The sequence below is a fragment of the Copadichromis virginalis genome, linkage group LG16, assembly GCF_057382275.1.
Source record: "Copadichromis virginalis isolate Kocher_CV1m ecotype Utaka linkage group LG16, C_Virginalis_male_GT1.1, whole genome shotgun sequence".
Classification (NCBI taxonomy): domain Eukaryota; kingdom Metazoa; phylum Chordata; class Actinopteri; order Cichliformes; family Cichlidae; genus Copadichromis; species Copadichromis virginalis.
In genome coordinates, this window is record NC_140633.1 from 19,556,475 (window position 1) to 19,671,565 (window position 115,091).

The 115,091-nt window shown below is 41.1% G+C and overlaps 9 protein-coding genes across 18 annotated transcripts; 5 read left to right on the top strand and 4 right to left on the bottom strand.

Annotated features, from left to right (window-relative positions):
- The first annotated feature begins 3,509 nt into the window (after positions 1-3,509).
- Positions 3,510-21,627, top strand: aff3 (AF4/FMR2 family, member 3). The gene is made up of 19 exons (XM_085433585.1): positions 3,510-3,734; positions 5,582-5,626; positions 8,928-9,005; positions 9,871-9,904; positions 10,014-10,071; positions 12,433-12,484; positions 12,722-12,756; positions 12,904-13,093; positions 15,152-17,128; positions 17,274-17,392; positions 17,506-17,671; positions 17,757-17,860; positions 18,396-18,459; positions 19,885-20,021; positions 20,124-20,195; positions 20,299-20,392; positions 20,484-20,533; positions 20,645-20,850; positions 20,966-21,627. The coding sequence occupies exons 1-19, from the start codon at positions 3,663-3,665 to the stop codon at positions 21,085-21,087; spliced, it is 3,675 nt and encodes a 1,224-aa protein (XP_085289711.1). The 5' UTR covers positions 3,510-3,662; the 3' UTR covers positions 21,088-21,627.
- Positions 21,628-22,987: 1,360 nt separating this feature from the next.
- On the top strand, positions 22,988-36,112 carry rev1 (REV1 DNA directed polymerase). Of its 3 annotated transcripts, none has more exons than XM_085433586.1 (23): positions 22,988-23,241; positions 24,517-25,102; positions 26,202-26,276; positions 26,818-26,950; positions 27,643-27,811; positions 27,907-28,362; positions 28,864-29,720; positions 30,129-30,227; positions 30,327-30,443; positions 30,531-30,657; positions 30,735-30,863; positions 30,956-31,110; positions 31,196-31,315; positions 31,410-31,630; positions 31,744-31,916; positions 32,042-32,271; positions 32,351-32,541; positions 32,626-32,892; positions 33,221-33,320; positions 33,470-33,675; positions 33,778-33,928; positions 34,039-34,141; positions 34,260-36,112. In XM_085433586.1, the coding sequence occupies exons 3-23, from the start codon at positions 26,211-26,213 to the stop codon at positions 34,369-34,371; spliced, it is 4,182 nt and encodes a 1,393-aa protein (XP_085289712.1). In that variant the 5' UTR covers positions 22,988-23,241; positions 24,517-25,102; positions 26,202-26,210; the 3' UTR covers positions 34,372-36,112. The 3 variants fall into 3 exon arrangements, with proteins under 3 accessions (XP_085289712.1, XP_085289715.1, XP_085289713.1); XM_085433589.1 differs by having other exon boundaries at positions 28,864-29,711; XM_085433587.1 differs by lacking the exon at positions 24,517-25,102.
- Positions 36,113-36,949: 837 nt separating this feature from the next.
- Positions 36,950-39,365, top strand: txndc9 (thioredoxin domain containing 9). 2 transcript variants are annotated; one of them, XM_085433591.1, is made up of 5 exons: positions 36,950-37,061; positions 37,861-38,046; positions 38,387-38,505; positions 38,800-39,054; positions 39,143-39,365. In XM_085433591.1, the coding sequence occupies exons 2-5, from the start codon at positions 37,873-37,875 to the stop codon at positions 39,255-39,257; spliced, it is 663 nt and encodes a 220-aa protein (XP_085289717.1). In that variant the 5' UTR covers positions 36,950-37,061; positions 37,861-37,872; the 3' UTR covers positions 39,258-39,365. The 2 variants fall into 2 exon arrangements, with proteins under 2 accessions (XP_085289717.1, XP_085289718.1); XM_085433592.1 differs by lacking the exon at positions 36,950-37,061 and adding an exon at positions 37,198-37,467.
- Position 39,366: 1 nt separating this feature from the next.
- Positions 39,367-43,952, bottom strand: mrpl30 (mitochondrial ribosomal protein L30). The gene is made up of 5 exons (XM_085433593.1): positions 43,651-43,952; positions 42,185-42,271; positions 41,738-41,884; positions 41,316-41,389; positions 39,367-41,168 (listed from the first exon to the last, which is right to left on the bottom strand). The coding sequence occupies exons 1-5, from the start codon at positions 43,690-43,692 to the stop codon at positions 41,036-41,038; spliced, it is 483 nt and encodes a 160-aa protein (XP_085289719.1). The 5' UTR covers positions 43,693-43,952; the 3' UTR covers positions 39,367-41,035.
- Positions 43,953-44,134: 182 nt separating this feature from the next.
- On the top strand, positions 44,135-48,083 carry mitd1 (MIT, microtubule interacting and transport, domain containing 1). Its single transcript, XM_085433590.1, has 7 exons — positions 44,135-44,408; positions 44,514-44,615; positions 45,207-45,343; positions 46,015-46,101; positions 46,201-46,313; positions 46,471-46,531; positions 46,622-48,083. Exons 1-7 carry the CDS (start codon positions 44,264-44,266, stop codon positions 46,715-46,717), a joined length of 741 nt encoding a protein of 246 aa, XP_085289716.1. The 5' UTR covers positions 44,135-44,263; the 3' UTR covers positions 46,718-48,083.
- A 580-nt stretch (positions 48,084-48,663) lies between these two features.
- cracdla (cracd like a) lies at positions 48,664-57,496 on the top strand. 2 transcript variants are annotated; one of them, XM_085433594.1, is made up of 10 exons: positions 48,665-50,309; positions 51,185-51,244; positions 51,440-51,584; positions 51,682-51,817; positions 51,908-52,060; positions 53,352-53,603; positions 53,719-54,793; positions 55,325-56,241; positions 56,621-56,735; positions 56,840-57,496. In XM_085433594.1, the coding sequence occupies exons 2-10, from the start codon at positions 51,196-51,198 to the stop codon at positions 57,034-57,036; spliced, it is 3,039 nt and encodes a 1,012-aa protein (XP_085289720.1). In that variant the 5' UTR covers positions 48,665-50,309; positions 51,185-51,195; the 3' UTR covers positions 57,037-57,496. The 2 variants fall into 2 exon arrangements, with proteins under 2 accessions (XP_085289721.1, XP_085289720.1); XM_085433595.1 differs by lacking the exon at positions 56,840-57,496 and having other exon boundaries at positions 48,664-50,309; positions 55,325-56,248; positions 56,621-56,729.
- A 4,638-nt stretch (positions 57,497-62,134) lies between these two features.
- ildr1b (immunoglobulin-like domain containing receptor 1b) lies at positions 62,135-76,507 on the bottom strand. The gene is made up of 8 exons (XM_085433596.1): positions 76,213-76,507; positions 70,314-70,484; positions 68,022-68,171; positions 67,803-67,922; positions 67,545-67,691; positions 65,387-65,512; positions 63,107-63,975; positions 62,135-62,586 (listed from the first exon to the last, which is right to left on the bottom strand). The coding sequence occupies exons 1-8, from the start codon at positions 76,259-76,261 to the stop codon at positions 62,548-62,550; spliced, it is 1,671 nt and encodes a 556-aa protein (XP_085289722.1). The 5' UTR covers positions 76,262-76,507; the 3' UTR covers positions 62,135-62,547.
- A 7,383-nt stretch (positions 76,508-83,890) lies between these two features.
- Positions 83,891-105,579, bottom strand: ildr2b (immunoglobulin like domain containing receptor 2b). Of its 6 annotated transcripts, none has more exons than XM_085433603.1 (10): positions 105,419-105,579; positions 100,347-100,676; positions 99,404-99,523; positions 93,621-93,677; positions 92,555-92,701; positions 92,269-92,433; positions 91,291-91,404; positions 87,791-87,992; positions 86,337-87,003; positions 83,891-84,434 (listed from the first exon to the last, which is right to left on the bottom strand). In XM_085433603.1, the coding sequence occupies exons 1-10, from the start codon at positions 105,456-105,458 to the stop codon at positions 84,399-84,401; spliced, it is 1,878 nt and encodes a 625-aa protein (XP_085289729.1). In that variant the 5' UTR covers positions 105,459-105,579; the 3' UTR covers positions 83,891-84,398. The 6 variants fall into 6 exon arrangements, with proteins under 6 accessions (XP_085289729.1, XP_085289728.1, XP_085289724.1 ...); XM_085433602.1 differs by having other exon boundaries at positions 87,791-87,995; XM_085433598.1 differs by lacking the exon at positions 93,621-93,677 and having other exon boundaries at positions 87,791-87,995; positions 105,419-105,518.
- A 3,177-nt stretch (positions 105,580-108,756) lies between these two features.
- On the bottom strand, positions 108,757-112,815 carry LOC146690609 (V-set and immunoglobulin domain-containing protein 2-like). The gene is made up of 7 exons (XM_085433604.1): positions 112,626-112,815; positions 112,182-112,348; positions 111,379-111,592; positions 111,106-111,270; positions 110,874-110,990; positions 109,863-109,986; positions 108,757-109,736 (listed from the first exon to the last, which is right to left on the bottom strand). The coding sequence occupies exons 1-7, from the start codon at positions 112,669-112,671 to the stop codon at positions 109,076-109,078; spliced, it is 1,494 nt and encodes a 497-aa protein (XP_085289730.1). The 5' UTR covers positions 112,672-112,815; the 3' UTR covers positions 108,757-109,075.
- Between the last annotated feature and the right edge of the window lie 2,276 nt (positions 112,816-115,091).

The window sequence follows — 115,091 nt, forward strand, 5'->3', positions numbered from 1 at the left end:
GGAAATTATTACAAATAAACTTGGAAACGAACTGTTTGTTTATTTATTTGTTTGCTTATTTATTAGATATTTATTTATAGATAGGAACATTTACTCCCACTAATTACACTCAGCTGTTGAGTTATTATTAGCATCTTAGCAATTCACTCACTTTTTTGGCTACTGAGGAGATATTTCATTGGTTTATCCATACACTTTTCTAGAAGCTTGAAATGCAGTTTTCATTTTGATGATGACTTATTCATTTTATGTATTTATGCATTGCTTTGGATTTGTGCCTCACAGCCTATCCATCACTTTAAAGGAAGTCCAGTGTTCAAACCTTCTCAGGTCAGCTAAACTATTCTTTCTATGTACATGTTTCAAGGCTACTGGAAAAGTAGCCTGGAAGCATATTAGTTATCGTATTTGCTACATTTAACTTTTTTTTGTAACTTATCACTTAAATATGCATTTTACAAAGTATTTATTTATTTTGCTTGTTTGTTTGTTTGGGGAGGGGGGTTTGGGGGGATCATACTCATGATGTAGAAGTCTCAAAAACTTCTTAAAAGCTCATCCATTACACATGATAGTAAGGAAGTACAGAGTTCATTATAAGTATATCAGTGCACAAGAAATGAACGGAGCATACCATGTAAATAAAAATGAGTATGCTCACACAAACACATGCCACCTGTACTACTATACTATCTGAAATCAAAGAAACCATACAGAGAGCAAGTCCCATTGAACGAGCTAAAGTCAAAGGCTCACAATCAGTCTGTAAAGTCAAGTCCATCTCATGTCAAATCTAAACAAAAGAACAGCACACATGAACTCACAAACAAGCACAGTCTTCTCATGTGCACGAAGTTTTTGATGTCTTCAGCATTTGGCAGATCAAATGAGTTTCTTCATGTGACAGAGTCGCAGAGTTATCTGTGACTGCTCCCGTGTTCGGTCTTTGACAGCTGCCATAAACAAAACCAGGAACACTGTGTTCTCTGAAGTGTGTGCAGCCCAAACCAAACTCCACATTTAATCAGTTAAAATGTTCCCCCTGTCCCTCTTTATAAAGAATATGCTGCTGTTACAGGGAAATAGCTGGTTTGAATGATCATGGTGTCACCTGTGCTTCTTTAAATCAATGAAGTCAGAACTCTAACGTATCAGCCTTTTTGTGTCCATATCTCATTCTTCTTCCGGCATCCCCCGAAAGCCATCTGAGCTAGAGAGACAGCTCATATTTTATTGTGACAAGGCAAAGTCCATCCAAGAGCCAGAGTTACTTCACAGGCCAGAATGCATTAAGCAGAATAATGGATGGGCTAGACAAACACACAGTGCCAAAATGTCAGAAAGAGAGATGATCAGACATACAGTACATTTTCTGTGGAGGGGTTGAAGCCTACAGCAGGACATGACAAATTCAATTTTCCTCACAACATGCTTTCAGCCAAAGATTTTTTTTCCATGTGAGGTAAAGCTTTGCATGTAGAACTGCCTGCTGCAAAACTAATAATCATGTTTACCTGATCTTATAGCAAGAGTAAAATCAAAACAAGACACAGGAGCGTAAATCAGGTGCAACATGAATGTCCCTTTATGGCCATAAGAGGCGTGTGAAACAATGTACACAATGTGCTTGATTTGGCTCCCTTTTTGCCAAACTTTACTACTAATATATAAAAGTGATGCATGTTTACTTTGTCGAACATGCTTGCATAGACAACTATATGTGTGCTGATTTTCTATGAGCTATAATATGTGTGAATCTATGAGACTGTTTAAAGCTGATAGGAAAGTAACGGATAACTTAAATAACCACTCATTGCAACCTGTGAATGCAGAAGAGCACATAAAATATTGCACCCTGAAGCAGATGGGCTACAGGAGCAGAAGACCACACCAGGTGCTAGCTCTGTCAGCTAAATGCAGGACAGTGAAGCTGAGTCACTGATTATTGTTGCTGAATATGTCCATCCCCTTATGATCACAGTGTGCCTGTCTTCTGATGGCTGCTTCCAACAGGATGGAGTGTTGCAAAGCTTAAATCAACTGTCTTCAAATCTTGTCTCGCTACCCTGATCCCCAACCGGTCTCTGCAGATGTCTGCCCTTCCCTGAGCCTGATTCAGCTGGAGGCTTCTTCCTGTTAAAAGGGCGTTTTTCCTTCCCACTGTCACCAAGTGCTTGCTCAAAGGGGGTTGTTTCATTCTTGTGGTTTTCTCTCTATTACTCTAAGGTTTTCACCTTAAAATATAAAGTGCCTTGAGGCAACTGTTGTTGTAATTTGGTGCTAAATCAATTTTAAATCATGCTTTTTATTTGTTTTTGTTTCTAATGTCTCTGTAAAGCACTTTGAATCACCTTGTTGTTGAATTGTGCTATACAAATAAACTTGCCTTGCCTTGCCTATAAATCAAATTGATTTAAACTCATTACAACCAAGGTATGCATAGGAGCATCTCTAAAACACATTGAAACACACAACACATTGAACTTTGAAGCATTTACACTACAGCAGCAGAAGACCACACCAGGTGCCACTCCTGTCAGCTGAGAACAGAAAACTGAGGCTACGGTTCTCACAGGATCGCCAGAAATTGGATAATCGAAGACTGGAACAACATTACTTGATCTTATGAGTCCTGGTTTCTGATGCAACACACCAATGGTGTGGCACATTTATTTTATTTTATTTTATTTTATTTTTTCAAATCAATGTTTCAAAGATATTGAGATATAATGTTGGGGAGGTAATGTATTTTTTGACAGACTTCAGGCACCTTAGTGCCATAACCTACCTGTGTATTGTTGCTGATAATGTCCATCCCTTTATGACCACAACACACCTATCTTCCAATAACTACTTCCAGCAGAATAAAGCACAGTCTCACAAAGCTCAGATCATCTTGAACCTGGATTCTTGAACATGACAATGAGTTCTCAAATGTCATCAAATTTCAGTCCAGTAGAGCACCCGGGGGATGTAGTAGAGCAGTAGATTCATATTATGATGACTGTGTGATGCTAATCTGTCAGTATGGACAAAAATCTCAACAAGGTTCTGTTTTGAGAGCCTTACTGAATCTATGCCATGAAGAATTAAGGCATTTCTGACCGTAAAAGAGGGTCCAACCTGATACTAGCATGGTGTGCCTGATAAAGCGTGTATGCAGAAACCAAGTTCTTACTCTTTAGCTGTTATCAACTTCCCGTATCATGTCATGCTATTATTTTGTGCTCGCTGCAATGCCCCAAGTAACTGAAATGATAAATAAGGCTACTCATACCTTCACCCTAGACTGGATGTCCCAAAACGTTTTCTAATTCTACATCATCGAGTGTGTCGTCAGTGGTGCACTCGACAGCTGACGGCTATGATCTCCCGTTTACGCACTTCAAACTTTTCGCACATCCACAGGTCCACTGAGTCGTGATCTCTCTGGTGTGAGCTACGCGTGTCATCCGTGACGTCGCCGGACCGCCTACCTCGCCCTCGGTCTGCCTCTCCGGTGAGACTCCGCTGCCGCTGCTGCTGCTGTACGGTGGACCTACGAGCCGGGACCGATGCCAGCGTGATGATGGTGGTGATGGTAGTGAGGGAAGGATCGGATCTGCTAACACCAGTCCTCACTGGTATGGACGCCGGAGGAGAGCACTGACTATCCAGGAACCATGCCTACTGTCCTCGCTGGCAAAGGGAAACTTTCCATTGTCTGCTTTCTGCTCCGATGCGCATATTCTCAGGTGAGAGGGCAAAGAGCAGGGACTAGGTCCTACTTAGAAAACAGGAGTAGACAGCTTTATGTCACTGTGCTTATTTTATAAATGTCATGGATGTAAATGCTGCGCTTCGTCCTCGCGTTTAAAATGTCACAGATTTGTTCCTGAAGTAGTTCGAAAATATTATGTGAATAATAACAGGTTCATCTACATCAACTGTGTAGTTAATATTTATCACTGTGTGCAGAATCGTGCTTTTTGTACTCCTTTAAAAAAAAATATATAGCATCTGTAAAATTTCCGTTTAAAGCTCAGATAGAAAAAGGCTAAAAATACCTTGAAATTGAGCATAGCTTCAGTAATTGAAGATACTTTAAGAATGTAACAGGTGGTTTGCAGCCTTGTAGGCTTGCATGCTGTTTGCTGCAGGTATTGTGACGGGTTGTGGTTTGTTTGGTCCAGAGGGGGTTTACTCATCTGGGTATTGCACCAGAGCTGGAGCCTGTGATGTTAGTAGGCATGAACTTGTTAAACACATTGCACACGTAAAGTAGCACTGTGTGACTGTAAGTGTTAGCTGATGAAGCAGGGCAGACTTTTTCCTGTGCACCGCCACAGGTACTAAAATACTATCCTTCTGTGTTTGTTTTTCATTTAGACCTAAGGCCTCATAACTGTCTTGTGGGTGTAGCAATGAGACAGCTCTTCACACACACACTATTTTCCTTCTGCAGGCTTACACTTCAGCCACTCAGACACCATAGTGAGTCATGCATGCGAGCAGAGACACACACACACACACATGAATGCTTTTGCTGCGCTACACACATGCACTGAAATGAATTATAAAGTGCAAAGGAAAAGTTAAATGTGTAATTGTCTAAAAGCAAATTGTGAAATAGAGTCAGATCATTGTTCTGCAGGTCGGGGTTGATTCGAAACATCTGAACTCAGTATTTCTGCTGATACTTGGTGCAGCACTGTCATCTGTGGCAGACACGAAAAAACAAACGAAGAAAACCAAAACTCACAGTCAAGACGAAACCCACTCCCACGACACACACGGTTACACAGATGGGGAAGTGAAAGTAGCGTGAAGCATTTATTCTTCGTCTTAATGCTTGAGCTGCGTGGTTCTGGGTTTTTCATACAAGTGAGTGTGAATTTAAATTGTGAGCTCAAGTGTTTAAAAGGATAAATGTATGTGTGTGAGAGTTAGAGACGGTGGGGTTGCCTAATGTGGATGGAAACAGAAAGTTGCTTGCAAAAGAATCAGCATCCGGCTGATTATCTGCAGCTGTGATTTCTAAGATATGAGTCATCAAGAAGCTTCAGAGTCATCCCAACTCTCACAGTTACTGTGCATGTGAGAGACTCTCAGGTTTACAGTAAAGTGCTACGCTAAGGTATGAATGCAGCTGCAGCAAAAAGGCGGGAAGCAGAATGCAGAAGGTGATTTTTTTTTTTCTTTTTTCATTTTTTTAAACCTGTTTGCATCCTTGTGATGGAGGCTGAAACGTAAAACCCGTGATCAACGCCCAGAGCGAGAAATGAACTAGCCCGTGTATTTACTGTGTGTGCGCTGACTGCATGTGCATCGCCATGTTTGCTAATCAGCGCGCCTAAGTGTGCAGTATTTGAAATTTAAATGAATACACCCACGCCTCACTTAACTGAAACTAAGATGCTCAAATATGATTTGTGTGCACAGTCAACAATAGCTCTTTATTCATTGTCTAATTGGTAACTAAACCTGCATCTTCTGCTTTGAAGTGTTTAAAAAAAATCCCTCTGTCAGGGAATATCTGTCAGTCCTAACCCTTAGTCACGTTCTCCTCAATTACCAAACATCTGTCCTTCTTTTTCCTCAGGAAAGAGGAAGCCAACACAACAGCTGTGCCAAAGATATATTTGAGGTAAGAAATAGCTCAAGTTTGATTTCAGTTGGTTTGTTTTTAAAGCATTAGCACGTATTACAACTGCCTTATTAATTTTGCCACCTCATATTTGAGATGTGTCTTGCACTTCTTACAGCTCTTTCATTTGATTGCATGTTTTTGCAGAGTCATTTCAGTCTGTCTTTAGACTCAGAAGGCTGATTACAATTACATTAATGCTTAAGAGGAGAAAATGCCAGCAGCAGCTCATTTGTGGGCTGCAGCCTGTGCATATATGCATATATATGCATTATCAGTTCATCTGCATTTGCTGAACACTTCTGTCATAAATGTCAGGAAACAGTGGAAGATATCCAGCTTTTTTCCACAATCTACACTAACATTTAGATGTCATTTTGTCTTTGACTTTGGGATCTCAGGATACAGTAGCATTGATGATTATTATTGATATATTTTAATAGAACACATGTGATAACATGGTTAATAATCCAGTATCAGATGCTATCTGGTCGACACTAGTGTGTAGTAGATTGTGGTTATTATTGCACCTCGAGGTTGATACCAGAAGTTTGTGCTTGTGTATCAGTTCATCTGGTTGCCTTATCACCACCCAGTAGCTGTAACTCTTCTCTTGTGCACCTTTTTTCTACAGTTACAATTGTTTTCCACACCTCTCACCTTTAACAATTAGGAAGTTATATGATAAATTAAACAGAAACTCCTCGTAGTGCAAAAACAAGAAGCATTTTAATTACAAAAACATACACAGATTTTTCTTTTATTTAAAGTTACTAAATGTTTACTGTTGACTGATACCACCTAATCATTCTGACCATAATTAACCAGATCTGAGTGTGTGCCGAGCGGCCCACTGGTCTAAGTTGCTACCCTGTGGACGGTCACTAGTGTAGACTGAAGAGCAGGGCAAAGAAGAAGAATAGAGTTACAGAGGACCTGTTGGGGAAAGGTGGGAGGAAGATAGCAACACATAATACTCCACCTGGGAGATACTGTTGTTTTTAATGGAGAAAAGGGAGTGAGGGCTGGTGCTGTGTCCTTGGTGACTAAAGGAGAAGAGATAATGAAGTGAAAGGATGAGCGGAGAGAGGAAACACACACCCTCCAAGGCTTAATGCTGAGGGTGGGAAGAGGGAGGAGGAGAAGAGGGAGAGAAAAAAAAGTAATTTAATGTACATATATATATATATATGTGTGTGTGTGTGTGTGTGTGTGTGTGTGTGTGTGTGTGTATACATTATTATTTTTTGTCTTCTCTCTATCTTTTGTTTTTTCTTCTTTGGAAAGAGCCAGACTAGACTGTTTACCCCGAATTCCTGATTTTATGCCAAGCTAAGCTAACTGGATGTGGGTTTTATTAAACGCACAGATAATAAGAGTGCTGATAATTTACTTACCTGAACTCTTAAACAGAGTAAGTGCAGCAAATTAACCAAAATGTTAGCTGAATCCTTTAAGATCAGCTCCACCAACTCTCTGCCGCACACACACAAAAACACACTCACGCAGATCTTCTGACATCAGATCTGATAAAGCATGACCTTTTCCAGAGCATGCTCACCGCTTCAGCAGCCAAGAAACCCTCTGCTTTTGTTCTTTACCCAACGATTGCTGCATGCACGTATATATTAGAGCCAGAGCTGCCATGCTTCCACATTGGGACACATCTGAGGAATCACATGAGCTAAAATGGGGGATGAATGGTACAAAATCAAGACGTTTTGTTAGCATCTATGAGCTCTGGTTAGTCTGACTGCGGGCAATCTAATCAGAAGAGATTATGATCAGAGCTGGAGCAAAGGCGGTGTTCTGTGGATGCACTGCCTCCTGCGTGTGCCTGGTTTCCTCTCAAGTGCTGTGCAGAGAGAACAAATAAGAAATGGCGCACATTCTCGTAATAGTCCAGGTGTATAATAGTGTGTATTTACCACAGACTTTCACATGTCACCTCAGGGCGAGCTGCAACACACACACACACACACGCAAACGCGCACACACCATCACAGTCTAATCTGTAAGTAGTAACACAGTTAATCATTTGAAATATACTATAATGTGTCATGTATCTAATGTCTGCATGGAAGCTATTATTAGAACAAACAACATAATGCACAGGTACTCATCAGACTGACAGGCCTGACATCTGTTATACTAACCAAGAAATATACAGATTTTATGAGACATCCCCATTAAAACTGCTTCAACTGTGGTCGACCAAGATTTATTTTTTAAAATGTAATGCATGTAATCTTAAAGTCTGAGAAGTTTAGAAAATGTCCATCACAAGTTCCTCGAATATGAAGTTGTGTCTAAAACTAGTACAACTGTCCCAGTGTACAGGAAATCAAAAGCGAATGCTGATCTCTCTTTCTGTATAAATGAGTTATCAGGTGAACAGTTAGTAACCTGAATAGCACAACCCCCCCCCCCCCCACACACACACACACACACACACACTGTGGGAGCACATTTAATCTGTGGTAATAGCTGAAACACTGCATGCCACAGGAGTGAACCGAAGACCCTGCACTTTGTAAGTAAAGCAGTGTTTCCTGTAGCAGTCCGTGACGGGTGGGTCGATGATTCTTTTACTTACTTCCTTCTAAGATCTTTGAGGAGATATTTAAAACAGATCAATCCAGCAAAGCTACGTTTTCACTTTTATTGCATGTTCTACAATTGGTGATTGTACCGGCGCACTCAGCACTGATGAGCACTCGTTGCGGTTCGCTTCCAGATGTCTTTCATGCTCTTCTCCCCAGGGCTTCCTTCCACAACAAATGTTGTGATGAGCTTTTTGTGTGTGTTCTGACTCACGTATTGAATACCTTTGAAAATGCAGAATGAAAAATGCAACAGCTCTATGGTGCAGTCCTCCTGAAAACTGCAAAATCATGTCTATTTCTAATTTTATTAGATCACACTTTGAGCCCAAAATGTTCCGTTTTGTTCACATTCAAAGCTAGTGAGCCGCTGTTACATGCACCTGTTTTTGTACACCGACAGCTCTGGTGAGCCGGGGGTTTTAATTCACTGCACACTGATCACAGATGTTTCAAGCGTGCAATTCACATCTCTCAACTTACAGTAGACAGGGACGCTAACCCATATTCACAGCCAGACACGCTCCCCCTGGTGGGGAGGAACAGTGTTCATAATTAGAGTCAGCTGTTAAACATGGTGCTCAGGACTGTAGAGAAATGAAGAAAGTTCTGCTGATTTAGTATTCAGGAAGATTCATCCATCACAGTGGCATTTCACCATTGGCCTTTGACCCCAACTCTGCATTTCTGCTAAACAGGACATGACCCAGTCCTGGAGGGACTTTGGGGACTCCTTGAGGCGTGACCCAGCACAACGAATCCTGTACAACTCTAAGGTATGTCTGTGACAGCATTTCGATCCGGTTGACGTTTGAACCTTGATTCTATTCTGTTGTAGATTTGCTGCTGTGCTTGGGATCTTTGTCCTGTTGCATGACCCAGTTTTACTCAGACTTCAGCTGTTGGACAGATGGCCTCCTATTTGACTCTAGAATAATGTGATATACAGAGTTCATAGTTGACTCAGTTACAGCAAGATGTCCATGTTGTGGGGCTGCAAAACCAGCCCAAATCGTCACCCATCCACCACCGTGCTGACAGTTGATATGAGATATTTGTGCTGATTTGCTGTTTGGTTTTCTCCAAACGTGGCACTCTGTGTTATGTCCAAACATCCAAATACTTAGATCTCCTCTGTCCAAAGCACTGTGTTACAGACGTCTTGTGGTTTTTTCCAGATGTAACATGTTGTTTTTAGAGAGAAGAGGCTTTCTCCGGTTCTACTTGTACTGTCACAAACTTTAACATTTAACATGTTAACTAAGGCCTGTAGATATTGCTCTTTGGTTTGTTACTATTTTTCTAGAGGTTTGCACGATCTGACCTGGAGGTGAAGCTGTTGGGATGTAAATTCCTGGGAAGATCTGCAGGTTTTAAAATTTTGTTCAACTGCTCAGACTTTCACCTCCTGGTTCTCATCTGTGTTTGAGGTTGAAGGACTGAGATTACGCTCGCTGTTTCTGAATCAGCGTGTCTGTGGTTGACAAGGAAAAACAAATGTGTGAAAAAAAACCAAACCTCAATCACTTCTGGTGATTTTCCTGCATATTATGAGTCAATGTTTATCTATAGGGACGACACATTTTTAACTGTTAAAAGTGAGATTTACTTACAGTTGTTTTGTTGTCTGTCTTTCCAAAGGATACCAAACAGCCAATTACACAACAAAGGCAAAGTATGTTTTTGCCGATTTTTCTGTCAAATTTGAATATCTGACATTTGTCATCATTTACAAGCAGCTCCCTGTTATTAGTGTTGTAATCTGGTTTCTTTCTCTCTGTCAGACCGAGGGGATGTTCCGCTGCGAATGGCCCGTCACCCTCATGTGGCCCCCCACAAATCGTAAGTGTGGCCTAAGGAAACACGATCCTCTGATGTTCCTCAAGCTTGAGCTGCTTCTGTAGCGCGCACACATACACACACACACAGAGTGATGAAACACATCACAAATACTCGTGCGTGTCACGAGAACTTCTGTAAACTGTATTCATCAACCTCATCGTGTCAGTAGCTGCGAGGAAAAACACGAGTGATAGCGAAAGAGGGGCGAGAGATGTAGACATCTCAGGTCAATCAGCTAACGGTGTTCCAGGCTACAAGTCGGGTTAAAGGTTACTGAACATTCCTGAAAGCTGTCAGTGGAGACCGATGTGCTGCTGTTTGTTAACTTTTTACATCCTCCTTTTAACGTGAAACACATGTTGAGTGGTGTAAGCCAACTATACAATTTCACAACCTTTGTTATGTAAGACAGAATTTTTATTTTTTTTTTGAGGGGGGGGGGGGGGGGGTGACTTTACTAAAATATTTATAGAAAGTTCTTTTTAAACATTTGAACATGTTTCTGCAATGTAAATAAAGCTTGTGCAGTTACATAATATAACCAATACATAACCAGTCATCTTTACTGAAGACAATATTGAGTAAAGGGTTTAGCAGTGATTGGTTAATCTGACTTAGTTATCTTTGTATAGTTTAAGAGCCAAAGGTGCTTAATTTATGTGGTTTTGAAACTGAGTTTTATTTGTTTTGGGGAGAAAAATAACTGCATTGAAATTTAATTTTGAAATCAAAAGAAACTTAAAGTACTGTACAAAAGACTTAAACCACCACTCAACTCTTTATATTTTATTTCCAAGGAGCCAGACTTTCTTGTCATTTTGAAAGTCTTGCAATGTTTTTCTTTGGACTTTGGTTGATTTTTTTATAGAGTCCTTGTACCTGACCATTTTCAGAGGAATATTTTGTTTGGTTTTGCAAAAAACACTAGGCTAGTGGTCTCAAAGTCAGTCCTTTGTTATCTTGGCTGTGTGCTTAGGTTCGTTGTCTTGTTGGAAAATTAACCATTGCCCCAGGTCCAAAGGGCTCAGGAGCAGGTTATCATCAAGAATGTCTCTATACCCTGATTAGTGTCCGGATTCAGTCCTCCTTCTGAAAACATCCCCATAGCATGATGCTGCCACCACTTTAGGGATGATATTTTCAGGTGATGATGGCATTCACACCAAAAAGCCACACCAATTTTTTGTTTTTGCTCAGACCAGAGAATTTTGCTTTTTATGGTGTCCTTTGGCAAACTCCAGTTGAGCTGTCATGTGATTTTACTGAGGAGTGTCTTCATCTGGCCACTCTACATCACAGGGCTGGCTGGTGGAAGCTTCTCCTCTCTCCACAGAGCAATGCTGGAGCTCTGTCAATGTGACCATCAGGTTCTTGGTTACATCTCTTATTAAGACCTTTCTACCCCAATCGCTCAGATTGGCAGGGTGGCTAGATCTTGAAGACTCCTGCTGGTTCCAAACTTCTTCCAGTTACGGATGATGGAGGCCTCTGTGCTCACTGGGGCCTTTTAAAGCTGCAGAAATTTTTCAGTATCATTCCCCAGGTCTGATCCTTGATACAATTCTACAGGTCTGCAGACAATTCTTAGACTTCTTGGCTTGGTTTATACTCTGAGAGGTACAGTCAGCGATGGCATCTTATATAGACTGCCGTGTGTCTTTCCAAATTATGTCCAGTCAGCTGAATTTACTCCAATACAAGTTGGAGAAACATCTGACAGATGATCAAGGGAAGCAGGATCCACCTGAGCTCAATTATGAGTGTCATGGCAACATGTACTTGATACATGTTATACTTTTGTTTTGTTTTTTTAATAAATTTGCTAGAATTTTACACAAACGTTTCATTTTGTCTATATGGGGTCCTGAGTGTAGAATTTTCAGATGAAAAATAATGAGGGGTGGCTGAAGACTTTCACACTCTTTTTCACTGCACTGCAGCTCTTAATTTTTGAAGACATTAATAGACGGAGCTGTTCATGGAAATGCAAATGTCAGACTTTAAACACCGTTGAAGTGTTTACCTTATAATGTCAAATTGAGCCCATTTGAGAACACTGCAGATAACCATCCAGATAAGTGAGTGGATTTAAACCATGTCCTGGTTGCACCCTCATGTAGTTTCCACTAATGAATATATGTCTGAAGATCTGTGGGCTGTGTTCAAACTTATCATTTCAATAAAGAAGAACACAAACGTTTGGAAGTGCTGAAAATTTGAAATGCATCATTCTGATAGACTGATTAAAAAAAAATGTATCAGATCGAATCAAGTATGGGCTGTGAAAGGTGGTTGTCCGGCAGGAGAGATTAGGTTTCAGTTGGTTCTTGGCTTTGTGACTGTGTATTTGTTGGTTTACAGCATGCTCGCCGATGACTTGAAGCTGAGCAGTGATGATGAGGAAACTCCCACGGTAGGTAACACTCATCTTCCCATATTGTTGATCATTTCTTTGTCAGTAGTCTTGGCCTGAGGCGGACATGATTAGAAGATATTGAGAATCCTTGAGGAGACAGAGAGACTATGCGGGAGAGTGTGTGAGGACAGAGAAAGCCAAAGGGAAAGAAAAAGTGCCTGGCTTCTCCTCTTGAATGACACTTTTTCTAATGTGTATAATAACAAATTACTGTGTTTGTTTTGTGTCCCACAGGTGATTCATGAGTCAGCTTCCTGGGACAGACACAGGTACCTGCTTACAAATCCTTCACTTCCTTTTCCTTTTTCTTCTGTATACCTGTAAATATGAGTTAAATATTGTGAATAACAACAGTATATATGCCTGCGTACCCCCTCTGACCCCTCTCTGATGTTTGTGTGTGTGTTGACTGACAGCCTGTCAGCACAGCGAGCGCACACACATGGCAGGCGGGTGAGACATTCCAGCTCAGACTCCTCAGGCTCAGACTCCACCAATGAGTCAGGCAGCAGTAGCTTTCATTCCCGGAGCCCAAGCCGGAGTCCAGAAGTTCACCCTGATCCCGAGTCGCCTGCCAACATCCAGCCACTGTGCAACAACAAGGAGGTACCAAATGCTGAAGCCACAGCCTCCCCGTCTGCGTTCTCCGTCTTCTCTGCCCATGTCTCACTTGTTTCTCTCCTTCTCTGTTTATGAGCCTGAGGGTGATTTCTCTGCAGGGAGTTGTGGGCTTTAAGGCAGTTGACAGCAGGTGTGGAGAGGGACAGAGCAATGAGGAATGCATGCAAGTGGGAGAGGAAGAGGACTTGGGGGTTGAGGGGCAGAGGTAGCTCGGAGAACTAGTGCGTAGGTGTCATTTTAAAAGTGTGACTCTTAAAGAGAGAAGCCCTCGGGATGTGGAAGTCATCAAAACCTGAATTCGGGTTGACAGTTACAACTAGACCTTTTTCAAAAAATAGATATTACAGTAAAAATAATGTGGACTGCTTGTTTGTTATTATCTCAAATAAATACAGATAGGGTGTAGGCCAGGGTATGGGCTGTTGGAGGTGGGGGGCATTGTAGATGTGTGTTGTGTGGGAAATGAAGGGGAAACCAGCTTCTCTTCTATGAATGCAAGGCCCTGTATGACATAGCATAGACTGTATTACTGAACATGCACAACATTGGGCCCCTATATAGAGGAAGGGAGTGTGTTTGTGGGGAGGGAGGGGGGGTGTAAACCATGTGTTTTTCATTTACGTCAAGTATTTGAGTGTCTCCCAAGGAACAGATGGGGGGTTGGAGTTGTGGAAGCAGCAAATCCAGAGTTCCAGGTAGTGAGAAAAAAAAGGGAGGGACAGAAAAGTAGGAGGGGAGGCAGTCAAGAGGGCACAAGAGATGCAGTGTCTTCTCTGGAAAGGGAGCGAGGGATGAGGGTAGGAGGGCAGAGGGGTCACTGTTTGGCTTGAGGAGTGGAGGTTTAATTTAGCTCCTGGTCAGCGAAGACAGAAAAGAAGTGAGCACGTAAGAGAGAGAGACGTTTGCGCTCCAGCTGTGAGTAAACTCTTTGTTGTTGTTGTTTTTTTACGTGAGTAAAAAGCTCCTACTTTCCTTCCCATTCTTATGGTTAGCAAGCCAGTTGTTGAGCAAACATTAAGTGAGTCATTTGGTATAAGTGGATGAGGGGTTGAGCTACTGTAACCTCAGTCCGAGTCCACTGAGCATGCGTTGGAAAGTATGCTGTTGAAAGGTTCTAATGTTGGAATTTATTTATGAGTCATAATCCAGATTTGTCATTTGGACTTTAAATAGTTTCACAACAGCTGAGCCGGTGAGGTATTTTCTCATGTGCTGTGAAAGTATTACAGTTTTACATGTTTCTATTAGAATGTGCAGATAGTGTGATATAAACACATTTGGGTGAGGCTTGTATCATTCCTTACGATGGCTGAATGTAAGATTAAGTGATCCGGAATCGTCTGTTCGCCCTGGATTATCACAAAATTAGCCCATAATGATGCAAAATAGGTCAGGAGGTTTAATTACTCTCCTACTTATAGTAGTAGTGTAATATCTTGTTTTTTTTTTTTAGTAGTATTTCATGATTTAATGTTTGACCTTTCGATTGCACGTGTAGCCTGCAAAAAATTTACTGCATAATTAAGTCCTAACCTCTTGCTTTATTAGAAGCCCCTGCAATCTGGCAAGTCTCCACTGCTTTAGCATCGAGCTGTTTCTTTCCTCAAACTACTGAAATCATTCCACACTCTGTTCTATAAAATTATTTTTTTATGATTGAATTGTTCACTCACTTTTTATATCCTTTTGTGTCTGCTTTCTAGACACATTCAGATCAGGTTGATGTAAATAAGAATAGGTTGATGACAACTTTTAAGGACCTCTTTAGCCAGCATTGCCTTTTTATGTTGGAAGTAGTTGAAAAAAGTACATAAAATAGAATTATAATTAATTCAGCCAGTGGCAGTGATAAAATGCTGTGTGCATATGGCTATGTCAGTAATAATAATTCAGATCTACAGTGGATATAGCTGCATAATAGCATTTTTATTATGTTGTTCCAGCCTATTTCTGTATGTTGAAATCCTCACAATCCCCGACTGTCATCAATATTTTATGATTAATTTGTCTTTTTATCTCTCTCTGTTTCTGTGTTTTCTTAAGCCTGATCACCCCCCTGCTGCCCAGTGGCAGTTAGATAAATGGCTGAAGAAGTCGCGGAAAAAATGTGCCAGCACTGAGCAAAATCCCTCCCAGACTATTCCAGGACGCCTGCACTCTCCCCACACCCACCGAGCCCCATCCCCAGCAAGGTCATTTGACAGCAATCAGGAATACAGCCCTAGCCAAAGCCCTATTCCCAGCCCACAGTTCAGTTACAGCAACAACAACAGCCCCCTTCCAAGCCCTGGTTACAGCTACTGTCCAAGTCCGAGCCCATTTACCAGCACTTGTCAAAGTCCCAGCCCTAGTCCAAGGCACAGCCCAATTCCAAGTCCAGTTCTAAGTATTTGCCCCAGTCCATGTGGGACACTAAGAGACAGCCGTAGTCCTAGCCCTATAGCTAGAGATCCTCCAAGAAGCCCGAGTCCCAGTATACCTGCTCCTTCCAGGGTTTGTCACTACCCTGAGTTTCAGAGTCAGAATCAACCTCAACCCAGTCAATCAACCAATTCCCACAGGATAAAAATTAGGCCATGGATCGCCCCGGTGTCTGACACTAATACAAATATCAAGTCCACGAGTAATACTCATCTTCAGCCATCTCACAAACACAGACCCAAGACTCGACCACCACAGGACCAAGGCCAAAGTCAGACTAAATCAAAGGCTTCTGTCATTTTAACCTCTAGTCAGAATCAAAGCCACACATCTAGACCCAAGCCTAACTTTTATCCAAGCTCTAAACAGCTGGCTGATGTGTCCCAAACTAGAAACACATCACAGCTTGCGCAAATCCAGGGAAGCAGGTCCAGTCACAAGCCCCGACCTCCATTTCAACCAAATTCTCAACATAGCCCCACAAGAGCAAAGCATTTAGTCCCTACTGCTCGTGAAATCAATCCTCTTCATAATTCTCAATCTACCTCCAGAGCTGCTAGTAATCCTGGTTGTGGGCCAAACTCTCAGTCCATCCCTGGCCTCAAAAAACACAGGTCCAAGTCTTGGGAGGCCACTGCCCCCACCACTGTGAATGTTAATCACGCGAAAACAACACCGAAAAAACCTCAAACTAAGAAACAGGAGGTGGAACGCAGAAGAGATCATCTGACCACAGGAGAGGGGAGAAAACACGAGAGAAAGGAAGATAGACAAAAGGAAAAACAGCAAGGGAAACGGGAGCAAAAGGAAGACAGGAGGCTGGCTGAGGAGCAGCTATTGAGACGGTCCTGGATCCAGAGTTCGGCTGAAGAAGAGGAGGGGGAAGAGGAGGAAGGAGTGACGGAACAGGACAGGAGGAGAGAGGAGACGGCAAGAGAGGAAAGTCGGAGGAAGAGGGAGGCGCAACAACAGCGACATAAATGGGAGGCCAAACATAAAGTCCCTACCAACCACTCACATCAGCAAGGGGGGACAAAAAAGCGGGGAAGAAGTGAGGAGGAGAGACAGTTCCAGCCAGACCCGTCGCCTCCTTCATCTTCACGGTCCCCAACTCCTCAGAGAACATCCTCCTCATCCTCTTCTTCGTCCTCATCGAGTTCAGATTCTGAATCTGAATTTCAAGCTCCGATTACCAAAGTCCCAGCAGACTCCACCTCTCAGAGGAAACTCGCCAAGCCAGGGCAACAGGGCCCAGGAAGGCCTGACGCCAGCAGGCCTAAGGTGGTGCAGCAGAGACAACCGAGCTCAGGTAACCCGAGTGAGGACCAGCAAAGTGCGGGGAAGCAAAAACTCTACACCCTCGTCCCCTTTGGACGAGGGAACAAGGCTGCACCCCACTCCCAGCGAGGGCTCCGAAATCTGGTGGTGCACATAGACCTCTGTCTTCTCAAGAGGGTCCCAGACACTGCTACTCAATCCACTCCTAAAAAAACCTCCTCTTCCTCCTCATCCTTATCAGCCAAGGACAAGCAAATTGAGACTATGAAACACCTGCACGTCCCTGAGACACAGACTAAAGACAGCACAAGAAAGCGCAAGGTAGACAGTGTTTCCTTTCATTCTTTGCCAAATGTGACGTGCATGTCCACAGAAATGGAATAAATCATTGTGTTCTGCAGGAAAAATGTCATTTGAATACTTTTGTATGGTCTCATGATGTACATGTGTGTTTGTGTGTGACCAGCTGGAGAATGGTGTGTCACACAGAGAAAACAAGAGGAGTTATGCAGACAAAACCTCAGGCCACACAGAGTCGTCATCTTTCACAGCTGAGACCGTAACGACTGATACCGTGGACAGTGGGTAAGAAAAACTATGACGACACACTTCAGTTTGCACATACAGCCACGTGGCATGCACACCCAGTTGCACCGATGCAATTTAATCCCATATTATGTGGCATTTGTATCAATCAGGTGTGTGGAGGACGATTTGGACAGTAAGAGGCCGCTGTCTCCGCTGTCTCCCTTGTCTCCCCGGCCCCAGAGCCCCGAGATCCCCAAGTCTAACTCCAAAACAAAAGCTGCAGAACAGCATCACACCCACAAGAACAAAGACAAGAACAGAGATTCTGCGATAAAGGTAGCATAAACAGCTACTCTAAATAATGCCAACTCCACTTATTCCAACCATTTTTGCTCATCCTCGTCTCCTTTCGTGCACTCAGCCCAAGATGGAAGTGGAGTGTGTGAAAGTGTCGAAGCAGCCCCAGCCACCACCTGAGTCCTGGAGCACTGCAGCACAAAGGGGGACTGTGCCAAACCACGAAACGTGAGCGATCCCGCGTAGTCCACACAGTCCATTCCTGCACAGCCCACACTGCCTTTCTGTCATATAAAAACACAGACTGACAGTCTATGTAATCTTAATGATGATATGTAAACAGGATTATGTAAAAAGATTCCACAAAAATCACTATAATTAACCCAGATTGCATTTCAGACAATGTGTAATTAGATCATAATGAAGTTGTCAGGGGTCACGTGATTACATTTTGTTCATGTCTTTTAAAATTTTGAACTATACTTTAAAATTAGGAAACCTTTGCGATAAACACAAAACCCCATGTTTCACAGTAGATAAGGTCATTTGATTTACCCAAGTGTAAGTGCTGAATATTCAAAATACATTTAATTTGCTTTGCTAATACACTTTTTAATTGAAAAACATCACCAACATTCAGTACTTTCATTTTGAGACCATTACATTTTCCCTTATATCACCCAGAATGCTCTGCATGATCTCATAAAATACTCTTTACAGTCTGTAATCAACGTTATTGTGTGTTTGTCTTTTTTTTTCCTAGTCCTCACCATGCTGAGTACTACTTACATGAAGCCAAAAGGATGAAGCACCGTGCTGATGCCATGGTGAGTCTTTGATCTTTGCTTGAATATAAATTGTTAATATTGAAATTATAGTTATTGCAGATAACGTGGAAGAAGTTTGGAGCTTATTTATTTATTTTTTAAAATCTGTGTTCATTAAGCATGCAGTTCTTTGTCTCTGTGTAGCTTTGCATGATTCACAGTTCAAAATAATCCTTCTTTGTGCATTTCTGGACTGTGATGTAGCTCCTCGCTTACAGTGTCTCCGAAATCACAGACTGCATTTAAAAGATGGGCATAGCTACTGTGACATCACCCATCTGGATTATGAACATGGAAGACCCTTATTAACAAAGTGACCATACTTGGATGAGAGTAGGGAATGCTAATTTATCAGCTAATGTTAACAGGCTTGGTTTGGATGCAGCACCCAAAAACTTTGTGGGTGCACTGCAAAATCAGTGTTACATATAAATAAAATACACAATCCAAAATTTCACTCAGTGAAACAGCGCAAAACTATTCGACAGTTTGTAGCTCACATTATTACTTGTTATTTGTCGGATAATAGAAGTAAAAATTAAAAAACAACTACTCTTAATGCAGGCGTTCACAACGACTGCGTGATGGATTCATTTGTTTTTTCAAACTGAGCTTGAGTTTTCAGATTTTTCCGACCAATCAGACCACTGCATTCAGCAATAAACGTGCACCAATACTGAATATACAAATAGTGAAATAATCCAATTTTACCTCAGACACAGACACTGCTCTGGGTCAGTCGGCTCTCTAAAATGATTTCTCTCCCTCCTAAGATGTGTTCCCAACTCTGCCAACATGAGCTCAAACTGCCCCACTGACATCCTGAAATATGCACGACAGCGGCCGCGATACAGCTTCACCTCCTGAAATTCTCCATGCTGCTGCCTTTTCCTGGGAATCGAATGAACACAGACTCTCAGTTTCTTCTTTTTCTCGTTTAGAAACCTCAGGAGCAGCTGATCATCCCAAACAAATTAGAGACCAAAACTTTTTTTGTGCCAGGCTTTAAGTGCTATAGTGTAAATATGCCTATCAAGTTAGACATTTTAACATTGGGGTCTTTGTGGATTGACTTTTTTTTTTTAAGTGGCCAATCCAGGAATTGCAAGAACCATCTGAAATGAAACATTTACAGCACTTTGAAGCATACCCTTACAATAAAGATTACACTGACACCATCTTCTGGTATAAATTGGTTTATATCAGGGCGATTGGGGTGCCAGCCATACGTACAGCCAGTTTAGAATCACTAAATAACCTAACATTTTGGCTTCTTTTGCCTCTCCAACTGTGGGAGGAAGCAAGCTACTGGATTCAAACCCAGAACTTTTTTTCTGTGACAGTGCTAAACATGTATCACTGGGCTGCCCAAAAAAAATTAACAAATAAAATAATATTTTGCCTCTTTTGATTATTTCTTTCCAGGTCGACAAGCTAGGGAAGGCTGTGAACTATGTTGATGCTGCTCTCTCGTTCATGGAATGTGGGAAGGCAATGGAGGAAGGGCCGCTCGAAGCAAAGTCTCCTTATACCATGTATTCGGAAACAGTGGAGCTCATTAGGTGAATGACATTTCAATGCTAAAGCGGTCACAAGTCATTTGGATTTGGATATGTGCATAAACACAAATTGTGGCTCTGGTGTTAAAAAGCCTGTTTCTTAAGGTACGCAATGAAGCTGAAGAGCCACTCTGGCCCCGGGGTGAGACAGGAAGACAAACAGCTGGCGGTTCTGTGGTACATATTTCTTCATCTCATCTGTTTAAGCCACATCTATCATCATACTGAAGGACGTGCATTTTGAGGATAATTTTGCGCCATGTCCGACTCTTACCCACAGTTTCCGATGCCTGGCCCTCCTTTACTGGCAGATGTTTCGCTTGAAGAAGGATCACGCGCTGAAATACTCCAAAGTGCTGCTGGATTACTTTAAGGTACATCTAAAAACAAGTCATTTACTTGAAAACAAGTTAACTTTTATGTGTGGATGACACGTCAATAAGCCTTGTTTGCATGTTGTTACAGAGCTCTCCTAAAGTGCCTACTACCCCACCCGGTTGGAGTGACTCTGGGAAGTAGGTGGATGATAACTTTGAATGATCGGCCTTTTCTTCAGCCCATTTAGTCCACTGAAACCACCGCTGATTGCCCATCACTCTGTTGTGTATGTGTGTTTTCACTCTTAGGGGTACAGGAGGACCCCCCTCTTCACTCTCGCCTAATACCAAACACCTCGCACGGGTTTCCCACGAGGGCAGCAGCTCTGCCTCCCTCATAAGCATTCCCCACCGTATCCACCAGATGGCAGCAACTCACCTGAACATTACCAACAGTGTGCTGTACAGCTATGAGTACTGGGAGGTGGCAGACAACCTTGCAAAGGAGAATAAAGGTAGTGGTGATTTAAATGGGAAATAAAAAGGGGAGAGATTACCATGAAAATATGTCAAATGCATTTTGGTTTTCAGATGTTTTAAGACCAATATCTTTTTTTTCTTCCTCATCAGAGTTCTTCAACTACTTGAATACTTTGTCTGGGCCATTGACTCTTCACAGTAGCATCGCTCACGCTGTCCAGTACACCAGGCAGGCCCTTCAGTGGATACGCATTAGTGCCAAACTCAACTAACTTAGAAAGGATTCACTATAACCTGCCCACTGGATCTCATTGACGGTAGAGGAGGTAAAACTCTGGAGAGCACTGAGATGGATGAACTCCCACAGAGCCTAATAACCCCCACAGTATGTTTTGGTGCATACGCTTCCTTACTGTGTGCACATTAAATGAGCCTCTTAACCATTTGCCAAATGTCCCTCGGACCTTGGAGGATTCACATGTATGTTCAAATTCACCCGGAAAGCCTTTTTCATACTTTGGAAGTAATCATTAATCTAGCGGACTTTTTCTCAAGGGGCCAAAGCAGGAGAATATCCTTTAAAAAAAAAAAAGACCTACAACTAGAGAACTTGTTTGCATCTTTTGCTAATGACGGTTGTAATGATGTACTTTTTTTCATTGTTTTTACTGTGCAATATTTGATGGATGGTTTGTTTTTAGAAAAAAAAGAGGAAGACTTGCAAGAGAATAAAATGTTTGTCCCTTTTTATTTTTGAGTGTGGAGTTACATAAAGAAACTTTGTACTGAAGACGTCCCTCTGTCGGTTTACAAATTGGGTCTGGTTAAAGGTTACATGGAAATACATACAGGATGATAATCTTTTCCCTCAATGAGGAATATTTATTCTAATAATCAGCATGTGAAACCCATCAGAAACCACTGGATGATGGCTGTATATAGTGCTTTTCTACTCTGAGCACTCAAAATGCATTTTACTAGAAGCCTCATTCTCCCAATAACACACAAATTCTTACAAGTGCTTTTTTCTACACCTAAGCACGCCCTGTCTAACATTTGCACACTCCAGTGGATGCACTAGATTTAAATATCATCCCCAAGAATACTTCAACATGCAGACTGGAGTAGCTGGGAATTGAACTACTGACCTTCTGATTAATAGACTGCCTGCTCTACCCCAATGTTGAGATTACTTGAGAGAAAAAATGTAGGTGGCTAATCAGAGGCAACATGTGTTGCATGTGTTTCAGTGTACTTAATGAACCTTTAAATAAGTGCAGGTGTACGTTTATAGAAAGCTACTTTGCATATTTTTGACCTTACTTGTGAATAAGGACTGCTCAGATGAACACACTTTCTTATGAATGTTTCTCATTAGGAAACTTAGTTCCTTTGATGATTTGGAGGAGGATCTTTTCTGGGCTTTTTTCCCATTACACTCATGCACGCACACACAGTCATAGTTGATTTACACACAAGAGAAGAAGGTCCGCACAATGTGACTGTAAACAGATTTATGTTCCCCAAAACATGAGTCATGAACACAAACACTCACACTGAGTGAAAGTCAGCCTCATTAGTCACCAAGTTACACTCTCCATCACTCCACTCCACCACTTCCTGCTGCACCAACACAGATGTCGCACATGAAGCTTCAGCATCCGATGTCTGGTACCATAGCAACAGAGAACAACCAATAAGGGGTGTGGGGATGGGAGGGGTGAGTGCTTTTTGGGACAGGCTTGGGTCAGTAGCATCCTTGCTTTCAGTGAAATACGAAGTCTCCAAACACAATCAGTAGCAGACTACTTGTTTATCCCCCTGAAAAATATGACCCACTTTATTTACACTTCCTTTAACACGCAGGCTCCTTTGTTGCAGTCTATATTTTAAACAAACCGATCAAAGATGAGAAAGCTTTGATTAAGTGTCCAAATCAAACAAGGTACTGCAAAGGAGACAGGGCCCAGACTAGTTTTTTTATGCTCCTCAGCGTCCAACTCACTTATTTTGCTAGCGATGGAGGAAACTCCACCCCGTCTTTGCTTTTGCTAGCGCTGTTTTTAATACTATGCAAGACTACATTAAAAAATAGATAGCAGGTTCGCGCGGATGAGTGTTCACGTCCTCGTTCGTGCTGCACGTGCCTCTGCGTCACGGCCGTCAGTTGCCTATGAGATGAACGGCCATCTGAGGACAACCGTGCTGGGGGCCAGACAGTATACGCACACCACGGAAAAAAAAACAAAACGTGTATGTGTGTGTGTCCCTAGACTGCTCCGCCAACCGCTGTTGTGTCGCAGAAAAGCGGACACCTTGCACACAAACCCTCCTGAGTTCAAATGAGCAGCGTCACTCTGAAATAACCGACTGTCGCCGCGACAAAATAGCGGCTTCACAACGGCGACTCGTTTTTCGGCTCCCGAGTGAGTAAACTAGCACCGCCAGTGGGTTAAAAACTGCACAGAGCTTTCTGTACTGTTATAGACAATCCAGGTGACATGTACGTGACTGTCCGCGTAGTGGCAGCATCGCAGCTTCAAGCAAATACTGTATACAGTGCTGAAAACAAGAAGCCGGGGATGATGCGTCAAGCTACCTGAAAGGGTACACGACGACCGGAAGTTGGGCGTATTTTGTTTTTGAAAATAGCGGTTTATGCTAGGCAAATTTTTCAGTTTAAATCAACAGATATATAGAAATGTGTTTGATTTTAAGGAAAGCGCACTAATTATAATTTGGTATTTTTTCTACACTACATATCATACATACAGAAATACATTTTTAAAAACTATAGAAAATCAAATGCTGTCCACATGTTTGAATATGCTGAACGGTTATCTTAGCTTATGAGTGTGCGTTTTCCACAAGTTTAAAATATAACATAAAACTACTGTGTTAACAGTCTGGATATTGTAAAATAAGCTCATGTCTGCAGTGCAGTATATATGTGAGTAATCATACACACCATAAGAAACTACACTGGAGGTATAGGTCAATTAAATTCCACAGAATGTTGCTCCCTTACACAAAATGTTACCATAGTGGTCTATTTTTGTTCTACCTCTTTTGGCTGCTCAATATAGGGGTTGCCACAGTGGATCATCTGCCTCCATCTCACCCTGTCCCTAACATCCTCCTCTGTCACAACAACACTCTCCATGTTCTCCAAGAACTTTGTCTGTTGTCTTCCTCATCTCCTCCTGCCTGGCAGCTCCATGTCCAAGATCCTTTGTCCAGTATATCCACTGTGCCTCCCCTGCACATGTCCAAGCCATGCCAGCTTTGCTTTGCATTTGTCTCCAAATCGCTCAACCTGAGCTGTCCTTATGGTGTACTCCTTTCTAGTCGTGTCCATCCTGGTCAGTCCCAGTGAAAATCTAGCGTATTCAGCTCGTGTCACCATCTCCAAACTATATACCATAGCATCTCATAAAACTTCCCTTTCACTCTTGTTGCTATCTTTATCTCAAAATTATTCTTGACACTTCTCTCTGTCCATTCCAAACCGCCTGCACTTCTTTCTTTACCTCCCTTGTACACTGTACATTGCTTTGGATGGTTGATCTCAGGTATTTAACCTCATCTACCTTCACTTCACCTGCTTCTTGCAGCTTCACTGTTAGTGTTTCCACAAAGCAGTTTCCTTTTCATTCACAGACATGCATTCTGTTTTGTTTGTACTGACTTTCCATCTGCAGAGCATACCTCCACTTGTCCAGGCTCACTACAGATGATGTCATCTGGAAACGGAGACTCCTGCTTGACCTGTCCGTCGTTATCATTACAAACAAGAAAGGGCTCAGAGCTGATCTCTAATGTAATCCGACCCCCATCTTGACTCTATTTATCACACCTCATGGCAGCTCTGCACACCCTTGTTCCAGAAAACCATAACAGCCTAGTCGACAACCTTTATTTTGAAAGTTTTGCTACCGGAACTACTTTTGCCTTGCTCATTGGTGCTTGCTGAGAGAGAGAAAAGAAAGCAAAGGGATTCAGGCGGTTGAAATGGAGAGCGAAGGGACTGGGAGGGTGAGTGAAAATGTTCAAGAGACATGGCGTGGCAGCATGACACAATAAAGGGGACCTCGGTTCACCAAAAGGAGTCCTCGGAATAACAGAATCGGGGAGGCGGAGGACTCGATCTGACTGTCAGAGGATTTTCATCTCGCTTTGCTTTGGTCTTACCTCGTTTAACCCAATCAGTGGGCACACAACGTTTCAGCTGAGCAGTATCTGCAGAGAGAAGTCTGTGGCTAACAACCAAGTCTGACAGGATACAAGGTAAAGCACTTCTCTTTGCGAGCAATCACTCAGGAAGGTTGGTTTGTTTACAGCCGTGGTTATCGCCACACTAAAGTTGCATAGTGTTATAGCGCTGTTTAACGCTGGGTTGCTAATTCTATCAGTATTGTTAGCAAGAGTCTGCAAAACACTCAAACTGTTCCTGATCCTTGATTTATAATACCATTTAGTGGCGTAGCGACATGCATTATTAACCAGCTGAAACCGCTTAGAGTTGCTAGGCTAATGCTAGCCGTCCACCTAGCTCGTACATGGAAGAAGTGACAAAGTGGCACATGGGGCTATGCTGTGACCGACTCGTTGTGACCTACCTGTCAACCGCAGAGAATCTGCCCGGGCATGTCCTTTGGCACGGACGGCTTTCCCTTAAAGTGTGCGGCCAGTACCATGGCATCTAAGCTCATTTAACATTGATTGGTTTAACTGTTGTTAATATCAGTCATCAACACTGGTTGCATTGTTCCTGCCATTTGGTTTGCACATGGGGAAGTTTTGTAAACAAGAGACATCACTCAGGAAGGACTGACTTTACTGTCACCTGGTGTTTAAAATAACTGCCACACCATCTGAGCAGCATTTATGACATTTAGGTTCATTTCAGATTGGATAAAAAGCTGTTATGCATCGCAAAGGTAATTTTCTTGTCCTCCTGGATTTAACCATAACCTGTGAAATTAAGTCAGCAGTTTTATTGTGTGCATTTATGATTAATAATAATAATAATGGATTGGATTTATATAGCGCTTTTCAAGGCACCCAAAGCGCTTTACAATACCACTATTCATTCACTCTCACATTCACACACTGGTGGAGGCAAGCTACGGTTGTAGCCACAGCTGCCCTGGGGCAGACTGACAGAAGCGAGGCTGCCATATCGCGCCATCGGCCCCTCTGGCCAACACCAGTAGGCGGTAGGGTAAAGTGTCTTGCCCAAGGACACAACGACCAGGACAGAGAGCCCGGGGATCGAACCGGCGACCTTCCGGTTACAGATACGCTTCCCAACACAACTCAGTGATTGTGCATCTCTGAGTTGTTCTGTCTTTGTACTTAGGAATTGTCTCTCTTCTGCTTTCAGATACTCAGTATGAGTCGAGATGGTTGGATGAGGAAAAGAGCCAATGCCAGCGATGACAATGGTTGGGGCGAAAGGGTGAGTCTTATTTAACTCAGCTTGGTATGGAATGGAGCTGTGTGTAAGGATAGTCAGTTAAAAGGTATTACATGGTTTGTGCATTGTGTGCCTTCCAGCATTAATGGGGACACTAGGAACACCCCATCGCCCTCCCACACACTCATTATAACAGCTAAGAGCTGGATTTAGATCACTAGTTGTCTAATTGGTTAAGACTGGCATTCACATTTATGCTTTATAAGAAGAGTGACCTCTCCATATAGCAGTCCAATATACAGGCAAGGCAATAATGAAAACTCAAGTAGACAGCAATATATCATAATATCAGTATCTGTGCAGAATAACTGAGTGAGAAAACCTCCAGTGTATGTGTGTGTATATATGTGTGTGTGTATGTTTAGATATTGTGTGCAATATTATGACTGTATATAGATATCACATAAAATATTTTAAAATCTTCATATTTTTGCTGGTCATGTGCAAACCATAAAAATCTGGTTTGTTAATTGTTTCCTGTTTGTCTTTTTGTTTCTATAACTGCTCTAATTACTGCATGCAGGGCGGCTACATGGCCGCCAAAGTTTCTAAGCTGGACGAGCAGTTTAGACTTGACGCCCCCAGAGAAAAGCAAAAAGAAGGAGCGTGCTCCAGCATCTTCACCGGAGTGGCTATTTATGTCAACGGATACACAGGTAATGCTTTGTAAATATTTATGCAGATTATAAATTTGGTTTGCCTCATTTCTTCAGCTGCTCCAGCATGAAGACCATAAATTCTCTCAGATTTCTCTCTCAGAGGATTAACTGATGAAAACAGTCTTCTGAATGCTGTTTTCTTTCAGAAATTAAAAAAGTACGTACAGACTTCTTTGGCATTTTTCTCACACTGATTTATTAGTTTTTTTTGGTTTGATTTATAGTTTCATAAATCAGTTTTTGACTGTCTTGATTTTATAACTCAAGGTACTGTTTTTCCACTGTGATCAAATCACAGGTTAGTGTATGCTTGATGTAGTATTGTATTTTGCTTTCATAAAAGCTTCGTAGCTCAAAATCATCATATGAAAAATGATCAAGGGAAAAAATAACTTGGAAAAACTGAAATAAACATCAGGCTCATCACCTGATGACATCTGCAGCACACTGGAGACTCATCTCACAGGCAAAAGATGCCAAAGTGCAGTAGCTTGGGAGTTTTTATCCACACAGTGACTATGGCTGTGTTAAAATTGCTGGTTTTTGAGGCACTGGGAAATATGACAGTGATGTATCCTGATGAGCTGACAGCTGTCATGATGCGCATCAAGATGCTGTCTAAGGTGTTTTTTGCCTTTTAGTAAGTTGACATTGTCATTTTTGCCACACTTTCATATTTTTGGGAGCAGATCCCAGTGCAGATGAACTACGCAGACTGATGATGCTGCATGGGGGTCAGTTTCATGTCTACTATTCACGCTCCAAAACCACCCACATCATCGCCACTAACTTGCCTAACAGCAAAATTCAGGAGCTCAAAGGGGAGAAGGTCATCAGGCCAGAGTGGATCACTGACAGGTCTGTTCATTGCAAGATGATAATGTTTATATTTCATATTTTGTTGTACAGTATTAGCTGAAAACCTTGTTTATCTTGTCATTTGTTTAAAACAGTATCAAAGCTGGGCACCTCCTGCCATATCTACAGTACCAGCTGTATGGCAAACACAAAGGCCCGCTCTTCCCTGGCATGACTCTTCGTCAGACCTCAGAGATTCCTGGACCGAGCCATGGGGTGCTTCAATCAAGTACCCATCTAAAACTAAATCTGCCGCATTGCAAAATTAAACCCCCTGTTCTCAATCATAAGAAGTCTTTATGCAGCGCTCAGAGCACCCCCATCCCCGTCCACATCCCCAGCCAATCCCGACCTCAACCTGAGTCCATTCAGCACAGCTCTCCAGCTCGCTTTGTTAACCCCGAACCGAGTCACTCTGCATCCGGCCACCTCATTACAGATCCCAGCCACAGAAGCCCTTTGCACACACACCTGCTGCTTAATCCAAACTCCACAAAGCACCCACACAAGTCTCCGCAGTCTGCTTCCCCACAGGAAGCAGAATTAAAAACGTGAGTATGTAAAGTAAGTAGTTACACTTAAAGTGGACCTCTTGTGCATTTTTCCTTATTCATTATTTAGCATCGAAACACTATATTTCAGACATTTGTTCTCCTTTCAGACCACTCTGATGTCATAGAGGTGGCCTATCCTTTATAATATGTTTGACACAAGGCTCCTGTTGTGCACACATTCGATGTTCAGATAGTCTTTTTCAGAATGAAGTTGGCTTAAAGGGAGATGTGTTAGCACAACTAATTTCAGATCGTGTAAGATAAATGAGGTTTCATTTGAATTGAGAATCAAGCAACTCTGGTAGACTCAAGTAACACAAATAAGGATCTGAAAATGTGAAAAATAGGTCCACTTTAGGTAATAGCTCAGTAAGTTCTGTAGATTTTTTTTTTTTAATTAACTTTACATTTTAAGGTTTTGAACAGAAATCTTTAAAGAGCTTGAAGTTTTTTTTAAATGTCATTGATTAAAAACTCTTCATGTCCTTTTTATCACAGAAATAGAAACTTGCAGACCTCAGTGGATGTGAGCCATTCGAAAATGAATGAAATCCAAGAGTGTAGCAAAGAAGAACCTCATCTCGCTGGGGCCTCAGATGTGAAAGATGCCCCCTTGACCAATGGACACACTCACATTGTTAATGGTGCCTTAAATTCAGAGGACCTGTCCCCTGTTACAAATCAACCATTTTTGATCAACAGCCTGTCCAAATGCAGGGTTAGGAGTTCACCAGATAAACCTCAAAGTCCTTCTGTACAGTTCCAGGCCAAGCCTGACCCCTACGAGTTTCCCCAAAGCCCTCCAAAGCAATCTGACCAGTCCCTTGTCCTCGTGCAGCAATCCAGCTCACAAAGAGCCAATGAGAAAAGACTTAAGCCTCCACCACCAACCTATCAAGAGGCTATAAAAGCCACTGAAAGCCACCTCTTCCCAAAGCAGCTTCAAGCACCCCTTCAGGTCGATATGATTTCTGAAAAGACTCTTTCTCCTGCATCTCGCTCTCTTTCACATTCTCCAGTTCGACTAAACGGAAGTCACCACAACGCCTTTACATCTGACTCTGCCTCCCTCAGCACAAATAATGTAACATTCAAATCTGAACCTCCCATGGACGAGTCATCGTCATCATCATCCAAGTCTTCAGCACAGCTGCTAGAACATACGGGCAGTTTGATCTCCGAGTTCTACTCTCACTCACGTTTGCACCAGATCTCCACGTGGAGGAGTGGCTTTTCTGAGTACGTCAATGAACTGCACAGCAAACGAAAAGGAGCAGGGGGCGCCAGCCTTCCTGGGAAAGAGCGTTTGAGGAAATCTGCGGCCCAGCGATCTATAGACACTAAAGGTAGGAAAGGTAGGGTTGCTGTGTTTGTTTTCTGTACATTTCTGAGGGCTTCTTTTCTTTATGTTGCCTAAAGACTTTGGACCAGGGATAAAAGATGTGCCCTTGCCTGCTCCAGCTGGGGACCTTGGTTGTATGTCAGTCAAGGTCTAGATCCCCTATAAAGGGGAAAAAAAAGCTTAGCAGTATATCATGATTTATAATTCTACAATTACCATTTTTTTTTGCAGTTGTATGACTTATATGCTTGTATGCTAGAAAACCTGGTATATATTGAGTATAGCAGTGAATACCTTTAATTGGTAGGCCGTCGACATCATTGAGGCACTGCATACATGCACCACAATTGTGCATTAATATTTTATTTAAATCTGAAAAACTGCCCATTGACAATATTTGTATGTATTTGTTATGTGTCAGGTTCATCAGCCCAAGTCAGTGTTAAATCTTGTATCCTTCATGTGGACATGGACTGTTTCTTTGTGTCTGTGGGGATTCGAAATCGACCAGATCTTAAAGGCAAGCCACGTTTTTGTCTGTTTAAATGTGCTATCAGTAAATTTAAAAAAAAATGGATGTAACACACTCGCTGCTCGTGTTTAAAATTGGTTCTTCCAGGTAAGCCTGTAGCTGTGACCAGTAATCGTGGACAGGGCAGAGGGCCTGTGAGACCAGGAGCTAACCCTCAGCTGGAGATGGAATACTACCAGAAAAAATACACACATCCACAAGCTGGTGAGATTGTCATAACAGTGGCTTTCACAGGCTTTTACATGTCCAGCCCTTCTGTAACTAAGCGTCCCCTCTCTGTTCACCTTTCAGAGAGCGCAGAGGATGAGATACACACAACTCCTTCACAAGAAAGCCCTGACTCTCGTACCAATGGAGTAGAGCAGGATGCTGTTGCTCTCTCAATGGCAGAGATTGCATCCTGCAGTTATGAGGCCAGGTAACCTATAAAAACAGATCAGGTCTGCCTTAGTTTCGTAACAATAAGAATATGAACATATATTCTTTCTTCCACAGGCAAGCGGGCGTAAGAAACGGCATGTTTTTTGGGAAAGCAAAACAGCTGTGCCCCGCACTGCAGTCTGTCCCATATGATTTTGAGGCCTATAAAGAGGTGGCCCTCAATATGTATGAGACTCTGGCCAGGTAGAAAAACAGCGCTATCTTTTACTCACACTAATTATGTTCTCCCTTAATTCTTAATATGCATAACTTATTCATGATTTTACTCTTTTCAGTTATACCCATGACATCGAGGCCCTCAGCTGCGATGAAGTGTTGATAGATGGCTCTGCACTGCTAGCTGAAGTGGGCGCCAGCCCTGAAGATCTAGCCAAAGCGGTCAGAGCAGACATCAAGGAGAAAACGGGATGCTGTGCTTCAGTGGGCATGGGTAATTTGTTTGCCTAGTTCGTACTGTAAAATAGATCAAGGCGGCCGCTGCATTTTACAAAGTCTGACTAATCTGGTCTCTTCAGGGTCCAACATCCTTTTGGCTCGGCTGGCGACTCGTAAGGCCAAACCTGACGGCCAGTATTTCCTAAAGTCTGAAGAAGTGGACGATTTTATCAGGGACCTCCCGGTGACAAGCTTGCCTGGTAGGTGTGCAGCACCACCTTCTGGACAATCCACTGATATCAATTCTGTGTGGTAAAATATTCAGTCAAATGATGGTGATGCTACTTTTTCAAGGTGTTGGGCCTGTTATGGGGAGAAAGCTGGCCCTCATGGGTGTGCGGTCCTGTGGTGACCTCCAACAAGTTTCTCTGTCTAAGCTGCAAAAGAAGTTTGGACCCCGTACTGGACAGACTCTGTTCCGCTTCTGTAGGGGTCTAGACGACCGGCCAGTCCGCTATGAAAAGGAAAGGAAATCTGTCTCTGCTGAGATGAACTACAACATCCGCTTTACTCGGGTTAGACCTGCTATTTGTCCTCCCTTCTGTGTCATGTGTTCTACTTCAACATGCCAGCTTTTTTTTTCTTTTTTTTTTTTTCCCTTCTAATCCTCTTATGTATCATTTACCAGGTTGATGAGACGGAGTGTTTCCTCACTAATTTGTCCATGGAAGTGCAAAAACGTTTACAAGAAGCAGGTCTGCGGGGTCGAAGAGTCACTCTGAAAGTCATGGTTCGCAAAATTGGAGCGCCACTTGAACCTGCTAAATACGGTGGCCATGGCATATGTGATCATTTAGCCAAGTAAGAAAGAGATCGTTATTCTGTCCTTGTGTGTTACAACTAAATCTTCATATTTTCTCCTCTGTTGTTTATCCTTACCACTGTTTCTTTGTAAGCTTATCTTTATCTGTCTCCCTTTTCATCAGGACCGTGATGCTCGCTCAGTCCACTGACAGTGGTCAGCTAATCGCTGCTGCAGTCATCAAGCTGTTCCACGCCATGAAGGTAGAGGTGCAAGACTTGAGAGGAGTTGGCATTCAGGTTCAGCTTCTTGAGGGACATCAGTCTGCAACACAGGACTGCCGAGGCCTGCGAGGACGCTCCATCAAAGAGATGCTGTTAGGCCAGGCATCGAGTGCCAGATCTACTAACCGAGGTGCGTTCGGTGTTTTTTGGTTCGGCTTGTCTTCATTGCTGTCTGTAAAAATCACTTACGTCTTGTAATATTATTACAGATGCTGCAGACGCGCTTCAGGAGAAGACTACTTCCTCTACAACAGTCCCAACAGCAAACTCCGCGCCATATCCTTTGTCACCTGCTGAGCCAGTACCCGGAACAAGCAAGGAACAACCAGCGTGCAGACAAACTCCAAAGCATTCTCGGACACGTCTCAACTTCAGTATCGAAGTCCCCTCCCCTTCACAGGTCAGGACTGGAGTGAAATGTCTGACTGGTAAAACAAAACCTAAACGGTAACATGCCTCTAACTGTCTCCTAATTTTGTCCAAGGTGGATCGTTCTGTGTTGGAGGCCCTGCCTGCAGAGCTGAGAGAACAAGTGGAGCAGTCGTGGACCAGGAGAGATGGGAGGCCAAATAACTGCCATTCCCCTGTTCTGCAGCTTTCCCCTCTCATTTCTCATCCAGCCTCTCCCCCTCGTCCTCCCCTTGCAACCGTACCTGCACTGAATTATCCACCTGTAGGAACGTTGGTCCTGCAGATTCCAAACCAGCCAGAAAGTCCAGGAATTGTACTGGAACTGCCCAACTTCTCACAGGTGTGTATGCTATAGATTTTTTTTTTTTTTTTTTTTGGTGATGGTTTGCCGGTGGTTTAATTTTACAGTCTAAAGTAGAGAGAAAATCAGGAAAAATTGGAAACTGTAGTTTCTGTTGTACTCCATTCCACAGAAACATGTAGTGCCTTGCTGGCTTGTAGCAATTTTGCTTATTGGAGCCTTTAAACAGCACAAAGCGCTTTTCTCTACTGGAAATGTGCCATGAACACATGAGTTGTGACTGAAGCAGATGGTCCCACAAGTTAAAGAAAACAAAAGCTGGTTTCATTGTTGGTAGTAAGTGAGCTTCCCATCTGTCTGACTGCAGGTCGATCCAGATGTGTTTGCTGCCCTTCCCAAAGAATTACAGGAGGAGCTGAAGGCTGCCTACAGCCGCGCAACCGGTATCCACCCTCAGGTGAAAATGTGTAAGTCAGCAGATGAATTTCCTGAAGGAGTGCTTTTCCTTTTGATTGGTTGTTTTTACTTTTTATTTTTTTAACCCTGATTTTATTATTTGATTTTATTTTGTTTCTTGTTTGTTTTTTGTTTTTTTGCCCTTCTGGTTTCTCTGCAGTGGAGCAGAAGAATCCACTGCTGCAGCTAAAACAGTCTGGGGCCGGAATCGGCAGTGGTCGTGTAAAGCTTCGCTACAAGAGAAAAAACGCAGTCAGTCCTCTTAAAAAAGGAGCTTCTCCACTCAAGAAGCGTCCAACAACAAACAGCCCAGCCAAAAGCCTGCCACCTACTGGAAAATCACAGGAACCAATAAACAATCGAAAGGCAAGTTTGTCCTCTGCTCTATGCATATGATGCTGCCAACACGTGAAAACATGTGATTTAGTTGACTTATCTTTAAAAATTGCAACTTCTTTTCATTCCCAGACTGAAAATGGTCCCTCAACATCAGTTTCGAAACCAGAGATCCCACCAGCTGTGGTTAAATTGGCTGCTCGTCCTCCTCCAGCACTGGCAGGAGCCTGTGACTTGACAGACATTAAAACACTACTACGGGAATGGGTTACCACCATAACAGGTACACAGATGTGTTATGATGGCGTTTCCTGTGGTGCTGTTGTTGTTGTTGATTTTTATGGGTTTCCAAAAGTGCATCTTTATCTATTTATTTTTTGTTTATTTTTTTAGAACCCATGGAGGAGGACATCTTGCAGGTGGTGAAATATTGCACTGACTTAATTGAGGACAAAGATTTGGAGAAGTTGGATTTGACTATGAAATACATGAAAAGGTTAGTTCTGTGGAGTTAAGATTCCTCAATTTAACTGTCTTCCTCTTTCTTTGTTTTCAAGGTTTCACTTGCTTGTTACGCTTGAGCTTCGTTTTTTTGTTTTTGTTTTTCCCTGCAGGCTCATGCAGCAGTCAGTGGAGTCTGTTTGGAGTATGGCTTTTGACTTCATCTTAGACAACGTGCAGGTGGTTTTGCAGCAGACTTACGGCAGCACTCTGAAGATAGCATGAAGAAAGACGGGGTGCTCTCCTCGCTACATGCGATCGTTGTAAACAACACTTTTTTGATTTGTTAATTTCACAATACAAATCATGATGTCTAAATTCTGACTTATGAAAGATACAAATAATGGCTACACTTTTATGAGAAAGAGCCATGACAGTATTTTGAAGTATTTTGGACAAAGCGGTTGTTTTTATCACAGAACAATGATGATAGTAGCAGCTTTTTGGAAACTCACTTTCATTCACTCTTATTTTCCTACGACTCATTTTCATATGCAAGATTTTATTAAGGGCAAAAAAAGCATTAAGGGTATCTGTTTTTTTGTAGCACTGCAAAACTTTCAGCTGGTATTAGATCGCATACTCCTGTGGTGACCTGAGCATTGGTGCTGTAGCTCTGCTCCAGAGATCTGTTTCCAGAGATAGTTCAGGGTCATTTTGGGTTAGAGAGTCACAGAGAGTCAGATCTGGAGACGGCTTTCTGGCTCGATACCAACGAAGGCTGCTGTTAGATCTCTGAGTCGTAGCTGGACTCTGAGACAAACAATAACATCCGTTCCATCCAGGCCTGATTTCGAAATGTATTTTTTGTTTTCATTTTGGGTTTTTCCCCGTCTTGAGCGTTAGAATCTGGTATGTTAAATTTTCCTCGCTTGGATACGTGATCATGTTAAAACAAAAAGTATATTTCAGCAGTTTTACAAACCGCTTACCTTGTAGCATTCTTTATACATAAGACATTTTCAGAAATGATTGGAGAATTTTTTGGGGGGGGGTTTCCCCATCATTGTTTTATCGGTGCTCTTTGCCACTAGCACTTATCTGTGAAGCATCTACTGCTGCGTGCAGCAGTGTTGCTTTTTCTTTTTTTTTTCTCTTGTTTCTCGTTTCTTTCCAAAAAAAGAAGTGCCAAACGCTGTTATTATACTGTGTAAATAATGTTTTAAAGATCTTTGTCTAAAGTTTTAAAAGAAAAAAACATGTATGTAGAAAAATTACCTCTTGTATTGTTTACCGGTAGTGGATTCTTAGTAACTGTCTCTAAATTGTAACTCTTTAAATGTTTCTAAATGTTCCAACATGGAAGTCAGAAGCTGGCCAAAGCACTTGAGGTGAGGTTAACTGTTGATTCTCAGTAGCACTCTGATATAGGAGGATGTCGACAGGGGTCATGGCAATCAATGAGTAGCCTATGCATTTCTATTTTTTCTCACATAACAATGAGATGTCCCTTCAAGACCACGTAACATTAAATAAAGCATTTAGTGTTTATGCTGAATGTGCATAGGAAGAGGCGATCTGATTTTTAACTCTGTCACCCACAGTGTCTGATTCACACCCTCGAGACACTTTGTACAGCTTGCAGCTGTGTCGCAGTATTTGTGTGAGGTTTGACTTTAACAGCAGATGCAGCTGCTTGACTTGTGATCGCACCATGGAGGATAATTTGCTTGCAGTTAAAATGCGTGTTTTAAAAGATAATTCTGATATGCAAACCAAATCAATCGGTCATCTTTTGAAACTTGTTGAAATGAATGTAATTTAGAATGTGTGATTCACTTTCAAGACGTTGCCTCTCTTCACCTCTCACGTGTTTCCCGAGGGGAATGGCCAGAAGTTAAAATAAAAATAATAATAATAAATTGGCCTGTCTTGTCTAATCTGGCTCGTGCCTGAAGACCTGAAGCTGTGAAACTTGTTTGTAAGTTTTCTAAACCTTGGTAATAAACTGTAAATTCTGTATTCATTTATTTGTCTTTGCCTTTCTATAAACTGGCCTTCAAAAGGACTTTCAGCTGATAGAATATGGTTATGAAAATTATCTTCAGTGTGTCTGTTGTGTTATTCCCAGGTCTGACAGTGATGAGCATATAAATATGCTAGACATGTCTGTTAGAGATGTATATTATTTTGATGCCAAAAAACATTGAATTTAATAACTTATTTTGTATTGTTTAAATGGGATAAAGTTGACAAGCCACACCATTTTTTGGGGGGGGGGGGGTCTAGAGAAGGCATATGATAGGATGGCAGGAGAGGAACTGTGGTACCTCACTAAAGAGTAAGTGGTAAAGAAGTATGTGAAGGTGGTGCAGGACAGTGAGACAGTGGTGAGGTGTGCAGCAGGAGTGACAGATGGCTTGAAGATGGGGGATTATATGAAGAATTGATGATATCATCAATGAATATATAGGACAAAGGAGGTTGCTTTTGGAGCTGTAGCGGGTATAAGCCATGGCAACAGCTTTAATCTTCACATTTCGACTTGATTCTCAAAATAGAATTTCGATTTTCCCCCCCCCCCCGCCCCTCTTAAAATGCTATTTCAAGTCTTACCTCGAAATTTCGACTTCATTCATGATGTTTTGGTTTTGCATATAAACTACAAATATTCTTCAGCACGGGATTTACTGCAAACAATATATTTTTTCTTTAATACATCAGATGACAACTGAGCTTTTGGGTCGCTATAAACAAAAGCAGCAGTACAACGTGAAAAAATATAACACACACACACACACACACACACACACACACACAAAATAAATTAATAAATAAAAATTAACCCGTAGTATTTCACGAGTTGCCCGGATGTACTTCCCACGACGTCAGACGGGCCCGCTGTGACGTTGTATCCGCAGAGAAACGTTTCGTGCGCGGGCTGAGGTGTTGACGAGCATCTGTCACTTTACTAGGTAATAATTTAATAGCAGCTTGGTTATACTTTATATTTTCGACAAAATGCACAGTTGACGTTCATTAAAAAAAAAAGGATCAATACAACTGTTTCCAAAACTGTTGCTGTAACGTTTGTTAACAATGGCGGGGCTAATGCTAGCTAGTTAAGATAGCAAGCAAACGCAGACTGAGAGTTTATAGGGAGATTTTTGTTGAACTGCTGGCGTGTAGAAGTACGTGTAGCTACGTTTCTTAGTTTGTATAAGTTAGCTGTAGATACGTAAGAGGTACCCAGTTACGGTCTGTGCCTGTACCAGCTAACTGTAGGCACCACCGGGCAGAAACAAGGTGTGCCCCCTGCCGTTACTGGCTTTGTCTGCGGCGTTAGCTAGCTAAAAGAGGAGCTCTCGGACCAGTTTCTGTGTAAGCAACGTTGCTAACGTTACATTGTTGTACATACTTGATCACACCAGCTCACAGTGTAGGGGTAAAACAGGGTTTTCCCCATTATAAAATTTGGGAACAAAGGCGATGTCGAGATTCCTTTCTCTTTATTTTGCGTCTTTGCGCAAAAGAAAGCTTATAAATAAGTCGTATGAATAAGTTAACTATTTCCTAGTCGTCATGCGCTCCATCAAGCTACCTTTGAACTTGTAGCCAGTGCAGTGTGGATGTCACATGACGGATACACATCAGCCACTGACATTTGCAGAAAGCCTGTATCAGCTGATATCGATATTAGGCACTGTGATGTTGTTATTGTCCTGCTGTCTGGTGTCATGTCTCACCATTGTTTATCTGCCCATTTTCAAACAGAGTCAGGCAGCCATGGCTAACCAATCAATGGAAATCATAGCAAAAGTTTTGGAGCAGTCAGCCAAGCTGGTGGAGGAGCAGGTGGATGCCCAGTTGGCCAAGCTGAATGAAATGGATGAAGATGATTTGGAGAGGCTGAAGGAAAGGCGATTAGAGGCACTAAAAAAGGCCCAAAAACAGAAGCAGGTGTGTGGGACAATTTATAATCACTGTAACATTTTGCTGTGTTAATTTCTTAAAGCAGATAAAATAATTTGAATCACTGAGAAGATTCACTTCTTATCCGCACCATCAGCAGAACCTAGTCTAAAAAATGAAACTTTCGACACTACAATTTGTACTGAAGTCACTCAGTTCTTTGAAGGATCATAATAAAACACCTGGTGTCATGTTTATAGACTGCCTTGCTCTGAAGTTAGGCTACACAGCATTTGGGTCTATTATTCAAACCCTTTAAAGAGTGTTTTCATTGTACTCCACTATAATAGCTTTTCTTGTATTTGTAATCTTTTGTTTTGCTTTTCAGGAGTGGTTGTCTAAAGGTCATGGGGAGTACAGAGACATATCCAGTGAGAAAGACTTTTTCAGTGAAGTGAAAGACAGCAAGAATGTCGTGTGCCATTTCTACAGAAATTCAACCTTCAGGTAAGTCACTAAATGATGCAACAGGACCATGAATTAGAAATGTAATGTAGTCCAAAAAACAAAACAAAGAATCAGAGGTAGTTTATAGAAAATTAATATGTTCTGCAAATTAATGAATTTATTTATTAAAATCATCTTTTCAGACAAAATGACATTTCCTACGTGTGAAGTGTGGGAATTTGACCTTTAACAATCAACATTGTGCCTTGTTTAGCGTCAGTTTTTTTTTTTACTCAGTCGCCAAGATATTAATCTGTTGATGTCAGACATCTGAACTTGTCGCTCTGTCCTTAGATGTAAGATCCTCGACAAACACTTGGCCATCTTGGCAAAGAAGCACGTTGAGACCAAATTCATCAAACTGAATGCAGAGAAAGCCCCATTTCTGACAGAGAGGCTGCGCATCAAAGTTATTCCGACTCTGGCTTTGCTTATTGATGGAAAAACAAAGGACTATGTGGTCGGATTCACTGACCTGGGAAACACGGACGAGTTCACCACAGAGATGCTCGAATGGAGACTTGGCTGTGCGGACGTTATTAACTACAGGTGAGATGTGCAGTAGACTCACTCGAGCACCTTATGTGTTGTGAATGAAAACGTTTTATCTAACATGATCCCTTTTTCCTGTTTCTAGTGGCAACCTGAGGGAGCCCCCAACAGCGACACAGAGATCAGGAACAAAGTTCACAAAAGTGGAGAAGAAAACCATCAGAGGGCGAGGTTACGACTCTGATTCTGAAGATGACTGAAGAGGCTTGACAGTGTTCGGGTTTACTCTCTCAGGGCTACCTCATTACTAAAACTCCAGCAGACAGCCCACTTCCTTTTTTCCCTCTTAATTAAAAAAATAGAAATTACTAACGCAATCCACTGATTCATTTTATTTAAAAAGCATGTTTGTTTCAGCCTTATTTAAGGACTTATCCACCATGATTTATATTGGAATATCTGAGTAATAAAATGTATGGTTCATGAACAAGGGAGCACACTGAGCAACCACTAGCTGTTAGCTGTATTTTGTTTTTCTTGATTTACAGGTGTAATCATTTATTGTAGACAGCTGTCTCACGCACTTTCCTGTAACCTTTGTACGTCTCGTGTTGGAACCAAGTTCATGGTGCATGTGAGTGCCAAGATCATCTTTGAAGAGCAAAATAAATTTTTACATGACATTTCATGGTAGCATAAGTTTGACCTAACTAATGCAGACTTAATAAAAACAAGAAAAAGATGGGAAAAAAACTGCTTGTGTATTTTTTGTGTTACTTCTTCAGGGTTAGAGGCAGCGTATTTGCAAGAGTTGTATGTTGCCTTTATGGATGAAAATAATACATCCTTAAACTCACTGGATACTTTTGTCTTCAGAACAATCTAAATTCTTCATAGCATAGGTTGAACATGGTGCTTGAAATATTCCTCAGAGATTTTGGTCTATATTCACAAGATTACACAGATGGAAGCATCAGAAGATTTGTGGACTGTGATCAACAACACTTGGGTAGGTTGTAGTGTTTAAATGATGCTCTGTTGGTACACAACCTTGGAGAAGGTTGTGTTGGAAAATCCCAGAATATAAGCAGTTTCTGAAATACTCAAGACTACACTGTCTGGCATAAACAACCATGGCACACTCAATCACCTTGAGGCATTCTGATACTGCAGCAGGCTGTAATGACCATGTCTAAATGCATGGAGTTGCTGCCATGTGATTGGCTGATTAAATATTTGGATTAGCAAACAGTGTACCATATGTACCTAATGAAGTGGCCAGTATAATTACTGGCAATGTTTTTATGTGAGCCTTTGTTCTTAGAAAACAAAATAGGTGGAGTTCCCATTTGCTGCTTTTGTCTTTAAACTGAAAACTATAACCATCTAAAAACATTTTATGGGCGTGGATTATTTGTAGCTGATGAGACTGGCTGGTGCTATGCTGAGCACGTTGAGCATTACTACAAAACTAAAAACCGCAACACAAAAGGGGGCCCTCGATTTCTATAAATAACTGTTTGGCAGTCTGATACAATTGAGGTGGTGAGCAAAAAACTTGTCTTTGGGATTTAGGAAGTCATTTTTAATTTTAACAATCTGAACCACTAACTGTTGTTGAATTATCTCAGAACCCAAATTACACTTTTTACCAAATTACTAGCTGTCTGTAAAATTAATATGCTGGTATTCAAATTGCTAAACTGTTGATATGTAGAAAAAATAAAAATAAATCAAGTTTTCTGGAAAAGTTTGAGTAATTCCTGAATTAACTCAAACTTAGAACAGTGGGTTTGCACAGAGTTGAATTTTTCAGATGCGACGTTAATGTCAGTATTCCTGCTTCATCAGGATGGCACTTTGCTCAATCATTTGAGAGACAGGTTGATGAGAACATTTAATCATATTCATCTGCAGCTCAGCATCAAAACACAGGAAACAGCAATCAAGAAGTCTGGTTGGTGCCACAGCTTTCTCTCACTGCAGAGAGAATGACAACAGGACATTTTCCAGGACATTCACACACGCAACAGTGGAGCTAAGATTCGATTGCCTTGTTGTCTACAGGTTGGAGGAGGTGGTGTACAATAAGTTCTCCTTTGCTGTTGATGTATGCATCGGCCATGTCATGCTCAGCAGGGAGCCCATAGGGAGTCTTTAGTGGCTGTATCCTGAAGGTATCAGAAAGAGATGGCAAAGGAGATATAACAGTATAGATATGTAGGCATCTCAGGCAACCTCAATTTGAAAAAAAACTAACCTTTTTTTAATAGTACTTTAAGAGTGATGTGTTACTACTTTTGGTTAATTAATCCTACCTTACAAGGTGCTTGACAAACTTCAGTTGGCTGTTGACTGCAGGAGTATTTTTATGAATTACAGGGACGTGAGCCTAAGTGCGAGACAAAGGCAGAGAAAATTATTCCAAAAGATAAAGGCTGTGAGCGTCTGCATGAGGTGACACACTCTGTACAGATCATTTATCCTGATCAGAGCTCCTTCAGGGTACAAGTCACTGTTGAAAGATGCCGAAAGACGCAAAGAATTACATGGAAATTCCTGAACTAAAGCTGACAGCAGTGTTTTGTTGTATGTGCAAAAAAAAAAAAAAAAACAAAAAAAAAAACATTGAACATGATCCGGTTACATTAAGTTAATCCAAAAGGAAAACAAAAACGATCTGTAGCCTTTACAAAAAGGGAACCCAGTTTGGGGTCCTGTACCATGACAGAAATTTTACCTTTTGAAGCCCGAGGTGTTTTATTATCTCTTTCTCCCAGTATGGCCTTCGCAGCGCACTTTTGACCCGCGTCACTATGTGCAGCTTGTGCGGCTGGTCTGGATCGCCACCATATTTCTTGTGCTCTTTCGATCGCTCAGCAAAAATCTGTTAAGAAAATACAGAATAAAGGATTATAATTCCATGGCAGGATTCATCTGTAATGACGGGCCTAAAGCAACACTTTTAAAAAAAAAAAAATGCTGAGTAGCTAATAATCCACCTAAACCATTGTGTCTACTGGACCTGCTGGAATTATACCCAAACTTACTTAATCCAAATAAATATTAATGTAAAAGAATTATATTTTGACACACACATGGGTAGGGCCACAAGACGTTACATACTTTGAGTGTTGCTAATTACTTTACAAATGTACAACATTATAGATTCTAAATTTATTCTTACCTCTGGTGGGATTCTGGATTTGGAGAATTTGCTTCTTGCTGACACATACCATGCACAAGGTGACAAAACTGGAGCTTCTGTCAGGGTCTGTAACATATGCAAACAGAGAGAAGGTAAAAAGCAAAGCCCAGTATCAAGGAAAATGTGTTTACTTACATATGTAGAAAATCTAAAAAGTTCTGTAGAGTTAAGTCTCAGAGATAGATTGCTGTTACTGGTGGTAGATATTCTTTTCTTTAGGGAACAAAAGTTTTTGTTTTTGTTTTTTTAATGATTTAAAAATCTGATATTCTGACACATCAGCAGATATTTTGTTTTTATCTTTCAGATCCACAAAATATGAACAGATTTCCCTAACATTTGTCATGTGTAGTTATCCGTTTACTGATTTATGCTTTGCCTGACTCTGGTCAGGTTGTTGGATTTGTGTTACTCCAAACAGCTAATAGCAAAAGGGAAGTTGGAGCACATTCCTCCCATATTAGCTTTTCATCTCTGGATCCCTGTTAAATCTAGAATTGGATATAAAATTCTTCCTCCTTACATACATCTGATACACCTGAGCACTTCCACTTGTCTCTTTTCACTCCCCTTCTGTTTACACACCACTGCACCAAGTCATTATTGCATACATACATTTTTGCCTTCCCTCTCTCCCTTAGTCTGCTTTTTCCCCCTCTCTCTTCTATTTCCTCTTATCACCCTCTCCAGTCACAGCATATGCCTGCCCCTCCATGAGGTGGTTCTGTCAGAGGTTTCTTCCTGTTAAAAGGGAGTTTTTCCTTCCCACCATCACAAAGTGCTTGTTCATGGGGGCTAGTTGAACTCTAGAGTCTTTACCTTACGGCATAAAGCGCCTTGAGGCGACTTTTGTTTTGATTTGGCGCTATATAAATAAAATTGAATTGAATTGACTTAAAGCATATTGAAGCGATTTTTGATGTGAACTGGTGCTATATATAAAATAAACCTGAACTGAATCTTAGATGACAATATTAGTATTAAAGTTCTAACTTTAATACTTGGAGCACTTTCTGCAGCAAATGTAGCCTAGTGCACATCACAGCTGACTGGATAGTGGTGCAGAGAAGCCCAGTGGCTTCACACAACAAGTGAGTTTCATTAATGCTGAGTTAGTTACAATGGCCTCATTTTCTTTTCTTTTTTTTACATAACTGAGCACGTTGTATATGTATCCAGGACATTGGTCATTATATTTGAAAGTTTCGCGTCCTAAAATTCAGCACTGCAGTCATCTAGCAAACAAAATAAATAAATCCAGTAAACCTAGAAAAATCCAGTAACTATTCTCCAAGTCCCATCCCTGATTTGGGTTTCAGGTTTAGCTGGATTTTTCCTCAAGCAGCGTTAAACTAAACGAGCCCGTATGTCAACTTCAAGATGTACGAAACACTTTGTAGACAGTTCAAGTCTGAAACATTAAAAACGTGCAGTGATGTACCCACCTTTACTGATAAAAAGCTCAAACTGCGACAGACAGCTGACATGTTGTGTTCCTTCTGCTGCTCTTTAGCTAACAGGGGCTACGAGACAAGGTTACAGCCTTGCTAACCGCTAAATAACACGGAACTCGAGCCTAACTAACCGCTATGAAAAACTGACCTATAATCATACCAAATTTACCAAGTTCGCACATTTAAACATTAATTCGGCACTGAAAACAGCAGTGAAACAGGAGAGTCACGCTGCTGTCAAGCCCTCTCTCTCCGCCGTCTTAACCGGAAACGTCGGGGAGTTACATTAAAAGAGCACCGCCTCTTCGAGAGCACCGCAATTTGCACATTGTTCCTACCCTAATTTTTCTAGTGTGATAAATATGTTGTTTGAATAAATTTGGACTTAATAAAAACTGAAAATACTTTAACTGTGTGTTTTTATAAAAAAAAAAAATACATAACCATCAATTTTCTAACCAAGGTCATTACGTTTCTCCGGGAGTTATTTTTATGGGGCACTCGTGGGTAGAGCTACTTCTCTCAGCTTCTTTCCTGTCACTGGTGAAACGTGAGGTTTATTTAGAGTTATATAGGTCTTAAAAGACAGTTGAAAGACAGAACAATGACACAAAACCACCTGTCGGGAATGGAGGCGTCCGCCGTGTCTGTCTTGAAGCGAGCGGTGGAGCTGGACCAGAGCGAACGTTTCCAGGAGTCTCTCATCTGCTACCAGGAAGGCATCCAGCTGCTTATGGACGCGTTAAAAGGTCCTCCTTTAAAAATAAATAAATATTAATAATTACATATTTTAAACATTGCCCTGAATTACGCTGAACGTCTTTTTTTAAATGTTCTCTTTGTCCTGTGAGCAGCTGTAAAAGATGACTCAAAGAGAGGACACTACAGAGAGAAGATAAAGGGCTACATGGACAGAGCAGAGCAAATCAAAGTTCATGTGAATCAGATGAAGGAAGGTAATTTGCCAGTAATGGAGCAAAAAAGGGCAAAGTGGGCCGGGCAAAGATGAATTACCCTGATCGACTGAGCCTCTTGTTTGCAGTGGTTTTGACTGTTAGACCTGTAGCACCTGTGTGTAAATGAGAGGGAGACAGGTGTAACAGTGGAGCTCCAAGGGGCAGAGGTAGATGTAGCGACCCCGAAAGGGAGCAAGAAGTAGAACTTTGTGGTAATTTTGACACAAGCAAGAACTCAAATCAGGTGAACAAGGTGCTTCAGTGTTGCATATGACCAAATTAATAATTTGCACAATCTTACTGACCCTGTTGATTTGGGTTGCTGAAGCCCACTTTGCCCTGTAATCCAGCTCTAGCTGAATATTGACTGTGCGATCTTCTCAACAACCAAAATCTTGTTTATTGTTTTGTTATATCCCTTACATTTATGTATAAATCTAATTATGTCTAGTATCTCTTATAGGCAGGATCCTATTCCAGTGTAGGACTGTGCTGGTTAAGTTTTTAGATTTAGGGGGAAAATATATGGTAAGAGCCACAGCTAAAGAAGGGGGTTTTCAAAATTTGTGTTTCTCTTATCTTCCCTGATAGATGGGAAGTACCACGAGCAGATAAGAATATCAGAGGATGCTACTGGTTACAGCTATGAGGTTCTGTTCAAGCCATACATCAGTAGCGCTCTCACTGAAGTCTGGGTGGAGGACCCGTACATACGGCACACCCACCAAGTAAGAGTTTTGTCCTCATTAACTGGGGTTTTTATTCATTCCACTCTGTCATCAGTCTTTTATCAGGCTTTGTTCAGAGGTTGGAGCTTATCTTTAATGAGTTTATCCATTAATATGATACCAATAGAATGATACTAGAGGACTAAGTCTGCAATACACGTATACATTTTCCGCCTTGGGTAGCAGGAGCAGCCGACAGGGGGGACATAATCTCTTTAACATGTCCTGGTCTGCGCCAGGGTCTCTCTGTGGCCAGAAAGCCTTCAACATTTAGATGGCTGAAAGATTTATTGATTAATAGAACTATCACAGATTAGTTGAAGTTAAACAAACAAATGTTATAAAAATCTGTCTGGTAGGTTATGAAAAGACTGCTAAGCTGACTTTAATTAAACTTTTTGTAGAGGTCGTGTATGGGAAAAGGAGGAACACATTCAGTTATGATGTGGATGATGTGTTTGATAAAAGCCTGAACGCATATACTGAAAATCTTTTTTTTCTCTGATCATGTGTTGCAAGCTGCAAGCAAGCAGCTTTCTCCTTATTAGTTTGACTAGGACTTTATAATAAATAATTGTAATTTTATGTTTATGATTTAAAAATCAGCCCTAAACTGTACCAACCTTATATAATATGCCAAACAAAGCCCTCGCCTTTCCTCTCACAAACAGTTGTACAACTTCCTTCGGTTCTGTGAGATGCTGCTAAAAGCCCCCTGCAAGGTGAACAAGATCCACCTCCTCACGTCGCAGGATGAAGTGAGTTACTCACACAATAGAGCTGCATTTTATAGTCAAAGCTGAGCAGCCACTGCTGTCTTCTCTGTTTAGTTTATACTGTCATTTCCCGTCCCGCAGGCTGATAGTGGCCAGCAGAGCGGCGCTCTGGCCGAGTTGAAAGAGAGTCTCAGCGCTCACGGAGTGACTCTAGACCTGCAGTACTCCTCCACTATCCATGACCGGGAGATCAGGTACACCTGCAGATTTTCCTCATTTACAGCAGCCACATACGTGCAGCATGAGGAAGTTCATCCTTGTGACATCTGATGTTCACTTCTACATTAACACTCCATTGCTCAAAATACGGTCTCTTTTATCCCAGTAAATTAAACCTGATTTTATTTTTAGGTTCGATAATGGTTGGATCATAAAAATTGGAAGAGGGTTGGATTACTTCAAGAGACCTAAAGTGAGACTACGCATTATATACTTATTAGTATTCATCTGTAAGTATGGAGTGGCTAAAGTGAACGAGATCTTTCTGTCGTTTGTCTCGCAGGGCCGATTCTCTGTTGGATACTGTGACTATGACCTCAGGCAGTGCCAGGAGACCACCGTAGACATTTTCCACACCAAACACACAAAAACTCTATGAGACTCACAAAGCTAAAATGATTATTTTTTTGCCAAGCCGTTTAATTTACTTACCTGCCTTCCAAACACAAGCAGATCTACAGTATTGTAGGATTTGCTTTAGCTTGCGGGTGTCTGGGGACTGACTTTTATAACAAGATGGGTTACTGTTTGATTTCTGCTGCACTGGAACGTCTTAAATTTCTGCTAACTGTACTGCCGCTGCTATTGGTGAATTTTTAAGTTCAGTTTTCAGTTCTTCAGTTTTCTATGATTTTTTTTCCGTTTTCTATGATATTTATGAAAAATATGGATATTTTTATCTTTTTTTTTTTTTTTTACTTCCACAGATTGTAATTCTACAGAGACCTTTTTGGGGGGAAATTAATTATTTCAAAACATTTTTTCTAGATTACTTTACACAATTAAAAATGTATTTTTGTTTAAATCAAATTTAAATTTAAAAATACAAAACCAAAACATATTTAAAACGCATTAATAGTAAAATGTGTTACAGGATTGCCAACTTTAGGCCCTTTTTAAATGAATTGCTTATGATGGGTAATTGGACCTCTAGGTAATGAAACATTAGGCCCTTTTCAGTTGACTGGAAATGTACCGTCCTGATTCTATTAGTAGATTAAAGAAACCAAACATGGCCCTGAATATCGTTTTGTACTGAAAAATGAATAAAATGTAACAGTTTTTAAACTATTTATAATACATAAATGCAGAATAAATATTAAAACTGACCAAAGTGTGCTGAAAGATTGTGAGATGCTTTCTTGTTTTCTACAGAATAAAAAAGTCCAAGACACAGATAAAATGAAAACAGTGACCAAGAGGACGAGAGTGGGTAGAGTTACACAGAAAGGTGCACTTACAGAAAGTGTTTATGGTAATCAGCTGGTTGTTTTCCAGGTTATTATAGGGTTAGGGTGGAGGATTACTCTAAAACCTAGAATTAAAACATTTTATTGAACTAAAAAACAAAAACTAGACTTGGAAAAAAATTAAACTAACTGAAAAGATTTTGTGAACTTGGAAAACTGACTAAAAAATGGTAAATGGCCTGTATTTGTTTAGCACTTTACTTAGTCCCTAAGGACCCCAAAGCGCTTTACACTACATTCAGTCATCCACACACTGGTGATGGCAAGCTACATTGTAGCCACAGCTGCCCTGGGGCGCACTGACAGAGGCGAGGCTGCCGGACACTGGCGCCACCGGGCCCTCTGACCACCACCAGTAGGCAACGGGTAGAAGTGTCTTGCCCAAGGACACAATGACCGAGACTGTCGGAGCCAGGGCTCGAACCGGCAACCTTCTGATTACAAGACGAACTGCCAACTCCTGATTGGTCAAATTTTATCGTAGCTTGTCTGATGAAGCGTTGATAGACAAGACTGAGTCCTCTGATTCAACTAAACATTTGCCAACAATAAAAATCTGACTTAAAAAAAAAAAAAGAGCAGATGCAGGTCAGTGCAGATCAGACCTTGTCATAGTCTCCACACAGTCAGATTATATCCATCAAAAACCACTCATTCACTTATACACACTGTATTTGATTCAGACATAGATCTTTACATCTGTAACAAGTTCACAAACATTGCAAATCCCATTCTGACTCTTATTACAACAAAGTCTAAGCTTAAGGCACATTCACCACCTGCTTCATAGCTTTCATACATATTACACTGATCAGCAGATTGAGCAGTCATGGAGCACTGAACTCATGATTCCTTAAAAACCTACATATTTCCACAATTATTGAATTCTGGATAAGGTTATTAACACTTACAATTACCGGAGATGTACATGTTTAATATCTTTGACTGATTTTTATGTCCCAAAGCTATATTGTAGCCATAGCTTCTTCTGTTTCTGCTGGCTCTGTATTGGTGCAACATTTCATGCATGTAAGACACTGATGTCTAGTTAACGATTACCATCAAACTCTTATCTGAATCCAGAATCCCAAACTAAATACAGATAAGCTGCAGGGGAAAGCTTGTTCAGTGGTTTCAGATATCGGCCAATTGTTCTTGGGTGAATCAATGGAAACATCTTGCCAAAAAAAAGTCGTCTATAAAAGTGAAAAAATGAAAAACCCCAAAGAAAATTCCCTCACATTTTTTTCACATTTGCTAGAATGAATGGTAACCCTCGTGACTTCAAACAGCGCTGTGATCGGATTATCTATCGGCCTTAATCTCGATATGCACAGCCCTCATCTGGCCTGTGAGAGGAAGAAATTATAATCCATCGCAACACCACATGAATCAGAGACTGCCATATACTGCTAAAAATCAGTACCTTTGCTTTCTTTCTGTCAGGGGGACAAATGCTGTGATGACAAAAGCAGAAAGTGCAATAAACGTGTATGATGCTTTATTATCTACAAACAGCCTCCCTATGATAGCAGATATTAGCCATAATCACATTACATCCCTATTATAAGATAAAAATAAGCCTGTGTGTGTATTCTCCTTTATGTGTAGATTATGGACAATAAATCTATGAATGAGGGAATTAAATAAAACCACATCCCAGACTGTTATGTCACTGTGGGCTCTTATCACGGTGCATGTGTCCCGTTGGATGTAATCCAGATGTTACCCAGCTGGATGTGGGTTCTGGTGGGAGAGACGAGGATTTATCTGTAAGGAGACTCATTGGAGATGCTGCTCAGCCAAGCTTCCAGACACATGGATGCAGATGCAAGCGTTCGCATGCCAATTCCTGCAGGCCCTCCCTCTCGCCGATTGTAGCCCAGTGGCCTAGATTAGCTCTCCCATCTCCCAGTACTGTCCTGTGTGAACGCGCAGGAAGTAGGACTCGCAGGAACAATGTGTCATCTCGTTGCTGCGAAACAAGGCGTCGTCTCACAAATCGTGAAAAATGTGTGTGGGAGTTATAGAGGAGCAAAGGTCCCAGGCGAACATTTCAAAGACCGCACCTTCAGGACTGTGGCCAAACAGTCTTGGGTGAAAATGATGTGACGTGCTGGGAGGTGGCTGATTCCTGTTTGTTTTTATTTATTTATTTCATTTCTGAACGCTCACAGCACACCCATAGCCTCCGCTCTTTGATCATCGGAAGGGCGTGAGCGAGCCTGTGCAATATGTAAACAGCTCTATGAGCCATAATTCCTATATTCATGTCCTCTTTCCAGCTGGAGCTTTATTTTTTATTTTTTTACCCTCTACTCTCATTTCTGGGTCTAAAATCAGGTTAACGTTTTATAAGGAGCTTAGCACAGAGGGCCACAGTGTGCCACTAATGTAATAGAGTATCTCTCTCGCTCTCTTTCTCTCACTCTCTCTCTCTCACACACACACATTCTCATCTGTCCTCTTTTCTCTTGTGCATTTGCTCACCCTGTCAGGAAGTGACCTTCTCTCTCTCTCTCTCCCTTTCTTTCTTTTCTCCCAGCCTGTTTTTTTTCCCACCTCCCTCACTCCCTTCCCTCGGTATCTCCCTCCGTCTGCAGATGTGGTATGTCTGAGGTTTAATCATTAAGGCAGGGACACAGCTGATACAAGACCGCTCCGTGAAGAGAGGAGGACGATCAGGAGGGACAAGTTGAGGTGCTTGGTTTTAGATTTTTGGTAAGTTCAGCCGTTGTTTTCTTTTTTTTTCTTCCTCCTTCCCCATCTGGAGTGCGTGTGTGTTTTCCCCCAGGGAATGTCACCTGGTGGAGAAATGTTGCAGCGTTGTGGATCATTACGGCGTTGTGAAATCTTACAAGAATCTCTCTGCAATGTCAATAATCCACCGGATTATCCTCTGTTTCTCTGGGAGCTATAGTTCAGCTCAGTGAACGGTGAAACCGCAGGGAGCACTTCACTGCGGAGAGGAAATCAAGTCTGAGGTTTACATACTGTTTAAATCGATTTGCTTAAACTGATCGCAACTTTTTTGAGGATCGAGTGAAAAGGGTGTAATCGGTGACATGAGAGGTGCAGTGTGGACTTTGCTTGTTTGTCCATAACCTGGCACATCTTGTCTTATCAGGCAGTTATACAGCCTCATGCTCTGTTGACAACAGTTCCTTAGATACACCAGCACCCTGCAAAAGGTGGGATATACTAATGTCAGGCCGGTCTTCATGAAAAAAATTGGAACTGACTTTAGCATAGAGTAGCACGCCAACTCAGTAAGATGGTAAAGCAGTGAAGGAAGATTTTAGCTTTTGCTTTGTTCATCATATGTGCTGTACAGTGCGATGCCATGCTTCAAATCCACGTTCTTGCTACTCTGCAGTACCTGGGGTGTTTTTTCTTGGCAATGCCACATGTAACATCGATTAAGACGTTGTTCATCTTGACAACAGACTGTCCTCACCCAGCCCTCCCAACTGATAATGAACAGTAATAAACCTTTGAACCTCGAGTCCATGTTTACTCCTGCAAAGACAACAAGCGAAGTGTTTTCCACTGAACACTTAACTGTCATCTGCTCTACACTTTTTTTTTTCTTTTAGGGATCAGACCGATGGAGTCTTTCTCGGGAGACGCAGAAGAAAGCGCAGAGGACGTCGCAGGTGAGGTGATCTGTCTCGTAGTTTAACCTGAGAGTGCTAACACATCGTCATGAAGTGAAATATGAAAGAGATGCTCATTGATAGAACGTCTCGAAAACAGAAAATAGAGAGTGTGTGAGAGCACGTGAGTTCTCCTTGTTCACGTGCGCGTGAAATGCTGTGACCTGGATCTGTCTCGGTCTCAATCTCTGTTAGGACGTAAAAGATCCAAGATCAAGGATCTGAAAACTCGTCTCTTTGGGAAAAGTAAGAGAGCAGGCGGAGAAGGAAATACCAAACTCAGCCAGTCAGCCAGTGACATCACTGCAGGAAAAGATCTCGGATCAGAAGAAGATTTGGTGTGAGTGTTTACGTGACACGACGCCTTTCGAAAAATTCTCTTTCAGGTTCACTTACTTGTCCTTACTTTGACTCGTCCTTCTTCTGGCTCCACTTAGATGCGCACAGGCCATCATGGGATCGCGGGCACTGTCCCACGACAGCATCTTTCTGGATGACCTGGTCATGACAGAGCCTGAACCCACCAGGGTCTTATCTCAGGAGAACGTTCACAGCAAAATCAAAGCTCTCCAGGTACGGCACTTCTTTATTTTAGGCCTGTTGTTTAAACTTATGGTAACAGTGACTCTATTAAAATCCTCGTGCTGCGCTCTCTCATCACAGATGACGCTTCAGCAGCAGAAAATGCATTTGGGCCCACCTCCTATGGTCCTGCCAATGAGACGTCCACCAGATCTGAGCAGCCAGGAGTCACTTCCTCACAGTCCTCCTCATGATTCAGGAGAAGACAATACATCTCAGGAAACCCTTACAAAGGTGCATAATCCTGCTGATTAGATGATGCGTGGATTCAAAAGCAGGATTTGCATTTGTTTAAATTTAACAAGCAAGCATAAAGTGTTCTGATCATATGTTTTTATTCTCAGCATATCCCATAAAAAAAGGCCAGCGCTGTACCCCCATTTTTTCCTATTATAGTTATAACTGAAAAAAGTGGGGTTATAAATACCTATATAGCATCATTTAAGAAAACAGTATATAGCAATCCCTAAAACAGCTGGTCGCTGTAAAACGTTTTATTTAAGCAGGAGAAAGTGGTGCATATGTTGGGGACTATTTTAAGACACAGATTAATGCACCGTAAATCCTGAGGATTTACGGTGTACGTGGGATTGACTGGACAGAAACTTCAAGAGAGGAATCTGTCATCTGAAATGCTGTTTCCAAAAGTCGAATCAGTGATGGAGCCAGAGGGTTCTTATGTAAGGTGCACTGTTAAACTGTGTCCCTGCAAGCCTGGCCCCTCTTTGGCTCCACTCCATATAGAATATCAGATAGGTAATAGAGGTTATCAACAACCTGTTAGGTGAGGCTGTGTGCAGACAGGAATAGGACCCAAGGTGCAGACTCCGGAGACAGTCGTGAACTCAAAAAGGCTTTAATTAGGTACTCAAAAATATAACATAACTAAAAAACTCAAAACAAACTTAAACTGGAGGAATGACAGAACACACAGCTAGGAAAACGGTAGATCGCGACACGGACACAGAGAAACACTGGGCTTAAATACACAGAGGGAGCAATCAGGGAATGGGTAACAGGAGGGAAACACAGCTGGGGCAAATCAGGCCTAACGAGACAAGGGGAAGCAAAACCAGACACATTAACATCAGACATGGACTTTCAAAGTAAAACAGGAAACACATAACACAGACTGAACAAAGACACAGACTCGCACGCACTGCAACAGAGGGAACAGAGACGTGGGACCAGGGCAGACACAGACACTGACTGGACATGGGGATATAGCCACTAAGGACACACAGAGACGTGAACTAGACAAGGGGATACAGCTGACAGGGGAGACAGAGCAGCTAGAGAAGACAGAGACATAAACTATAAGACAGAACTCAAAGAAACCAAAGACTAGAAAGTATAAATAATATAATAAACTCAAAACCCCTGGGTCAACGACCCAGGCATCCTAACACAACCATGTGTGATACATTGACATAATAATCCAAAACACTGTATTTTGTAGTTCTTTCTCTTAGCCCATTGTTTGCAGGATTGTACAGCGATTTTGTTGGCCTTTTTTTCTTTGCAGGCGATATCTCAGCCAACATCTCGCACTCTCTCACCCATCCCCAAACCTGCACCTATCAAATCTCTTCCCTCGACTCCATCCCATGCTTTTCCTCTTTCCGTCCCCTCTGTTTCTCCTTCTGCTGCTGAGGTCCCGTCGGATTTTAGAACACCGGCTCAGTTCGCTTCCCGATTAGACACTTCTGCCGCACGCCACCGAATGTCTATCAAACCCAGAAACCAGAGGGCCAGCACTAAGATGAAAGCTGCCGCGGTAAGTTGCTGTAGTTATTTCTCTCTCTTGTATGCTCTTTGTATAAGCAAATAGTGCACCGCCACTTCACTTTCCTGCCCTTCATATCTCTCGCTCTTTTTTTATTTATCTTCAGACTGTCTCTCAGTCTCATTTAGACACCATGAACAACATTGACCGACCCGAGCCTGTCAAAGAACTAAAACACCATCTTGGTGCTCAAGAAGAAGTAACAGTGGAAACAAAAGAAGAAGAAAAAGTTGCTGTTCCCATTGTACATCAGCGTCTTCCTTCAAAATGTGCAGAAATGGCACCGGTCACATCAGAGGCGGTACCCAAACCAACAAGTCAAAGTTTCTCCAAACAGGACTACGTTCTTCCTGAGACTGTAGCCTCCCAAGTACCTCGAGTTAAACCTCGCAGACGTGTGGGTTCAGCATCTGGTGAACGTCCACACTCGTCCTTCATAGAGTCAGGACTGAAGGAACAAAGACAAGGGGATTTGGAGAAGCAACTAATGCCTCATGATGATAATGCCTCAGGAATGGCATTCAGGTGTTCCTCTGCTAGCCAGGAGGTTCAAGGTGATAGCGAACCCACAAGAGGAATTAAACGATATGCCCAAGGATCTGGCTCTTTCCACTTTTCTGTCACTGCATCGAAAAACAGAGATGGAGAAAGACCCCGATCGGGCAGTTTTTTGGGAGTTTTGGAACAAGCTGAAGCCAGGAACAGGATCAGTAGGGAAATGGAGGAGAAAAACAGGGAAAAGGAGGAAGTTAAAGAGCCAAGAGAGCATCCTTTTGCTTTAGGAAGGTTTCGTCAAGAAGGCGCACCACCTAAAACCTCAGCTGTTCCCTGGGACAGGAGTGACAGCTTCAAAAAGGTGGAATCAGTGACAGCATATAAAGATGCACCTGCAGACACAGGCGCTGCTGAGGCGGAGGAGATCGAGAGCAGCCAGGAAGAGGTGGAAGAGGCGGTGGAAGCAAAGGAGCCCCAGGAGGAACAAGGAAAAACAGCTTTCGGTGTCAAACTGCGCTCCACATCTCATTCACTTCGATTTCGGCTTGATACATCTTCTAACAGGCATTCAAAGTCAGCACTGGGTGAGGACCAAGGTGACCAAAAATGCCAAGAAATAAGTGAAAAAAAGTTGCAAGAAAATGCGTCTTGGATGCCATCCTCCTCTGGAGAGGTCAGACCAGCTGGTGAGTCTTTCAGAGCTCCTAACATTGCCATGTAGAAGGTTTGAAAGTACTTAAAATAGTTTTTAAAAATGTCTTGCAAATTCAGAAAAATCCAGCTAAGTAAATTAGAACTAAAAGGAAAAAGCTAAAGAATTTAGGCAAAATGTGTAAAGTAAAAATAAAATAAAATAAAATAAAATGAAGACTAGATTGAAATAAATATGTAATAATATAGCATAACGCTGACATAATGTCAAAATATCACACTGGAATCACACTGATTATAGAAGCTGATGTTTAATTTGGAGATCTGCTTTAAATTTACACTGATAGTGAAGCAGCGTCTCACAGCCATTATCTCTTTGATTAAAGAGTTAATATTACACAGATGTGCACCGTTGTTGCTGTTTAACATGGTAAATAATCACTCTAGGAAGATAAGATTTTTACTGATCACAGGGGAACTTTGTACTCATTAAGATACCACCCGGGCAAACTTTAACGGTAACAGTGCTGCCGAGCGTATCTAACAGATTTGTGTGTCTCCCTTAGATCAAACCCCATCTGGCTTCTCTCCTCCAGTCAAACATAATGCTCCATTTGCCAGCGAAACGTCCGACGTTCAGACGACGCCTGCAAACCTAAAAGAAGCAGAAGCTACACCCCGGGAGCCTCAACCTGCCCCGCAGGCGACCTCATCTGAGGTGTCCTGGATGGCTCTGGCCATGGAAAAAACCAAGAGCCTTCAACAGCTTTTCATTAGTAGATTCCCCAGAGATTTTGCAGGAAATTTACAGGCAAACATGCAATCTTCAGCACGACCGCAGGCACAAGCGCAGCCCACAAATCCAACAGAGACTTTTACACAAGTACGGACACAGACTGTGCAAGCTGCAAAGCAGCCATCGGCAGAAACGAATCAAAGCAGAAGCCAAGCACAGACTGTCAAAACATCACCAGGATTTCTGCAACAGAAGGCATCTCCTGTGCTGTCCAATGCCTCCAGAGATCCACAAATGTCAAAACACACCAGTGAAGACCAGATGAACACAACTAAGTCTGCCTCACATTCAGTGGTAACCACCAATCCGTGGACAACCCATTCTCCTTTGCGCTCCCCTTCACAAACAGACACCTCGTTTCAGTTTGCACAAGGCAGCGCCACACAGTCTCTTGCGCAGTCTTACCTTTCCTCAGGCCAGCAGCAATCCTCCTGGAGCAATCGAGGTCTCCAGTCTGCCCAGCAGCTCAAGCCCACACCTTCAGCGCAGACTTCAGCTCCCGCAGCCTCGTCAGCTGTTGGTTCTGCTTCAGCTTTTGCCTCAGGAAGAGGGGAGAGAGAAGCCAGTGAGCAAAAAGAGGCTCCGCCACTCACAAGCCGAAGAGCATTTTGGTCTGGTTCTGTAAGCGAGAAGGCTGCTTTTTTAGAGAGACGGGGAGAGTGGACCACACCACCTGGACCCAAGGGGGTTTGTGGTACTTCTTTATAACTATCTTTCATATCATTTGCCATCCTCACAGTGCTGCCTGACCTCCCCTTGCTGTCTGTGGCAGTCAGATCAATGCCCATTTGAAAATATAAATGTTTAAAAAATCTCTAAGTCTCTATTTGGCAACTATAACAGTAGCCTAGCATGTGTCCGTCATTCATTTGGTGTCCTGGTGGCTACCAACATATTGTTTTATTGCAATGGAACTGATGATTTTGACTGGGTTTATTAGCAGGTTAAATTTATGATTGTTTCTGGACTTTTTATGGCACTTTCTCACGGTGGTTGAAATGCAGGCCATGAACAGATAATAGGGATTTTTTGAACTGACAAGATTGTCCTGAATGTGTGTTCTTAGGTGGAATTGAGGAAAACGCATACAGACATGCAGGGATCAGGTGAATCCCCTACCTTGGCAAAAAACGCACCTGTGATCAAAGATACAGATGAAAGACAAGCAGTAAACCTTGCAGGTGTGTTTGCTCAGAGTGATAATAAATCATTGCTGTACAAACACCTTTTTAATATTCTTAATGAACCCATTTGACCTAGATTTTTTCTGCGTTTCGTTTTTTAGAGTTAAGCCCCACCAACGTTGCAGAAAGGTCGCGTGAGGACAGATGGTCACGGAAAAATGCAGCGTCTTCTTCATCACCATCATCATCACCCACACTGCCCTCAGTGCTGCAATCCATGTCTGACAGCGGTCAGCCGTCCTGGATGGAATTGGCCAAGAGGAAGTCAATGGCCTGGAGTGATAAGACCATGGACTAAGAAGGACACGAGTCGATGAAGAGCCCATCATAAAGACTAAAACCGCTTCTGTCAGACAGCCGGTTGTTTGATGCCGTTTTAATTTGGATTTAAGTGTTAATGTTTAATTACGGAAGAGGATTAGGGCTACTGGAAAAAAGAAAGTGGGCACGTCTTTTTTTCTTCTTTTCCAGAATTCTGAGGAAAAAGTCAGAATTCTGACCGTAAAGTAACAATTTTGAGGTAAAAGAATTTTGAGTAAAAAGTCAGAATTCTCACATTAAGGTCAGAATTCTGACTTTTGCCCACTTTTTTTCCCGGTGGCCCTAATCCTCCTATTTAATTGAGAGTGAGGGAAGCAGAATATCTTCTGAAAGTTCATCATGATCGCTGTTATTCAGTTAAGGACGAATATTTCATGTGATTGAGCATTTCACAGCTCTTAAAAGTTTATGTTAAATAATAAATTTGTAAGGACGAGTTTGTTGTTGTCATTGAATGACTTAAACTTCAAGTAAAACGAAATGGTCAAATTACATCGCAGTATAGTCATTCACTTGGTATCACCTGAATATCTCCTGAAATTGTCCATCAAACTGCTAAAAATAAACTTCTTATAACACACAGTATGTGGAGAGCGACAGTCAACGCTGAAAAATGTCCCGAGCTACCTGTTAGATTAACCTCTTGTCTGCCGGTGTTTCCTGGACGTTTACTTCTTCACTAACTTAGTCCACAGCCCCACCTGCAGGCCAGATCTGAGACCTTGTACTAAGCTCTACAGCATTACAGCAAACATGGATTCAAAAATGGTATTTTTTATTAAAAAGTCTGAAATCAACAGGTACCTTATTTTCACACTTTAAAAAAGATGGGTGTGATTTAAAAGTAATAAAAAATAAAAAGTCAATTAAAGCTGACATTTTCAGGACCTCTCATGGCCTTACACTGTTAACATGACTTATAATAACCCCGTACTATTGTTAATAATTCATGTTAGCCCATGCTACACCCACACAGGTGAGTCATCTCCTGGGACTATGTGGGTGACGTCGCTGTCAGCCTTGTTTGTGCATCAGAGATTCTCAGTGTGAACATTTAGACTTCCTAATGTCTGCTAGATAAATGAGGCTAGATTTGTGAGTTCATAAGTTTTAATGTATAAAACAACTTTTGAATTTTTTTTCAATTAGGCAGTTTATACTTTCAATCCTTTTTACAGCCATATATTTTGTAATAATTGCAGCGTCAAATAATAAGAACAAGTACAGGACTTCTCTTTGACATCAGGAGACTGCAGAGTATGAAAAAGGTTATCTGATGTCACAGTTTTTACACTGGGATGTAACCCATAATGCACTGGGCTCCCAGGAGACAGCAGCTCAGCTGTGAAATTAGTGTTGTCTGGGGAAACGCAGAGTAACACTTTTTTTTTTTAATGAGCTTTACATTCTGAAATATTTAGCACACAGACTGGCCTTAAGTATAACTCTGTCACGACAATACATTTTCTGAATTTAAGGTTAAACAATTTAAAGGAAATTATTATTAGGGAGGGAATAACAAACCCGACTGATGCTGATACAATCTTGTAGTTAAAGTGGGAGATGAAAAAGAAGCCAACAAGTATTGTTAGCTATAGGTTATAAATACTCTACTCCAAAATCTTGTGCACCTGGTTGTCAGACAATCATGCCGGTATTTTCAGCTTTAATGGAGAATCTATAGTGGAAAAAAAGAATCCGCTCTACCTGGATTTGATTTTCATCCCCACATGGCTCTGTTATCTGGCTGCCACATAACGCCTCTGGAGAAGCCATTTCTTTTTCTACAGGACTCAGCTATGTTTGCTGGCACAAAACAGTTTTCTTTGCGTCACACAAACCCAGTCAGGTTGCGTGTTCTTCCAGGTAAGTTTTGCAAAAGTTCTGTTCCCAGTCATCAGTCATGTGTCCTCTGTGTGGCACCTGAATATCATCATAATTATAAAACTCACTGCCAAGGTAATCACAACCTTAACCATCCTGCAGCCCAGGCACTCACAATACAACTGACTCACTCACGTCAGTCTGCTATTCAGTTCTGCACCATGCCAGCCACCCACAACAACAATACAACTCACCTGTGCATTAGACTCCAGAAAATTATAGGACATTAACTGATGTAACAACAGTTCACTGTCACTTGTTAGCAGAAGAGCAGATTGAAAGAGTAAAAAAAGTAAGAACTTCAGAACATGAAGTCAGACTTCCACGTTTGAAGGAATGAACTTTAAATGATTCTTTTCTCTTTGCATTACTTGGATTCAGACCTCCTATAGGTCCACTCTAAATGCTGAATATAGTTACTTGTTTTAATATTAGAGTACAGCTTCTGTCTTTAACACCAAGTGAAGTCACCAGCAAAAGAGCACATGTTCTTTAGCAAAGATTAAACAAAGACAAGGTTAAATAAAACCTGATGTAACGTCATTGGTCTTCACTTCTATTGTGAGTTAAAGAGTGTTTGTGTCTTATTTACTGTGAAGTAACCGGGACATCCAGAGCCAGTTTGGCTCCCTCACTCGTTTTTTCCCAGGGTGAATGTAGCTGTTGATTATAATGTGGATTTGGGGTCCTGTGGGTTAATAAAATTATGACAAATGACACATCCAGGAAACCTTCTTTTACACAGTCATTGTCTCAGCCATGTGTATAAAGAGTAATATCACTCCTAGCTATAGTTTGACAAAATCAATATCTTTGAATTAGAGAGACGGTGCCATGTTTGTTTATTACTAGAGATGGCACAATACCACCTTTTTATGTCCGATACCGATATCATAAATTTGAATATTGTCCGATACCGATATGAATCCGATATAGTGTGTTTTTTAATTAAAACTGTTTTTTTAATATCTTGCTGCATTTTGTATAAGTTCAGATTCAAGTTTTAAAAAAACAAACAAACACTAAAGCTATTCTGTTATACCTGTATGCAAAAAATACACTGCACCCAAAATATTTCATAGTTCAGCAATACTGATCAATCTAATAAACTTAAACCTACTCCATCCTCCCTATTCTGGTATTTTAAAGAATAAGCAACCTAATTAATAGGGTTGCAAACTCCCACTAAAAAAAAATAAAAAATAGGGAACCACCCTCCACCTCATGATGCTTAATCGACGTAATCAACATTAATTTGATGCAGTGTGGAAAAAAATGCACAGAAAGCCATTATTTTTCAAGAATAATTAAATAGATTCAACATCTTTCTTCAACAGAATTGCAGACTGCACAGATGGTACCTTCCCAAAGGAAAAAGTACTATAGCTTACTAGTGTATATTAGGCTTAATAGTTACTATATACAGTAATTGACTTCTATACATTTTACATCATATTAAAACTTTGGGTGTAAGATTCAGATAATTAATTATTAAAAACTAGACATTTTAAATGAGAATAAGAAAGAAGAGTATGTCTTTGTGCCCCCCCCCCCCCCCCCCCTTTCCCTGTAAATGCCCTATCGGCCCCCCTGGCTAAACTTTGCTAGATCCGCCCCTGCACACTTACCAGCCGTCAGCTACGTAGAAAAAGATCCTGGTGTAGAAAGTAATATTAAATAAATTCTAACAACAGCTTATCAAGCTTAAACGTGCTGCTGTTGTTCAGCCGCTGGTTTCCTCTTTCTGGCGCGAAGTGGGCAATAAACAAACAAGAGAGACGGACTCGCGACAGAAAAGCCGATCAGCTGATCATTGATCAGTTTCACGATTGAAGTAGCAGCAGGAGAGGGAGGGGGAGAGAGAGCCAGTCGCTCCATATATCGGTTGTTAAGCTTAACGCTGGAATGCTTTACAAACATTCAGAGATGAACTTACACACTTGCTTTACTTCTCTCTGGGATAACTTCCTCAGAGATGAAATGCTGGTTTGGTAGCGAGGCTACAAATACACACAGCCGCTCTATCACATGAGCACACTGCTCCGACGTGCTACGGTTATGAGCCGAGTTGCGCCATGTCGCAAGTTTTGTGAGGTGCTTTTTTGATATTTAATGGATCGGATTACATTTTTTATTTCTCTCCGATATTCGATCCAGTAATTTAGTTTATCTGACCAATACCGATACTTAATATCGAATCGGTACATCTCTATTTATTACTGTTTAATTCTTGATGAATACATTCATATTCCTTTTTTTCCCTTTTAACAATTCAAAAACTGAACATTAGCCACCTTTGTAGATCCAAAGCACCTGGCATTTCTTCAGCTTTGCGGAGACTGTGGTGGTAAAGTGGGCCATCTAAAAATCTGAAGGTTTGTGGTTTGATCCCTGGCTCCTCCTATCTGCATGCTGAAGTATCCTCTGGGAAAATACTGAACCCCGAATTGCCCCCGATGCATCCATCAGAGTGCGAGTGCAAATGTTAGACAAGGGTTAGGAAAAACCTGCTTGTAGGAATCTGTGTGTGATTGGGTGAATGAGGGTTGCAGTGCTCAGTCACTGTAAATAGGTGCTATATCCGGCCATTCATCAGATGTACTAAAAACTTGAATTACTTTCCTCCTACATGGTTTAATATTTTACTCTCTTTTCTCAGGCAGTTCGATTGTGCTGTTGTAATGACTAATGTGACTAAAACATTGCCACTGCAAACTATACTAGTTCATAATGCAAACTGATATGTGACTTTAGTATTCCAAATGTCCACGTAATCCACTCATCCCTGAGGTAATGGGCTACTACAACAGGACTAATGAAATAAAATCCACGTCATGCAGGCAGTATTGTAAAGATTTTATTAAAAACACATACTTTACAACAAAGCTACATCTCTATTAAAAAAAATCCAGTCACAATTATATTTTGGTGTGGGTGCATCCAGATATAAAAAACAGTCCATCTTCCCGCAAATGTAGTTTCCATTGCTACCGTTACTGCTTTATCCACGTACAATGGATAAAAAAAAAAATATATATATATATATATATATATATATATATATATATATATATATATATATATATACACATATTTATTTTATATATATATATATATATAAACAATTTTTAAATAGTGGAAGGCAAAAAAGAAATTACTGTAAAAAAACAAACTTGACAGCAAAACAAAAATAAAAACAAATAACCACTGTATCTTTATTAAACTTATGCTTAACCAGGAAGTAAAACTAGAAAGTAGGGCTCTCTTCTGCGAGTCCTGGATCTTTTTCAGCACAGGCACCTTTTTACAACGACAAATGTACTTAACCCAAAAAATCCATCACCACACGTAAGACAATTCAAGAGAACTAGGACAAGAATCACATACAATCATATTAATAACAATCAATAATATGATTTCATGCAGCTGCACATCACCTGCAGTATACACCATCACCCACAGGGTACAATTATACTCATACAGTATATTTACACTACTAAATGAATCAACAACATCTTTGTTCCTTCCAGGTGACCAAACAGGCACCAACTTCTTTATCTTCATTTTTACCATTTTCAAGAAAAGATCAAAAGACAGAAATGTTTCAGATGACTACAGTGGTGTTGCTATGGGAGCTTCGATCCTACGAGAGAAAAGTGAAAAAGGTGAAATTAGAATTTAAGATGAGGCTACGCACACAGGTAGAGAAAAGCACCAAGACATTAGAAGAAAATAAAAAATGAAAGTAGTTAAGACTAAATGAATGGCACTTCATCCACACCTTCAGGTATATTTGTAATCTTTACAAATCAGTCTTTTGCTTAATTTGCAATTAATTAAAAACCCCTAAATGCAGTTCTGTGAAATTGCCCGCTTTTATAGTTTTCTCATAGTTTTGCATAAAACCTCTTCAAACCATTTCATACACTGAATCATTTCAGTGTATGAAATGTATCCATTTTCTGTGTCCTCGGTCAGGATTCTAAACATATTTCAGTTAAAATACAATAACTCTGGAGTCGTTGTAGGATCACAGTGGTGCACTGACTGATACTGCCAACCTAAAGGTGTGGCTGGGATATTAAAAGCCATGCAAGATAAAAGAAGAATAAAACAACACACCACTGGGTCAGAGTGTGTCACTAGCTGTGTGTGGATCTTACAGAAAGGCGGTCGTAGTTCTTCTGGTTGTTACTGCGTGGAGGCTGAATGTCGATGGAGTGGTAGCTGGGAGGCAACTCTGACCAGTCCTTCCCTTTTCCTCCTTTTCTTCTCATACTGTCCTCTTCATCTGAGCTCCAGGACCCGTTGCGGTGCAGGGGAGGTGAGTAGCTCCTCTGCCTACGAGGAGCTCTGCTTTGTAGCTCATCCATGAGGTCATCGCGACTTCGGGCACGGTGCCTGGACGAACTCCCTCTCTCATTCCTTGAACTCCTGTGAGATGCTCTTCCCCGCCTGTTGTCCCTATCCGAATCATCAATGTAATCACGCAGGATTCCCCGCCTGGGAGGAGACGCACTTCTGTATCTGTCTCTTGATCCACGACTGTTGCGGTGGAGACCACCTGCTGAGCGGTTTGTACTCCCACTGGACTGGCTGGATATCCTGAGAGCCCCCCTAGCTCCATCTCCACCACCAGGGCCCCTGCGTGAAGAAAAGCTGGGTACACGCTGGATAATAGGAGGCAGGGTGATCACTCTTCTCTCCATCCCTCTCGTCCCCATCTCATCCAGTGCTGACAACACACTCGGAGGCCCTGGTGTGTAGGAAACTTGTGGAGGAGCATGCTGAGCCTGTAATGGAGGCACATTCTGGACAGCATGAGGAGCCATCCCTGGTGCAATGACATCAAGCCCTCTCACTTGATTCTCGAAGTATTCCAACACCTGGTTGTTACCATGAATGCTGCCACGCACACTGCTGTTGCCATAGTGTAAAGGAGGAGGTGGCGGCTGCTGCTGTAGGCCCATGGGTGACAGCTGCATGGGAGCCATGGCAAAGTTGTGCTTGTTTGGGTAGTCTGAGTATGAATCTGAAACCAAACTGACAGCGATTAAGAAGATAAACAACAACTGTTGAACCTACATGAACTCAAGTTATTCTCTGGACATTTGAAGGGAGGAGTATTGTTTAGAGGAGTATTGCCAAATTTGTACACAAACAAGGAATTTGTCGCAGTGTCATGATGCAAAAAACAGTGGTACAGAAATAGAACATATGGTATTTGCAGTATATGTATATATATATATTACAAAAACACAGAAAAGGAATATATACTAACTACCTAGAGATACAGATATACAGAGTACAACTAGAAAATAAGAAATAAGTAAGCCTACGATTAAGTGCTTTAACTGAATCTGGTGTGCAATGTTGTTATAGGCTGACTAAATAAGGTTGTTATTGTAGCATATAGTCCAACAGCCTGGGGAAAGAAAATATTCTCATGCCGTGAGATGTCTGTTCTGCAAGGTGCATGAGTGCACAGGGAAGGCAGGGGTGGGCCCAATTACATTAAGAGATTTGATTGAGCAATCCAGTGTCAGTAATGAAAATGAACGAATGGGCTGCTGTCAGTGCTTGTAGGGCCGGTGCATATGTGTTGCATGTAAACGTTTTACAATGAAAGGCATTGTGACCACTGAAATGCTCACATGAAGTGTTGAACCAGTATTAAACACAGACTGTATAAAAAAGACAAAGCCAGTACAGAAGATTCTTAAACCAGTATTCTTTCTATTGGCCAGCAGGGGGCAACTCCTCTGACTGCAAAGAGAAATCAGACTGTATATAATTTTACCGAATAACTATTCTTGCTTTATTGCCTTAGTAAACATTTTTCTGTTTACGTGCTCAATCACTTGTTTCAACACTTCCTGAATACAACATGAAGTTTATTTTGTGATTTATCATCAGCTTTAAAGTAAAAGAGAAGATGAAGCAGAATATGTTTCAGGTCAGTGCTAAATTATCACGATGCATGTTGTACGAACATGCAGTGCCCTCCGTTTCTGACTAATATCAAAACCAGATTTTAAAAAATACAAACAGGTGTGAAAAAGCAAGAGTGCACAAACCAATGAGGGAGCTTTGAATCGTCTTTTATGTACAGTCTATGGTTTTAACGCTGTTAGAGTAACACAGATACAGACAGGGCAGCATAAGCAGATTCCAAAAATTGAGGCTTCTTGCAAAAAAAGAGTTCACGTGGTGGAAACAAACCACATTACAACCAGAGGTAAAATAAATAAATAATAATAAGGGCATGACTGCAATACAAGCCTGCTTCAAAGCTTTCTATTGCAGGTCTGCTACCTTCACCAGCTGAAGTGAATAAAAGCTCTGATGCCCATATTCAGAATTCCACATTGTTTGGGGGTTTATTTTACGTCATTGCAAATAAAGGATTAAGGACAAGTCTTATTGTGCTTTCCCTCACTCACCTGAATACAGAATGGGAACGCCCTGGGAGGAAGCATTGGAGCTGATGGGAGCATAAATGGGCTGACCATTCATCCAGGGTAACATAGCTTTCCGAGCTTCTTTCAGCATCTTGTGCTCCATCACAGCTGAAGTCAAAGCACATGGAGCAAGCAGTTCAAAAAGACTGATATAGGTACTTAACCAGCAGATACTGATTTACAGCAGAGGGTAATAATAATACTGCTTGTTTTTAAAGTACACTGGACCATCTCAGTAAATATTCTGTCTTAAAACAAACTGAGGGGAATTTCAGCTTACATTTCTTTACTAATGTATTTCCTCTTTTGTAGCATGCCGTGAGAAGGGCACATAATTACAATGTGTTTGCAGAGTGCATATTTCACATATTTTCGAGAGCACACAGGGCTGCGCACACACACAGGATTATATGAAACACAATGACACATCTGGCAGCTGCGGCGACCTTCAAAAGAACAGTGCTGCATACCATTTACAATTCATGTCCTCGTCAAACATTTAGAAATTTTTCTCTATGGATTTTAAATTAGTTTGATCTATATCTACTCATAATAACTCTCTTTATCTTAGACTACAGGCTTACTTAAAAATAATTAATCAGTTTAAAATTGCAAAATGGTTTATGCAGTAATAATGAGATACGGCGTATGGGTTCTCTCCATGCACTGTGGTTTCCTCCGATGGTACAAATACATGTTTATTAAAAACTTGTGAAACATTAAACTTTTAACTAATGCCTGATTTAGACTTCTGCAGGGAGCCATTGCAGAGATCTACGTAAGTCGCCGACGTCATTGCCCACATTTATACTTTTAAGTGGCTATGTGTTATTTACCATGTAGTCGTATCCCAGTGTTTCATATACAGTGTTGGGGAGTAACGGAATACATGTACCAGCGTTACGTATTTAAAATAAAAAATATGAGTAACTGTATTCCGTTACAGTTTCCGTTTAAATAGGTGGTAATCAGAATACAGTTACTTTGTGGAAATAAATAGAATACACGGCGGTCATTTCTTGTTTCATATGTTAGCCTATGCCCACTCTATGCCTTCTCCAATTTAGGTGATTAAAAACAGTTGGGTGCAGGTTTAGCTCAGTTGGATGAGCATATGTCGTATAGCTGAGAGAGGCCGGCCTGGGTTTGAGTGCAACCTGCGGACTTTTTTTTCTCAGTTTCCATTCAGGATTAATACATTTTCTCTGATTCTGATTGCTGGAAATCCAAACAAAACACACAATAACAGGCTCTAATGTAAGCGTCCTGTTAATGTTGGTGGCGTCAGTTACATGGACCCAGAGCCAGCATTTCTTACTTGGACACCACATCATAACAAGAATGGGATGGGTGAAACTTCAGTATCTTCGGTGTACTATTGTTGTGGGGCGATTGTGGCTCAAGAGTTAGGAGTTCGCCTTGTAATCGGAAGGTTGCCGGTTCGAACCCCGGCTTGGACAGTCTCGGTCGTTGTGTCCTTGGGCGAGACACTTCACCCGTTGCCTACTGGTGGTGGTCAGAGGGCCCGGTGGCGCCAGTGTCCGGCAGCCTCGCCTCTGTCAGTGCGCCCCAGGGTGGCTGTGGCTACAATGTAGCTTGCCATCACCAGTGTGTGAATGTGTGTGTGAATGGGTGGATGACTGGATATGTAAAGCGCTTTGGGGTCCTTAGGGACTAGTAAAAGCGCTATATAAATACAGGCCATTTACCATTTTACCATTTGTGTGATTTTTATCACTATTAATGAAGGCTACTCGCCACCAAGCTAACACTGTTAGCTGGCGTTGGCTGAGGTTAGTCCATAGACTGCAGACTGTTAGGCCGTTTCTAAATACTCAAGTACGCAAGTCTGTACTCGCCTTTTCGCTAGTCTGGACTTCGGAAGTTCACACAGGAGTCCGGACTTCCCGAGAACGCAGCGCGATCGTTCTACAATTGGAACGGCAGTGTACTTGATGAGCTATGACGTAGATTTCCAGCTGAAGCCTATTCAGCTGCAGTATTTCTACTTTGCCACATAGTTACATGTTTGAATACTTTTCTGGCAACAGAAGTTTCTTTCTCATGATTTAGTGAAGTGAATCTTCCACATGTAGAGCTACAGCTAAAAATGTACAATCAAAAAAAGCATTTCTTCTACCTTTTTCTGGACAGCAGCATGTCCGAGGGCAACAAGGGCAGCGGACGTAGCAGCAACAATTCTGCGGGCAGCACTGACAGCAGCATATGCAAAAGAGCATGATGAGCAGGAGACCACCGATGATGATTAACAGGACCGTCAGCCAGTCTGGAGCAAGTGACAGTAAAACATAATTACTGACAACATTACTGATATAGCAGTATATTTTACATTTTACTACCTCAAATAACTCGACTTGAAGCGACTGAGGGGACTTACGGAAAACGATGAGCTTGACTTCACGATCCGAGTCCCCTGTTGTGTCACCGGGAGCATCAATGGTGCAAAAATACACACCGTTATCCCACCACATCACCTCAGTGATGACCAGATCAGCAGCTGTTGTCAGAAAACATCACATTAGTCTGAAATGTGAAAGAAATTGAAATACATTTAGACTGTACTGCAGCATTATAGTTATGATGTAATCAAACATACTGTTTCGAATTGTAATTCTGCGGTTCCTGTATTCCGCACCCAGGATGGGCTCATTGATGCCCCGTTTCTGGATGACAGTACGAACGGTGCGCTGGCGGTCCGGGCAGTCATTGGAGGGGTCCTGACCGAGCTGCAGAGCTGCCTGATAGGCTTTAGGAAAAAAAGGAAATTATTTAAATAGGAATATAAGTACATATGCTGCTTAAACCACTGAAAAACAGTCTGATAGGAATTAAAAATATGAAGGAAAATTAAACAGTACACACAAAGATTAAAAACACACAGCTGATGCCTCAAACCTGTGTAAAATAAAAAAAAATACAATTTTTATTTAAATTTTTATGAAAATATGCATAATGCAGAGCCTTGCAGGCTGAAATTAGACATGTCTGTAATTCTGTATGTGTTGGTGTGAAAAGGAATGCAAGGATCGGGTGTGTCTATATGCACACCACACTGAAACAGGGCAAACACAATGGAACCACTGCACGCTTGTCATGATCTCTGGTATGGACCCTGGGATTTTCAGCGGTGTCGAGTTGTGGGTTTTTTGTTTTTGTATTCTTTGATATTCATAATGGTTTCCCCTCTATTTGTATTTGTATTTTCTTGGTCTCTTTATGTTTTCTTGTTTTGTGCTTCTTAAGCACATGCTGGAGGTTAACTCCTGTTTTACTTGAAGATTAGTTTTGTTCCCTGTCTGTCCTCCCCTGATACCCTGGTTGCTTTCACCTTTTGTTGATTAGTTTTCACATCTCACTTCTCATCTGTGTCCCATCCCCCATCAGTCCTCTGTGTATAAATAATCCTGATTACACTTTTTCTTTTATTGTGCTGTCACTGTATCCCTGGGGTTGTTCCCTGGAAACTTTGGATGTCATTTGTTATCTCGCTGTGGATTTTGTACTTTGAATTTAACCATGAACCTAAAAAGGTTGTTTTTTGTTTTCTTAGGTTTTGCATTTGGGTCCTTTACTAATAACCGTAGTAATACTTAGCCCAAAGTTAAAACTCAGATATGCAATGTTTGGATCCACTGTGCATCTTTCTGTTTGTCAAAATATTTTTGAAAATTACTGTTGACTTATTTGAAATGTTGTCCAGCTGAATTAAATTTTAATTAGTAACTTTTTGAATAACTTGTGTCGTGTTCAGGGTGCTCCCCACCTCTCACCCGGGGCTCAAGGCTCTCACAACCAGGGCCCTATACTACAAAGCAAGATCAACATACCTAAGTTATCTTTCTGTTATCTGGAGTCACTTAAACTAACACTGGCAATCTGGATAAGCATTCAGTGAATCTGGTTATCAGCTCGCTAAGTAAACCCATCGTTTCCCCTGCTTGCTGACGTGAAAGTGGCAGCATCTGACTAACCCCACTGATGGGTACCGGGAGCAGAGCGGCTAATTTTGAATGGAAGATGAAAACAATAATATTAGAAACATATTATTTATCAAAATTATTACATTTTTATATTTTCTAATTAGTTTTTATTTTTATTTCATTTTGATTACTCACTCGCTTTTAATTCATTTCAGTGTCAGTTAACTTGCAGAGCGGGCTTGTCTCAGATTAGTTTTTAATTATTGAAAATGTTATATATATATATATATATATATATATATATATATATATATATGAAAATAAGGAAAACATACTGTTTGATAACATTTTGAAATATTGACTTACCTTTTTGTGCACAGATAGCTATAACTGATTTACTTTGCTGTTAAGACTGGTTTGTATCAGGATCTAAGTCAATATTGAATACATTTTTGGTAATTTATAAAAGACTTGCATATTTGAATCCTTTGGTCTACAATAATAGAAACACAGGATTCTGAGACCAGAAAAGGGAGCTCATATCCTGAATCCTGTGCGGCAAAGATTTGAGCAACAAAAGGAAAGAAAAAGGGGTCAAAGTTTCAGTTAAATATTAAACAAGGTGATCCACAGGAGTCATTCATCCAGTCAGGCTGAAGACTAGAACTGTAAAAGCAGAAATTACTGCCTCGCTGGTATACGCCTTCACCAGCAAGTCACGTTGCAGTTTTTGTCAACACAAAATTATAAAAGTATTTTAACTGAAGATTGAAGGTGATTCTAATAAAACAAACGCTGTGGCCATTACAAAGCTGGAAAGTGCTTCAGGCGTGGATGCTGACAAAATGAAACTACAAACTATGAACACACCAACAAAGCACAGAAAGAGTCTAATCTGTTAATATCTGCTCATTTTAAAGTACGTGTATCAACAACGTACCATCCTCTTCTTCCACCTGTAGCCTCACCTGTGGAGTAGTAATCCAGTACGGGGTCTTTACAGAAGGATTTGAACTTCCAGGAGACCAGGACGTCCTGCTGGTTCGCTGAGGTTGAGTAGTCACAGCGCAGAATCACAGAGGCAAACAGCATCGTCCTCCTCTCCGTCTCTGGAACATTCACTGTAACGGACAGCAGCTCTGACACAGGAAGGGAGAATGGTGAGATTGGACTTTAAAAACTTAAACAGCAACAACTGATTTGACACACACACAATTGGAATTGATATTCCATCAGCCAAAAAAAAGACCTCGTGCGATGGCTGCTGAGTGATGGATTGAAAAGAATCTGACCAAACTGGTTAACAGTTTACGCTTGAAATGCTTAACTGTGCGCAGATTGTACTCTATTATTACAAGTAATAACAGCCTTCAGTCACGATCTATAATGGCAAGTTTTGGAAAACAAGCTGATGACAAAAAACATCTGCTGATGGACAAATGTATCAGTTAAAGTTAAAGGTAAAAACTTTCTCCTCAGTTATCCTTGAACGATGCCAGCTTTACTCAGTAGATTTATATCTCAAAATACAAGTCCCCAATCAGTTATTTTCCACAGTTTATTATCTTTGTTCCGTCCATCCATCCATCCATCTTCATCCGCTTTGTCCGGGGCCGGGTCGCGGGGGCAGCAGCCTAAGCAAAGAGGCCCAGACCTCCCTCTCCCCAGCCACCTCCTCCAGCTTATCCGGGGGAATACCAAGGCGTTCCCAGGCCAGCCGAGAGATATAATCTCTCCAGCGTGTCCTGGGTGTGCCCCGGGGCCTCCTCCCGGTGGGACATGCCTGGAACACCTCACCCAGGAGGCTCCCAGGGGGCATCCTTGTCAGATGCCCGAACCACCTCAGCTGGCTCCTTTCGATGTGGAGCAGCAGCTGCTCTACTCTGAGCCCCTCCCGGATGGCCGAACTTCTCACCCTATCTCTAAGGGAGAGGCCAGCCACCCTTCGGAGGAAGCTCATTTCTGCCGCTTGTATCCGCGATCTCGTTCTTTCGGTCACTACCCACAGCTCGTGGCCATAGGTGAGGGTAGGGACGTAGATCGACCGGTAAATTGAGAGCTTTGCTTTTACACTCAGCTCCCTCTTCACCACGACGGACCGGTGCAGCGTCCGCATTACTGCAGCTGCAGCCCCAATCCGTCTGTCGATCTCCGGCTCCCTTCTCCCATCACTCGCGAACAAGACCCCGAGATACTTGAACTCCTCCACTTGGGGCAGGAATTCATCCCCGACCCGGAGTGGGCACTCCACCCTTTTCCGGCTGAGAACCATGGCCTCAGATTTGGAGGTGCTGATCCTCATTCCCGCTGCTTCACACTCGGCTGCGAACCGTTCCAGTGCGAGCTGGAGGCCCTCACCCGATGAAGCCAACAGAACCACATCATCTGCAAAAATCAGAGATGAGATTCTGAGGCCACCAAAGCGAAAGCCCTCCGCCACTTGGCTGCGCCTAGAAATCCTGTCCATAAAAATTATGAACAGAACCGGAGACAAAGGGCAGCCCTGGCGGAGCCCATCACCCACCAGGAACGAGTCCGACTTATTGCCGGCAATGCGAACCAAGCTCTTGCAACGGTTGTATAGGGATCGAATGGCCCGTAGCAATGGGCCAGACACCCCATATTCCCGCAACACCTCCCACAGGACACCCCGAGGGACACGGTCGAATGACTTCTCCAAGTCCACAAAACACATGTAGACTGGTTGGGCAAACTCCCATGCACCCTCAAGTATCCTCGAGAGGATAAAGAGCTGGTCCAGTGTTCCGCGACCAGGACGAAAACCGCATTGTTCCTCCTGTATCCGAGGTTCGACTAACGGACGAACTCTCCTTTCCAGCACCCTGGCATAGACTTTCCCAGGGAGGCTGAGGAGTGTGATCCCCCTGTAGTTGGAACACACCCTCCGGTCCCCTTTCTTAAAGATGGGGACCACCACCCCGGTCTGCCAGTCCACAGGTACTGCCCCTGATCTCCACGCAACATTGCAGAGGCGTGTCAACCAGGACAGCCCTACAACGTCCAGAGCCTTCAGGAACTCGGGGCGGACCTCATCAACACCAGGGGCTCTGCCACCAAGGAGTTGTTTAACTGCCTCAGTGACCTCGCCCCCGGAAATTGGCGGGTCATTCCCCTCATCCCCAGACTCTGCTTCCTCCTCGGAAGACGTGTCAGTGGGATTAAGGAGGTCCTCGAAGTATTCCTTCCACCGCCTGACAATTTTCTCAGTCGACGTCAGCAGCGCTCTGCCAGCACTATACACAGTGCAGGTAGAGCACTGCTTTCCCCTCCTGAGACGTCTGACGGTTTGCCAGAATCTCTTCGAGGCAGTCCGAAAGTCTTTTTCCATGGCCTCTCCGAACTCACCCGAGTTTTTGCTTCAGCCACTGCCCGAGCCGCATTCCGCTTGGCCTGTCGATATCTGTCGGCTGCCTCCGGAGTCCCACAGGCTAACCAAGCCCGATAGGACTCCTTCTTCAGCCTGGTGGCTCCCTTCACCTCTGGTGTCCACCATTTGGTTCGGGGATTACCACCACGGCAGGCACCAACCACCTTGCGGCCGCAGCTCAATGCAGCAGCTTCGGCAATGGAGACGCTGAACATGGTCCATTCGGACTCAATGTCCCCAGTCTCCCTCGGAATGCTGTTGAAGCTCTGCCGGAGGTGTGCGTTGAAGATCTCGCGGACTGGGGCCTCTGCTAGACGTTCCCAGCACACCCTCACTACGCGTTTAGGTGCACCAGGTCTGTCCAGCGTCCTCCCCCGCCACCTGATCCAACTCACCACCAGGTGGTGATCAGTTGACAGCTCAGCCCCTCTCTTTACCCGAGTGTCCAGAACATATGGTCGCAGATCTGCTGAACAGGGTGTTCGTTATGGCCAAACCGCCATGGCACCGCTCGGGTTCAGATCAGGGAGGCCGTTCCTCCCAATCACGCCCCTCCAGGTCTCGCTGTCGTTACCCACGTGAGCATTGAAGTCTCCCAGCAGGACAACAGAGTCTCCAGGTGGAGCACCCTCCAGCACCCCCCCCAGGGACTCTAAGAAGGCTGGGTACTCTGAACTGCCACTCGGCGCATAAGCGCAGATGACAGTCAGGACCCGTTCCCCGACCCTAAGGCGCAGGGAACAAACCCTCTCGTCCACCGGGAAAAACCCCAACGTACCGGCAGCAAGGGGATATTAGGATACCCACCCCAGCCCGCCGCCTCTCACCAGGGGCAACTCCAGACTGAGACAGAGTCCAGCCCCTCTCCAGGAGACTGGTTCCAGAGCCCAAGCCATGTGTAGAGGTGAGCCCGACTATATCTAGCCGGTACCTCTCAACCTCACGCACTAACTCAGGCTCCTTCCCCACCAGAGAGGTTCACCTCTCTGGTGGGGAAGATAACATTATCTTTGTTATAAACTAAAATTTGTTGATGCACTAAATGTTAGGAACTATGTGAAAAATGTCTTTAAACCATTTCTGCAGTTAATATTGCGAGTCTTCTTTTTAGAGATTGTTCAATCCAAAACTTAATATCTTCTCATCACAGAGCCATTTTTAAACTGAAGAAGACACTTTCTAATAATAATAATATGAATATGAATTTATCTCCTCACTATAATAATAATAATAATAATAATAATAATAATGGATTGCATTTATATAGCGCTTTTCGAGAACCTCAAAGCGCTGTACAATTCCACTATTCATTCACTCTCACATTCACACACTGGTGGAGGCTACAGTTGTAGCCACAGCTGCCCTGGGGCAGACTGACAGAAGCCAGGCTGCCATATCGCGCCATCGGCCCCTCTGGCCAACACACTATGCAAATAATGAATACTGAATACATGATACTGAATTACAGGTTGTAGATTTTCTGGTTCCCACATGTCAGGCTAACGTGTAAATGAGCAAAACCCAGTAGGAAGATACTTAGGAGCAGAGACTATGTTCATATTTCTACTTATAGTTGAAGTTGCTTCTTTTATTAAGTTTGAGCTGAAAAGTGTTTGTGATCATTGAGCTCTTAAAAGTATTTGGTACTTTTTTCCTTTAAATCATAGCTGCGTTAACAATCTATGGCACAAAATACTACAGTTCCAATAAACAAGGCATCTTCAAATTACTTGTTTTCATTGACCAACAGTTTAAAAACAGTTTCACTAGCGGTGGAGTGTTCTCCACATGTTCTGTTCTCCACAGAATATTTGCAATTATTTCCTGCTCCCCTTTGTGTCATTAAAAAAAAATCAAACAAAACATGTTTAGATTAACTGTCATTTTGGACAGTTACAGGAAGTCATGATGGGTATATTAACCAGTCTGTGATACAAGTGGAAAGCATGTTAAAAAGATGATACGTGATAATTAAGTCAGCTGCAGTGCTACTTATCTGACAAAGATTATTTTTTACTGTGTGCTGACATAATGTGATACATTCAGTGTAAAGATTGCACAGTATTACACTGAGCCACACCTGTGATCATGGGAACCTGTTTCATGAACGATATCAAGCTATTTTATACAATTATAATACAATACAATTTTATTTATATAGCACATTTAAAAACCCGAAGGCACACCAAAGTGCTTCACAGTAATATGGAGAGTCAACATAAGTCAAAAACAGGGTACAAATCGGGCACAAGCACAGACAGGATAGAGGCACTAACAGACCAGGAGAGTTAGATAAATACAAAATATGCTACGAAGACAAAAACAGCAGTAAAATTAATAAAAATAATACATTTAATAAAATCTAATAAAAGATTTAAAAGTTTAAAAATTAAAAGATTTAAAAGGGTATTAACTGGTCGGGAAAGCCAAGTCAAATAGATATGCTTTTAATCTTGATTTAAAGGACTGGATAGAGTCTAAGGCTCGAATAGAAGCAGGGAGGCTATTCCAAAGGTTGGGTGCAGCTGAAGCAAAGGCACGATCGCCTCTGGTGTTCAGTCTAAACTTAGGTTGGGCCAGGAGTAATTGACCTGATGATCTTAATGCACGACAAGGAGGGTACAAATTGAGGAGGTCAGTGAGGTAGCTGGGCGCAATGTTATTCAGGATTTTAAAAGTGAGTAGCAAGATTTTAAACTCAATGCGATATTTGATTGGTAACCAGTGTAGATCAACAAGAGCCGGAGTAATAGGGTCAAATTTTCTAGTGCCAGTAAGAAGGCGAGCCGCAGCATTCTGAACGAGTTGCAGCCTTCGAAGAGAGAAGGCTTGGAGACCACAGTAGAGAGAATTACAATAATCTAACCTGGAGGTCACAAAAGCATGGATAAGTTTTTCCAGGTCCCTGTGTGGTATATAATTTCAGCCATAAGCACTCTTGCCAAACAGGTAATTTTTAAATTCTATTGATAAAATCCCTTCATAGATCCTGTTGAACACAGTCTATTAGCCCATATGAACATCTTGGCACTACAGAAAAAGGCGAACCAGTGGTTTAAGGTTAGAATAATCAGATTTTAAAAGTTTAAAATGGTCTGTATCTGTTATTTTGACTCATTAATCCAAATAAGTCCTCAATTATAGATGACCGCTGTTAGTAAATTATTATTATTAATAAACTGTTAGCTGAAAGTTCCTTTCCTTTAAAAATCAATAAAAACTCAAAAGAGAGGGGTTAACATAAACGTCGCTTTGGCCCTCTTTTGTTTACAGCAACTTAAACAAACCCCCCACGGAAAAGTAGTGGAGCGGTCACGTGACCACAGGTCGGCCTTGTCCTGTTTACACCTGCCAATAATTAACTTTTAAAAATTACTGCTAGTTTCGACTTTTTTTGCTTTAGTCGACACACATCTCCATTTAGAGCGACATGTATGAGGAAGAAAGTGCGTTTGCTGGAGAAACCTTTAAAGCCTCACCTGTTGGCAGGCGAACCAGCAGAAGCGCCATCAGGATCATATTTCGCATCTTGCTGCTCTGTATCCTCCCGCGGAAGCTCGACTTCTTTTACTGACTGAAAATCCACAAAAATCCGGAATGTTTGTAGGAAACCGCCTCGCACGCGCCGCTGCACATACTAACGAGACTTCAGTTAAGCTACAACGTCAGCCCGCTCGGCTGTGCGGCTCGCTTGCGATGAGAGGCGAGTACCGTAGTTACAACGTAACAACCGACAACCTTCCAGTAAAGAGGCGAATCATCCCCCCTCCCCGCTGGCCCGTTCCTCCACACTGCTCCAGGTGACATCAGTGGCCCCGCCCCCTTTGGCAAGTGCCGCAACAAGGAAAGAGAAAGAAAGAAATAGGACGATACCGAGATAAGCTTAATATACGTTCTATGACACTGGATACTATAGCTCAGGTGAAAAATAGTCCCTCAATCAGAAGTAGGGGAGACCGGGGATAGTTGTAACGTGGGTCAGTTGTAACACTTCCAATTTCTCCAATCAGGGCTAAGTTTCAAATGATGTGACTCATCCTGTGCATGCCCAATTCAGTTCTGCTATCACATGTGAAAAATCAGCACATTTTGTCAAACACAGACAATTTAACATGAAAAAAAGTAATTTGTATGCCAAAAAGTAAGTTTTTCTACTTTATTTCAATTTCTAATAGCATTATCTGCTTTGCAGTTAAACTCATCAAACTTAAATTATGTTATTTGTATGTCTATGGGGATATATTCTGTGTAGGTCTTTAGTGCTAATGTTTTAGTCGTTGGCTGTAATGTTAGCTAGTTCATGACTATAGGAGTCTGGGTCAGTTGTAACAGCAACAGTCTGGGTTAGTTGTAACAATAATGCAGATGTTACAACTTACCACACTATTACTTTAACTTATATTAAACAAGTTGGGGCAACGACATCAGCAGAGAGAGGTTCACTGGTCGCTTTTGTATATGCGGGTAATGCCATTGGCAACACAATTCCTCCACTGTTTGCGTTCCCACACCACACATACATTATGCAGACCACTGTGTCAGAGATGGACCAGTAGGAAATACTGGTAGTGGAAATAAGTCAGGATGGGTGCAAGAAACAGATTTCCTCATCTTTCTGAAGCACTTTGAAAACCACACCAAGGTATGATAAAAAGTAATGGAATTGCGATGCTGGTGAACAACTACATTTTTTCAGCTTCATTGTTATGTTCAAAATTGGTGCAAGAGTTGTAGGTTATAATGCCCACTGAGCCAATGAGGCCAAACTCAAGGAAGACCAACCAAAATTAATGAAATATTCAGTTGCAGAAATTTCCATTGTGGTATCGCAAGAAATAAGTGGTTATATAAATATATGAGTATACATAATAGTTATTATTCATAGATACCTACATCCTAAGTTCCTGTTATTCTTCTGAAAGAAACAGAATGAGTGTGTTACAATGGTAATGCCAATGGTAATGCCAGGAGAGGCAGTATTAGTTCTGTGTTACATTAATGTGTAAGGAAGTGGAAGAAGTGTGTGTCCTGTAGGAGGCAGTAGAAAATGGATGCTCATGTTCTGTACATGCCCTGAAAGAAAGGTTCAGTAAACCAGTGCAACGATACTCCGGTGTAAGGCTCAATTATTGTATTTTTATTTTTTGAAGATGCAACATCCATAATTTGCCTTTTTTGGGGGGTTGGAATATGTTCAAAAGCTAGATTTCTGCATTCTGTCACACACACACATAGCTACATAAATGGCTCTAAGTGCATTCATGTGTTGAATAAACAAAGATTACATGTTAATGTTTTGTTAGTACCCTTATTTCATTGTGTTACATTTTACCCCAGGATATGTTACAACTAACCCAGACTGGGTTAATTGTAACATTTCACTCTTTGTGTTTGAGGCCATACCAGGCAATGGGTAATTGTGCTGCAGAGAAAATAGCTGCACTATTTAATAGCAGAGACATGTAAATACTTTGCATTACATTTTGAATCCACTACCTTAAAAGAGCTTCAATTTACAGACAGAAATGTCAAAAATGTTACAACTATCCCCGGTCTCCCCTACTTGACTCCCTGGTATAACTCTCAAACACATAGCTTAAAGCAGATAACTCATAGACAACTGGAGAGGAAGAGCTGGAGAGGAAATGGGCAAATTTAGAGCAAATATAGAAGATCATCCTTTAGCCTAGAGAATCAGTTTGCTGCTTTATAAGAAAGAACTCCGTAAAGCTAGAAAAATCTTACTATTCATCATTAATTGAAGAAAATAAGAACAACCCTAGGTTTCTCTTCAGCACTGTAGCCAGGCTGACAAAAAGTCAGAGCACTGTTGAGCCAACTCTTTAATGTTAACTAGTAATGACTTCATTAACTTCTTCACAAATAAAATTTTAACCATTAGAGAAAAAATTACCCATAATCATCTCACAGATGTAATATTATCTGCAGCTACTGTCAGCACCACCGACATTCATTTAGAGTCTTTTTCTCCAAATGATCTTTCTGAGTTAATTTCAGTAATTACTTCCTCCAAACTATCAACATGTCTTTTAGACACCATTCCTACAAGACTGCTCAAAGAAGTCCTGCCATTAATTAATGCTTCAAGCTATCTCTAATAATCAGCTACATACCAAGAGCTTTCAAGCTGGCTGTAGTTAAACCGTTGCTTAAAAGGCCATGTCTTGACCCAGTGGTCAATCTTCATTTGTTTCATATCAAAAATTCTTGAAAGAGTAGCTGTCAAAGATCTCATAGATCATCTGCAGAGGAATGGCTTATTTGAAGAGTTTCAGTCAAGTTTCAGAGCCCATCACAGCACAGAAACAGCTTTAGTGAAGGTTACAAATGATCTTCTTATGGCCTCTGACAGTGGACTCATCTCTGTCCTGCTAGACCTTTCAATACTGTTGACCATAATATACTATTAGAACGATTAGAGCACGCTGTAAGTATTACAGGTACTGCTCTGCAGTTGTTTGTATCATATCTATCTAACAGACTCCTCTTCACACACTGAGGTTAATTATGGAGTTCCACAGGGTTCAGTGCTAGGACCAATTCTACTTACATTATACATGCTTCCCTTAGGCAGTATCGTCAGAAGGCATAGCATACTGTACATTTTCACTGCTAGGAATGTCTTAAAGACATAAAGACCTGGATGGCCGCTAACTTTTTGCTCCTTAATTCAGATAAAGCTAAGGTTATTGTACTCGGCCCTGAAAATCTTAGAAACATGGTATCTAACCTGATTCTTACTTTGGATGGCATTACCTTGGCATCCAGTAACACTGTGAGTGACCTTGGAGTCATTTTTGACCAGGACATTCAATGCACATATTAAACAAATATGTAGGACTGCTTTTTTCCATTTGCGTAACATCTCTAAAATGAGAAATATCCTGTCTGAGAGTGATGCTGAAAAACTAGTTCATGCATTTATTACTTCTAGGCTGCACTACTGTAATTCATTATTATCACAATGTCCTAAAATCTCTCAAAAAAGCCTTCAGTTTATCCAAAATGCTGCAGCAAGAGTACTGACAGGGACTAGAAAGAGAGAGCATATTTCTCCTATATTGGCTTCCCTTCATTGGCTTCCTGTTAAATCCAGAATTGAATTCAAAATCCTGCTCCTCACACACAGGCCCCATCCTATCTTAATGACCTTATAGTACCATATAACCCCATTAGAGCACTTCACTCTTGCACTGCAGGCTTACTTGTTGTTCCTGGAGTATTTAAAAGTAGAATGGGAGGGACAGCCTTCAGTTTTCAGGCCCCTCTTCTGTGGAACCGGCTTCCAGTTTGCAATCTCTGCATCGAATCATACTTATTAATCTCTGCCTCTCTTCCACAGCATGTCCTTTATCCCACCTTCCTTCTCTAACCCCAACCGGTCGCAGCAGATGGCCCCACCCCTCCCTGAGCCTGGTTCTGCCAGAGGTTTCTTCCTGTTAAAAGGGAGTTTTTCCTTCCCACTGTTGCCAAAATGCTTGCTCATGGGAAGTCATATGATTTTTGGGTGTTTCTCTGTACGTATTATTGTAGGGTACCTACCTTACAATATAAAGCACCTTGAGGTGACTGTTGTTGTGATTTGGTGCTGTATAAATAAAACTGAATTGAATTGAATTGAATTATACTCACCTCAGCTGATCATCCTAATCATTAGGATGCTACTTCATATAATATAATATATAAAGCATCATAAAAAGAAGTTTACATATGCAGTAATGATCACTGATTCATTATTGACTGAGCTGTGGATTATCCTCTGATATTACTAATAATTGGAGTGGGGGATAATTGAGAATATATGATGGTGATAATATCTAAATCACCCAGCACCTAAGAAATGAATGTAAGAGAGAGGAAAAGGAGAAAAGAAAAAAAAAATACTAGGATATGTGACTTGCTATAACTATTGGCCCAGTTTACATATTATGGTGGTTATATACTTCCTGTCCACTTTTTTAGTTATACCTGTTGCAAATATCTAATCAGCCGCTCAGCGCATTTAGGTATGTAGGTCAAGACAACCTGCCGAAGTTCAAACTAAGTATCAGAATGCGGGACGTATTTCAGAAACTGTTGATCTACTGGGATTTTCCTGCACAATCTCTAAGGTTTATCAGAGATATAAAATATTGGTGAACAGCAGTTCTCGATGAGAAAATACCCTGTTGATGTCAGAGGTCAGAGGAGAATGGCCAGATTGCTTCATGGTATCCTTATACAATACAATACTTTATTGTATTACATTATACTATAGTTTACACCCTAGATGGAGGCATTCTTTATGTTAAAGTTAAGATCCATGATGGGAGTTTTAAGTCTGTTTTCCCTCACTGTATAAAAGGAAGCTTGGATACTGTGTAAAGTGAGTGAGGGAGAAGCAGGTCAGTTCCATTCCATTTATCATTTATGGCATGCAGCCAGAGTGTAAAGTTCACAGATGAGCCATGTTGTAGAAGCATTTGAGCTCTTTGAATGATGTTTACTTTTCCTTTTGAGGATGTACACCACTGCAGACTTCATGGTAAAAACAGAAGACAAGCGTGCCTGAGGTGGACTCAAGTGCTGAGCTCAGCTCATTCAAGTGTGCTTGAAATTCAGTGAAAAACAAAGCTTCATGAATAAAGAGCTTTAAAAATGTTCCTGGCTTCACTCTGAAGCTCACTACATGCTAATTTTTCAATTCCTTCTTTATCAGTACCTGCTGAGGACATGAAGTACCTTTGTCTTTGTGAGTCTCCAGTGTAAACAAAACATTTACACTGTTATTTGCGGCCCGTGTTATATTACATTACCAAATGTTATCCAGTTATGGTTTTGTCTGCACTTTTTTTTCTTTCATTTTGTTCTAACGTAAAGAAATACTCACAGTGAGAATGACAAAAAAATAGAGACAAAACACATCCACAAACAAGCAAAATCATTCTACACAACACAAAATAACTTTACACAAAGGAAAAGGAGCAGAAAGACACACAAACCCTGAAACTGTTTATATTAGTCCAACACATGCCTCATATGAGCACCACTGTGTGTATTTTTATACTGAATGTTGTCAGTGTTTACTCAGCTCTGTATATTTAATAAGCTCTGATAAGAAAAACACAGGCTTCATCCAAGGTACACATGCATTATCAGACTCAATGAGCACTCAAAGATCAAATTCTGTGGTGACAATAGAAATTTACATTATAATAAGTGACACTGCTTACATGATGATATAAAGTGCATTTACTCAAATACAATACTTAATATAAGAGGGTATTTCTACGTTGTGCTACTTTGTACTTTTTATCTTCTTATAATGATGATCCAGTGATACAATGTATTATTATTATAATACAAATAATGACTTTATCTGTCTGTCTGTCTGGAGGTGAAGTGTGATTCTCAAGTGAAAGTGAAAAAATTCTTTCAGCACTATGGAAAACAGCTCATTCAAAACAAATCAGTTTCCAGGCTCTCGTGTAGCACCACTTTACATGTATTAAATCTGAATTTATTAAACACTGGCTGCACATGCCAGACACATGCCTGATTAAATGCTTTAGATTCATTGACTGCAGGTTTAAAACCACATAAATATGCCTGAAAGAGCAATAAAATGCAAATATCAATTAAAATCAGAAAACTGTGACGTGAGTGAAAATATATGTGTAAGAAAACATATCAACTTAATTTTTATATGCGAAGGTTAACAATGAATGAATAATTTAGGGATCAGATATACACATGCTGTGTTGAATGCAATTTTCTGTCAGGCTGGAGTACTTTCTGTTTTGTTGGCGAATTGGCATAATCTCATCTACTTTTTAGAGTAACTAGTACTGTAAAAAAGTCTGGAGCCACTCTCCTTCAAGGAGCATTCTAGTAATTTTTAAGAATAAAAAAGTGACTGGAATCAAGAATAAGCCAATTTTGTCTAAACATAACAGAAAACTAAGCAAAACACATAATTTCTTTCCATTTCTTTAGTTAAATCTATGAAAAATGTCAAACAGACAAATAATTACCAGACCTGAAAAGTATATAAAAGAGATAAACAGCATCTGAAAGTCATACCCTTAAGAAATAGGAAAGACCTGACATGGGAACTGATTTGCAAATCTGGACCTCGAGTCTACTTTTTATTGAAGCCTCAACAGAAACAGTCCCAGTCAAAGGGTGGCTGTCTAGAAGCCACCTTAAAGGAAGGGAAATGGGCTGGGCAACAACTGGACTGAAAATCAGTGGCAACAGGTCTTATGAAGTGATAAATCAAACAATGCTGGTTCAAATCAACTGATAGGTCAGGAGAGAGGTGCAATAGTGAGTTTTTACACCCAGCTGTAAAATACAGATTGAAACTCTGTCATCGTTTGGGCTGGACTGATAACATCTGAAGCGGGTGCCAGTGCTGTGGATCTTGACAAAAATGATAGAAATCAACCATCTGTTTGAGTTTGTCTCACTGTACAGAACCATCTGGAGAACATCTGGCTTAATTTTTCAGCATGACAATGATCTCAAACACGCCGCAAATGCAGTAAAAGCATACCTCAATAGAAAAACACTATCAGTCATGGATTGGCATCCTCAGAAATCGAACCTCAACATTACTGAAGCAGTGTGGGATCACCTTGACAGAGAACAGAATAAAAGACAGCCAAAGAAGAAGAAGCTTTAGATGTCCTTCGAGAAGCCTGGAGAACGATTGCTGACGACTGCTTAAAGAAATGAAAAGAAAGTTTGTCTAAGAGAGTTCAGGCTGTGGTGAAGAAAAACGTTGTTGACTTTGGAGATTATAAGAATTGTACATACTCTGTTTTGTCATTTATGTTTGCACATTTCATTAAATCACTGCTCCTGTTTCCCATTTTTCCTAGCAATATATAAAGACAAGTTATTCATTATGTAAATAAACCAACCCCAACTCCAACTCCAATCCTTTGACTGGTTTAAATGAGTCAAAGTTCAACAGGATGCGCCAAAAATCTGATGTCAGTATTACAAACAGCAGTTTCCCTTTAAAATGATCAGACATACCTGTTGTGTTTCTGAAGACTTCGCCATTTTGGGTTGGGAGTGTTTTTTTCAGTATTCTCCGATATTTTACAGAGCAAAGACTAAACTGACTAACCAAAAGAAAGAGGAGACTATAGCAAAGTTTTCTTTATTTAAAAAGTTATTAAGCAGTGCAATTGCAATCTGTAGTACAAATTCAAGGCGCAGTATTTCCAGGAACACAGGTAACAACAGGCAAAGGCAAAAATACAAAGTGAACCTGAGCTGCAGAGTAGTAGAGAAGTATGGAGGCTGAAGGCTGCTTGGTTGCTGTTCAAAACGTTTTGAATAACAAAAAAATAAAATACAAAATCTGTCCTTGGCACCAGTGTGAGTCCAGTTACATCATTGAAATACAAAGTAAGACAAATTAAAAAACAAACAAACAAATAAAATATGATATGCATGTACAAAAACACAAATATTAAATCCACTTTTTCCTCAGGATTCATTACTGACGTTTTTCAGTGATGTTATTTCAGTGAGATGAGCCTGACTTGCTGTGGTTGGAGCTGTAACAGTTAGCATCTCCTGCGCAGCTGCAGGACAGTTTTAATGCACAGGCTGGCAGCGCTGTGCTGGGTCCAGGCTGGAGACCCTGTCACACTATGAGTGAGTCCCTGCTCAGTGCAGTGCTCTGTTAGGGAAACATACCAAGAGCAACATATTAGGAACTTCACTTTCATGCTCATGCAGGGTTAGCACAGCCTGGGGACAGAGCTTTGTAACCATACACAGAAATCATGCAATACTGCAGTGGTTGCCACCTTGCTCATAGAGGAAGAAAGACTTTGGGATATTTAGAAAGCCAGAAAGCCTGTGTGTAATGGTTGCATGCTAGGCTGTGTTATAGAGGAATAATGCGCTTTCATTCATTATCAAAAATTAGGTTAGAAAAGCCACTGCTACATAAAGTCGTGTAGAAACAACACAAAATGATTTAGTGTTGACACCACAAATCTAAAATCCACAATACATATTATGTACATAACACTGAGAGACATTATTAAAGATATATAAAAGATATTAAAGGACAAGGCAGATGTTTTTTTCTCTATATTTCTTACTGTCAACAAATCTCATGTAAAGCTCAAACCAGCAGTGTTAGTTTACGCACACAGTGCTTCTGTAAACGTTGAAACCAGCTTTAGCAGATTTTGGGAAAGCATAGCTTATAACATTTATCGGCTATTTTGTTTTATAAACCAGCTCAAAAGCTTGTTAACACAAATATATAATCACAGGGAAGCAACTCACTGATTTAAATGACTTTAAACATTGCGTGATAGTGTTTCTTGCTTTAACCTAATAGGAAGGTAACAGTAACTCATATAATGTTTGGTTACAACCAAGGTATGCAGAAGAGCCTTTCTGAAAACACTACACGTTGAACCTTGAAGCAGATCAACTGCAACAGCCACTCTTGTCAGCTAAGAACAGGAAACTGAGGCTACAAGTCACACGTGCTCACTAAAATTGGACGGAGAAAACGTTGTCTTGAATGATGAATCTTCATTTCTGATGCGACATTCAGATGGCAGAGATGGAATTTGTTGTAAACATAAAAAGACAGATCTATCCTGGTTTATATCAACAGTTCAGGACATGGTGATGGTGCAGTGGTGTGGGGAAAGTTTTCTTGGCACACTTGAAGAGCATTATTTAAATGCTACAGTCTACCTGACTGTGTATTGTTGCTGACCATGTCCATCTTTTTATGGCCACTTTGCACATCTTTTGATGGGTGCTTCAGAAGTGTATAGTGGAATATTGTTTTTAAATTTATATAAGAGATAAACAGCTGAATGCTTATTTATACAGCAGTCAGCCTTGAAGTTACATAATAGGTCAACCGGACAGTTGTTTCCAACCATGTGATAAAAGCAAGTGAGTTGCTCCCTTTTAGCTCAGTTTTGGTCTCCACCAAGTCTTGTAGGGATATACTTGGTTGTCTGTTTCATAACTGCTCCACTTACTATGAAAGAAAGTGTGCTAACTCTACTGCTTTAGTACTGAACATATAACAGTATGTGTGTGGACTATAAAATAATAAGAGTGATCTGAAAAACAATAAAACATTGACCTGATTGCAGAGCTGTGGGCTACTACAAAGCTACTGCTAATTAATTGGGGGTTTGTCCATGAATCCGTTTCAGTACGGAATAACCTGGAAACAAACAATAGGTCCCAACTCGACTCCAATTATATCGATATATAAAGTTCACCTGGAAACATTTTTACTTACTATTTTTTTTCATAGCATCATGATGATGAATGTGGGATTAAGTCAGGATGAACGATACTACATAAACCTTTTGAGGACATTAATTGACAGAAAGGAATAATTCATGACTTGATTACACAGACAGTTGTTTCTAGACTGACAATTTGCTGGTTTTATGCTTTTTACAGTATTTGCTGACAGTAAGACGAAAATAGGATATCACCAGATTTGTCCTGCAACAGTTTACAGGATTTCAAGGCTCTTTTTCCTGAAGAACAGAAGAGGAAGTCCTTGTTCCTGCTATAAGTAACTCACCAGATTTCTGCTCCTTTCTCTCTCCTCTCTGCCCCCTTGCAGTGTGTGGGACATTCCCTGGTTGGGGCGGGTGTAAGAGAAGGGCTTCATGGCTGCCTCTGTGGTCCTGTACCTCTCTGATCTGGGAGGTTCTGCTGTGCGGTACCGCTCTGTAGTTTGGTCAGCCCTGCGGTATCTCTCAGCCTCGAGCTCAGAGTACGGAGGCAAAGAGTCCTCATCTTCTGGGCGGTTGCTAGGTGAACGGCTGTAATAACTATCGCTGCCCTTTCCTCTGGAGCTGCCTTTAGAGGGAGTGTCACTGTCCTCGTCCATCCTCCCAGCACCTCTGTCCCTTCCCCGGCCCCTCGTTTTACTCTCAAGCATGCTGTTGAGCAAGGTGTCATCATAGGCTCTGCTTTGGGGCAGTCGAGACGGGCGATCACTGTCCCACGTGTCCCTTCTCTTTTGCAGTACTGGTGACGGGCTGCGGCGCCCCCAGCCATCATGTTCATTTCTATAGGATCGCCTGGGAGGGCTGTAATCCCGCTCATAAGGCCGGTCTGATGGCGCACCCCGACGTCCATGTGCGCTATAAGACCGAGCGAATTCCTCCAGCTCATCCAGAGAGCCCGTGCGCCCTCTTCTGCCCAACGTCTTTCTCTGCAGGTTCTCCGATCGGCAGTTCCACCTACAGCGAGAAGCAGCCCACGCTATACATGTTAATAACAGAACAAACAAAACTGGAGAAAACATTTATCTCACCAAGCAGCAACCTCCAGGGCTGACAAATGAAGCCAATTTAGAAAACCCTTGTAGACTCCCATGTTAGCTACTTTTAGCTGATCCCTTATTCTCAATGGGTCACTACAGCGGGATGCTCTGCACGTTTGACAGAGGAATTTGTGTCTCCTCCCAGGATCAAACCAGGGATCTTTCATTTGTTGGGCAAAAGTGTAAACCACTACACTAAAAGCCATTACTGCAGACAATGTTTACATCCTGGTTTAATTTTGCTTTTTAACAGCTCTTTCAACAATTTTTTAAAATGGTAATTACCTGTATTAACGTTCTATTCATGAACAGTTTGGGTGAGAGAAAATAGTCGTAGAGTAACACGTCACTTTCAGGAGGTTTACATTTGGACTGCTTTTACTTACAAAGGGGGAAAAAACGTGCAGCCACGTTTGCTGCAGGTGATGCAGTGAAGTACATTGAATAGTGGATCAATTATAATTTATTGTTTCTACTGGCAAAATTACATTCCTTAGCAATAATTTGTGGTTGACAAAAAAGTATTTCAGCCATTTTTTATGGTGTTATTGTGTTTTGCCTATGAATATCTTTGGATTCACTTTGTTTCAAGCAACATAAAGACGTCACCGTGACACATCTACTGTCAAATGTTTTCTGGCATTAAACAGTAAACACAACAACCTGATAGAAACTCTTCAGAGGGAAGCATCTCTCCACCTTACCTGCGGTCCAGTTCATCATCTGAGTGGTTAATTCTGTCTTGTCTGAGTCTTCGGCTTTGTGTAGGTGGAGCTGCTCTCCGCACCAACAGGTCATCGAGGTCTGCGATAGGTGGAAGTGCTTTCATCTGGACCGCCTGAAAGGTGTTTCTGAAGTCTGTAGTCCCTCCATCATGAAGCGAGCTGAGCTCTGATATGCTCCTGGCTGCTGGGACAGACACATCACTAACATGATATTTGCTGTTTATACTAATAAAGTCATTTTGAATGAACAGCGGGTGGTATAAAGGTATGAATGCATTCAAGGAAGAATAGGATCAGACGATGTTTTTTATTTTTCTAATTAAAAAAAGAATCATTAGGGAACAAATTAATTAACATTAATATGACAAATGCACGATCTGTCTTTGTTATTACTATTATTATTATTATGAACACAGGAACTGCAGTGTATCCCAGACATTCCACAGTGATGCCATTAATGCTCCATACATGTGCTCATATTTCCAGCCTCTATGTGGGATTCAGCTGATCTATTTTGTACAATTGTGAAAAATAATCTACACCTTTAGATTATTAAGGTTATAAATTTCAGGACAATGTAAAAAAAACTAATCTGGTCCTTCTCAGGTTCTAAAATTACCTCAGATGAACAACAACACGTGACATATTACACTGTATTGTTATTTATTTAGCAAAAAACTAACCCATAAAGCAGAGCAGTTTGTGAGAAAAATATGTACACCCTTACTGCCTCCGTAGTCATTAACAGTGCATCGTTCCACCGTGAGAAAGATTATTTACAAATTTAATCTTCCCAAGTGGCCTTTCCAGCAAATTCACCCTAATTTCACACTGCTCAGACCCTCTCGCTCTACAGGCCCCAGTCAGCATGTTAAACGTTGGAAGTCCAGACTGTAGAATTAGAAACAGACTGAACAAGTGTGACATGCTTGGAAGGGCTGCCAGGTACAAGCATCTTCTCTCTAAAAGCAATATTCTAAATTCAAATTCAAATTCAAATTTTATTTGTCACGTACACAGTCATACACAGTACGATATGTAGTGAAATGCTTGGACAACTGCTCGTGACCTAAAGAAAACAAAAAAGGAAAAGGCTATGAATAAGATAGGAAATAAATATGAAAAATTAAAAAGGGTAAATTTAACTAGGAAGGAATAAAATATAAATTAAGGTTAAAAATGAAATAACTGTACAACACAAATTAGAATGAAGGGTAAATTTAACTGGGAAGAATAAGATAAAGATAAATATATAAATTAAAGTTGAAAATAAAATAACTGTACAACAAAATACACAATACACAATATAGAACTATATAAGAATGTATGAAGAAATCTAAATCTAAATAAATATATACACAATAACAGCAGCTGTACAAGTATTAACTGGAAATGAAGAATATAGTGACCAGTGTTGTGCAAAAACAATGTCCAGAAAGTCCAGTGTGTGTGTAAGAACCATATGTGTGGGTCAGTACTGTGTGGTGGTGTGATTGAGAGACCGTATCGCCTGCGGGAAGAAGCTCCTCCTCAGTCTCTCTGTGTTGGTCTTCAGGGAGCGGAATCGCTTTCCTGACCTCAACAGAGAGAACAGTCTGTTGTTGGGATGGCTGAGGTCCTTCACGATCTTCCTGGCCTTGGTCCAGCACCGCCTGCTGTAGATTGAGTGCAGGTCAGGGAGCTCGGAGCGGATGGTGCGCTCAGCTGACCGCACAACCCTCTGTAGAGCTCGTCTGTCCTGCATGGTGCTGTTCCCGAACCAGGTTAAGATGTTTCCCGCCAGGATGCTCTCTATGGTGCACGAGTAAAAGTTCCTGAGCACCTTGGAGGGCAGTTGGAAGTCTCTCAAGCGTCTGAGGTGGTAGAGACGCTGTCGGGCCTTTTTTCTTGTGGAAAGGTTTGGAAAATTGCTTCTAAATAAACCTCTAGACTTTTAGAACAATGTTCTTTGTACACATGATGCCATGGTACTGGGACTTTACCCAGCCTTTTTTTATTCTTTCCTTTATAATGATGATTTAAGTTCAAGTTTATACAGATTTAGTCTTGAGTTTTATTCATTTATGTTTATGTTTACTTGTATTTCCAGGTTTTGCTTTCTTATCTTTGAAACTCATCTTGCGTGTTTGTCTCATCGCTGTGTCTTGCGTGTGAGTCTGTTTGTGTCATTTGTGTTTACGTCACCCTCGCTCAATGTGTGTCTCGCTCCCTCTGTTCCCTGTACCTAGTCAGTCTGCGTCATAGTGTGTGTTTTTCGTACTTCCTGTTTTACTTTGATAGTCTCCAGTATTGTCTGCAACATGTTTTGTCCCCTGTCTCGTCAATTAGATTAGGTCCAGCTGTGTTCCCCAGGTGTTTCCTCTTCGCCCTGATTCCCTCTTGTGTGTATATATTGTCTGTGTCTCCCTCTGTCCAGTGTTGTGATCTCCCTTAATGCTGTGTGTTCTGCCTGTCAGTTTAGTTTCTAGTTTCTCCCAGTTTGGTTTCATGTCCTTTGTATTTCCAGCAATAGAGCTGAGTTTTGAGCTCAGTCCTGCTTGAGAGTCTGCATTTTGGCTTTTCAATCCTGCCTGCCTCATACAGCCTTTATGACAGATGGAACCAAAGCGGAGTTGTCTGGCTTTAAAGCGTCACGTTTGGAGAAAAGCAAATCAACATATATCAGCACAAACACCTCATAGCAGCTGTGAAGCACTCTGGTGGAGAGGTGGTGATTTTTCACTTGGTTGCAGTGACAATGATGGGAATATTACAAAGGAAATTCTACACAGACAGGCTTTTTTTTTTTTTTTTGGCTTTAGCTGAGTCGACAAAACCTAAATCCCACGTTGGAGATAACAGGTATCATGATGGTGGATTTCTCTGTAATGCCTCTGTGTGCACTCCCTTAAAAAGGGGCGTTTCACAGATCATAAAACTCACTCCTACACAAAACAATCCCTGTGAGTGTCACTTACTCCAGACAGAGACATTATCAGATAATAATGACTACTCAACTCATCTGTTAAGTACGGCTTAACAAATTACATATTTCCCCAGAAGAGTCTTTATTCCACTTGAACCATGCAGCAAAATAAAAGAATCCGTTAAAATGACAATTTTAAGCCAAAACTCTGAACATAACCTGGCTCTAACCAGACTATATGTTCAGTATACGTTACCATGGTGATTTAGCAAGGTAGAAAAAGAGACACAGACAACTCTGACTTGACAAAGCTGAGAAAAGAAGATGTGCTTCACATATTTTCACATGACTGTGTGTTTTCAAACTCATGAAAAAGCATGACTCCACAAGTTAACCTTGCAATTTGTGAATGAGAAAAAAGGGACAGATGTTGTTTTTTTCAAATATGAAAGGATTAGACGGCAACTAGTAAGATTTAATTCCCACAAACCATGCACATAAAGCACATACATACATATAAACGCACACACTGCCACACAGATTAAAGAAACTAGCCTAATCTGTGCAGGCTTACATTTGAATGCTGCCATCTTGCTGCGCGGAAACTGAGCCAGCTCCTTCTCTATGTAGTACAGAACTTTTATTGAGTCCTGGGCTGGACTGGCTTTGAGCTGGTAACCACTGCGCACTGTGAATGTCAACACACACACACACACACACACACACACACACACCTATAGATAGATTGAGAAAAACAAAACCATGCAAGGACGCACACAAACACTCTTGAGTGTGCAAAGTATACGAGACAAAACAACCTTACGTGTTAATAACGGATTAAATTCAAAAAAAGGAAAAAGAGAAGAACATTTCTTCAGACATTTCAGACATTCAGACTTTTCACTGTAGAGACAAGGATGATGGATGAAATGAAGGTTAGTCGTGTCAGTGTTTGATGAAGAGAAAAAGGCAGCTGTCACTGACGTTTCTATGTAAGACTATAAATAACGTTAATTACACCACTTGTTCAAATAGTCCTCAGAGAAGGTTTTAGAGCTCAAAAGCAGTGATAAAGAAGAGTGAATACTGAGCTCATCAATATTGTTTTTGCCTCTCCAAAAGCGTTAAAAACAGTTATTGAACTTTCAACACAAGAACCGCTGATCCCAGTCATTTTGACCCCATCCTCCAACAGTACCAGCAAAGAAGTCATTTCCAAAGAAATCAGTTAAGTTGTTCATTTTCATCTATTTTTTGAATAATAATAATAATAATAATAATAATAATAATAATAGCAGTAAGATTTGACAAAGTATTTAATCGGTTTTGGGGTTTTAATAATTTTGATTATTTTATTACAAATCACAAAGGTGAAATTAGAATTTCCATCAATAAACTATGAGCACAATAAACAACACGTAACTACCATATGCAAATATTAAATATATTTTGCATACAGGCGGCCTATAACTTATTTTGAAATTTTACCTGTAAAATTACAAAATAATTCTCATCTTTCAGGAACCATTTGAATTCTTCCTCTACTACTCACCTCCAGACAGGTTATTCTCCACTGAGGGGATCGAGTTGATCTTTGTGTCCGTGTAAGAGGAAGAGGCCACAGGGACCACAGTAGGTATACCAGGAATGTAATAGGGATACACAGGGACCTGAGCAGCAGGCTGTCTGCTCTTTGCCATCTTCCCCGCTTCATACACTGCATAAACAACACACTTTCATTGTTGATGTTAAAGAATGGGGATATTCAATTAAAAAAAGGACATTCATTTTTTTTAAAGAGGATGCAGGACAGTCATTGGGTTGTTTGTGTTACTCACGGTGTCGTGGGCAGCAGCAGGTGTCAGGGCAGCAGCAGCAGCGGACGTAGCAGCAGCAGGAGTGAGGACAGCACTGGCACCAGCAGATCCCCAACAACAGCAGGAGCAAGATGCTGCCCAGGACTACAGATCCCACAAACGCCCATTCTGATTTACATACATACAAAAAAAAAAGGTAACAGTCAGTGATTAAACACTCTGAACAGTGATTTAACATCACTACACCAAAGTGAGAAGTTCAACCAGTGGAGGTCAGCAAAACCAAGATTTTCACATAACAGTCATATCTAGTGGTAACTAGATGCAACTGAAATATGGCCACAACCATTAAAATAAGTCAGACTGGGCCAAACTCAAAAGGATTTGTGCAGTTTGTGACAAAAGCTCAATATCACTAACGTTACGTTAAAGAAAAAAAATGAAGCTGAATGAAGAAATTCAGCCAAAGGGCTGAAAATTGTTCTCCGAAGTTCACAGTCTTTTTTGAAATGTCTTTGTTTATTTCAGATCTCAGCATTTGAATTGCTGAAATGTTATAACTGACAAAGATTTTGGACAAAAAAATAAACCCAGTCTCTGTTTTTTCTATTAAAAAAAGCTGATGTTTGGCGCTCTCCTCCACTGATGTACCTGGACAACAGAACCCTACAAACAGGAAACTTTAGGGGATATCAAAGGAAATCAGAGTTACTTTTATCCGTTCTCACATCTTTGAACCATCCAAACCATAACAACAGACTTCCTCAGGGTGTGCCAAGAGTCAAAATCCACTCACTAACAACACATTTCCCCTGTGAAATTTGAAATCATAACTGGAGGTAAACAATAACAACTACAACTCTGTGAATTTGGCTTCATGTAGCTTCACTAACTGTGTTCATATCGGGCGTAGAAGCTCCAGCTACAAGGCTGTCATGTTTATTCAGCCAAATTTCTAACAAGTGAATGTACATTTGTTAGTCAAAGAGAGTTTTATCTGGTCAGTTGGAATTAGAAACATCAGGAGGCAATAGAAAAGCTGGAAAATGCCAGGCAGAGAGACAGACATGCAGCGTAGGGACCGTACCTGGCATAATCTCCAAATCAAACTCAGGGAGTAGATCTTGCTGCTCACCTGTCCTGCCTGCAGAGAGAGGGAGAGGACAGGTGAAGGCCGGCAGAGGAAGCGGGAAGCGGGAGTCAAAAGGTCAGGCAAATTAGCAAATTTGGCAGAAGGCAGATGATTAATGGTCATGCACTATTTGGGGAATGAAAGTTTAAGTATGAAAAAATGGGTCTGCATCTAGAAAATATCAAACTTATCAATGAAGACGTTTGTTGTTGACCATGCTGTCTGTGACAAACTGAAATGTCTATTAGATGGACTCCCGTGACATGTGGTTCACATGTTCACATCCCAAAAGTTTGACCCTTTTTGATCTGGAGGTCCATTTACTTCCCATTTGTACCACCAGGATGTTTTATATAGATAATAACTAGGGGTGCAACAATACATGTATCTGTATTGAACCGTTCGATACAGTGCTTTCGGTACGCATATGTATTGAACGATACAAAATTTTAAATTTATTTGGTCAACTTTTCTTCTGACGATGCCGTCTGTGTTGAGGGCTCAGTGGATCTGCGTTCAAGCGCAGATCCACTGAGCGCCACCCATATGCATTCACTCAAGTTAGCATGGCAACTGCCTCAACTCTACTGTATGAATGTGAGAGTGAATGAATAGTGGTATTGTAAAGCGCTTTGGGTGCCTTGAAAAGCGCTATATAAATCCAATCCGTTATTATTATTATTACCCGAAATTGAACCTCCTCCACCGTCATTCAGATCTGGAGTTTGGAACTATTTTGGTTTTCATGTGAAGAATGACCCTACTTAAGCACATCGTGGACAAAAGTACAACAGTATGTCGGATGTGCCACGCAATGCTCAATTAAATTGGTGGGAACACAACGAATATGACTGCACATTTACGCCGACATCACGCTAGTGCAAAGACAAGTGGAAGCAGACAAAAACAACAAGAAGCACGCATGCTGCAAACCTTACCCGACTCAATTAGACAGCTGTTAGAACATGAAAGAGATAGAGAGGGCAATCGCTACTTTTATTGCTGTCGACAAAATAGCTTTTATTTTGGAAAGAGCCATATATCTGTAATAAACTCTCGTTTCCACATATGAGCGATTTCTCCATCAGATACATTTTTTTTTGTTATTTTGTTGTTTCAGCAACATTTAATTTAAAAACTGTACTTTTGAGTTAAAAGAAATATTTATAATTTTAATAACTTGACATGAAAATTTTTTTTGTATCGAAAAAATATCGAACCGTGACACCAAAGTATCGAAACGAACTGAACCGTGAATTTTGTGTATCGTTGCACCCCTAATAATAACATAAAATTCATTGTTCCCAGAGATCCCTCTCTGATCTCTTGAACTACAATATGACCCACGTGCCAGACAGCAAGAGGTAGACTAACAAAAAGCAAGCCTTTATTAGCTGCTGGCAAATTAATAGGTATAGTTGAACTGAGACTAAAGGAAACACAAAATAGAAAGGGCCACAAGGAGGCTAAGCTAAGAGAAACTCCCAAACACCAACACAGAGTCTAAAAGGTGATTATAGCAAATACAAAGGAAGACAGGACTATTTATACACTGGGGGCTGATTGGAACAAGACAGGGGTAAAGACAATCAGGATAATCAAAAAGGAGCCAGTAAAACCTGACATGAAAGAAAACCAACCTTCAAAGAAATCAGGAAAAAACACAAGAGACAATTACACTGCAACACAAAAACTAACACTAACAAGATGTCAGATGAAAGGGAGCACAGGAGGGCAAAGGCACTAACCAGAAAGATGAGACAGAGGGAGCAACAGATAGGGATCCCAAAAGGTTGATTCTCTTCATCTGCACAATAACAGTAAATTTGCACAATAACTGAAACAAGGCCCAGTTATTGTGCAAATGTACTGTTTATAAGGTTGGGGAAACCTGAAGTCAGCTGAGACGGAAGAAGTCACTTGGATGAGTGAGGAAACGTTTCTCCCACTGAAAACGCTACGTCCAGATGAACAGAATCAACCTTTTGGGATTTACTTACCTGGATGATTGAGCATGCATCAAGACAACAGATAGGGAAACACAGAGGGAACTAAACACACAAAAAAGCTAAATAAAATAAAGTAAAACTTAAAAAAAACTATTAAAGCCTTTTTCTTTGATGCCATGCACAGTCGACGTGTCTCAGCATTAACATTAAAACTGCACACTGTTAACTGAATGCTGTTAATCATTTTACATGCATGCAGACACCCAAACACATGCAAGCAACTGAGACGTGAGAGGCAACAGACAGGGAGGTTTGGAAACTGGGACACTGATGGCACCAGGACAACAATTTACCGCGTAAGCTCGTCAAAACAAGGTCATGCAAGTCGCGCTGCTGTGAAACAATGTGCCTGTTGTGCTCAATATGTATGACATAAAGGTCAAAATCAGAACAAAAATTCAAGGAAATTACTCGCTGAATACAGAAAGGGATCAGCAACAGGTGTGCAGGAGTCAGCTACGGATGTTTTTAATGTGCTTATTATGAGGTCTGAAAACCCTGATTACAGTAAAGACTGGTTACTGTCTGACATGGCAACACTGGTAGACTAAACAACCCCTGGTACTGAGGCTGCAGAGTGTGCTGAGTAAGCGCTTATTAAGGAGTGGGGAAAAAAACAGCCTTGCTACCTTGGCCCTGCCTCACTTGACTGCATACCATCCGTAACCTGAGAGAGCTGAGGAGCTGTGCAGCTCCGAGAGGGAGGGGAGGTCGACGAGTAAGAAATGGACAGTGTTGGGGAGTAACGGAATACATGTACCGCCGTTACGTATTTAAAATACAAAATATGAGTAACTGTATTCCGTTACAGTTACCGTTTAAAAGGGTGGTATTCAGAATACAGTTACTTTGTTGAAATAAATGGATTACACTGCAGTACTTTCCTGTTTCATATTGTCGCGGGTCAGGACTGTTTCGGTTTTGTTTGACAGCTACGTTCTTTCGTTCCAGGCGGCAGCGTTACGGTTGCCATGGTTACAGGGCGACGCTCTCTCTCTCTCTCTGCGACTGTGTGTTTCTTGGGTGAGAGAGCGCATTTTCGTTGTTGTTGTGCTAAGCTAACAGGCAGAATGCTACAAGAATGTAGCATCATGGGCAGTGTAGTCCGTGCTGCAGGGAGAATGGACTGCCATACACGTTATGGGTCTGTGAGCGCGAGGAGGGAGAAAAAGGGGAGTGGAAAGGTACGAGTTGTCATTGAGGAAAAACGGGAGCTGGAAGCATGTAAATATAATAATAACCACTGCAGCCAAGAAGAGTGCCTGACGAGCCCAGTTGTAAGTAAGCTATTAAGACTCGACTGTACACCGTGTTCGTGTTTTCCTCCGAAAACAATAAGTTCCGTTGGAGCAGTCTTTCAACGCCTCTCTCTGTCTCTCGCAAGAAAAATTGACCCACACAACAAAGTAAAGCTATTTTTCGGCTACCAGCCGACAGGGACCCCGCCGTATTAGTCAGAGGTCCCTTTACTACAGTTCGGAGTCGTGGACCTTCAGTAATAGTAATAAATCACACAGCAATCACGTTGCTGTAAAAAGCATGATAATATATTAAGTAATCCAAAGTATTCAGAATACGTTACTGTCATTGAGTAACGTAACGGAATACGTTACAGAATACATTTTGGGGCATGTATTCTGTATTTGTAATGGAATACATTTTAAAAGTAACCTTCCCAACACTGGAAATGGAGGAGTGCATGAGAAGATTTTGCAAGGCAAAAGGGAGGGAAGGGGAGTGAGTGTGAAAGAGAACTGAGTAAATGTTATCAGCGTTCAAGGTGCTGGTGAGCAAAAGAACACGCAAAGAATGTTTTTTTGATCATGTGCTTTCATATTTGAACTGTAGCCTAAATATGGAGTTAGAGCCAAGCAGCAGTTTTGTAGTAACGCTGGTGAAGAAAGTTGAATATAAGTACCAGAAACTTTTAAAAACAACCAGTTTGGCACAGAAAAAGTTTTACACACTTTCTAATTCTAACTTCAAAATTACAACATGCACAAGCTAAGAAGTTCAGCACTAAAGCCAAATGAGTCTTGTTATTCTCACACGTTTAAGCCCCTTCTTCTCTCCTGGGAGAAGACTGTAATCAGATTAGTGCTAAACTAAAGAGGGCTACATGAATAAGCAGACTTCATAAGCATCAGGCTGGCCTAACATAAAGGGAGAAAAGTAACTAACAGATCACACCATCAGTTATTTTTTTAAGTGTTTTAGTCGTATTTATTTCATATCACAAGCAAAACAAACAACCAAGTAGACTTTTTGATCCTGGAAGTGCAGCGCAACAGCAACATCGAAGCAGTATGCTGTGTTCCTGTATAAGTCAGAAGTTGGAATTCCAAAGTTACCAGTCGGAATTTGAATCTGGAACACCTCCTCACCTCAGAAAGTCGGAGCAGTCCCATCAACCCTGAGCTAACAATCCTGTTTTCCCTGGCTTTTTCTGGAACTTGCTAACTCAGGAGTGACATCACTCCCGACTTCCTGTATTCCAGTTCCAAGGTATCTGGAATGTTGCTTCAGATATATTCATTCACACAGTCAGGGTTCATAGGCAACAGACCAAAGAAACCAATCCGATCAACCAGGAAGAGTTGGCTAATCTCTCTGATGTCACAGTTGGGAAGTTTATCCAACAAAAGAAGGATGCTATTATTAGTTGTTCGATAATATCCTCATATCTACATGTGCATGTCTACATGTGCACGACTTCTACTGCCATCATCTGCTCTATGTTTCACTCTGTGTGTTTGCCTTTTAGCTCCTTGTGTGTGATGGTGAAACAGACACATGCAGAGCAAAGGAGCAGAGAGACAGGACGAGTGAAGTTAACATTACTGTTACTATAAGCAGTAAAAGTGAGCGCTAATTCATCTGAATGATTTGTGTTGGCAGTTAGCACTTAGCTGTTGTCCCATGAGCACAACCTACTGTGGATTTTTTAAAGGGCTTTGAACGCTCCACCAAAACAGCAGCCTCCAGATATTTTGGCATTGTGTGTGAGAACTACTAAGTAAAGCTTGAAAAAGTAAAGGGATAGGAAGGGGAGGGATTAATTTACATATCCCACACTGTACATGCTAATTGAGGCAAAAGGCTCAGCTTTTGCTGATATGAAGGGAATATTTTCATCTAACTGTATTGAATACATCAATGCTTGGAGGGGGACCGTTAACAAGCTCTTGTTTGGTCTGAAAATACATATTACCAAGTTCAACATCTTATAGTCTGGGTTAAACAAAAAGACAATCTTACGTAGTGAAAATGCTACTTCAAGATTTACAGTAAGTCATGACTCTCTGATCTTAGTGCTGAAGTGTTGGCAGTTTAGTGAAGATTTGGGAGGTATGTATAATGATTAACCAGTGATACTCCCCAATGAGCAAATGCCACACAGACAAACACGCTCGCTGTTGTTCAGCTGAAGCTCCCCTGCAGTCTTTGAGCCTCCTGACATACTGTGTAACTGACCTGAGATGTAACGGCTCCACAGCGGCTCTCTAAAGCGTGCGACCGGCTAAAGAATAGAGTCCGTTACAGAGGATCGAGGGCATGTAAAGAGGGAAACACCATTTAGCTGTTTCCATGGAAACCGTAGTAAGGGCACTCGGGAATGCGGCACAATTAAGAGACCACTTCTAAAACCTTTACCAACAACGCGCAGGAAAAAACTCCCAAACAAACAAACAAATAGAAAAATATAGGTTAACTTTCTCGCATGCTTACCAAGCACCAGTAATTCCACCTGATCCTCGTTCTTCCCCTCCAGATCATCAGCGATCACAACTTTGCAGAAATACACCCCGCTGTCGCCCCACTGCAGCTCCCCAATACGCAGGTCTGCTTCTGCACAGATTACAAAACAAGGACAAAGATTATATTTCTACATATTTACAAATATTAATATGTCAAATGGCACAACGTGTTCACAAAGCAAACTTTTTAATGCTGCATTTTTAAAATTCAAGCGGAATCATTTAACACTGACGCCACCCAATAAGACTGTGGCCCAAAATTTGAGGACTATGAACTGGAACTCTTTTAAGATCGATGACATGCTATTGATTGTTCAGTGGGAAGTGAGAGTATTTTCCCGGTTATGCTTGTCTCTTTGTTAGAATTATAAATCAAAAAGTCTGAATTCATCTAAAGATCCAAAATCTGTAATTCACGTTTGGACTCAATACTGAAAAAGGGGAGGGAGAATGTCATGTCTTGACAAAAACATGTTCAGTTGAAATGCGAGGAAATGTAAGTCATGTTCTTAACAAAACACCACAAACTATCTGGATGTGAAGAAAATTTGTTAAGGGTCCCGAAGTCAGTTGTTTGTTTTTAATGTCAGTAATGAAAAAAATACTGCCAAACATAAAGAAAGTCATTATCGGCCTACATGTATTTCCTTTGGCCTTTATTGTTATTGGATTTTGTGACAACAGGAGGCCGTTGTTGACACATTTAAATGGCAGACGTGTTTTGTCCTGATAAGAAGCCCACATATGAATGGGCGCGAGGGCGGGGGCCTCTGTGTGGTACCGCCATTCTTGTAGGACTGGAGCAGAAGAGATTTATTTATAAAAAACCCCGTCAGCTCTGACTCATGTGTGACGATCAAACAGCTGCAGAGTCTTTCACCTTATTTCACTGAGGATAAAAGTGGCGACATTACTGTTTATGATGCTGATGTCTCTGCCTTTGTAGTGCTCAGCCAGCGTCATGGAGGCTCCCTGGGACGATGCCACTACCCGAACTGTGCGGGTGTTGTCAGAGCACTCCAGGTGGGACTTGGGTCCCAGCGCTGAGGTCTTGATGCCCAGGGTCTCCGAAAGGGAGAAGGACTCCTGCATGTGGTCTCGACAGTAGGACTTGTACCACCACTGCACCACCGGGAGCTGGACGGAGGACGTCTGGTACTGACACGAGAGGACCACGGACTGGAAGAGGATTGCATACTGCTTTTCCTTCTGCACTGAGACATGCACACTGTCACACACGCACACTGATGGACACATACAAGCAAAAAGAATAAAGCACAGGTGCTTTTGTTAATCTACTAAAAATGGACATATCAGTTCAGTTTGACTATTAAGTCATGCAAATGGTAAATATGCACGATGCTAACTTAAGCAAGTCAGTTCCACCTATTCTGCAGAATGAAATACAGAGTTTACAGACTCATTTTTTAGTCCAACCAATATAAGCGCCAGATCTGAAAACACACTACAAGCATTAAAATCCGTCCCATTTAAACAAAATTAAACCTTTAACATATTTGTTAATCAATAAATTATGTAACAACAATGAGAGGAGCCAATATGTTTAATGTCAGAACTGATTTGCATCAATTTTACTTGGTTAGTAAGTCAAAGATCTGATTAGGCTTTACACCACTACTTAGTTGCGATTTTATTATTAACTTTTTAACTACAGCTAAACTACAGTCTTTAACAAAACTTACCTTTAAATCTTAATGAGCTATATTAGACAGCTTTACTGTCCACTACTTGGTCATTTTGAAGGCTGCAGCTTTGTTGGTGTTAAATGATAATGTGACCTTTGTGTTATTGGGGGTGGGGTCACTCTGCCCCCCTCAACTGACTTCTTTCTAGTCAGTTATTGCAGCTCAAGCTCAAGTTAATTATTCTCTGAACAGTCTCTGCTTTGGCAGCAATCTCAGTAAGTAGTACAGCTAAGGGTGCTGATTTTGGAGTGCATGGGTCTATGCAAGTGAAACTTTGGGAAGTGTCTTTGGAACGATCAGCACGTGAAGCTAGTTTGCTTGTAATCATGGATACTAGATCATGAAGAAGATGTGAGTGGGAGTGCAAATGGTCTGTCTCTGTGCTAGTCCTGTGATAAACTGGCAATTGCACCCCTCGCCCCATTGGAGCTGGGATAGGGTCCCACCCTCTTGTAAGCCTTAATTGGCTGAAAAAGATGGATGGATGGATGAATCATGATGAATAATGAATTAGCTTATCTATCCTTAAACTGTGTAGCCTGTCTAGGTTTTCAGAGGATGAGTTTATTGCCTCCTGTAGCACTCTTTTAAATACACATATAATGCATCTTACTGTGAATTTCAGTTTATAACCTGTGTTTTGTGGACACTGCACGTCAGCTGCCTGTCCATTTCACATGCTCTGAAGCCGACTCTGTAATAATTTGCTCTCTGTCATCAAACTTCAGGTGAAGGAAAAGACTGCATAACTAGCGGAAGGTGATAAACTAGCAGGTGAGTCTAGATAAGAAAAGTTTGAAAACAGTAAAATGATGAAAGTGGCAACTTTATGAGCAGAGCAGCAGCTGCATCTCATCTTTATCTGTACAGATGACTGATGATGACTCTGTACTTCAGAGAAACTGTCATTATCATCATATCAAAACCAAAAGAAAGACAGGAGGAGAGATTAAGTGTGTGGGGGTCCGCTATTGTTTGGTGCTGGGGTCAGGAAGGTTAAATTCCAGTGTGCGTGGGGGGCTGGGGAGATCTAGGGAGAGGCAGGGGGTTGTCATCATAGAAGGAGGGGGGTGGAGCAGTCTGATGGGGATTTTCTGGTAGTCATATTAGCTCTAGGTGGGGCAGGAACTCAACTCTAAACATGTCCCAGAAGACAGGAAATCAAAACAAAACCAAGTCCTCCAGCCTGCATCTCCCAGGGTCAGTAAGAGGAGAATACACACTGTGTTTAGACATTTATCTCAAATGAGCACCTCTACAGCATTCTTCTGAAAAGACATCAAGTTTCCCTATTTCCAGGCAACAGTTAGGACTGCGAATAACTATTCTTCCCCCAGAAGGGAGACCCAAGGTAGAGGAATGTCATCACTGCTGGGCTTTTATTTGTCTGTCTGTATGTCAGCGGGATTACGCAAAAACTACCAGGCTTAATTCCAGAAAAATTGGTGAGGTGGAGGAAAGAAAGAGCTCATTGCATTTGGGTGTGGATCTACACCACATTCTTTGAAAAGGATGTGTTATCCGAGTAATTGATTTTGTCTGTGAATCCCAGGAAAAGGGTTATAAAGTCAAGCTGCTGTGTTTTCTTTTTTTCTGACATGTCCAACAATCCAAAACTCAAAGAAATTCAATTAAGAATAAGAAGTAGTTGCTTTCAGTTGCTGCCTTGTTAATAAGGAGTTGCCACATATTTGATCTGGCACATTTCTTTTACACCAGATGCCTTTCCTTACACAATCCCAGAGGGATTTGGGTCACGGGATCTTTCAATTGTTGAGTAAATGTGTAAACGACTACACCATGAAGTAGGGCTGCACGATTAATCGTTAGAAAATCGCGATCTCGATTCATACTTAAAAAAAAAAGAAAAAAAAGACGACGACCACGATTGTACCGCATTTTGATCCGGGATGTAATCTGCATGAAAACAAGCGCTCACTCTTCCTGCTCAACAAATGACAAGGGCGGACCCTTATACCACGTGATACAGAAGCTGTGCCGTGTGATACTAAAATTAGCAGGGAAAAAACAACGGAGAACACGTCAGGATCCCGGTCAACCACCCAAACATCAATAACGGGAACCTTATACAGCGCTTCCCTATACACGTCGAACTCCCGCAGGCACAAAGAAATTACGGAGGCTATTACTTATCACCTGACCAAAGATATGGCTCCCATCAACACTGTGCAAAACAAGGGATTTAGGAAAATGATCAACACCCTAGACAAACGCTACACAGTGCCGTCCCACAACTATTTTTCTATTGTTTCACTACCTGCTCTATACACGCAGTGTCGAGCAACGGTGGAGATGGAATTTCAAGCAGTACAACATTTTGCGGCAACAACAAAACGTGAGACATTTGTTGTTTTTATGTTTATTTATTGTTTTTATGTTCAGTTTCAACTGTTACGAAGTTGATGTGCAGTTAATAAGTGCAATAAATATTTATACTGGAAAAGAGAATCGTGATCTCAATTCTAAGCCAAAAAATCGTGATTCTCATTTTATGCAAAATCGTGCAGTCCTACCATGAAGCCAGAAAAATATTGGTATATAAGCAGCAAATCTTTCCATTTAGAAGCTTAAACCAGAATGAATAAATCAACAGAAAAAAAAATCAACAATAATTTTAATAACTAATTTATTAGTTAGTCATAAATTTTCCTGGTTTTCTCCAAATGCACTAACATGGAGCTAAAAATAAACTGAAACAAAGAGTTACGGATATGACACTGATTACATCTTAGTCAACTTCTCCATTAAATGACTAATCAGCATGCTGAAGCTTTGTCAGCTTTGTGTTTTTAACATTAAGTTGAGGCCAGCTGGTCGACGTCATCAGCTTACTTCTTCCTCTGATACACTTTAACTGCACAAACAGGAGGAAGGGTCACCAAGCTCCTAAATTCCTGCCACAGAAAGCTGTGGTCTTCCCTGTATTTCTTTTTTTCATGGACCAGTCCATTGTTAGGGCTTCCCCTCTCCTGTCCCACTTGAGCAACTGAGAGGGGGAGGAGGTCGCAGACTCCCAGCCAATGAGAGTGTCAGGCCTTCCTCCAGCTGGATGTGAACAAACCAATTAAGCACAAGAGATTTAAATCAAACCGTTAGCCCATGAACTGGAATTCATGAATATCATGAGTTTGAGGTGAGAGGAGTGAGGACTGCTGTAACTGCTGACATGCATCATGATTACACCTGTTAACCAATGTTTACTGTCTGCCGTGACTCACTGTAGGTTAATGACTGGGTTTCAGAGGCAGCAGACAGTCACACCCTCACCACCTGCATACAGTGGAAAGGCCTCAACACATAAAGGAACATAAAGGCCTCAATTAAAGATTAGATGCCAGTTTAAACCGGGGTGAGCACAGTATGTGGTCGCAAATGTTTCCCAGGTCAAAGCCCTGCTCTTGGAAGCAGCACGTTTCCTGAGCAGTCAGACTTTTCCTCTCCAAAGCTGTCACATTTCCTGCCTTTACTTTGCAATACATTCCTTCACATTGAGTCATTAGCCCAACAAAAAGTGATAAGGATGAATATAGCCACTGCAGTTTCACAAAACACTCACAATGTTCACAACAAGTGACGTGAAGAGCGCATTCTTCACAGATGCACCATCATCAGTACATTTCCAGCCTTCCTGTTTTTTTGGTACCCTTAAATATACACACTTATATATATAAATTATATAGTGGCCTTATATTTACATTTTGTATAACTAATCGGTCTGACTAATAAAGTGATAGTGAAACAGATCACTTGTGTTATTCTATAACTCAGATGAGTTTCTTAATATAAATAACAAAGACATGCATCATTTTCTTGTATTTTAGATTCCGAAAACAAACAGAAGTTCCTTTTTTCAAGCACATCTACCTGAAAATAGCTAAAATACATGTAGTATTTATTATTGTACTCCAAAAAAGTACTTTTATAAAAAACACCACAGCACAAAGAAGTGCCTGTAATAGCAAAGCTATAACCCACAAATCAGTAAAACATCTTAGGACCACAACATACGATCGAAACAGCATTAAATACCAGAAAATAATTACTTGGGTTGCTCTATAAATGTTAATGGAGCAAACCATCGCTGTAACTGAGAATCTATTTCTCTTTATTCACTCAAATAAAACAAAAAGAAGCCTTTACTGAGTCCCGTGTAGCCCCTGGGTCTGGGATAAGCACCGAGTTTACATGGGATCAACCTGCTGCGCTTTAGCCGTAAAGAAAACACATTTTAACGTTTTACTTTAGAAGGTAAGACCTACCTGAGGCTCCCAAAAAAATAGCCAGCCGGTAAACGTTCATTATATTGTCCGTTTTTATACTAACGAGTAGTTTAACCGTTTGTTGGTCATGTCGTTTTCCGCTAACTGCGTCTGCTGCAGACCGGACTCGGACTGCGTCTAACGGGACTGTACCACTTCTCAGGGAGGTGAGGCTCAGCACAAACACTGCACCGCTCTCAGACAACTTCAGCCTAAAATTTCGGCACAAAAACAGCGTATGTCATAAGTGTCTCGGTTGCAGGATAATTTTGGCTCCTGCATTAGGTTGATTAGAAGTGTCTGCAGGGGCGATTCTAGGCTCAAACTTTTATGGTGGCTCAGCCCCAATCATAATACATGCAGTGCCCTACAATTAAGATTAATGGAATATGCTGCTTGCAAACATATTCAACCCTTTTCACCTTAGAGAATCTCAGTTCGATTATATACACATTACAATGGTACTTGCAAAAGCAAGTTTGTATCACCTATTTAACGTCAGATTTGACATCAGATTGACAGTTTTTCAATGCTTAAGTTATCAAACCTAAAGCAAAGGCTTAATCATGTTGATCAGAATTTACCAAAGCAAGTTGAAGAACTACTTTTAGTGCATAGTATTGGATGTTAATCACATTACTGTAATCGCGTTATATTTTTCAGTAATGCAATAATGTAACTGTTATTGTACTAAATTAAGTAATTACATTACAGTTACCATTATGTCTTTTTTCCATTTCAAAAGTTCTTTAGTTATCTGAACACTATGTGGATAGAAAGAAAAAAACATCAAACCTTTATGTTTCTTCTTCCTGCAAACTTCCACAACAGTCACCTGATTTCAGTTTGTGTGCCGCTGAAGGAAAACGGTGTGGTTTGGTGTGATCTGGTGTGGTCTGCAACATTTCTGGAGGGGAGATATGGATATTGTTTATTAATTTATTTGTTTATTTATTGATCAAAATACTGATCACGGCAGATGACGGCAAAATGCAAATGCATCCAGGACAGAAATAATCACAAAAAGTCCAAAGAATGAGAATTATGTCACTGGCAACACCGTTAGACCCACCATACAAATCACTTGGTTTCTTAAGCCCAACAAAGGCAGATGAAGCAATAAAATGACTCAACTTTGAATGTGTGAATACAATAGGGTCTAGAGAGTCACATTGATCTCCAGCATCACAGGATGCTGTAGCTGAAAGACCTGGTCAGTATTTTTGCTTTGGTTTAAAATAGCTTTTATAGCTATGAGCTATTATGTGTACACACAAAGCCTTGAGAAATAAACCTTTTTTTAACCAACTACTCGGCAGGGCCGGACATATGCGATAAGGAAGTACGGTACACAATATCAATGTTTTCTGTGTATACTTGATTTTATTTAGTGTTGCATAAACACATGTAATATTAAGATGCACAAGCTCAATTTGTGAACAAAAAAAGCCATCCCACAGTATATAGTTTGCTAATGATTTTATTTTCTGACACAATACAAGAGTTGAACAAAACAGTCGAATCACAATTTTTTGGTTTCATATAACACCATAAAACAGCCTTTTTAGTTTAAAATAATGAACAAGAAGAAATAACAAATTAGTAATTTTTGTTAGAAAAATAGCTAACAGCATACACTTTCATCTCAAGCATAAAAAGGAGCTGAACTCAAAAATACAAAAAGAACACATTTTGCATTGTGAAAAGAAAGTAAAAAAATGCACGAACTGACCAATAATGGCAGTAAATGTATCAATAACAACAAACTAACATTTATGATAAATTTGAACATGGGATTCAAGGATTAATCAAACTTTTTGTGAAAATTAACACTAATACATTTGTTATATAGGCCATGTTCACAGCAAACCAATGTCCTTCAAGAAAATCTGATCATGTGATGGTGTATTACAGCAAAGTTGTGTAAAACAAACTTACTGAAATTTGTTCGGTCACGGAGTTAGCAGTAAGGTCTAAAGTTACAGTTAATACAGAAAACTAATGGAATCAAATTATGTTTTCTTTTTCTTTTCTTTTCTTTTTTTTTTTTACAGCCTGGTAGTAACAAAGTGCCCAAAGATGCAATTTCAAATTGGCTCTTTGCTAAGTTGCCTGCAGCCAACACACTGGGGCGGCTGTGGCTCAGATGATGGAATTAGTCATCTACTGATTAGAGGGACAATGGATCAATACCTGACTCTTCCCGACTCTTTCAGTTGCCTCTGATGTATCCATTGGAATTTGAGTAAATATGGGTAAATGTTAGAAATCGCTGTTTCTAACATTCATGAATGTGTGTTAATGAAACTTGTAGTAAAAAAGCACTTGCTCCGATGAGTAGAAAGGTGTTAAACAATCCATTTATAATTTTCCCTTTGGATTAATCTGTGAGTTAGGTGCTTTTTGTTGGCCTAGTATATTGTTGCGAAGTTTGAAGATGATCCATAAAAAAAAGATTATATCTTTACAACTTTGGCAATAGACTGCTAACAAGGAGACAAACAGACAAGCGAACTCGATTACATACTCTCTCCCTTCAGGTGGAGAACAAGGGGTCATTCAAGACTTTTGGGCAGTTTTGTAGCAATCAAAATTCAACTTAATGAGTTCCATCAGTGTAATGTATGTTGAGTTGGCTCAAATACCTATGGTGGTAGCACGCTCAAACTCCAAAGCACGTACAAACTTCAAAACACGTAAAAAACTCCAAAACACGTGCAAACTCCAAAGCACGTACAAACTCCAAAACACGTACAAACTCCAAAACGCGTACAAACTCCAAAGCACATATAAACTCCAAAGCACGTATAAACTCCAAAACACGTACAAACTCCAAAGCACGTACAAACTCCAAAAAGCACGTACAAACTCCAAAAAGCACGTAAAAACTCCCAAAGAAATGCAAACTCCCAAAGAAATGCAAACTCCTAAACACAACGGAAGTGCTCCAGGACGCTAGGGGCAGTGTTGAGCTTGATTTGCAAAATAAACGGCAAGTTTGTTGCAAACACATGGAGTTGGATAGGATAAACACACCTGCAAGAATAGAACAACCACGCTTTATAGGAAAGGTAATGTGCAAACTGTTGTTTGTTTGATTTCTTTTTAATTATGAATGTTTGGTTTATGGTGGAGTCAAATCTGACGTTAGCTAACAGTCAGTGTGCTTTGCTCATAGAGAAGCTTAACACTGCCCCTAGCGTCCTGGAGCACTTCCGTTGTGTTTTGGAGTTTGCATTTGTTTTGGAGTTTGTGCATGCTTTGGAGTTTCCACATTCTTCGGAATTTGTACGTGCTTTAGAATTTGTACGTGCTTCGGAGTTTGTACGTGTTTCGGAGTTTGTACATGTTTTGTGAGCTTTCCAGGTTGCTATTTCTATTTTCTCATGATGCATTCAATTCAGTTTTATTTTATTGAAATTTCGCCAAATCACAACAACAGTCTTCTCAAGGCGCTTAACATTGTAGGGTAAAGACCTTACAATAATACAGAGAAAATCCAACAATCAGATTACCCCCTATGAAAAAGGACTTTAGCGACAGTGGGAAGGAAAAACTCCCTTCTAATAGGAAGAAACCAGCTGGGGCTGAGGGGAGGGGGACAAGGCAAAAGACATTAATTCATTTTGCAGGTTTCACTTAAGCAGTAAAAGATTTTTACTGGTTTCTGTCACTGTAATCAAGTCGATCTCGGCTACCACCATAGCGATCACCGCGGTCATGTCGACTGTAATCGTCAAGGCGATCTCGGCTACCACGATAATTGTCACGGCGATCATCAAGGCGATCGCGACTTCCACCATAGCGTTCACGTTGATCATCAAGCCGATCACGACTTCCACCATAGCGTTCACGTTGATCATCAAGGCGATCCCGGCTACCACCGTAACGTTCGCGGTGATCATCAAGGCGATCCCGGCTACCACCGTAACGATCGCGCTGTTCATCGAGGCGATCTCGACTACCACCGTAACGATTACGTTGATCCTCGAGGCGATCTCTACTACCACCGTAACGTTCGCGTTGATCATCAAGACGATCCCGGTTACCACCATAATGGTCACGCTGGTCGTCCTGGTACCGGTGAGAGTCTATATCACTGCCCTTGCCTTCATACCTTTCTTTGCTGCTATTGTAACTGTACTGATCATCTGCAAACTTCTGCACAACTTCTTCGACTCTGGAAATATTTTGAGGTGCCACATCATTATCCTCATTCTGGCTGGCCTGTTTCTTCTCGCTGTTTGACTTGTTGTCTGAGTATGGTTCTTCACCTTCGGCAGCATCTTGGTCGTAATACCTCATTTCTTCAGGGGAACTAGGAGACAAACACATGAAGGAGCTGGATGGTTGATTGACTGAGATACTTTCAATAATTGTTTTAATCAAAAATTGTTTAAAACAATTTACAATGACAGAAAAATCCAGAACACACAGTACATACCCCTCAGGATATTTATTCTTCTTGCTCCTTCTCCGACAAAGACAGAAGATGAGAATCCCCACCACCAGGAGCCCTGCGAGGACTCCTCCTATTATAGCTGCTGTGGACCCAATTTTCATGCTGGCTGGAGAAAAAGTAAGTTAATATAGTTAAGTCAGGGTTATACCTTTCATCCAGGGTTTAAAGCTTAACTTTGAGCTGTTGCTGGTTGTCAAGTTATGTTTTGGAGAAGGTGAATTTCAATTGCAATTATTTAAATTATTATGTCAGGCAATTTAAATCACATGGTCATGGTAAAATAATAAAATGCTGACCAATATGGCAGCAGTCCTCAGACAAGCTGCCTCTTTTTATAATGAAATGAGAACTCTGCACTCACTGTGATGGCTTGTCAACCACAACCTGTTAGCCAATGAACGTACCCCCAAAAAACTAAGACTCTTTGAAACTAAGACTGGACAAAGTTTACAAAATGGCTCAATGTTTTCTTTAATATGATCCAAAATGAGTGACCGAGACCATGAACACATCAGGAAAGTGTTTACAAAGGTCAAGCGAAAAGCTGCTTTCTCATAGACCTCAATAGGACCTGAAGATTTTTATTAACCACAGCTATTGCCCCCTGGTGGCCATTAAAAAGAATGCAGGCTTAAAGCGCTTCCATTTTGGTTTTGTTTATTTTGTCATATATCAGCATTTCGGGGTTAGTATCTCGCAATTTCAGCTAACTAGGTATCGTGAAATTCTGACTTATTTATTTCTGTTCGAATTATATGTGTCTGAATTTTGAGGTAATAACCAAAAATGTCAACTCAGCTCTACATAACAATCCCCAGCCCCCACACTCCCATATTTAGAAGGTAAATACTACATTTGCAACTAAGATGTCATCTTGGTATCTACAATGAGTTTGTAAGAAACATTGTTCCAAAACAGTCAACTGTTGCAGCTGGTGTAAATGAAGATAAGTGTAAACTGCAAAACTGAATTAAAAGAAGTTGGAATGCTCACCAGGCATCACAGCCAAAGTAAAGTTGCAGCTGGCAGAACCAATTCGATTTTGTGATGTGCAAATATAGTACCCAGATGTCTCCCTTGTTATATTGAAGAGAGATAGGACTCCATCCTCTGAAAAATAATGACAAAGATTAGCTGAAACAGTGCCGAGTAATGCCTTTTTTTCCAATCTGCTGTATTTACACAGAGCACTTGAAAGTGACATATTGCTAGTAGAAGAGCATACTTTGAGTTGCTTTAGGTGGAAATTGTCTGGGACTGTTGTCGACGCTAAAGCTCTTCCAGTCGTAGGTGGGTGCTGGGGATGCCTCCTCAGACAAACAGGTGAGTGTAACATTTTGAAAATATTCTGCACTTCCCTGAAGCTTGCAGATTGGTGGAGAGGGAGGGACTACAAGATAAAAAACAGTTAGTATAAACAACAGTTTTGATTTTACGTCATTTCTGAGATTGTATTTTGGAGTGTAAGAGGCTAATCTATCAGTTTGCTAATTCTCACCCAGGACCACAAGGGAGGTGGTGGTACCAGTTGTTCCATCATCGTCACCATATATAAGGACACTGCACTGGAAATGGCGGTTTTCCTGCATGGTGAGCTGTGTTAAATGCAGTGTGCTCACTCGAGTGTTAGGGTCAACGTCCAAGGATGCTCTGCCTTCATAAGCTGGGGAAATTTCAACCGGTTTGCCATACCATGCAGTAGCCACACGTTTCTTGAGAAAAATAAAAACAAGCATAAGATATCTGCTTAGTTTAATTATGGAAGTAATATTTGTAAATATTACAAAACACAGTGGGTTGCATGCAGAACAGCCCGTAAAGCCCTTTACGGCATGCAAATGAGGCATATGTATGATTTTATTCTATACAGGTCAAACGCACTGTTTTAGGAACAACCTGGAACTAGAAACTACCAGCTTGGGCAAATAAAAGCTGTATGTAGACTTAATCCTGTTTCTGGGTTATCTGATAGGTGAAGGAGTAGTTTATACACATGAAACCATACATGAGTCATTCACCTGTTCGTTATCCACTGGGACAAAATCATTACAATATTAGTAGGAAGGAACCATGTTACATTCAAGTAAAGTGTAGAACACACTTTTCTTTTCATAGAAATTCTATTTTATTAAAACTGTAACTGTTTTAGGACTATAGCATATTTAAGACTATACTATATGCTATATTATATTATATTATATTAATACTATAATCCCAAAACAGCCCGGAATCTTGAGTAAAATCAGTAAGGGTCTACATAAACATATATTTAGTATTTAGTGCAGTAATTTCCCTTCTTACCATTGGGTCTCCAGTAATTTCTGGGAAGACTTCCCATGTGAGTACATAGTCGGTCAATGAGGGATTTGCAGGGACCCAGGAGCAGGTCAAGTCAATGCTGCCTCCTTTTTCAGCCTGATATTCATCTTTTGGAATGGACACCTGAAGACTCTTGCAGCAGGACAGCACTGGAATAAAAAGGAATGACCAGTGTCTTTTAGTTTCTTGTGCTTCTTTAATGATCACTTTAAAAACTAGTTTCATGAATATGACCAACTCAAACTTTTACATTTATTTCAAGGCAGCTGTCGAAAAGAAAAATCTGAATGTCTCCTTTGAGTAAAACGATATCCTGTTCCAGGTGAGTAGCAAGAAGTTGGGTTAATGATTAACACAGGCGATAATACCATAAAGGTGTGGCAATGGTTTTGACAGAAGTGAAAAAACATAAAGCATAAAGCGTACCTGTGAGTATCAGAAACAGCTTTCCCCATACAAGCTGCCTGTCCATCGTCGATTATAAAAGAGAATTTTTAAAAATCCAGAAAAACTTTTAAAAAAAAGAAGAAAGTTTATGCTTTCAGTCCAAGAGCGAGAACCCGCCTAACCTTCACGGTGAACTCCCAGGTGTAAAGAAGTTGACTCTTCCAGGTAATAAATTAGCAGCTACAAGTCACATGTCACCTCTGCTCCAATCACTGATCTGTTTCGCTTTTGATTAAACCTAGAAACTAGAGCTGAAAGTGATAAGCAGGGAATACACATGAAAAAGAGCTTATATTCAATTTAACATACAGACAGATGTAAACAAAACAACAGAAAACAACAAAAAACTTCATGTGTCTCTCTCAAGTGTTTCAGTATTATTAACTTACAAAACTGGATGGATTTTGAAATTTTGACCTTCCTGGAAAGCGAGATTGTCTGTCCGCAGCTGCTGTTGTGCTCAGTTTGACCTGCAGGATGCAGTGTTGTATTGAAAATTTTATAACAAGCATTATCTAGCAGCTACTCTAGCACACCCAACATAAAAAGCAAATGAATATAATTGAACAAATAATTAACCTCTTTTTGTGTTGGCTGAAGCTGAAGGAAGCTGCTTGAAAAAGAAATTACTGTATGAGGCACTTGTGCAGGGAGGAAGAAGTGACCTTCGCTATAATACAGTGTGCTTGGTCAGAGGCTTTGTGGCATTCAGACGCAGCCCTTGATGATGCAGTCCTACAGACTGATGAAGTCTTAAAGTATTCAGCCTTTCATACGTGTGAGGTTGAAAGCTTTAACCACTGAGGTTTAGCTTTAGTCATTTCATGTGTGAGAGAATCTAATAGTTCCTACAAAAAGTTGATTCTGTTCACCTGGATGTAGCGTTTTCAGTGGGAGAAGTATTTCATCAAACATCCAAGTGACTTTTTCACTCTCAGCTGACTTCAGGTTTCCCCAACCTTATAAACAGTACGTTTCATAACAACTCACAGTAGGACCACTGAAGGAACAACAGGCTGTGAGGTCAGTTTTATGCTTATAATTCTGCAAATTTTCATGACCACTGATTAGTGGTCATTGATCAACGGCCACCGATCAATGACCACTGATCAATGGTGTTGAGTACCATTCACAGAGAGTCAGGGGATTCCTGCAATCACAGCATTGTAAGATGGTGAAAGATGAACTCTTAGGCCCCTCCTCAATTCAGAGAAGGTCTTTCAGTTTTTACATAAATGGCCTCCTTGACTCCCTGCTGAAACCAGTGTTCCTCCCTGCCTGGCCTAATGAGTTAGCTCTTCTGTGTTGTGGTATCTGCTTAGCCAGAGGTTGTTTGGTTTCAGTTTGCTTAGGTACAGTGGTCGGACCATGAGCCCTGCAGGTTGCCACGTTTATTTTCTCATGATACATTCAATTCAGTTCAGTTCAGTTCAATTCAATTTTATTTACATAGCACAAAATCACATCAACAGTCACCTCAAGGTGCTTAATATTGTAAGAGGAAGACCCAACAATAATACAGAGAAAATCCCAACAATCATATAAGACCCTATGAAAAAAACACTCGGCAGCAGTGGGAAAGAAAAAAGTTTTAACAGGAAGAATCCTGTGGCACAAGCAGGCTCGGGTAGGACGGGACAAATAATAAACTAATTTCCATGATTTAATAATTTATTCTGAATTGTTCTATAAAATTAATAATGCTAAATTAATTTTGTCCAAATTCTCCATGTAATGCCGGCCGCTGCTACACAACATTCTCATGTTCATAATTAGTGTTTTGAATGTACCATCACTTTCATATTTACATAAGTGTTAAAATGTCCCTGACTTTATTCTGCAAATTTATTTTAACAAGCTGCTTGCAAACAAGTCTTATATGAAAAGGGGCACGGCTGAATTTGAAGTTGTCATGCTGCCCACGGAAAAATGTTCTTGTTCTATCATCTGATTATTTTTACTACTACTTACTTTTCCAACTTTCTGTTGTTCCCATCCTGGCTTTTTGAGATCTGTTGCTGCCATTTTATTTAAAATGAGCTGATATATTTAATGTTTTCTATGTTGTATTAAAATAGATCAAATATGGGTTTGCATTCTCTGCATTCTGTTTTTTTTTTAAATTTCATCTACATGTTACCATTTTAGGCATTTAATGTACAATTGAAAGGTATGAGACATGTTTTCCGCTTGCAACATCTGGCTTTTGCGACATTTTAAACAGAATTATTTGGACACCTGTATTATTGAATGTGGCTCTATAGTGTAGTGAATTACACAATGACTTTGCAAGCACAAAGGTATCTGGTTCAGTTCTAGTCAGAGACACAAATCCTCCTTGGGATTACGCCAGGAAGGGTGTCCAGTGGTAAACTCATGCTGTGACAAGGGAATAAGTGAAAGTAGCTTTATTTGGACACCTTTTGACTATATTAATAAAACTGA

Excerpts from the sequence above, each read along its gene's own strand:
- aff3 (XM_085433585.1), top strand. The coding sequence starts at position 3,663 with ATGCCTACTGTCCTCGCTGGCAAAGGGAAACTTTCCATTGTCTGCTTT. Across the intron at positions 9,006-9,870 it reads GAATCCTGTACAACTCTAAG|GATACCAAACAGCCAATTAC; the intron begins GTATGTCTGTGA and ends GTCTTTCCAAAG. Across the intron at positions 12,757-12,903 it reads GCTTCCTGGGACAGACACAG|CCTGTCAGCACAGCGAGCGC; the intron begins GTACCTGCTTAC and ends GTTGACTGACAG.
- rev1 (XM_085433586.1), top strand. The coding sequence starts at position 26,211 with ATGAGTCGAGATGGTTGGATGAGGAAAAGAGCCAATGCCAGCGATGAC. Across the intron at positions 27,812-27,906 it reads CCAGAGTGGATCACTGACAG|TATCAAAGCTGGGCACCTCC; the intron begins GTCTGTTCATTG and ends TGTTTAAAACAG. Across the intron at positions 29,721-30,128 it reads AGACACTAAAGGTAGGAAAG|GTTCATCAGCCCAAGTCAGT; the intron begins GTAGGGTTGCTG and ends GTTATGTGTCAG.
- txndc9 (XM_085433591.1), top strand. The coding sequence starts at position 37,873 with ATGGCTAACCAATCAATGGAAATCATAGCAAAAGTTTTGGAGCAGTCA. Across the intron at positions 38,047-38,386 it reads AGGCCCAAAAACAGAAGCAG|GAGTGGTTGTCTAAAGGTCA; the intron begins GTGTGTGGGACA and ends TTTGCTTTTCAG. Across the intron at positions 38,506-38,799 it reads TACAGAAATTCAACCTTCAG|ATGTAAGATCCTCGACAAAC; the intron begins GTAAGTCACTAA and ends CTCTGTCCTTAG.
- mrpl30 (XM_085433593.1), bottom strand. The coding sequence starts at position 43,692 with ATGTCAGCTGTCTGTCGCAGTTTGAGCTTTTTATCAGTAAAG. Across the intron at positions 41,885-42,184 it reads AATCCAGAATCCCACCAGAG|ATTTTTGCTGAGCGATCGAA; the intron begins GTAAGAATAAAT and ends TTTTCTTAACAG. Across the intron at positions 41,169-41,315 it reads TTTGTCAAGCACCTTGTAAG|GATACAGCCACTAAAGACTC; the intron begins GTAGGATTAATT and ends TGATACCTTCAG.
- mitd1 (XM_085433590.1), top strand. The coding sequence starts at position 44,264 with ATGACACAAAACCACCTGTCGGGAATGGAGGCGTCCGCCGTGTCTGTC. Across the intron at positions 46,102-46,200 it reads TCCTCACGTCGCAGGATGAA|GCTGATAGTGGCCAGCAGAG; the intron begins GTGAGTTACTCA and ends CCCGTCCCGCAG. Across the intron at positions 46,314-46,470 it reads ATCCATGACCGGGAGATCAG|GTTCGATAATGGTTGGATCA; the intron begins GTACACCTGCAG and ends TTTTATTTTTAG.
- cracdla (XM_085433594.1), top strand. The coding sequence starts at position 51,196 with ATGGAGTCTTTCTCGGGAGACGCAGAAGAAAGCGCAGAGGACGTCGCA. Across the intron at positions 51,245-51,439 it reads AAGCGCAGAGGACGTCGCAG|GACGTAAAAGATCCAAGATC; the intron begins GTGAGGTGATCT and ends AATCTCTGTTAG. Across the intron at positions 52,061-53,351 it reads CTCAGGAAACCCTTACAAAG|GCGATATCTCAGCCAACATC; the intron begins GTGCATAATCCT and ends TTTTCTTTGCAG.
- ildr1b (XM_085433596.1), bottom strand. The coding sequence starts at position 76,261 with ATGCGAAATATGATCCTGATGGCGCTTCTGCTGGTTCGCCTGCCAACA. Across the intron at positions 67,923-68,021 it reads CAGAATTACAATTCGAAACA|CTGCTGATCTGGTCATCACT; the intron begins GTATGTTTGATT and ends TTCTGACAACAG. Across the intron at positions 63,976-65,386 it reads CGTTCCCATTCTGTATTCAG|ATTCATACTCAGACTACCCA; the intron begins GTGAGTGAGGGA and ends GTTTGGTTTCAG.
- ildr2b (XM_085433602.1), bottom strand. The coding sequence starts at position 105,458 with ATGAACGTTTACCGGCTGGCTATTTTTTTGGGAGCCTCAG. Across the intron at positions 99,524-100,346 it reads AGACATCAGCATCATAAACA|AAGCAGACCTGCGTATTGGG; the intron begins GTAATGTCGCCA and ends TAATCTGTGCAG. Across the intron at positions 92,434-92,554 it reads CTGCTGCTGCCCACGACACC|TGTATGAAGCGGGGAAGATG; the intron begins GTGAGTAACACA and ends TTGTTTATGCAG.
- LOC146690609 (XM_085433604.1), bottom strand. The coding sequence starts at position 112,671 with ATGGACAGGCAGCTTGTATGGGGAAAGCTGTTTCTGATACTCACAG. Across the intron at positions 111,271-111,378 it reads CACCTCCCTTGTGGTCCTGG|TCCCTCCCTCTCCACCAATC; the intron begins GTGAGAATTAGC and ends TTTATCTTGTAG. Across the intron at positions 109,737-109,862 it reads AAGAATAAATATCCTGAGGG|TTCCCCTGAAGAAATGAGGT; the intron begins GTATGTACTGTG and ends TTTGTCTCCTAG.